The following is a 144,179-nucleotide window of genomic DNA, read 5'->3' on the forward strand; positions in this document are numbered from 1 at the left end:
CCTTATAAGGGATCCTTGATAAATATCCTAGCGTAACAGTACATGTATCACTAAGATAGGCAACACTGACAAATTATTCCACGGCTGGTTTTGTACTTTAAACATAATTCATATATAGAAGATCTCGCTATATATAATATATCTGTTAAAAACATCAGTTAAAGTTGGATCTGATCTATTTATTTTTAAATGTGGTCGCTACGACGCATGAATTGATGGCACATGTTAATTTGATGATCAAAGTAAAACTTTAACTGTGGTACTTAGCCTCTCTTTCCTCCTTTCCATTACATTTAACAATATTCCTATCTTTATAAAATCTCAAAAAAATCAAAAAGTGAAGGTACAAACTATAATTTAATGTCAAAATTAGTATACAAAATCTGCATGTGCTTAACGTGAACTGATACCTTGTTGGATAACCAGTCAGCTAGGAGAGAGAAAATTAGTAGTATCACATAACCATCTAAAACGTGACATTTAAATCTAACGGCAGCCTGCGGGAAGTCATGTAGCTTCAATTTGTATAGTAAAATTAAAAATATTGTAAATATAATTAAAAACTTGGCCTCTAATTTCGTGTGTACATGTTTGCTAGATATATATACTTAATTTTCATATTCCGGGTGTGAAATGAAACCGACCGATTGATTCTTTAGTTATACTACAATTATAACAAAAATATCTATTCTATAAAAAGTTTAAAGTTTTGAAAAACAGACAAAAAACATATTTCTGCGAAGAAAATAACAATCTACAAAGTTAGCTGGCTATTCAAAACAAATAAGTCAACCATACAACAAGCAAAAATGAGAAATGTATTTAGTGACTGTTAATGATTAATGGCACGAGATAATCCGTGTTTTATCAATGCAAAAATTTTGACTTAATTTGTGTTTTCAATTGCTAATTTCTTCAAAACGACTTTTATTTCACAACATGAAATTTGGCACACACATGCACTGTGTCTTATTGCTTAATCAGAGTAAAAATATCGTGATGATACACGTAATAATTTTGCTTTAGATGAAAAAGTGGTAAATTTCGGGTAAAATTTTAGTCCTTCTAAAATGCTGAAATACTTCTACTAAAATCACTTAAATACTTTCCGCTTTCGTTATATGATATATTATAAGTACTATTTCAACCACCAATAAAGAGCGCAATAATTTTATTTTTCATGCTAAAGATTCCCCGTACAATACGGTATCTGGGGGTACCCTGTAAAAACACGAAATTTAGAAAATCGTGACCACGGGAACTTACGACGACAATCATGATTGTAAAATATAATGATTTTTTAAAAACAAAAAAATAGCCGTGTGTTATTCCGTTAACGTTAACTCGTTAACTAGAGTACTTTTTTGACACTGCATGGGCACCCTACTAATAGACTGCCTTGGTCAAATTTGGAACAACCTCTTGGAACTTTTGGTTTTCAGTTCTCTTCAGCTTCGTAATTGATATGGGCTTCAAACTGCGTTCATTCGAGCGCAACTGATGAGTCTTATATATAGAGTCTAGAGGCTCTAAAGAGCCTGTGTCGCTTACCTAGGTGTATGTGAATATTCAAAAATGGACACTCTCCAACATTGTGGACTAAAACAGAATTCATGACGAAAATCTCTTTTTTGATGATTTTTTTTTGTTGATCTTTTTTTCTGTTTACAGTTTCTCTCTATCTTCTTTAATGTTTGCTCAAAAAACAAAAAAAGGGTAAACAAATTGTCATTTAGGGGGAATCACTCCTAAAGAGTCTACTTAAAATTTTACTAATTATTGATATTGTCTTGCTGATCATTTTTGCGATTTAAAGTGTCTATCTATCGTTTATAGTTTGAAGATAATAGGCAAAAACATAAAATATTGGAAAAAATCATCATTAATAAGCAAGATCTCCAATAAGTAGTCGACTTACCATTTCGGCTATGTTGACTTATTTGTAGATCTAGTATTGCTGATAATTTTTGCTATTCAAAGCGTCTATCTATGTATAATACTTTTCTAGAATTTAAGTAGCAGAACACTAAAAATGGGTTAAAATTCTCATTAAAGAGCAACAACTCCAATAAGGAGGGAACTAGCAATTTTGGCCAGAAACTAACTTGTAGATCTTGTCTTGCTGGTCAATTTTGCTTCTTTAAGTTTCTATCTATCTATTATAATTTTCCAGAAGTTAGGCAAAAACGCCAATAATTGGTAAAAATCGTCATTAAAAGGTAATTACTCCTATAAGGGGTTGACTGTCGATTTCAATTGTCTTGTTGCTTATTTATACTGCTTGTCCGCTTTAGGAGTTTTCTTGTCAGTTTAAACAGACGTATATATGTCTCTGGTTTAGAGTGGGTTTATGAATGAATGATAAGTCTTACAAAGGTACAAGATATCAAGCACATTGAAAATTGATTTCGCCGTTCTGTCTCCATTTAAAAAAGGAAAGTTGACGTTAGATTGATTCTGTTAATTTTTTTAAACATCGTTGGTCAAATAGCTTAAGAATTATATAAATACGTTGTGAGATTTATAATATTTTAATAAGGGCATTCCTGATTAGGTAAATGAAGATCGCTTTGGACGACAAAACTATATTTTCGTAACTGATAATTTTCTCTGCACATTTAAATATTCAAGGTTACCGATGATAATTTAAAATAGTACTGTTTTGATTTATACGCTCGTTTTCGTGGGCCATTTATAATATTTATATAATTATTTTATTGAAAGTGATCATGATTCAGAATTTCGATATGTTACTCACCTATTTATTTAAAAACTGAGCAAATGCAAAATGTTAAAAACAAATATATATATAACGGCGATTAAGGTATTTTGCCACCATATTCCTCCCTTAATAATTAAAAAAAATCTGTCTCAAACCTGCAACGGTGAACCCTTGAGGACAAACACCACTCTAGTGAAGATCAAAGGATTAAAATTACATAATGCTAATCTTTTAATTACCGTGAATTTAACCACGCCTTTACCAGGTGGTGTCAGCATAATACACATGCATTGTATTTACACAGTACTAGACTGAAGCAAGGATTTGTATAGTAAGACATATCCTCGACTGAAGTAATAGGGGAGAATACAAACGTGAATTTCTATTATACTATCAGTTATATATGTTGTTCCACATATCCGTCGAAAAAAAAATCATAAAAAAATTCGATTGTATGATTTGCTTTTATTACTATAATCATATCAGAAATCCTTAAAATATAAATCGTAAATTTTAATTTAAAAAAATGCACGGCTGATCACTTTTCTTTCTGAATTGTTAGTTGGTTAATAGCTACACCAAAAGTCGTTGATGCGCTTTAAATCGCGTTATTAGATGATTAACGAACAAGACTTTAAATGAGATTAATCCACTCCCGGCATGCAAAAAGACTTAAACTACGTCACATAAGTCAGGAAGTTTGAATAAATAGAATTAATAATTCCCAATTTTCTTCTTTATTAGTTTTCATATCCAGATAAAACTTGGTGAATATGTTTTTAATGGTATTATGAACATAATAAGATGATAAGTAAAAAATCGCGAATTTTCCCTTTAAGTTTCTATCTTTCTATCATATTTTTTCAGATATTAGGCAAAAATGATAAAAATTGTCATTAAAGGGCAATAACTCCAATAAGGGGTCGACTGTCGATTCCAACAATGAATTTTATTTGTAGATCTTGTCTTGCTGATCATTTCTGCTTATTCAAGTTTCTTTCTATCTATTATATTTTTTCAGATATTCGGCAAAAACACAAAAAATTGATAAAATCGTCATTAAAGGGCAATAACTCCAATAAGGAGTTGTCTGACGATTTCGACTATATATATCTATTGTAGAACTTGTCTTGTTGCTCATTTTTGCTGTTTAAAGTGTCTCTCTATCTATTCTAATTTTCAAGATACTGATAGACAAAAATATAAAACATTGGTAAAAATTCTTCATTTTAGGGCAATAACTCCTATAAGTCGTCTGACAGTTTAGATGTAAATAGACAAGTGGTAGATCTCATCATTCTGAATATTTCTGCCCCGGTCAGATTTTCTCTTTCTATAGCGGTTTTCAAGATAATAGACAAAACTTGCATTTTACCCTTATGTTCTTTTTTAAGCCATGTTGGTCATCTTGGTTGGCAGGCGGGGTCATCGGTGCTCTCAAATGCTCTGGAAGGGTTAGCTGATCCATCTCTACATTTGGCACCATTCATGTTGCCCATGGTAAGTTATAATTCAGTAATAAGTTTCATTCGGTAATGTCACAATCGATGGAAACGATAAACAGCCGGTCAACTGTGACATAGATATTCAATAACAGACCACCAACTTGTGATGGCATCCTTTCAAAGGGATGATTTCAATTTACCACTTGGAACCCTTGGTTCAAAAGCTTCCTTTTAAGCAGCAACCCTCCATTAAGGAAATCATGATAGGAAACTCACGTTCTGGAGTATCGTATCAACTGGGAGATACATTACATCATCTGTTGGAATGTTGCTAAATAGAAAGGAAAGTTCACAATTGGGAGGCTTAAATCTTATGAAACAGGTCTGATTTATCTGTGGTATCAATTTCAAACTATTCAATTGGTTAGATGGTATAGCGGAAAGTGATGTTAAAGGATGATGCTAGCTTCTTAACATTCTTCACTAAGCCCATGTATGAAAGAAACATATTGACAAGAAGACGGAAGACAGTTGGGTTTGTAGAGTTTTTTGTAGAGCAGTAGAGGTTTTGACTTAATGTTATACCTATACAATCAACTCTTTCATTACATACAGCCACATGGTGTTGCAGTTCCTACTAGCATCGTCATTATGATATGTGTATCAGAGAACGGATACGTTCCATTTGTCATAGCCACAATGCCGTCCGCCTTGATATCTTCAGACAGTCTTACCTTTTTTAAATATATAATTTTTTTTTAAGTAGGCGACAAGCTGGGCATGCATGCGCGATCGATGAATACCTTCATTTGAGTGACATTCATTCTGTCTTATAAATGATCGACTTTTTTGTCTTTAATATCATTTCCCCTCAAACAGGTTCAGAGGTATGCATATAGGTTTTCATATGTCCGTCCTCTGGCCGCATGGTTTTGCGTCCGTCCATGATGGATATGTATATAACCATCCGTTGGTCGGTTTGTAGTTATATCGGTAAATAGAGAATGCCTTGACAGAAAAAAATTGGATTTTTGGGGTGAAAGAAATTCAATATGGAACATTTTTTTAAAGGAGGTCGACTTTAGTTGATTTCGCTTTGAATACAGTTTCCATCTCTGATATGAAAAAGATTATTTTTGTGGTACAAACATGATCAAGCAAAATTAGCATTGATAGTTTCCGAAACATATAAATTATACCTGGAAAACTTAAGAATGAGCTCTATCAGATTTTGAACTTGGTTGACTGTGACATTATTATAAATTGTGATGAACTGTACTAAAAAAACTATATATTCCATATGAAACAACAATACTACATAGAGCTAGAAAACATCACACGGCTGATCTGCTACGATATGCATATTAGTAGAATGAGGTAGTAGTATGGCAGGGTAGGGGTGAAATTAAAAAACATACAAGACTAACAAAGGCCAGAGGCTCCTGACTTGGGACAGGCACAAACATGCGGCAGGGTTAAACATGTTTTGTGAGATCTCAACCCTCCCACTTTTTATATAAGATATCTTATACACTTTATAAGATATCTCATATATTTTATAAGATATAATATATACTTTATAAGATATCTCATACAGCTTATTATATATCTTATATAGTTTATAAGATATCTCATATATTTTTTTTTATAAGATATCTTATAAATGATATAAATTATCGAATTGTATGGCAAGCCGTTTTACTATGTATGCTAACTTAAAGATATCTCATATAATATCTTTATAAGATATATTATATACTTTATGAGATATCTTATAAACTTTAGAAGATATCTTATAAAGTATATCATATATCTTATAAAGTATATCAGATATCTTATATCGTTTATTAGATATCTTATAAAAACTAGATTATATATAGATATCTTATATATTATATGAGATATCTTGAAGTTAGAATACATACTAAAACGGCTTGCAATACAATCCCGTCTCATATAAAACATAGCAACACCATACGAATGATTAATAATGCATGGACTTCATCAACAAAGAGGATGTTATTTGGTAAAAGTAATATTGTGACTGTGAACATTTATTTAGCAGTTAAAAAGATACATAACAATACGCTTTCTGAAACGGATTTAAATTAAAAAAATAAAAATGATCCTTATTGCAATGCTTTGTCGTTTAAAGCCTTTGTTGACAAACATGTACACATAAAAGGCCACCACTGGTCAGCATATTTTGAATACGTTAGAGTTATTGCACAAGGCACAACAGTAAACTGTTGTTATCCTGTAGCCATTAAGCTTTTGTTGTTTTTTTTATTAACAATTTTCGAAAGCATTGTTGATGAATAAAAACCAACTCACGACTGAATGAATTGATGATATGTGACTTCTTTGCTCATAGAAATACTCCGCTATCATTTTCCCATCCTGTGACTTTATGTCAATATATATTACATCTTAGATAATACATTTTATTATACCTCAGTATGTTTTTCTTGCCTTATTTACAGAAATAGACAAAGAAACAGGGGAAAAATGCAAGGTCATTGGAGCAGGATATGCTTACCCTTCCGGAGCACTTGGGGTCACCCCCCGGTTTTTGGTGGGATTTGTGTTGCTCAATCTGGTTTTCTATGTTGTGTTTTGTGTCTTATCGTCGAGTTTGAATATCCTTTGGTATGTTTACCTATCATTTCCCCTTGTTTCATGCCGAATACAAATAAATTTCACATTTTTGGGTGTTGGTATATCTTTTTTCCTGTCAAATTTTATAGACTCTGGTTGATTTAAATCTAGATATATTGTATAAACAACTATCTGTTGTTGATGAACGTATGTTGTCTTCTACATGTCTTTTGGTTATTTTGTTGTTGGATTGCTGTCTCAGTAACATATAACCCAAATCATCTTTTATCCGATATAACAACACAAATAAAACTCTAATCTTAAATTTGGAGCCATTTTGCATTTGGAGAGTTTAATATTAAAAATTTTAGGAGGAGTATATTCTTTTGATGTCATATGGATACTTTTAATGTCTAGTTTGGACAACGTGTGCTTATCATTTAAAGTATACAAGATTTAAATCTTAAAAATGATGATGCAGGTGTCAGTACTCGGCTGGGGCTTGCCCCCGTTCTATAGGGGTAGTTTCACAATAAAAACAAATAAAGATATATATAAATCTTTAAAGATTTAAGGAGCAGTAAATCTGGTCCTGTTAATGTAATTCAACATTTCAGCAAATCAAAGACCACAACAAAAAATCAACTAATTTTAATCTCATTTTAACAATTTGTATAGAATTAGGAACTTAACAAAGTCCTAAACATTTTATTTACACAATGATAGATTGACACTTTCATTAACAAAAGACACTACAATTATTGAAATGTCACTTTTAACAACACAACATATGAAAATATATATATTTAATATATGTTCAGATTTTCAACCAAATCATACTTTTATTAACCATTTTTTTCATGCAAATGCTCAATTCTTCTTTCAATTTACCAAGCACTGTTACTAAAATTATATAAGCGTTTAATGTTGTCAGGTTTTATGGACTTGCCTCTCTTTGAATTTACCTTGGACTTTTGAAACATGAATCAAAATATGTATTTCAAAAAGTCTGATTTCATTTTTATGTTTATAAGACCCTTTTCAAGTGCCTTTATGAAGTAACCCAAACCACGATTTACAGTAATTTTTTGGTTTAAATGATGTAAGCCATAAACAATTCTTAAAATTTAGTGCTACTGGTAGCTTAAAATATGATGCCACACATCATAAAATTTAGTCTCATTTGATGCTTATGGTATTGAAAAAGGGGTATATGATGCTTAACGATAAAGGCCATGTATTCTTCAATGTTTTTTGGCAAAATTTGATAACGTTAATTGCTAGGTCTGCCAGTATCAGAATGCCAAAACTTAGATATTGGTTTGACACTATAAATTACTTAGAACTTTCCCAAACTCATTTCTGTTTAACATCATAAATATTATCCAATATATCATGTATGAAGGGAGAAAGGACCTTTTTCTGGAATTTGGGATTGAGCCAGTTAACTCGCGGGAATTCCAGAATAGAGTTCATTGTCATGAATTCAGGAATTGAGGATTTAATTACATCCTGATGCGGGAATGGAAACAAAATTGGGAAACATAATTTTCACGGGAATTCAGGATTTGGCATTTATTTTCTCAGGAATTAGTTATCATACCACCTCTCTCATACCTGCCTCCATGTATGGTAATTGAGACAAAAGACCGTCAATTTTACTAATTATAGATTAGTTCATAATGCAACATATTTTGTTATTACATTTTGGTAATCCCTTGAATAGAAATGTACAAAATAATCAGATCTGCAATAAACTACTTGGGAACTCAAATGGATAGAAGTTGTCAAATATTCAATAATGTTAATTTTTTTAAACAAAATGTAGCTAATTAAGGACCAAAGTCATCACAGACAAGTTCAAATCAAATCACATACAATACGCTGTTTTTCTTGTTTTGAACAACATCACCCTCAGAATTACATGTAAAAGGCTGGTATTTATGATTCTCAATATGTGCAGAAATTGAGATAGCTGTCAAAGCAATCTTAAGAATTATTAAGAATTATTAATAATCATTAACAGGAAGACTATCACTAACTTTTTAGTGTGAAAATTTCCTAAAACAATAAAAGCAATAGTGGTATCAATTTCAAAATTAATTATCATACTATGAACCAGAAACTATGCATGATTATTTTATTTTCACTTTTCTTTTTAACAGCAAATGTGCAAAAATGAAAATATGCAAAATTAATCACTAAAAGATGGGACATATTCATTTTGCACACACAAAAATGTTTCATACGTGAAACATAATCAATGCAAATACAGATCTTTATAGTAGAGGCACATCACAAGAATTATATGGATGAGTTTCACAATATCTAAAAACAATTGTCTTTTTGGATGACAGAACTATAAATTTTTGGTTTTATGCTGCTGTTGGATTGCTGTCTCATCTATGTATACCAAAAAGCTTCTGTTATGCAGGCTTATATTATTGCTTAAAACAAACTTAAACCACTTTAATATCAAACTGTTTTCTGCATGAAAAAGAATAAAATAAAAAATCTGATATTCTAATAAGTAGCAAAGTGAATAAATAACATGCATGAAATCAAAACATTGTATTGCTATAAATATTTAAGTAAAATATATTAACAAACATGGAAAGACCAGTATATCACAAATATTTTCATGAAAAGACAAGCTTACAATGAATGACATATACAACCCATACCTGCCACCAAACTCTGGAGCTACAAAGTAGAAGATCTTCTTTTTTCAGGCTCCACTAAAAGGGGAGATAATGTTTGACAACCTTTTTTTCATTAGAATTTTTTAACATTTCAGCACAAAAATATAAAATTTAATTTTTCCATACATGGATTTGATTAATTTTAAATAACATTCTTAATGGCCTGGGATGTCTTCTTTACTCTACAAATAACCATTTTTGGCAATACAATGAAAATCAATAACAGAAGATACTACCAATCAACTCAAATTATAAAAGGGGGTGAAGATAGGGGGTATTTAAAAAAAAAGGGAGATTCTAAAATTGAGAATGGAAATGGGGAATGTGTCAAAGAGACAACAACCCGACCACAGAACAGACAACAGCAGAAGGCCACCAACAGGTCTTCAATGTACTACATGTACCTTTGCAGGTGACAGGTCAAAAAGAGATGATTTCAATTTTTTAAAGGAAAAAAAGGACGTCTCCCTCATAGATCTAGTGCATTGGAAGGTATCAAACCCAACCAATACCCATATCTTTATTTCGAGGTATGAAGAAGTATGAAACATAGATTGTATCAAGATTATATCTTGAGTATAAATAAGTCACATGATAAATGTAGATAATGGATGAAACAAGTGCTTCATATAAAAAGAAGATGTGGTATGATTGCCAATGAGACAACTCTCCACAAGAGACCAAATGACACAGAAATTCATGACTATTAGTTCATTAAAGAGGCAATGTATCACATGTGTCCAGTACATATGCTGTAAATTTAGAAATTATTGTGAGTTTTTTTTTAATGCAAATAATGTGACTGGGTGAGTATCACAATAATGAGAATTTGCATTCTGATATCTGATATATATATATGTAGGCAGGTTTTCCTTAAATCACAATAATTAATCTCTCATTTTTGTCCATTCTTAAAAAATCGCAATAATAAATGCACGCAATAATTTCTGATTTCACAGTAAATAATTGGCTACAATCAATGAAAAATTTGGCATCAGTGGTCTGACAACAGTAAGCAAATTATGGTATAGAAATAAAAGCTGTCTCAATAGGAACAAGATCATTTCAATTTTGTACTTACAGAGAATTGCAAACAGCATAAACAAAAGTATAAGATCTAAAGTATCTGGTGAAGCTTAACCAAATCAGGATTGGCTGGAAATCTTATCTTAAGAGTGTCAGAGATATAACATTTTGTCTTTTTCTCTTATCCATTCCTTATGCACAAGAACAAGCCTGAAGTGGGATTTGATTACAACCTTCTTCAACTGAAAAATGTGTGGGATAAGACTTGTTATGGTGTAACTCATTCAATAGCAACTGAAGCCTTATATCACAGGCACATGCTCTTAACTACTAATTAGTGTTAATCAGCTAATAATTTGAAGCAATAGAGTCCTTCAACTGTTTGATTGGCTTAATTCTGGGTGGATCCTGTGTTTGAGGAAAGAGGGGTGAAATTTGAAATGATAAAAATAGCTAGGACGATTTGATGCCATTTTTTTTTTCTTTCTACGATTACCTAAATCCACATTTGTAGTTATTGGGAAAATCTATGAACAAAATTATAGAAAAATCTTTTGTACCTTAGAATAGGAACATTACCTCAAAAATATATAGAATGTTATACTATATGCTCTAGCCTCTTAATAGTAAGGTTTTATGATAGATGGCAAGACTGGACTAAAAATAATTTTATTTCTGACAAAAGCAGAAAGCTGGGTAGATAAGCAGCAATATGCAGGTTTTTACCAAATAAAATAAGAAATACATAAATAGTTATAAGCTATTACAGTGAAACAAGTTTAAACTAAACCCTGCATAAACCAGAAACAAAATTCTTGAATCAGGACATAGTGATTTTTCTTCAATTATCAAACATGTGGGAGCCTAACTGCTGTATAATCTAAACAAAATCTTCATTTTCATAGGGGTTTGGTTCAGAAAGGATTTACTGTCATATTTAAATGTAAAACAGTTATTTATAATATGAAGTATTGTAATGTAAACCAAGGTTTAATGAAAGCCATATGTAGTAGTATTCACTGTTGGTAAGTTGTACTGGTTTGCAACAATGCGGAGCAAAGGACTTAGGCAGAGCCCTGCTTCAAATCCCTGCTACTATTGTAATGAATATTCAGTTTATGCAACTTTAAAACCAATGTTTGATTGTTTTTGCTTTATACAAACTACTAAACAATCTGAATTATAAATTTTAAAATGTTAGTAATAAAAAGTAGTACATAATTTTGTTTGTTTCTCACCATTTCATTGTACTGCTAGAACCATTAGGATTTCTAGCAAGGGAAAGAACTAAGCTTCAATTTATAATTCTGAATCCTGAAATTACATCTGGGAAAGGTTTACTAAATATGACTGTAATGAATAGAATGGATAACTTGAACAAGAATAATTTGCTGTAACACCCCATTTAATAATACCATGGAAAACCCCTAATATGCATCAGCACACATGATTTCATTTTTCAAAAATATAAACACTTTTAATTTGATCAACTTGGAATCAAACAAACAACAATCAATCGACCAATGAAAAAAAGGGTATAACTAAGTTATTTTGATCTTTGACCATAATCAAATATATGAAATGCCAATGGAAACATGTGTATTTAAAACTTTGGTGTACTGTAAATTCAGAAATTATTGCGATGTTTTTATTATTGCGAAAAATGCGACAGGGTTATTAACGCAATAATTTAAACTCGCATTTTGAAATTTTTTTATATGAATTAAACAGGATTTTTCTCAATATCGCAAAAATTAAAATCGCATTTTAGTCTAAAGTGACAAAATCGCAATAATAAATGCACGCAATATTTTCTGAATTTACAGTAAGTTGTTGTAGCTTACTTCTGATGATGTACATGGTACCAAATTATGATGAAATACTTGTTATTTTCACAAGGCTAAAAAACTGGCCCTATAATTTCTTCTCCTGAATGAAAGACTTACAAAAAATAAAACAGTTCATAAACATGATTTTAAAACAATGATAAATGCTCACAAGGCCAAATGAAAAGTACAATGCTTTTATTCCTTAAAAAACAACTTTATTGTCTTCCCAAAAGACTTCACATGAAAAATATGATATTTATTCGAAGGCTAAATAATAAGAAAGTAAGTACAAAAATGTATATCACAATCCAACTCTTGATAATTTTTTGTTTTAAATGAATCCTCATTTTTGAAATAAAAATAGTTCTGCATATTTAGTTAAGAAATTTAAACTAATTTGTCAAGCCTAAATTTACTGCATGATACATATATATGATACCAATACTAAATATACCACATAAATGTATTTCAAAATGCATTCTCTTTTTTATATACCCTGTAAACAATTAACTTATCATCAAGTCTTCATTGTTTGCTTATTAGTTGACTCAATTCCTTTAAAGTATGTTAGCCTTTGATCAATTGAGAAATCATTAAGAAACTAAAGTTCCAACTTCCTCAGTCAAAGTTGACCGTTGATGAATTTGGCTATTCTTACTTGGTCCCTTTTGGTCATATAGCTTTTTAACTATCCTTGTATTTATACGTCCATGGCTTTCAATTGTTAAAGTTTTAGTGTTACTGGTATAGGTAAATCCAGAAAAGTGCTTCAATGCACAAAATTTATAAAGTGTTATTTTCATCATTTAGAAGAAATACAAATATTTTTCATTTGGCCTTAGAGAATGACAGATTAATGACCGATGAATCATAAAAATGTAACACGTTTTGATGGCTTCCCATCGCTGGGATCATCACTGAACATATCAGAAAAATAAAAATCAAAACTACAAGAAGGCTGTTCCACCTGATCAACACTATTATCATCTGAAGGGACTTGGAGTCGAGACATTGTGTCATTTCCAAATTTATCACTTGCTTTAACACTACTATCACTCTGTTCAGAATTTAGGTCAAGTGATTCACCAAGACCTTCATCACCTTTCTGCAGAGTACTTAGACGGAAAACTGATTTATGATTATTTGACCGTTGAGTGTTAGGGTCTGATATGTGTTTGTGTTCTCGAGCACGTTCTTCCTCGTGTATGTGTTCTCGTTCAAGATCATATCTGCTCTTTTGTTTATTGAATGGTTCAGATTTTTCTTCAAAAATTGTATCGGGGAAAGTTTTTAACGGCGATGTAGATTTTGGTGATGAAGGATCACTAGTTATTACAGTTGTTGGCACTTCCATAGAAATTCCTTGTGACCCATTTTCCTTTTCTTTTATTGTATCCATTTTAAATGAGCGTTTAAGTCTTTCCATTGACATTTGACTTCTTTTTCTGGACAGTCTACGATCTGAAATAAAAGCAAAACTATCTTATACATGAAGATGTGTATTAAAATGACAAATTGTTTTATACTGTATTTATTTTGTATTGTAATCTGACCATCAATTACACATACAGTATTAGATAAGCACTATTACTGAAGTTGGAAAAATCTATCTTTATATTACTTTGCTTTTTCTTTAAAAATGACTATTGCTTAAATATCATTATTTATGACAATTTCATAGGTCTCAGTATTTTGTTTTGGAGAAAATGAGCGTTCTGAGTGGACTTAACAAACTGTAGAAGAAAATAACTGATATAAAAATTACCACGGTAACAGAACATCAAATGCATTATGCTATAGCTTTATTTGGAGTGTAAAGATTAACTTATTTTTACGAAAAAATGTCGTCCAGATACCATTTGACTACTCAGCAGATAATGCCATTGAATATATCACCTAGACCTACTAAGATAGGGGTTTCTGTCTTCAGGACATGCTAGATTTTAAAGATCACTTACCAGGGTGTTTAACCTGAAGAGGTGGGACCTTTTATCAGAAGTACAAACAATTACAAATCTGAAGATAATTCAGCTTCATTGACATTTGAACCAATTGAAAAAGCATGCTCCCTTTTCAGAATAACCAATTTTTAATCAAAATCCTACTAGTCCTGGTCATCATGCCCAATATGCTAGAAAGAGGAGAAAATACCAAGTACACAATCAAAAACCCTAATTCGAAGAAAAAAACAGACAATACTATGGCCGAAAAAAAACCAAACAAAACGAGGAAACGATAAACAAGTCCAAAATAACAATACACAGAAAACTAAAGATCAAGTAACAGGAACCCAACCAAAATCAAGGATGATCGCTGATGCTTTAGAAGGATAACAATTTCCTGCTCCACTTGTGGCACTGTCATGTTGCTCGTGGCAAGTAAACATTTGGCAATAAGTCACATAATGTCATATTCAAGGAAGAGAGGAGATTGTGGCTACGTCTCTTTGGTCATCTGAGAAACAGATCTACAATAACGGTCTATCAAATCATGATAGCTTCTGTAAAACTTTCAAAGGGATGATTTCAGCTTTACTGGTATCATTTGGAATCCTTGGTTTAATAAAAAAATTATGTTGTCAGGAACTACATTTTCATGATTTTTTAGCAAGTTAGACATGCAAGAAATATATACTTTTTTGTACACAACAACAAAATGTGATGCATTATAAGAAAAATGTATAACGAGAGAAAATCACTGATTTAGAGATATTCCCTGGATAAAGTCTCTATCTTAAAATGTCTTTAATCGTAAAATTGAATTTTCTAATAAATCAGTATTTAGCTTCTATAAAATTAAACCATCCTCACTGAAATACTCTATATATATGAATTTCTTCTTTAAAATAAAAATATATTTGTTAGTTGAAATTATCAGTAGATTAATTATAAATGAATAAAATTACAAAACATTGAAAGCACAAAGAAGGCAAGGCATTACAATGTCAAAAGCCATAAAAATAAAGTGTTAACACTACACTATTGGTGCTTCTAGACAACCATGGTTAGAAAATATACTAGGCCAAGCAGCAAGATAATATGATGAAGAATCTTCAGCTCAATAGTAAATTTCATTTGTTACAAATCGCTAATGGGAAATGTTTCTATGAGTGTGCCTATTTGTTAGTTAGATTATACCATATCAAATGAACTTAGAACGGTTTCAGATGCTGATCCAGGATTTAGAAAAGGGAGGCCCCCAACAAGACAATGTTAGGAGTGTGACTTGTAAAAAGACCATGCATTAATCATATACGTAGCTCCATAAGGGAGGCCTGCCCCTTCCCCCTTAATCCATCTCTGAGTTTTAAAGTATTTAGTAGGGGCTCTTAACTGAAATCGAACTTTTAAAGTTTAGTTTTTGTGAAAATGTATATTTTATCATGATGCCACTGGTCATGTTGGCCATCTTATTTTTAATATTTTGAATTTCTCTGGAATTTTCTTTAAGTTACCTTCACTTTTCTTTATATAATTTCAGTGAGAGCCATATAACATTATGGATTCATCTGAAAAATAAGTGCAGACAGATTTTATGGCGTCATATTACTTTTCAAGCAAAGTCTTTCAATATTTACCAACTATTTTAGAACTTATTATTTTGAAACTCACAAGCGAACTTTCTTATGTAATAGGAGGAAAATTTGACAGCTTTAAAAGAATTATTGGGGGAAAACACAATTGTCGACAGGAAAAGAAAAAACCTAGACACTAGAATGTTGAGATAAATTAAATATCTTCAGAAGTTGAATACTGCAACAGTAAAAAGAAAAATGTAATGTGGGCTACTGCATCCTGATCCCTTGAGAGTGAAATGAAATACATATACAAATCAAGGAGAAAGCAAACAAAGAAGATAAGCACACGGATCACCCTTCCAATATTAAAGTTGCTATTAATTACAACAAGATGCATTAATTTCTAGTTGTGGTGAAAAATGCCACAAAAATTCCGTATATATATGAATTAATGTAAAGAACATACAAGTATCCAACAAACAGGAAGTAGATAAGTGATGGATCAGAACATGGGTTGAACAGTATAGCTTATAATATGAAGCCTAATATGAAGCCTGCTACCAAATATCAAGATGCTCTGATTTATAATTAATAACAAAACATTCGACAAATTTCTTGTATAATTAATCAGTTTTAACATGTTTAAAGATATTTATGCAGTGAAAAAGAAGAAGTTAAGTAAAGGATCCGAAAATTTGTCACACAATATTGCTACCAATATTAAGCTTAGTACCAATTACAAATACGTTTATCAATATTGGCTATATCATGGCGGTCTGTAGCGGAGGAAGCCGTAGTGAACTGAGGGAATCACTAATCTTTGGCAGGAAAATTGAAAATCTAAGTCAATTAAGATTGGAGTCAAACACACCTTCAACATGCTGGGTACAAACTAACAACCTCAGTGTTGACAGGCTAGTGATACATACTCAAGGCCCTTAAAGTATCAAGAAACTCTGATCTGTAGTTGACAGGCTAGTGATACATACTCAAGGCCCTTAAAGTATCAAGAAACTCTGATCTGTAGTTGGCAGGCTAGTGATACATACTCAAGGCCCTTAAAGTATCAAGAAACTCTGATCTGTAGTTGACAGGCTAGTGATACCTACTCAAGGCCCTTAAAGTATCAAGAAACTCTGATCTGTAGTTGACAGGCTAGTGATACATACTCAAGGCCCTTAAAGTATCAAGAAACTCTGATCTGTAGTTGACAGGCTAGTGATACATACTCAAGGCCCTTAAAGTATCAAGAAACTCTGATCTGTAGTTGACAGGCAAGTGATACATACTCAAGGCCCTTAAAGTATCAAGAAACTCTGATCTGTAGTTGACAGGCTAGTGATACATACTCAAGGCCCTTAAAGTATCAAGAAACTCTGATCTGTAGTTGGCAGGCTAGTGATACATACTCAAGGCCCTTAAAGTATCAAGAAACTCTGATCTGTAGTTGACAGGCTAGTGATACATACTCAAGGCCCTTAAAGTATCAAGAAACTCTGATCTGTAGTTGACAGGCTAGTGATACATACTCGAGGCTCTTAAAGTACATACTCAAGGCCCTTAAAGTATCAAGAAACTCTGATCTGTAGTTGACAGGCTAGTGATACATACTCAAGGCCCTTAAAGTATCAAGAAACTCTGATCTGTAGTTGACAGGCTAGTGATACATACTCAAGGCCCTTAAAATATCAAGAAACTCTGATCTGTAGTTGACAGGCTAGTGATACATACTCAAGGCCCTTAAAGTATCAAGAAACTCTGATCTGTAGTTGACAGGCTAGTGATACATACTCAAGGCCCTTAAAGTATCAAGAAACTCTGATCTGTAGTTGATTAGTGAAAAAAAAATCTTATGTATGTTATCAAAGTGAAAAACAAAAGTATGCAGGAAATAGACAGTAGAATCATGACTATTGTGAGAAATCTGTCACATGGAAAAGCTTAACAAAAATTAAGCTTGGTACCAAAAACACATGAATACACAATAGTTTACCAATATGAGGCTTCATACCAAATATAAAGGAGCTTTATTTTTTAGTTGCTGAGAAAATGCCACAGAAATATGTTACAATGGATGCACAGAAGTAATGATAGAAGGAGGGATGGGAGACTGACATAGGTAAATCAATATACCTATTCTCTGTTGAAGAGGGGTATAGGAATAGAGGTCACCACTTTAATGTTTTTCACAGTAACAAAAGAAGTAAATCATTAGTAAAATCTATTGGAGTTACCTCCCCTTTTAAATTAAATTCTTTAAAAATTTTCAATAAATAATAAATGAATTAAAAAACTCTTGGAAGAAAAATCATTTTAAGAAAAAAATATAACAAAACATATAAATTATAAAGAAAATTTATGCAAGTTGCATTTTTGGTTTTGAAAAAATATCATTAACATTAAAATGTCAAAAGTCGGACACTGGCTTCCATTTTCATATTGGAATACTTATGAAACTTTCGTTTAAATCATTACTGATCATCTGAGCCACTACTATTATTGAACATTCAAAACATCTACACATTCTAATAACAGAAACTATATAATAACTTCATCAGTATCCTCTTAAAAATTAGGATTAGTAAATTTGAAAGTGCTTTTTCAAGTATTGAGAGAATTTTTGTTGATTATGGATACACATTATGTTTTTTAGTTGGTTAACAGTAACACAATAAGTGAACATTTCATACCAAAGATTTTTTAGTTTTTATTCATATATTTCTTTTTGTTTAGATTTATTTTTTCCCCTTGGGTTACATACATACTACTATATGTGCAAATAATTCAACAGCAGTTGTAAAACTGATTTATGTTATTTTTTTATTTTAAATATATGGGCAAAAGTGCACATGAAATTCCTTGGAGTTTTTAGTGATGGGATTCACAGACGCTAATCCAGAATTTGAGATTAAAGGGGTGCAGCCCAAACATTTTTTTGTTAGAGTTTTGACATGTTTAATGCAGAAAAAGCAATGTTTTCAATTTTAGGGGACCTGTGGGGTCTGAATTTGCCCATGATTCAGCTCTAATATGTCAAGAAAATGTTGGATAATCTTTTCATTGATAGTGCTCACAGCAACTATGAAAGATGGTTTGCTGTTTTTGTATAATAAAATACTGATTAATAGATTTATGTTTAAGCTTATTTAATGGATCATTTGTTAATTATTTCCTTAAAATTGATTGGCAAGGTCAGGAGGTATAACTTATTATCCCCAATTATTGATATGAAGAAAAGATAGAAACATCTAATGATTTCATGAGAAGTAGGTAAAATAAGAAATTAAGAAAAATTATATATATATATATATGTCTATATTGTAGGCAGTTGTTTGACGACAGACTTCTACCACATTAGTAAATCTAAAAACTATTAAAAAAATGTAAAACATCAACTTGGCCTATAAAAAATTCTGTTGATTTCCTAAAAATAAAAGTTACAATATTAAATCCTGTTAAATTTACTTTTGAATGTTTTTTTTTTTTTTTGGAACAGCAAAAATAACTGGATTTACAATATAGTATTAGTAGAGTTTTTTTAAAAGTTCTCTATTTGTTAAGTAAATGTCTATTAGCTCTACTGTAAAAATTAAAGATGGAAAGTTATTTGCTAATTTTTCTATAAAACATGAAAAATATATGTTACAATCAATTTAATACAATAAACAGTTGAACCTCATTAGTTTTTGATTCAATTTAGCCAATATTTATTTGATGATTGTACAGTACCAAAGTCACTTTAAGAAGACATGGATTTAAACAAGCAGATGAACACCATATAAAAATAAGGAGATGTGGTATGATTGCCAATTAGACAACTATCCACCAAAGTTCAAATGAAGTGGATGTAAGCAATTATAAGCAACCGTACGGGCTTTATTCATGCATATTTGTTTACAGCTAAATGATATTATTGCTTGAAGTAGCTTTCAACACACATTGAAGTCAGCAAGGAACCTTGTTCACTTAATCCTCCGTTTCTGTCAAGGAATGGCTGGATACAATTTTGCCATTAAATTCAAATTAATTTTCAACCATACCTAACACTCATATCAATTCCATAGTATATTTCAGCAACAGTACTCCATTTTCAACTGACTTTGTTTCCAATTTAAAATTTTTTGGCAAATGAAAAATATTGTTCGTGTCTTAGTAGTATACAAAGCAAATGGCACAATCATCATTATTAATTTTGACTTTTTAAGTGCATCACCAAATTATGGTAAAAAAGGGTAAAATAGATTGTTGAGACAGGACATTTATTTACTGCTTATATATGTACATCAAAACATGCTCCTTCCATAAGGTTTGCAGTGACAGGGAACACAGTATTCACAAGTCTGTAATACTTAACAGTTATCTCCCTTTGACAAAAATTCTAAAATTTGCCAAAAAAAATCAGTATTTTTTAAAACAAAATTTTACTAATATCTTTTTGTCCTAGATTCTAATGAAGTTCAACTTTTACTAATACAGGTTAGCAATGTGATATTGACAAAATGGTTGTTGTTAGTTATTAGTAATTGCAATTGTTAGTAGAAGCTATGCAAGATGATCTTTCTTCATTCTTTGTAAAGAGTTGCAAAATCATTATCAAGCAAACTTTCCATAAAATATTTATTTACACTGTATGGTATCTTGATAATAAGTAAAATTGTAATTCATATTTTATATGAAATAAGATTATACTTCTTCATTATAATTCATTTTAATATTCTATTTCCAGGAAAAATGAAAGTTATTTAATCATCCAACATTCAATAATACAGCATACATAAAAAAACAACTTTAAATCCATTTTCATAAAAGTTTTGACCTGTCAAATTTCTTTTTTAAATTAAGCAGAGCTCACAATTCGCAACCTATCTTCTTCTTTTATTGACCCAAGTTTAGGACTGGGAAACCCCAGAAATCAGTTTGAGTAATTTTTATGAGATACCCAATATCATTGAGTGAAAAACAGTTTTTGGAAATTTCCTTTGGTCACTGATTCAGGAAGAGTTAAGTCTAAAATATGCTGACAGAGGAAGAAAAGACAAAAGCAAGAAAAAATCAGTCATTAAAAACAAAAAGTCAAAGTTTTGTGTTTTATAAGAGTTATCTCCAGTGTTTTGAGCAGGTATATATATTATCATAAAGCTTACGAATACATTTTCCTATCAATTTTTAAAAGCATTTTCTTTTAGCCAATATCAATGCATATGTTTGTATTGAATTGCCAGGAAATCTATCTGTTCACAAAAAATGTAAAACACAATTTTCTCACACAAAATATAAAGACATTACATGCTCAATAGAAAGAAAAAACTCTTGTAAAATCATGCGAAGAAATACAATTTATGAAATAGACTGTAGTGAATACAGGGAACATCAGTTGATATTTTCAATTACTTTTTTATGCCATTAAAGTCTATCTTTGCACGAATTCACAGAAATTAATTTTTTTTTTTTTATTTCCACAACATTATCTATTGAGGTTTTTAATTCTTTTTAACTGTAGGTTAACATGACAACCACCCGCAGACCCAGAGCAAGGATTTTTTTTTTGAAAAAAAAAAATGAAAACACTACTTTATAAATTTTTGAGCATCCAAAGTGCTCTTCTGGATTTACCTTCACCAGAACCAATCAAAATCTAAACATTTGAATGTCAGGCAAGTATAAATAGCTATAGGTAGATATGCAGCAGCTATATGACAAAAAAAAAGTAACTCAAACAGAATAGCCAAATGTACCAACATTCAATTTGCCTGAGGGAGTTCGAACCTTAGTTTCTTAATAATTTCTTAATTTAGCAATGGGGGAATTTTAGATAATTATGTTATAAATCATGTCAGTTCCAAAAAACTGACTACTGAGCTGATGATACCCTAGAGAACTAACAGTCCTGTTTCACCTGTAACATGAGTCTCAGACATAAACAAAAAGACTTATTGATTCTCATCTTATGTGTTTATAAGATTTTTTTATTCTGTCCAATGATATTATTAAAATTGAATTGTAATATAAGTGCATGTAAATTTGTATTGAACTAATCTAAATATATCAATGGAAATGATATGTCCTTCCCTGTCTGCCTCCCTCCCTCCTTCCATTAGCTTAACAATAATGCAACTCTTTACAAGAATGGTAAGAGTAATTTAAATGTTTTCAATATTCACCTTGATAAATAACTGTTACTTGGGGCATCACTCCATAGATTCCATTTTGGCAATCCACAAACCTATAAGACTCAAATCAAATACTGAAAGACGGTTAGTACTTTTTCACATAAGTTAAAGGAAAATATATATATGAGCAAATTAATACAAAATCTACATTCAGTGCCATTGTGTGACGTTAAATATTGTGCAAGTTTTCAAACAACATCAAGTAATGGGTTTTGACATTTTTGTTTACAACATGGTTTTTAAATACTATTTGAAAATATCACAGTATATTTTACTTGTTGATTTATTGCTAAACATAATGTCACAGGGGGAATAACTCCACAAAAATTCTTAGCAGCAAAATGGGAAAAGCAAATCTTGGAAACAAGACAAAAGCAAAGCTATCCAAAATCTGTATTGTTTGTGTTACTGGAATCAAAACTTTCAGAAAAGCTTGACATTAAACTTTTCCACATTCTTTTCTTCTTACTTGATGTTTTCCCCTGGTTCGGATTGGGTGTTTTCATTCCATTATTTTTCAAGATTTCTAATAATTCGTATCTGAACGATGATATATCTTGTTTAATTTCTGTAATATCATCCTCTGTCACACCTTCACCCCTCAATGGACCTCTCTGTTTCTGCATGATGTATCTCTTAACAAGATCTTTCATCACACTCTGAAATAGGCAACCAAAATCAAAGAATTTTAAATCAGTATTTTAAATATATCTTATTATCCAGTAGAAAATGTAACAACTAGGATAGGAGGACACAAATGACTATAACTTGTAAAGTTTTCTCCACCAAAACTTTACCACTTGTGTAGCACCAGGCACAGCTATAAATCTGGTTTGCACCATATCACTTTTTTGACTACCATAATAGAATTATACAAAAAAAATGTACATGATCCAGAATAACACGAAAAACCCAACCACGCTTTCCATGGTGTCTTCCTGCTATTCCTACATTTTAAAAATATGTATTCCTTCTATTCCTACAAACAAAGTACAATAGCTGTTGTTTTAACAATTTAGATATAATTGATTTACAGGTAAATAAGTGCAAAAAAAATGCACCTTTTTAGGTATTTATGAAGAATTAGGAAGATTAATGCTACAAAAGTATTTTAACATTATCATAATATTTTCAAACTGGGCATTGACGAAAACTCCAGCAGTTTTATGGATATTTACCTCAAGTTAATTAGCTTTATGTTTTTACAACCTAATCTGATTTAATCCCTTGTTTATTCAAGTATTCCTCTTATTCCTACATGGATTTCTTACAAATGACATACCAGATTTTAAAATGTAGCAATAGCAGGAATAAACCCTTTCCACAGATGTCACTCCAGTGTATATGAACATTTCAATGTTCAACACATTATAATATAAATGTTATTGACATAAATAAGATAAACAACAAATCAAAGCAAGAACTGACTGTACTGAATTCGTTGTCTATGAATAGCAATATTTAAGTACATTTCAATGTTTTTGGTAAGATATATACATACTTGTTTGTGTCATCGCATACTTAAGGCTATTCATATATAATCTTTCAAAAAATTTCAAACTTCTAGGCAAAGTCAAAAAGTCCATAAAAACTGATAAAATCAAATGCTATCAAGTAATGGAAAACAACTACCACATTCATGACTTGGTCATGTAAATTCTTCATTAATAGACTTAATAAAACATAATGTCATCTTGATTTCTAGAAAAGTTGTGAATAAATTGAAGTTGGATTCTAATTGGCTGCCTTGTTTCAAAGGGAATTATAAAGAATCTAAGGAAAATAAATGAATGTATTTTGGTGGTTTTTTTGTCATTATCATTAGGTTGCTGTCTGATTGATGTATACCTTACATTGCCTTTCATTAATACACCACATATGAATTTAAGATAAGTGATGCTGGGTCAAGTAAGCTAAAAAATACCATCATTTTGTTTCAAAACAAATGAAAAATGATGTGTATATGACAAAATCTATTGTTTCAGAAAAAATCTGTTTCGTTATAAGAGCCAAGTAAATAGATGTTATATAAGTACTTCTCATAGTTCAATATTAATCCAAGTGCATGTTTTTTTTAATGTATTTGATGTCAACCAAACAAGGATGAAAATAAATAACTTCCAGATTTATTAAATATATCTGTTTAATGTGACCTGAAATAATAAATAATTTGACAGATAATCAATACACACCTGATATCTCACTTCTTTTTCATTTATTTTCTTTACAATTTTCTGCAAATAAAAGAAATTCAATATATCATTTTAAATATTTAAAAATTTTAAAAGCTATTGATTTTTAGTGTTTTAAAACATGCTTGTGCAAAAACACACAGTAGTGAAGAGTTTGTCAAAGAGAGAAATTTAGTGATGGCATATAGTTTTCAACATAGACTGTTAAATCATAAATCAAATTAGAGTTATCTCCCTTTCATAAATTTAGTATTAATAAATGACGCCTATAATTTTAAAGCTAAATAAAATTTCTTCATTTTTTAAATTTAGTAAAAGCTGTATACATGTTAATCATTTCATGGTTTTTAAGACTTTTTCCTAAATGAAGACTTCATTTGCACAAAACTTATGTTGAAATTTTCACTGTAGTACTGAACAGAACAAAACTTTACTGATGCCAAGTATTTTCATTTAATACAAAGAGAAATTCAGCCAATTTCTAAAAAAATGCCAATATAACAAAGACTAACATTCTGTATGTGCCTGTCACAATTCAGAAGCCTGTAATTCAGTGGTTGTTGTTTGTTGCTGAATATCATATTTGTTTTTCATTCATTGTTTTGTACATAAATCAGGCCGTTAGTTTTCTTGTTTGAATTGTTTTACATTAGTCATTTCAGGGCCTTTTATAGCTGACTATAAGGCATGGGTTTGCTCATTGTTGAAGGCCGTACAGTGAATTAGTTGTTAACTTCTATGTTATTTGGTCTCTGGTGGAGAGTTGTCTCATTGGCAATAGTTCCACATCTTTTTTATTTCTATAATAGGGGAAAACAATGGTGGTATTACCCCTTTTAGAATGTGTTATCACCACTAATGTTTGATGATGAGTTATCTCCACTTATGTTTGAGAATGAGTTATCTCTGCTTATGTTTGAGAATGAGTTATCTCCACTTGTGTTTGAGAATGAGTTATCTCCACTTATGTTTGAAAATGAGTTATCTCCACTTACTCTAATGCTTTGCCATCTGTTTCTTTTCTGTTGTGTTGAGCAAGCACATAATTTAGTTTTAAACCAGCCCGTCAAGTATACAAATGTTTTTGGGCTGGGTATAATATTAAATGGACATGGCAATGTCCCAGTGTCTTCAAAATAACTCATCCATAACTTGGACCTTGCAAATTTCCATTCTTCGTCTGCTTGACTCTAAAAATAGAAATTGTTGGTATCTTTTACAATAACTATAAATAAACAATTCTTTATAGATGACCCTTACAAAATGGCTAAAAATCCAATCAAATGAATTATGATAGATTTGACTATTATTCAGAAATAATTAAGGTAGTTTCAGGCAGCCTATGTCTTATTGGAGATTTTATCATGGGTAGGATATGTTTTCTGAATTTTTTTTACCAGTAATGCAAAGGATCAGATCATGGATTGAAATTACCAAAAGATTTAGTTTACACATGGTTATATCCAAGAGAAACCATATAGAGGATACTATCATGTTTGGACAAACAACATACTGTAAGGTCAGAAGTTAAGCACATTTTTGCAAAGGGCTTAAGCTGCCTTCAACCTTGACAGGTTGTACTATCATAGGGTATAGTAACTCACTCGTAAGTAAATAAATGTCTGACTCAAGGGCATCAAAGTAGCCGAAAAACATTAAAATATTTTCAGATTAAAAACAGATTTAAGGATATATCTATAAAGAGTGCAATGATATCATCAATCAAAAGGTGCTGTTGAGTAATTTCTAGGGTAAAAAATTAACTCATATGTTTTAGAACTATCACCTTTGGGTAAATGGTGAATTTACAGTAAATAAATTCAGACCGTGGTAGACATTATTATCTGTGATATTCTGTAGAAAAGTTATGAGTATTTTAGTATTTTTTATGCAAGTTTCATCTCAACAGGTATCATTGGTTCTTTTTACCTTTTCATGTATCTTATTCAAGCACCTGCTATGTAATGTAAGAACGAAAGTTTGTTCAGTTTGATTATCAATGGTGGAACAAAGAGAAACCATATAAAATAATTAAAATTAGAGCTATTTTCCTAATGCTTGTAGTTTAAAAGTTTGGTTGGCTTGCTTGCTTTGTTTATATAAATGTTTGCTCAAGCATTGTAATTAAGATTGACATCTGCAATCAATAGATATGCAGGGCTTTTCAGCTTGTATACATTATACTTAAATGTTATTGGATGTTAAGTATAATGCAGAGTATAATGTATACAAGCTGAAGCCCCGCTCCTATTGTTTGCAGATGTCAATCTTAATAACAATGCTTGAGCAAAAATTTATACGAACAAAGCAAGCAAGCCAACTAAACATTTAAACTACAAGCTTTAGGAAAATAGCTTTAAGACATTTTATGCAGGCCATACAACTTTGCAAGTAAAATTGAATTATTGTTTTTAGACAACATAAAGCACAACTTTTGTCTAATGTTGATTACAATAAGCATACTTTTTTTAAGGAAAACTAAGCAACAGAATGTGTACACAATATCGACAAACACTGGCAGCAGAAATATACAGTATCTTCCAGCAATTAAATTAAACTTTTTTTCAAACATTGCAACCTGTATAACTTAACTATTAACTTAAGAAGTAAGCAGATCTTCAGACAAAATGTTTTGTCTTAAGTAAGTCACAGGTAACTCAATATGAAAGATGATTGATATTTCTTATTAAATCTAAATTTTCATCTACCAAAATAGTTACCTAATGCTTTAACTATTTATAACATAAACCAAACATGTGGTAACCAATTTTCTTGCAACTTAAGTCAGTTTCTCACAAGATGTTTAAATATTTGTAAGGTAATGGAATTGATGCTGCTTAGGTGAAACAGATTGATACAAATGATTTTACCTTGATTGACCACCTGAGTTACACAAGATAAATTGTGGTTTTAAAAACTGATTTTTTTTTACCCCAAAAGGCTCTAAACTAAGCAAAAGTAGGAATAACTACTTCCTAGAAGATTGGTTAAACATGAATTATGTAATATCTGAAGACAAAGGCTGTATCATTGACAAGACTTTCTTTTGAAAAAGGTATGGTATTATTAAATGGAAAATATCTGAACAAGGACAGTTTCCAAAGACTCTACCAAAAGCCTGGATTTCATTCTGATCTATATTGAAATTCAATTTCCACACCATAAAGATGTCTGAAAGAAATAATAAACTTCATGCACATCTTCATAAGGTTTTCTTAAGTTGTACCAAATTTCACTGGAATCAATTGCATTAAATGACTCATTGTCAGATGGACTGACAGAGGGTAAATGTGATTCCTATATACACTAATCTTCAATTGAGGGGAAGATAATAATTATAAAAGTGACCCCTTGTCTAACTGACAATGCAGTATGAAAACTAACAGGAGCACGAAAATGAAGAACATCTGATTGCAAAGCAGAATATCGGTGTTCTTAAAGCATGACCTTATCATTACGGATAAACATAAAATAGGAGGTTGCTTACCAAACTATCAGTTTAACTTAACATAAAAATTTATCATTACAAACAAACATAGATAGGATGTTGCTAACTATCAGATGACCAGCATAATTTGAGACAGATGAACATCATGCTACTATGTCTATGCCACGTAAAACTTTGCTAAGAAGCTTGGAACACATAATATTTTATCAATCATCATGATTCCTAGTATTAGGACATGAATACTAGTAGATGAATCAGAATTAAGTAATGGTAACATCTTTACAGAAAACAATTACAGAGAAACAGTGCAACAAACATTGATCGTAAACCAAAACAAAATGGCAGTCACACAGGCACACTTTACTTACAGATATATTAATGTATGAACTGCTCATCATAGCAATCAATAGATTTAACAAAACTATAAAAGCTAAGAAACTGTAGCTGCCAAACATCAATTTTCCCACAAATTCTGTAAACTCATGTTTCCCTTGCAACTCAGCATGAGATAGGTCAACCAATCCAAAAATAGCCCAATATAAGGTCTGCAATATTTCAAACAGACTGAAAAAGATAATTTGAATATACTTACTGAGATTATTTGATAGGAGTTGCTCATCATGGCAATCAGCATGTTTAACAAGACAATAAAAGCAATAAAACTGTAGCTCCCGAACATTAACTTTCCTATTAGTTCTGTGATCACATGTTTTTCTATAAGTTCAGCATGTTCTAGGTCCACAAGTCCATAGGCCGCCCAGTATAAAGTTTGTAAGATTTCAAACATACTGAAATAACATAAAAGTTAACTCATAGAGACTCTCTGACACTTGTAATAATCTCATATATAATATAAGCAGCTGCGCTATGAGCACGTGATGAGCGCTTCTTATGTATATTGATATTGTTGCCAAAATAAAATAGAATATTTAACGTGCGTCTTCTAAGAAGTTAGTAAATTGGGGGCTTATGGCTTTGTAGAAGAACATGCATGAGAATACCTTTCGGTGTATGATTATTGCCTTAAATATGTTTGAAAAAATCCAATAACTCTAGAAGGACAACCAAGCAAATGTTCAAAATCAAAAGCAAACCTGCATTTACCAATTCCAACCATTGTGTAAAGCTTGGAGTAATCTAATCCAAGCATATTAGAGCTAGTGAGAAACATGTAAGAAATTGCCTTAAATCTGACAGTTAAAGTCCCATAACTCTGGAATGATGAATCAAAAGGTATTTTTTAAACTTTTAACAATTCCAATAATTGGTTCAGCAGCTTCTTATTTTAATTCCAATAATTGTGTAAATTTAAAGTTTCCAGTAAATCAATCTAAGCATACACAAGTTATGGCACAAAATTTGAAAAAATGTATTCAAATCTGATGGTTTAAGTCCCATAGCTTATGGAAAGACAAACCAAAAATCATCAAATTTGAAAGGGAACTTTCCTTTATCAACCTCAATAACAGATTAAAGTTTTGATGAAATCAATCAAACTATAACATTATATATCAGGCCTTTTTTTCACTCGCTTAAATTGTATAACATCTTGTCATGTTTGGGTCTTTTATAGCTTGCTATATGGTATGAGTTTCATACAATGTTGACAGCTTTTCAGAGACCTTTAGTTGCTAAAATTATTTTACCTCATTTGGTCTCTGGAGGATAGTTATCATATTGGCAATCATATCACATCTTCTTATATTTACATTAGTGTGCAATATGTAAACAAATGTTAAACATTTCATGAATTAAGTTTCATAAAGAGAGGCGAAAGATATCAAAGGGACATTCAAACTCATAAGTCGAAAATAAACTGGAAACGCCATGGCTTACAAAGAAAAAGACAAACAGACAAACAATAGTACACAAAACACAACACAGGAAACTAAAGACTGAGTTACACAAACCCCACCAAAAACTGGGGGTGATCTCAGGTGCTCCATAACTAGGGAATGACAAAAGTGAAAATCCTGAAAATTAAAAGGATGCTTACTTTGATAAATTCTAGACCTGTGATAAAGTTTCAGAAAAAAGTTTCAAAGAAAAATTTCATCCTACAATTTTCTTTAAAAAATTGAATAAATTTACCATGGTTCAGAGGATAAGATTTTTTGTAAAAGTTTACAGATGATGGATTAAGGTGGAGGTAGACAGGCGCCAAGTAATAGTGATAGTTATTGGGCCAGCTGAGCTAAAAATAATGGTAAAAGTGTCAACATATATTTGTTCCGCCTAACATAAGTTCCACTGGAAAATTTGTTAAAAAACTATGCCATAACATCTGTTCCTATTGGAACAAATATTCTATAACCTTTATTCCGTAAGGAACAAATAATATAATATTGGTTCTAGTGGAAATAATATTACAGAATATTTTTTCCACTTGGAACTTGTATTTGGAAGGAACTTCTATTTCATGACATCAGAACAGTACTGTAAAATCAGTTCTATGTTTGAATACATGCTAAAATTGCAGCAGAACAGGTTTTGCAAAAAAAAAATTGCATCTTAAATTTTGATAGCAATATTTGTATGCTGTATTTCTTAAATTTCAATAATTTATATCTCATTTTTGTCTTTTCCTCAACAATCGCAATAATAAATCCATTCTCAATTTTATGCAAAACTTTCTGTATTTACAATATCATATTCTAATAAAATATGTTTACATGAGAAACAAAGAAATGAGATTTACATGACGAGATGACATAGGCTGTTAAGTAAATAATAAATCAAATTAGAGTTATCTCCCATTCGACTCTTTATTTCAATGTTATAGAAGATTCAAAGCAATAAGAAAATCAAACTTTCAGAGTTACTCTTTTGTTCTGATGACAATGATGGATGATTGTTTTACCTACAGTGGCAAATTAAATGCAAATACATGTGTAAGCCAGAAATATGTAAATGAGATGTAAATATGTCCACTGCTTTGTACTAGACAGGATGCTGAGTTAGAGTTTTAAAGTGCCAGTTCACAAGGTAAAGTATGCAGAAAGACAAGTCAACCTCCCTGGACACAATATTCTGTTGCTAAGCCAACCAGTCTTTGCTCTTTCTCCTTAATGCCATATGCTAAGTGGAGAAGCAGAAAACACCAACTTTAAAGTCTTTTATTTGACCCAGCCAGGGATTCAACCTAAAATTTCCTGCACTTGAGGTGAGCATGCTACAATGAGACCACCCAGGCAGTTCTCTCTTTTATTCTGATATATTTCTGGTAAAATTAAGATAGATTATTTTCATCATAAATCTTGTTCTTCAAATTGTAGCAAAATTACTCATATCTGAGGAAAAAAATCATGCATGGTGTATTTGCAACTGTAATTTTAATGCAAGAAAAGATCTTACAGATGCATTTTTTTTCTCAATCCCAGAAAATTGGTATTCACGAAAAATATATGAATCCACAGAACAACATAATTCTTTTTTAAAACATGTCTTTAGTTTTACTTACTTTGCAAAACTTTTGAACTTGCGATCACAAGAATCATGCTGGCCTGTTGGGTCTGCATCACACTCCTGAGCTCTCAACGTTGCATAGTACCAATAAAGATGATTTAATCCACAAGCAAATGAAAACAACACAAGAATATATACACCACAAAACTTCAATATGTCTAGAATCATACGTCCTAATGATATCTGTAATGGCCCTAAATGTGGATTCACAGTGAATATGTAAATGAGTTTTAATGAACTGAATATATTAGCAGCTGCAAAAAGGGCTTCAGCAATTAAATTAGGATCATAAGCTTTCCAGTGTTTTCTCTCTAGTTCTGCTAATTCCTTATGACCTGCTGCTATCTCTCTTTGAACCTGAAATTTAAAAATAATTGCTGTGGATTCATTATTTTTCAAGGGGTACCATTATTCATAATTTCTTGGATATAGGAAAACCATGAATTTTAAACGAAAGATATATTTTCAATAGGCTTGTATGCCAATGATTGCAAAACCACAAAATCAAATAGCCATGAAAATACAATTTTTCCTCAATCCACGAAAATTGGGTACCAACGAAAATAATGAATTGACAGTGAATGTTTGAGCAAAAACTTATTAGCTAATAAAACTTAGACACAATTACTGTGACTTGACAGATAGTACTGCTCTCAACCTATTGCAATTCATTAAAAATTCTGAACAATATCCACTACAGGATTTGAAAATATATATAGGTGTTGTTAATGCTTGTACCACGTTAGCATATCTTTACTTTGTAGAAAAATTGCATATTTGATTTTGACACTGACTTGATCAGCAAGAATATCAAGCAAACCTTCAACGGTGGTCTGACATTCGACCTTATGAAGTTCAAGTATCAAAATAACAATTGCCATTATTTTATTTATCAGCAATTTGTCTTAATCTCTATGTTTTGTTTGGTTTAGAAATGAAGTAGTGAGTAAAAGTATTTTACATGTACAATGTATTATGATAGTTATTTGGTTGTATGAATGACGGCACGTGCATTTCATTGATAAATTGACAGGGATTGACATGAAAACATGAAGATGCTGCAGTGTTATCTGAAGCTATTCCTAATACTTTGGAGTATCATGAACTGTCCTTGCCCTAAAAAAATATTAAGCAGCAGGATTAAAGAGAAAATGTACAAATTGCTGATGATGTTTAAAAATGTGTGAATGTAAACTTTTCTGTTCACTTTTTTAAAAATTGCAATGAACTTTTAAAACATCTTAGTAATATAATTGGCTGATTCAATAATTACCTGCACGTAAGCTATAACCCTGAGAGTTAGTGTAGCTATATACAATGAGTTTGTAACAAAATCTAAAATATTCCACATGTCATGAACGTACTCATATGCACCCTCATCCCATAGCTGTTTAATTTCAGCCCATATGTAGCCTGCAAAAGAAATATGCATCCATTCATTACATGTACAACCAAACCACACAAGAGTTAACCAATTTTCTTGCAACTCATAGGTCAATTCTATCTACATTTCATCCAGAGCTATTTAAAATAAAGAGGCACTGAAACCAAAATTGGTCAGATATACATGTATCAAATTGTATCACCTGAGTAATATATCATTTCATTACTAAACAATTGCTTAAATAGTTTGAAGTAAAAAACAACTAACCTGTTCCAACAAGATTGGCTTACACATGTATGGGTTTTGGTTGTAAATCTACACACTGCCATTAATAAATAATTTTTCACAGTTTTGACAGTCAAAACATTTTTGTGAGTTTTTATTTTTCTTGTATATTTTCTCATAATGTTACAATTTTTCAGAGGTTTTGTTATATTTAGTTTTGTTGAATTTTCAGTAATTCTATATTTGATTCTGTTGAATTTACAGTTATTCTATATTTGATTCTGTTGAATTTTCAGTAATTCTATATTTGATTCTGTTGAATTTACAGTTATTCTATATTTGATTCTGTTGAATTTTCAGTAATTCTATATTTGATTCTGTTGAATTTACAGTTATTCTATATTTGATTCTGTTGAATTTTCAGTAATTCTATATTTGATTCTGTTGAATTTACAGTTATTCTATATTTGATTCTGTTGAATTTTCAGTAATTCTATATTTGATTCTGTTGAATTTACAGTTATTCTATATTTGATTCTGTTGAATTTACAGTTATTCTATATTTGATTCTGTTGAATTTACAGTTATTCTATATTTGATTCTGTTGAATTTACAGTTATTCTATATTTGATTCTGTTGAATTTTCAGTAATTCTATATTTGATTCTGTTGAATTTACAGTTATTCTATATTTGATTCTGTTGAATTTTCAGTAATTCTATATTTGATTCTGTTGAATTTACAGTTATTCTATATTTGATTCTGTTGAATTTTCAGTAATTCTATATTTGATTCTGTTGAATTTACAGTTATTCTATATTTGATTCTGTTGAATTTTCAGTAATTCTATATTTGATTCTGTTGAATTTACAGTTATTCTATATTTGATTCTGTTGAATTTTCAGTAATTCTATATTTGATTCTGTTGAATTTACAGTTATTCTATATTTGATTCTGTTGAATTTTCAGTAATTCTATATTTGATTCTGTTGAATTTACAGTAATTCTATATTTGATTCTGTTGAATTTACAGTTATTCTATATTTGATTCTGTTGAATTTTCAGTAATTCTATATTTGATTCTGTTGAATTTACAGTTATTCTATATTTGATTCTGTTGAATTTTCAGTAATTCTATATTTGATTCTGTTGAATTTACAGTTATTCTATATTTGATTCTGTTGAATTTTCAGTAATTCTATATTTGATTCTGTTGAATTTACAGTTATTCTATATTTGATTCTGTTGAATTTTCAGTAATTCTATATTTGATTCTGTTGAATTTACAGTTATTCTATATTTGATTCTGTTGAATTTTCAGTAATTCTATATTTGATTCTGTTGAATTTACAGTTATTCTATATTTGATTCTGTTGAATTTTCAGTAATTCTATATTTGATTCTGTTGAATTTACAGTTATTCTATATTTGATTCTGTTGAATTTTCAGTAATTCTATATTTGATTCTGTTGAATTTACAGTTATTCTATATTTGATTCTGTTGAATTTTCAGTAATTCTATATTTGATTCTGTTGAATTTACAGTAATTCTATATTTGATTCTGTTGAATTTACAGTTATTCTATATTTGATTCTGTTGAATTTTCAGTAATTCTATATTTGATTCTGTTGAATTTACAGTAATTCTATATTTGATTCTGTTGAATTTACAGTTATTCTATATTTGATTCTGTTGAATTTTCAGTAATTCTATATTTGATTCTGTTGAATTTACAGTAATTCTATATTTGATTCTGTTGAATTTACAGTTATTCTATATTTGATTCTGTTGAATTTACAGTAATTCTATATTTGATTCTGTTGAATTTACAGTAATTCTATATTTGATTCTGTTGAATTTACAAAGTATATTCAATAAAACGAAATATCCTGGAAAATTAGGTTTTGTGATTCTCTACTCTTAAAATACAAAGGTTAAAAAGGGTTAAAAACATTTTATCTAAGTTTTACTTCAACTTATTTTTTAGAAATAAGATGAGAAGAAAATTTGTCAATCATACCAAACCTATTGTGATATGAATCCTCATCTATTTTGAAAGACATTTATGAGGGTCTAGATGGGGTTTACAGAATATAGAATACCCGTAATGGGCAAAAAGTGGAGAATAGAGGGCAAAATACAGAATAGAGAAGAATGAGGTGCTAAAATATAAAAAATAGAGAATAATGGTCAAAATAAGAATAGACAAAATGGCAGATAAAATTAAAGAATAAACCCCCCTACCATCAAGACCCTCATTTATACTACTTAAAATCAACAACATGATAAATCAGGAAACCATTTCAAACTTTACATTTCTTTGATCATTTTGAGGAAATAATTATTCTTATGAGAGCTCAGATATTGCTTAATATGAAAACATTAAGGTTTGTGTAAATCAAGTGAGTCTACATAATGTTCTGGTTTCTCACTGGAAAAGACATAAAAACATACATAAAAATCATCTTAGGCTTGAGGGATTTTCTGGAGCAGATGGGACGTGAATTTGTTCTTCTATTTCATTTGGCTTTGCCAAACTAACGTTTTTTTTTATCCAATAAAATTGAGAATGGAAATGGGGAATGTGTCAAAGAGACAACAACCCGACCATAGAGCAGACGACAGCTGAAGGCCACCAATGGGTCTTCAATTCAGCGAGAAACTCCTGCACCCAGAGGCGTCCTTCAGCTGGCCCCTAAACAAATATGTATACTAGTTCAGTGATAATGGACGTCATACTAAACTCAAAATTATACACAAGAAACTAAAATTAAAAATGATACAAGACTAACAAAGGCCAGAGGCTCCTGACTTGGGACAGGCGCAAAAATGCGGCGGGGTTAAACATGTTTTTTGAGATCTCAACCCTCCCCCTATACCTCTAGCCAATGTAGAAAAAAAACCACACAACAGTACGCAATAACTACTTTCCATTCTAATCAAAATATTTTTAAACCTAAAAATAGCAAGATGTGGTATAATTGCCAATGAAACAACTATCCACCAGAGACCAAATGACTTAGAAATTAACAACTATACTGGTCACTGATGGCCTTCAACAATGAGCAAAATGCATGGAATGAAAACTTATTGTTTCTTTACATCTGTTGGTATGCTGTGTTTCCTTGATTCCTACTTATATAAGATAAATATTTGTACATTTTCATGTTGGTAAGTTTGATTGGTGCATAGTGTCTGCTGCTAACCACTGACCAAGCCACTGACCAAGCCGCTGACCAATTAAAGAAGCTCTATAATCCAGTACAACTTAAAATTTTTTGCAAAATAATGGAAGTCTCAAATCCTAAACATTATATCTCTGAAATGTTATCTGTACAGTAAGATGTTACTGTAAATTTGGGAATTATTGCAATGTTTTTATTATTGTGAAAAATGCGACAGGATTGTAATCGCAATAATTTAAACTCGCATTTTAATTTTTTATAAAAAAATGAAGCAGGATTTTTCTCAGTATCAGAAAAATAATAATCGCATTTTGGTTTAAAATGACAAAATCACAATAATAAATGCATGCCATAATTTCTGAATTTACAGTAATCAAATGTCAGGACCATCAGGGAACAGAGACCCAAGTTGTATTCTCATGTTAGTATTTTTTTGTAAGCACTACACCCCAATGTTGTAAAATCTGTAGCAAAGTACATATGGCAGATAGTAATATACTGTAAATTCCTGCAATTTTTTATTGTGAAAGTTAGAATAAAATAGGGATGGCAAGATTAAAAATTTGCATTTCAAATTCTGAAAGCATCATTTGTATGAAGCATTTACTGAAATAGCAATAAATAATCTCTGATGTTCTCACCTTATTGTCCATTCTATAAAAATCACCATCATAAATGCACACAATATTTTAGATTTTACAGTAATTTTTTTCCTTCACAAACCACAATGTTAAAATATTTCTACCTGCTACATATGCTAAAATCATCCATTCTATGTTAGTGGCAGGTGCCCCTCTCTTCTCCTGATAAATCTTGGCATAATCATAATCCACCGTTGATGCTTGGCCATTTGGATGGACTCTATTTGGATTACTTACTCCGACTCGCTGGGAAACCAAAATGAGCAATACTGCAAAGAACAAGACTATAAGTTAACTATAAGTTAAAGATCTCATTATGAAGATTTGTTTATAACTTTTGCTGTTTGATGGCATCTATTTTTTTGGTTTTTCTTAATTTTTGTCGTCTTAACTGTTATAAAATTTTTTTTTAAAAAAATGCACATTTGGTTTTTCAATGGAATGACATATGAATTAACACATTTTGTAGTCTAGGCCAGTATCTCTTAATGTCATATTTTTTTAAGAGCCAACGGCTCTTTTCACAAAAAATCTTAAGAGTAAAAATACTTGTAAGTCATACACATTTCAGTATAACTTACGATCAATTTTAATCGTAAGATTTTTTGTGAAAAGAGTCGCTGTATATTACGACAAAGACCATGAACCATTTTTAAATGGTCAATTTTGTTGGGATACATGCTAAAGTAAAAGGACTTGTCTAAAGGACACACTGTGTAGTTACAAATAAATGTCCCTTTCTATCGATATTACAACTATTCCATATATAGAATGTGTTTTCTTTGCTTGTGACTAAATTATGACATAAAGACATGTCTCTGTGATTTGAGCTAGATAAATACTAAATTTTGTAAATTGTGCCAACAACTTAACACTTTACTGATCCATAATGTGTTTCCTTTGACCTACTGGAAAGGGGGAGGGTGACAGGGTGAGGATCATTTTCCAAATTCTGCTTTTTTAAAACAAAATTCCCACTTCCAACTTGTTTTCCTTCTTTTTCCCAGATCCCACCTTTTTGTACCCTCTATATCCCACATTCCCACCTTTTTGTACCCTCTATATCCCACATCACAAAAGTGTGTCACCCCTTCCTACTTGATTTTTACCTTCCAATAAAATCAACATCAAATGGTCCAAATAGAGTTGACAAATAATACCTTTACAATATCTTCTTTATTAGGTCCTAAGTTTATATTACAATTATTCATTTATTGATTTATATAAATGTATACTGCACATGTTATAGACAAATCTATGACTAAGTCATTTCTATATAAACAGTTCAAACAGTTCAATTAATTGAAACTAATTGACATCATTTGTAAACTGAAGTAAATCATAAATCAAGGAAGATAATTTCAGATTAGTTTGTTCCTGAAACAGATGAGAGAGTCTTAAATCAACACTTTCATGTGATCTTTGACAGTACATGTTTAATAAAGCCTTTTACATGTTGTTTCTGCTGGGGTAACCAACATCAAATGATTATGTTAGAAGATAGAAATTTTCTTATCAATGTATAGAGGTGTCTCATTCTGACTTGATTACACTGAAATTGGTTTATAATTGCAAAAGATTATAAAATCATATCAAATCAATTCCTTAGATGTGGATATCTAAGCTTAAAGTCCATGTAACCTTTCTGCAACATGAATGGTTGTTATACTGGCAATGGATAAATAGTAACATGTTAAAAAAAAAAAGATAAAAAAAAAAGAGATTCAGCCTGAAAAACAAGCAACAAACAGTCGAATTGTAAAAGAAAACCCCCCAAAAAACCTAAATAATGGTTTTAAACATATGCTCTCATCTGAATGTGTCAGATAATTTTTTCAAAGATAATACTTGTTTTTAAATTACATCCTGGATTTTTGTCAAAGGTAGCTAGATAGTGAGGACTAGTTAAGAGCAGAAAATCTTCATACTTTCAACAAAATAGGGGACTTGGAACTTTTGGGAGTGTAAAGTAACCATCCATGTCATTTGAATACTTGTGTATAGTCTCATTGGCAATCATACCACATCTCCATACTTTTTATATACCAGTAGGTTAAAAAAGGAAATGTTTGTGGTTAAAAGAAACAGATCTATTTGGTCTTTTTGTGGTCAAAATTCAATCTTTTTTTTTATTTCAGCTTGATTCAAAATAAAATGCTTTGTTGAATACTTTTGAGCATAGATAATTGTAAGGTTAGTGTGTTAATATTGAAATCGATATTGCTACAATGAAACAGCTGGTTTCAAGTGATATTACCTCACATCTACATAAATTATGGCAAAACTATTTTGATAAACATATGGCCCTCCATACTTTTTTAAAACTGCTCAAGCTGACCTGGAGTTTAATCTTGCAATTCACATTGGATAACTCCTTTCCATTGTGCTGTTATTAAATTATGACAACCGTAATGCCCTTCTCTTAAGATAAAAATTAGAAAACCAAGAAAAGTGGCCAAAATCAATTGGGGATGTCATTAAACTGTAAAAGTTGTTATTTTAAAATATTTTCCTCGCACGACAATGAAGTGACATTTATTTCAAGTCAACAGAAATCGGTTGCTGTAACGGCAAGGAATCACAGTTTCGTCAATGTTCACCTCTCAAGGTCAAAATTAAAATCTAAAAATGTACTTTTTTTCAGCAGGGGTCACTTGCACACCAATTTGGGAATTCTTTTAAAAGAAAGAATTATTGAACCCAACTGTAGACAATTGGTATTGTGAAAGGGCAAAGCCTCTTAGAGGGACAGTGTCAACCATGCCTCATGTCAGTGGCATCTTACCTGAATAGAGACAATTTGTATCTGAATAGCTAAAGTAGGTTTTTGTTATTGTATGGGGCTCCAGTAGGATTCCCCCCTTAGGTCACAAGGACTCTTTTAAGCAAATTTAACTACGTCTTTTAAGTAAGGTTTTTAAAGGTCACAGGTTGTTGAAAATGAGATGTCATGTCCCGTGGTAGCCTGCCAAACCCCAAAGGTTGCAGGTTCAATTTGACCATGTTCAAGCCACTTCTATATCTTGTCAAATGAAGCAATATATTCAAATATTAAACTTATTGATCAGAGATATCAAATTTTTTACTTAAAATCAATTAAAGCTTACATTTTTTTTGTAAGTAATAAAACAGCTAAACAGTTAAAGTTTCAAATAAAAAAATCTACTTGAGTGGTCTTCTTTGAATAGAAATAATACTTCCAAATTTGATTCAAGTGATTTAAGGATGTCATCTGTATAAAATATAAATTACCTCCCTTTTCCTAAATTGAAGGAATACTTTGTAAAAGTGTCAAAAAATGCAATGTAACAATCTGTATCATTATGATGACTAATAGAGAGAAAATACTGACATAGAGGTCTCTAAACACAATAGCTCTAATGGAGCTCCATTTAATTAAAGCCATATCTATTATGTTTATCAGCGGAAATAAATTTATGACAAATAAAAAGAATAGGTAATGCCGAAAACACATAATTAACACTGCCAGGCATATTTTCGGAATTAATTTTTTTTTCTTTCTGTCTTTTTTAACTGGTGGCATTTAAAATAACCAGAAAGAGAAATCCATATAATGTAAATGTAATAGAACACCAAAATTCAAATTTACAAAATCAAAATAATGCCAATTGTGAAGAAATATGAAGAATTCATTTAATTTATATCTCTCCAAATATATTTTTCAGTAATGGAAACCTTCTTCTTAAATTAAGTTAAGTGAAGAAATATGAAGAATTCATTTAATTTATATCTCGCCAAAAATATTTTTAAGTAATGAAAACCTATTCTTAAATTAGTTTAAGTTAAGTTGGAAGGAGTGTAGAATTCTCTTCACGATTATAAAACTATAGCGTTACATAATACAAACCTAGGAATGTGAAGTAAGACGAACTGTGACACATAAATTTTATAAACGGCTTCCTTAACAACTTTCCAGGGAAGCTCTTTGGTGCTACCAAATAGAAAAGTGAAAGGAAGGGAAACGATACTCCTATACAGATGGTAAGAAATGTTCGACTAACAATGTTCCTCCGACGGAACCCTGGAAGACCGTCATACCAAAGAGAGGCTAGTAGCTGCTGACAGTTTGGATGAGCAATGAACTGAAATAAAAAGCATAATAATTTCATACTTGGATCTTAAGTGTTTTTTAACTGTTTTTTTCTGGAAAAATGTTAGTAATTTAAATGATTTTAAATTGGTTATTCTCTTAATAGAACATTAAACTTAAGAAAATTCATATACACAAAAAAGGTTTTTAAATTTCACATAATTGGTCCAACTTTTGGTCCAACTTTTGGTCCAACCAAATATTGCACTTTGGATGTTTTCTTCAGATCACATGTAGTCCTATAGTATTTACACTTCAATTGTTTAATAAGCAGCTGCACCCAGAGCGCATTAAACACTGATCTTGTCCATAATGAAATTGTTGCAGAAATAAAATGGAATATTTAGGACGCATCTTATCAGAAGTTAGTAAATTAGCCATGTACAAAAAGATTCATAAGGCTATCCTTCAGTGTATGAATATTGCCTAAAATATGACTATTCAAAATGTCCAATAACTCTGCAATGAAAAACCAGAAAATTTTCAAAACCAAAAGCAAGTATGCATTCACCAATCCAAACAATAGTGTAAAGTCTGTAATAATTTGATCCAAGCATAGTAGCACTAGTGCAGGACATGTAAAAATAAATGGTTAAAAGTCCCATAACTTTGGAATGACAAATAAAATAAAATTCAAAATCAATAGGTACCATACTTTCACAATTCCAACAACTGTGTAACTTAGTTTCCAGCAAATTGGTCCAAGCATACTCAAGTAATAGTACAACATGTGAAAAATTTACTTAAATCTTACTTTAACTGAAAAAACTCTTAACAACAAACCAGAATATTTTCAAAACAAAAGGGAACTTTGAAGTTATTATCAATCTCAATAGCAGTGAAAAGTTTTGAGAAAATCAATCAAAGAATACTCAAGTTAGCATAATGAGAAAAATGTTACTTTTTCTTGAAGTAAGTACCGTACTCTGGAATGAAAAAAATTATAATCATGAAAATTTAAATGGAGCCGGCTTTGATCAATTCTAGTCCTGTGATAAATTTTTAGGAAAAATGAACACAGCAGAAATTAATAATTGTACAGCATTTGTGAAAATGTTAGAATTTCCAAGAATAAAGTCACATAACTCTAGAATGATAAAATTGGAAATGGTCAAGATCAAAGGGGGGCTTTCTGCAGTCAATATTTATGTTATGTTAAAATTTTATGAGAATAGGTTAAAGCAAATTTGAGTTATCATACAAAGTGGGGACATACAGAATGATGGACTGACTGACAGACAGACTATGGTATACCATAATATGTCCTGTCTAAGATGAGCATATGAAAACTTGTATGTTGACCTCTTTTGATTTTTTGTGCTGTTGGGTTGCCCATCTGCTTGAAATTTAACTCTCAACTCCTTTTAATTATACACGATAAATATTTTTTATTTTAATTAAAGAGTCCAATTTTTTGACATAAAATTGCCCTAATGACAAGGTCTGCAGAATCTCAGAAATCCTGCTTTGCTGCAGATCTTTAATTCTTAGATTTCACTTTATAGGTGATATATTCAAACCAAAATTGGAAAATTTGCTGTAACTTGAATGTAAGCTTGGCAGTTGTCTTTGATATTAGATAAATAAATTCACCATGATAATTAGTTTGTGACATCGATTGGTAATATTTTTTTGTCTGACAGCTGTTCAGATAATGCATTTGAAAATGATATCATACTTCCAACTGCAGGCAATAATAACTGATGTTACTTTATCAGTTGTAATCAGATAAAGGGTGTAATACTGATTTTTTTTAGTGCAAATAAAGTACATTTTTGTACCAATGAGTTAAATAAAGTATTGTTTAAAATGTTTATAATAAGCTTGTTTAGTGTTTTTTGGCAATAATAGTAGGCAGATTTTGGCAAATGTTTCGTTTATAACAGAAAATTGTAAAAAAAAACTGTTTTCAATAAAAGATAACTCGGGTGTGTAAGATGAGAATTAGAAGTGAAACTATCTCCCCTTAAATATTTTTTGACAACCTTAACTAAAGGCTCTATGAGCCTGTGTCGCTCACCTGCATCTTAAACAATGGCAACTTTTTGGTAAAAATCATCATGAAAGGGCAATAACTCTATAAAGATTTAACTTACAATTTCAGTCTTGTTGACGTATTTGAAGATCTTGTCTTGCTGGTCATTTTTGCTTTTTAAAGTTTCTATGTACAATTGTATCTTTTATATTTTTCAAGATATTAATAGGCAAAAACTTTAAAAAATGGAAAGAATCATCTTTAAACGGCAATTACTCCAAAAACTACTTGACTGAAGATTTCAGCTACATGTATGATGGCTTATTTGTAGATCTTATCTTACTCATCATTTTTGCTATTCAAAGTTTCTATCTGTTTATCATAATTTTCAAGATAATAAACAAAAAGGCTAAAAAATGGGAAAAATCATCATTATAGGGCAATAACTTCAATTAAAGGAGTTGACATGGTTGACTGACAATTTCTTTCATGTTGACTTATTTGTAGATCTTAATATCTTGTTGATTACTTTTCCTAATAAAAGATTTGTTCTATCTATTAAAGTTTCAAGATAATCAGCAAAAATGAATTTTTTTTTGTAGAATTTGACATTTAAGGGCAATAACTCCTACAAGAAGTCATCTGACATTTTTGATGTAAATGGACAGCAGGTAGATCTCAACATTCTGAACATTTATCTCCAGTCATATTTTCTCTTTTCATAGCGATTTTCAAGATAATAGTCAAAACTTGCATTTTACCCATATGTTCTATTTTTAGACATGTCTGCCATGTTTGTTTGCAGGCAGGGTCATCAGACACATTTTTAAAAACTAGATATCAAAATAATGATTGTGGCCAATTATGGTTAAATTTGGCCCAGTTAAGTTTCAGAGGAGAAGATTTTTGTAAGATATTAATCAAAAACGCAAAATAAATAGTAAAATTTTGTCATTAAAGGGCAATAACTACAATAGGAGACATCTGACAATTTCATACATGATGACTTATTTGTAGATCTTGTCTTTCTGATTATTTTTCCTAATTTAAGTATCTCTTTATCTATTATAGTTTTCAAAATAATCAGCAAAAATGAAATTAATTGGTAAAATTTGACATTAAAGGTCAATAATTCCTACAAGAAGTCATCTGACAGTTTTGATGTAAATAAACAGCAGGTAGATCTCAACATTCTGAACATTTCTGTCCCGTCATATTTTCTCTAATTCATGGAGGTTTTCAAGATAATAGACGAAACTTGCATTTTAGTTTTTCACCCCCTATGTTCTATTTTTAGCCATGTTGGTTTGCAGGTGGGGGTCATAGGACACTTTATTTTAAAAACTAGATACCCTAATAATGATTGTGGCCAAGTTTGGTTAAATTTGGCCTTGTAGTTTCAGAGGAGAAGATTTTTGTAAAAGTTAACGACCAGTCGACGGACTACGGATGACAACAGACGCCAAGTGATGAGAAAGCTCACTTGACCTTTCGTATATAATAGGTATATAATATGAAGTAAGACGACAGCAAGGGAAAAACATTATTTGAAGAAAGACTGATAACACAATGGCCAAAAAAAGAAAATTTCAATTTAAATAATGTGAACTTTGTTCTGTATAGCTGACTAGTAACAGTATGGGTCTTGCACAATGTTGATGGCAGTACAGTGACCTATAAATGTGTACACCTACATCATTAGTTAATTGGTAGATAGCTGTCTCATTGACAATCAAACCCACATCTTTTAAAATACATTGCAGTGCTCACCAACACTGTTCCTAGCTGCTGAACTGTAGCTTTAATGGTCCTTGTAATATTTTTTGACAATTTGGGAAACGCAAATCTAAAAAAAAATATAGCAAGTACCATAAGGGCTGTGGTTCAGCAGCTATACTGTACCAGGATGCTCTCAATATTATTAAATATCAATAAACAGAAACTGCTAATCTCTGAATACATACCTTCCTCAAATCATACTGTCAAGTGGGATATTTTTCGTGAGAGTTTTATTTTTGCTAATTTGAAGATTAAGATAAAATCTGGAGAATATTCCCTGGTGTCTTAAATAATCTTAAAGGAAGATTAGAGCAAGTAACAGGAAAAATTTGAATATAGAACCTAGCAAACAGATTTGGACTTTGAAATTGCGAAGTTTGATCTCCTTGAAAATCATCCATTATACAGTATGCACTTTTTGGGTCTTTTGGAAAATGTTGTTTGTGCTGTATTCAGACCCCTCTACCAAGAAATTTGTTTTGCATGTACACTTATAAAAATTGTGGTTTTTATCCAACGCAATCATAGGTTTGAATGTTGTTTTCAGTTTAGACTTGTTTGTATTTTTTCGTTTGGGCTTGTATTATATTTGCCTTTCTGGTTTATATGATCCGTTCATCCTATTTCAACTCTTCAAAATTCAAGAGTCTATCCTAAATTGAGGTAAATTATATGACCTTCCAAATACCGTTTCGATTCCTAACATCACTGAAGAGACATTAATTGTCAAAATCCAGATATGGTGTACTAATTTTTGCCTTTTGTTTGAGGTATACCACCTTTTCCGTAAGTTAATTGTTTTCTGTTTGGTATTAAATTAATAGTTAAGATCCATTTTGTTACATCTGGTGATCAGTTTTTTTGGCAATCGCCAATGGTAGTCAGCAGGGTTTAAGAACATCTGTTGTTCGACCCGTTAGTCTAACGCGTTTTGTTAAAATATACTTTTTTACCTTTTTGTTTTTTTTTTGGAAAATGTTGTTTGTGCTGTATTTAGACCCCTCTACCAAGAAATTTGTTTTGCATGCCCACGTATAAAAATAGCGGTTTTTATCCAATGCAATCATAGGTTTGAATGTTGTTTTCAATTTAGACTTGTGTTTTTTTATATATATATATATACATTAAATAATTATAAACAAAAAAATAAATGGGGAATGTGTCCATGGGACACAGATGATGCCCCTGCTTGTCTATCATATAAAGTTATAAAGGGACATAACTGAAAAACGGTAAAAGTGACACTACCAAAATTTGTACTTGATCTGAGTTTTGTGTTAATAACAATTGTGTATAAGTTTCATAACATTTGGTTGAGGCAAACTTAAGTTAGATAACGGAAATGAATAATTCAGCAATTTTTCCATTTGTAAAGGGGCATAACTCTAGAACAATAAGAGTGACACCCCAAAAAACAAACTTGGTCTGTATTTTGTAGTACATGTAATAACATTTGTGTATAAGTTTCATAACATTTGGTTGAGGCTAACTTATGTAAGAGAACGGAAACGAAAAATTCAGCAATTTTTCCATTTGTAAAGGGCATAACTCTAGAACAATAAGAGTGACACCCCCAAAAAACAAACTTGATTTGTATTTTGTAGTAATAACAATTGAAAACGGTTTAAGTGACACCACCAAAATTCCACTTGATATGTATTTTGAGGTATTAAACATTGTGTATAAGACTCATAGCAGTTGGTTGAGGCAAACTTAAGTTACAGAACGGAAACGAAAAATTCAGCAATTTTCCATTTGTAAAGGGGCATAACTCTAGAACAATAAAAGTGACACCCCAAAAATTCAAACTGATCTGTATTTTGTGGTAATAAGAATTGTGTATAAGTTTCATAGCATTTGGTTGAGGCAAACTTAAGTTAGAGAACGGAAATGAAAAATTCAGCAATTTTTTAATTTGTAAAGGGGCATAACTCTAGAACAGTAAAAGTGACGCCACCAAAATTCAAACTGATCTGTATTTTGTGGTAATAAGCATTGTTTATAAGTTTCATAACATTTGGTTGAGGCAATCTAAAGTTAGAGAACGGAAACCAACTTTGGGACGTACAAACGGACGGACAGACAGACAAGGGTAAAACTTAATGCTCCCTCCGCCAAAGCGGATGCATAATACAATAATCAGTTTACAATTTACCTATGGAGATTGGGTATAACTTGAAAAAAGGGGCTAATACATACAATTGTAAATACAGTGTATCTTGAACATTTATAAAATAATAACCTTTTTCTGTTTAAACTTGATAGCGAGTTTGAGACGGCTAAGTTTGAGCTTTTCCTGCACAGGAGGTTCAACAATTGGTTCCATGTGTGGATTACATGCTGGTGTATTGTCCTGATTTAACACAACTTCCAGCTCTTTAGATCCTCTTGTTTGGTCCAATAAATCCGTAGCAAATTCCTGACACTTTTTACCCAAACTTTCATATTCAAATTTAAATTCATTTTCTAAGTTACTCAATCGTCTTAATTCCCAACTTAATTCAAAGGCAGTAAGTATTGGGTCCTTACTGGACAGAGCAATCAAAGACGGACTAGCTAAAGCACGATAGGCATTTATCCTAGAACGAGAATGTCGTAAACAGTCATCTTGGCTTTCACGTAGACAATATTTACAATTACACCTAAGATTATGGGGCTTAGGTATTCTGTAACCCCTGTCCAATAAAAGTTTGATGATTTCATAATTGTCTCTGTGAGCAGCAAGAATGATAGGTGTGATATCTGGTGTGAATGAGCTGCTGGGTGCACTCTGGAGTAATGCCTAAAAATAGAAAATATATTTGTACTAGATGTTAATGAAATAGGTAAAATTTTGTGCCCAGTGAAAAATATAATTCTACTTGAAGTCTTTTGCAATCCATGAAAATTAAGAAAGTTAATAATTCTTTGTGTGAAAGAACTGATTACTCTCTGGTTAATTTCTGAATTTACAGCTAAGTGCAGTGGCTGTGCACTGTACTAAAATATTTATTATTTGTTTTTGGATCATGTAAAATATGCGAAAATATTCCAAGCAGAAATAGTTTGTACAAATCTTTTTGTTTTTGGATGTCCTAGTTGTCTCATTGTCAATCTTTTACCTCATCACCTTGTTTTTGTATAGACTATTTCTTTAATATTTTTTACTCTGTACTAATTCTGACTTTTAACACTTGTTTTTTTCTATATTGTTGACACCACATTAATATAAACACAGCTAAATTGTTATGCCTGAGCAGAGGAAGATGTCAGTAAAAAAAAGAAATTTCGCTGCAGCATGTCTGTGTTTAAGTGCATTTAAACATTCCCTTCACTGAAGTAATAAACATTGCAACATCAGCACCAATCTTCATACTTTACTTGCAACAAAAATAAACTATGTCTACAGCAGATGTAAGCCTCTTCCTATCTATCTGACAGACAACATGCTTAAAAACTTGAAAAGTGAAACAGTTGCCAAGTGCTCACTTGACAATTCTTTTGAGGTCTTTCAACTGAAAAGTTATGATACAATCTCTCTCCTCCAAAAACAAATAAATATGTGGTAAAATCATCATTGAGTTATTAGTATTTTTTCTCCTACAAATTATGATATTTTTTATTGTGTTGAAATTAAGTTGCCATAGAGAAGATTCTTATGTTTATCTTGTTGCGGGGTGTTGAAGTCTATGATGCATCTAGAGAGAAAGAATTTAATTGATGTAAAGATGCAGTATTTCTAGAAATATAATACATCAGTTATTCAATTTACGGCTAAATTCAAAAATTAAGTAAACTTTTTTGTTTGTTTATGATGGGACATCAAACAGACTTTTGTAAAATCTTCCTATTTTTCGAATTTTACTGCATGGTTAATTTTTTCTACATTCCTTTTTATCAACTTTCTGTGCTTTTTCTGTTTGGAAGATGAAATTTCATTTATTTTCCAGCAAAAATGGGGTTAGTTCCCTTTGAATAATATATTTACTTGAACCAGATCATGGTTCCATTTTTGGTCAAAATTGAGCAGACAAAAATATAAGCTTGATAATCATTTAAACATTAAAAAATAATTTAATAAACAAGATATGTGTCACTGTTAAACATAATGTGTAAAACTTCATGAATAACATTAAGTATCAGTCAGATTCTGTTCAAAACTAGTACTGGTAATACTCAGACCACATATGCTTGCTAAAAACGAAGACAATTTTGGTGAAAACTAGCCCTTCTTGAGAAATACTGGAAATAGATGTATCAGTGGAAAGTCAAAGTTATAATGTGCACTATACCACAATATGCATAATGATTTAGCGATCATGTAAACTATGAAAAATTATCCCGACACAATTAGTCTGTACAAATCAACAACACTGATGTGATTAGGTAACACTTAGTATACAATGTGGGAATTGAACCCAAAAACAAAAAGATTATACCCTGACACCTTGAAAATTATCCACAGATAAGTCTTAAACTGACATTAAGTTTATATGTTGCTTTTCCAGATGCCCGTCATGTTACAAAAAGATCTGAGATTAGAAAAAAGGATTAACTGTTAACACTACCCAAATTGTGCAGAAATTGAGAGTGATGAGATCGTCTTATCAATCCCCATCATTTTTTATCAATATATTCTACACAAAGTAAAATATAATTGACTTACCTTGACATTACATACTCAGTTGATATTTTGTTAATCAAGAAATGTCAGATAATATGCACCCCTTATGGTTGAGAAACAAGACTGAATATATAAAGAGTTGCGCCATGAGCATATGATACACCCGTCGCCCTTTTATCTTGTCTTTATGCTTTAATTGAATTTATATGATCAACTAGAAATACTGCTCAAATAGACCCTCCCCCCCCCAAAAAAAAAACATAACAAGACATAAACACACAGTGGTACCCATTGACACAAAACATGAGTAATTTGGCACTGTTAAAGTTTAACTCGATTTTTGAACAAATAAAATTCTACAACTGTCCAGAGTTTGAAAAATTTGGACAGACTTTTTGACGATTTTTCAACGAATAGAGTCTATAACCCCGAAATGTCATATCAGAAATATATAAAAAAAAACTAAAGGGAGCTTATTTTAAATAAATATAAACAAGTCACCAAAGTTTCATGAAAACTGCTCTAAGCATTTTAGAGTTATTGTCGGAAACTGGAAAATCCCCCCTTTTTTATGGATAATGTCCCAATACTCCAAAACATAAAATCAGAAATTAAAAAAAAATTGAAAGGGAACTTATGCAGATATATATGAATAATTCACAAAGTTATGAAAACTGTTCAAAGCATTTTTGAGTTATAGTCAAAAAACTGGAAAATCCCCCATTTGTTATGAATAAAATCCCATCATTCAGAAATGATAAAATGTAAAATTTATAAAAATTGAAAGTGAGCTTACGTCAATCGATATAAACAATTCACCAAAGTTTCATGAAAATTGGTGAAGAGTATTTGAGTAATTGTCCTACGTTATGACAACAGTATATACCATAATAGTCATCCCATTAACAGGCGTATAAAAAAGGAAAGTCTTTAAATGTAGTGACCCAACTTTTTAAGATGTGTAACTTCATAACACAGTTTTTTTTCACTTCTATTGATTGCTTATATATAAGGTAAGACAAGGTCAATAAATGTACTTGAATTTTTTTGATTTTTGATTAATGACAAATTTAATTTCAGTTATTAGAAGAAATTATAAAATTAGATATATATGGAGGTGGGAATAGCCGGTATCCCATATGATGATTAACAGAAAAATTTTGTTAAAATTAATATTAATGATAAACATTTTACTTGTGTGCATGTACATGTCACCAACAGTGGTAAGAAAATACAATATGACAAGGAAAAATAACATATTTAAAAATAAAGTGGCCGTTGATGCTGACGATAAAGGCCATTCTTACCCTTATATATGGGCATAGTAGGACTGCATCAAAATATATAAAGGACATTTACATTCCTCATTTCCAGACACATATACATTATTAAGCATGGCAACTTCATCACAAAAGCAGCAGACAGCAAAACAATTCAATTACCATAGGAACCTGATAAGTTTATAAAACAGATATGTCTCATTTATCCAAAACAAAAGAACCTCAATTAACCAAGCGTTCTCTAGAGACTTCATCGTAATTGCAATGTGACTGAAGAACACAAAATGTTAATGCCGTATTATCAATCTGTATCGAGAGAAGTCTACTATATGATAACACCAGAGAAGAAAATAACAACTGATTCGATTTGTTATATATATGATCTTAATTCATTTCTATTTGTAATAGATCTATTCTGTAACCTGATGTTAAAATTCAATACTGTGCAAATAGTTATTAACTACTACAGATTTGTCCTCAGGATATTGCTATATCAAATCAAATAATAGGATCACATCAAATAGGAATGACCTGTTCTATTAGAATAAGTTTAATTTGTGTGTAAGTTTAATGATCCAATAATAATTTCATCACTAATTTAAAATCAGTTAAATTTTTCTGGTATATTGAAATTAATCAGAGTCGCAAAATATATGCTTGAGACAGATTTCAGTGCACATGATACTTCAAGTTTTAATAAGATTCAATAGAAATCCTTTAGTTCTAAATCAAACAAGAGATTTTTTTTTTATTTTAACGACCTTGCAACTGAGTGAGTCACCTACAAATTATAAATGAGTTCTGACTTCTTGAATTTTGAAATGCATCCAAACCTTATGTTTTATTGTGTTATTTTAGAGCTATAAAATAAGTTTTATCATATGATTAAGTAGAATTCATTTCAAGAATCCTAATGCACAATAAGGAAACTGGCAATGAACACTTTCAAGCATAACTAGATGCTAAGATTAAGTACACATGTACTATCGAGGCACTCATTTCAGACATACAAAGAACTTGCTTTATCTTTTTTTTTTATATCTTCATGCACATTCTGACTGAGTTTCAATAAAAGTGCTTGAATTTTCATTCTTTGTTCACAACCTACATGCAGTACAGAACTAATGGGTTTACCCACATCAAAAATTATTGTTTTCCAATCTTTAAAAATTATGACACTGCACATTTTTCACTTTTTCAAATGATTTTTATAATTGTAAACTTTTGTCTTTGCCATTTCCATATATTGAAAAAAGGACCCAAAGCTGGCTAGCCAAAACATTTGATAGATTGTTTGTTTGCTTTCCAGAGGAAAATATTACATGCAAATTTAGACCTATAATAAACTGTTTAAAAAAACCCGGTTACAAGTGATTAATATCATGAAATACCATGGCATAAGATTTTTGTTTGGTCAGGCTCCTTGAAAAATAAATAATTCAGGTTCAAAGTTGAATTGTGAATTTCTATCAAAAGTGGGGAGTCTCACTACACAGGCGTGCAGTCCAACAGCAGTTGACCTATTGCTGTCTTTTAAATTTTTGTGTCATAAGGTTTGCAGTCTAATTGATGTATACCTGACCTCTTCTTTTATTCATAGATCATCAGTTTTGCATATACATGAAAAGCCTTTCTAGATTAAACTCTATCAACTAAATGTACACTCCTAATAAAAAAAATATCGGAATTCAAGTGCAATAACTCTGGATTCACAAAGATTTTTTCCAAATTATATGAAACACAAAGTAATCTTTGAAATTGGATGGCAAGAATGTTTTCATTACACAATATCTACACTGTATTGTCATACAACCTTTCACTGGCAATGGGCTAGTAGATCAATTTGAAGAGATGAATTCAAACTGCAACTTAAAAAAATTGTCCCAATGGTATATGGTATTGACAAAGGGCAATTAGCCTCATGTATTAGCACACTAAATGGTTAACAACTTGACATTTTGCCTATTGAAATTCTAACATGTCTGAACTGAATGAACAGAATTAAACTGACTAACGGACGGACAGATACACAAACTGTAAAACATAATGCCCCCTACTATTGTACGAACATAAAAATGCTTTACTGATAAATTGAGTATACTCTATCACCACTTTAATTAGTACTAAGTAAATATTGATATCTTTGCAATTAAATTCCATGACAACAAATAAAATTAAACCTGTAACATTTGCAGTTGATTAATAATGCAATTTACGTGAAACGTACAATGCTTTTTGTAATCAATGTTTAAATTATAAACATCTATAATACAATGAAAGATATTTTAGGTTCTAGGTTTCTAATTAAGAAATATGTTTCAATTTAGATTTCAATTGCTGTCATTTGTAAATTCTTATAATGAAATAGGTCGAAATAATTCAAAATATTGAAAGGTTGACCAAGTTTAATTTGCAATCATTGACAAATAAATTCCCGGGAGTTATGCTGCTGCATATGCTGTGTCAATAAAAAATTATTACATCATAATCTTTTTGAACTAAGAAAGATTTAAAAAAATTTCCTGGATAACTGAATTACTTAGAATTGTAAAAGTACACACCATTAAAAAATATATCAGCTGTACTTTGGAGACACAGCGCGATTAAAAGTTTAGAAACGGATACCAAAATCTGTCAATGCAGACATATTGTATCAGACAAATCAGGAAAATAATGAACTTAAAGCATTGGAACCAATCACAACTGTCTGTAGCATTGGACAAACTCTACGATCTGGATGACAAAAGGTTAACGGATATCGACAAAAAATATCAAACTGATCTAAATGGTCAGTACTTTTAAGTTGTGTTATAATAAAATTGTTGATTGTGGTAAAGTGGCACATTGTGAATGCTCTTCCTACAAAACCATGCATAATTTCTAGTATCAGAAAGCATCAACAATGTGTATTTAACCATATTATATTGCCAAAAATAACCAGAGTTTAAATTACAATTACTTATGACACATGAAAATCTAGTAAAATGCAAAAAATTTCAATTTAGTCCCTAAATTCTCAAAATAACCACGTTTCCATTGAAATGGCAAATTAGGGGGGAAATTAACTACAAAAGATCCAAACTCATGGATTTGGTAATGTTATGAGTGAAGCCTTTTTTCTGCAGTCTATGATGTCTGTCTTATAACTAAGGTTAAGTATGTATTATAAATGGCAGGATAATGGTCAAGTACACATGATAACTGGCAGCAGTCTTACAAATGACTCGATAAGCTTTCTGGCAAGTGGTTTAGAAGAGGACAGTTCACAAAGTCTCATTATGCTTCAATAGACCAACAATGGTAAAATTCCATGACAACTACCACAAAAATTGTCAAAAGGAAATTGTGGTGTAGTATTCAAGTGCACATGAAAAAAAATCCTATCATCCTATGTATGAAAGCTTTAAGCAAATGTGCTTAGATAAGCAGTGTGCTACCAATTGATGGACATGATTTTAATACTATAAGGCCCAAGACCACAATTAATGATCCCGCTTTTCGTTGTCCACGAATATAGTTCCTTTTAATTAGAGTGTATTTTTTCTTAATTTTTTTTCTTTCCCTTCCTCACTCATTTCTTAGTTTTTTTTGGGTGGAAATAAAAGAAGAGAGGTGAAATAATCTTTTGGATGTTGTATTTTAACTGATTTTGATATGGAAAGAGTGATTAGGCCAGGTGCAAAAAGGTGATATTTACAGTTTTCGGAACATCTCTTGACTTGTCCATAGGGGTATGGATGTGTATTGGCTAAATTTGTAAGAGTCATTGGTTCAATCTTTCTGAATTTTGGATATATTTTTGGACTAGTACTATACATTATACACACAAAAGATTTGACAAAAATGCAAGGTGCAATTTTTTTAATGAAACAAAACGTTATAAAGAACTAATAGGGGAATTTAATTGTGGTCTGTGGCCTAAGAGGTGAATTCAGGAAATATTGAATTTGTACTTTGACAACTTCCCTGAATGATCTATTGGTATTAATTTGTCAAACTACATGAGAATAAATGATTTCCACTTTTATTTGATAGAAATTTTGTAAAAAAGTGACATTTCAGCCTACATGCCCAAAATTGAACTTTTTCAGTTGTTTCAATATTTTTACAAAAGTAGCATGCTTACTTTCTCTCTGACAGATTTTTCTGGTTTTCTATTTGTGTTTGTGGTATCTAATGTAGATGTTTAACTCATTTTTGAACACTGAACACAAAAAAAAAGTAGATAAAATCAGAATAAGAGTGCAAAATGTGCTGCTTTAATGGTCTTAGTCTAACGGTCAGTATGAAGCAAGTGAAAAATGAGGTTCTATGCACATACAAGTTGAATTCCTTTTAGCAGATTTCACTGAATCTGTATCAAAAGCACTTATTACTGGTTGTTTGACCTTGTCTGTTTCACAGACTACCTTTATTTTCTTTTGTTTGATAGCTAGTGGTTAAAATATTGGCCTTTTGAGGCTGAAATTTCATGCCGGTTTTAAAAAGTAAAGTAAATAACTTTGCATCAAATCATACTGTCTACATATATAGTTGAAAGTGACAGTCATGTTACATCCAGGCTCCATGTTTTATTATATCTAAACAAAGATTTGAGCAAAAAGAAGCATATCTCTATCTACCATATCATTTATATGCTTTTTAATATGCAAATGTGGGGAACGACCTAAATTGACAACCTGTTTTTTTAAGCTTGACATTGCTGAAGACCATTTTATTCACATGTGTTATGCTATTTGAAACTTATATTTCCATTAAAAGTACATTTATAACATGTAAAAGGTGTTTTTATAACTTAACAACTTCAGAAAATTGTGGTAAGTGAAAAATATTACATTTCATATAAGGCCTCGATTCATTTGAAAACCTCTTTTTTTGGCACAGGCTCATATAAAATTTACTTCTGGCCATTTTTTATAAGTCTGAAACATGAAGTATGCTATCTGTTGCTTTTAATAGGTGATAACTTATACATAGAAACATTAAATAATGTAAGTTTTGGTATATTTTGGTTTTTAGAAGCCCAAATTTGATAGTTGAAATTGTTCTAATTCAACACCACAATTCAGCACCCAAAGTTCAGATATAAAAAATGCCACATTTTTTAGAATTGGTATCATATGGCTTTGAAACTTTGTAAACTGTTTTATAATACACTAAGCTTAAATCATGCCAAGTTTTATTAGAATTGGTCAAGTTTTAGACCCCTAATAGGCCCAAGACCACAATTAATGATCCCGCTTTTCGTTGTCCACGAATATAGTTCCTTTTAATTAGAGTGTATTTTTTCTTAATTTTTTTTCTTTCCCTTCCTCACTCATTTCTTAGTTTTTTTTGGGTGGAAATAAAAGAAGAGAGGTGAAATAATCTTTTGGATGTTGTATTTTAACTGATTTTGATATGGAAAGAGTGATTAGGCCAGGTGCAAAAAGGTGATATTTACAGTTTTCGGAACATCTCTAAAAATGACTTGTCCATAGGGGTATGGATGTGTATTGGCTAAATTTGTAAGAGTCATTGGTTCAATCTTTCTGAATTTTGGATATATTTTTGGACTAGTACTATACATTATACACACAAAAGATTTGACAAAAATGCAAGGTGCAATTTTTTTAATGAAACAAAACGTTATAAAGAACTAATAGGGGAATTTAATTGTGGTCTGTGGCCATAACGTCCTCTGCCTCTGGGTTCAGCAGGGGGGAATAAGATTATGGGAACTTTACAGGAAGTTGCCAAAACATTTTTCCAATTGTGCAGGTGGTAAATTTAGACTTAAAATTCCTCATCCTCAATATAAACTATTCATCCATATATCAGAAACATTTCTGCAAATTGTGGTTATTATTTTTCCTGGGAATTTTTAATTCAAATATTTTTTTTGTTTAAAAAAAGAGAGAAATTTCATAACAAGAACAAATCTATATTTATCCTGAAATAAGGAGAGCAAAATAGAGAAACAAAAACCCAAATTCATATAATTTTGTCTGACTGTACATTAGAAAAAACATAAATATTCTTAACTCAATGCACCATACAATTCTAAGCAGAGAAAGATACAATTATATACAGTACTGGCTCCATTGTTCTGAAATCAAAGCTCAGATTCCCTTAATTATGGAGACAGAATATCATATGTAAATACTAGTGTCGTCATACCTACAGATTTCTTTCATGAAGAAACAGTTGCCTGGTAGACTTCAAATGTCACAAAAAAACTATCTCTAATAGCTACCACATTATCAGGGGCCATAGATCTATTCCATTATATTCTGTCTCTATTAATGAGGTAGCTTCATGAAAATGTCAGATGTAGTTCTTTAACTATTCTTCATTGGTATTAATCAATTATAACACAGCAAACATTTTAACAATCAGCTTTTTCAAAATGTCAAAGAATGAATATGGTAAGGTTAAATAGAAAATTTACAAATCTCTTTTTATAAAATGGAAACAATTAATCTTCTTCAGAAAACTTTGACGTCATACAGAATATATTTTTTCTAATTTTACTTTGATGGCCCTTCAATTTTCCAATATCAAAATAGTTTGGCTGTATTAATGTCTAAAGCGAGAAATAAATACCGATTAAGACAGGTATAAGGATGTTTCAGATGGATTTAAGTCAGTTTGTTTTTAAGAAAGAATTTCTCATATTCAGATTACAAAATATACAAAACATATAAATCAGACTTTTTAAAGTTTGATTCAAATCACCTTTACTGAACTACTAAGAACCTTGCTGGATTTTGGTTACAGCAGAAACTAGACTTCTGTTGATCTGTTTTTGGCAATAAGTCTTTTCAATTTAAGTAAATTTCCAACTTAAAAAGATCTGATAGCTGTTGAAACAGATTCAATCAGACAGAAATCAGCTAGATAATGGAAAACTTAATGCCCACCCCCCTTTTTATCTGGGCGGGCATAACAAATTTCGGTAGCAACCTAAATCATTTTGTGGTACTTTATAAATGATATGGGAAGCAGATGTCATTATAAACACCTTATAAACCATATGGCTTTTGAGTTCCCTCTCTATTGAAGAAGACAGTCTTTGTTAAACAAGCCTAATTCAAGCAAAAGTATGGAACTCTCTCTTTTGTAAGAAGCAACGACACCTACTCGCTGTCATTAAAGAAAAGCAGATGTCCTGAAAAACCACCTATCAAAGCAAAGACTGATGATGTTCAGGTGCAAAATTACCTGATTATATTTGCTGATTAATTATTTACAAACTAAAAAAAACTGACAGAATAGCAGATATCTGCAAACATGAAAATCTTCCAAACTAAATGGAGGAAAACAGATGCAAACATTACCATATGTTAACTTCTAACTTAAAACACATTTCAGACAGAAAGGTTTGAGGAAGACATTAATGTGTAGCATAAGCTTAATATAAGTTTGTTGCACCTTAAAAATCCTGTTTAACATTATTAAACCATTTGTATCATTTTATCTGGATTCAGCGATGATGAGGTTGTTACACCTAAAACCCTATTTAACATAACTATTTGTATCATTTTATCTGGATTCAGCGATGATGAGGTTGTTGCACCTAAAATCCTGTTTAACATAACCATTTGTATCATTTTATCTGGATTCAGCGATGATGAGGTTGTTGCACCTAAAACCCTGTTAAACATAGCCATTTGTATCATTTTATCTGGATTAATTCAGCGATGATGAGGTTGTTGCACCTAAAACCCTGTTTAACATAGCCATTTGTATAATTTTATCTGGATTAATTCAGCGATGATGAGGTTGTTGCACCTAAAACCCTGTTTAACATAGCCATTTGTATCATTTTATCTGGATTAATTCAGCGATGATGAGGTTGTTGCACCTAAAACCCTGTTTAACATAACCATTTGTATCATTTTATCTGGATTCAGCGATGATGAGGTTGCTGCACCTAAAACCCTGTTTAACATAACCATTTGTATCATTTTATCTGGATTCAGCAATGATGAGGTTGTTAGAGAAACACAATTCAACTGTTGTGTTCTGATATAACAATTAAAAGGTGTTCAAATTGAGTGTATAAAAAGTTTTGTGGCACTAATTCATCTTTAATGCATTCTGGGTAACTCATTATAGGTCAATATAGTGATACCAGTGTATAACCACACCCAAATGTTAACAATATTTAACTTTTTATTCAGATTATGATCGTAGGTAACAGTACATGTTTATTATATGGGGATTACAGATCTCTGATCCAATACATTAACTTTAGATTTATCTTTGGTTGAGTTCCAAACTGCTTAAAGTGTGATGTTCTGTGTGAAAATATTAAACATTGTAAAAAAATAACTCTTACAAAAAAAAGGAAATTTGGTATGAATGCTAATTAGACAACTATATATCCACCAGAGACAAAAGGACAATGATGTAAACAACTATAGGTCACCGTACAGCCTTCAACAATGAGTAAAACCTAGCTATACCATATAATAAGTCATAAACAGCCCAACATGACAATAAGCAAAACGAAATGAGAAAACCAATAACCTTATTTGGGATCACTCTTACTCCATAGTAAAGATTTGATATGTGAAGGTGGTGTATATGTAATTCCAGATTAAATAGCTTAATGAAATTCAGTCTAGATTCTTATTGACTGATAGGAATATCAGAAAATCAGGAATGTGCAATAAAAATATGAGGTAATTCAGATAATAAATCATACAGACAGGAAACAATTGTATAAAGTATAATTTGAATGTTGTGAGGCAATACCAAGCTGTTGTCTGCTCACAACATAACCCTTTGTATTTATTGTGCATCTAAAGCAGCTTGATTTGTGTATCTACATCCATGAGGAAGGCTCAAACCAAACAAAATGAAAGCCAAATATGTATACATACTTCAATACTTAGGGGGGTAAATGACCAAATGAGATATAAAAAGAATAGCCAAACACATCTCAGGTCAATTTTGCCTGATGGAGTTGGAATCTAAGATAGCTTCTAAACAATTTAAGTTTATCAAAAAACACATCAAAGATACCAGGCTTATTATTTTGTATGCCAGATACATGTTTCATCTATAAAAGACTCATCATTGAGGCTTGAATCAAAAAAAGTTATCAGGCCAAATAATGTATGAAGTTGAAGAGGCTGATAATAGAGGACCAAAAATTCCAAAAGGTTTTGCCAAATACCACTAAGTATCAATTGAGAACAACTCATTAAGTGTTAAAAAGTTGATAAGACCAGTTCACTGTCAATGATCATATGTCTGTTCTAGTATATGGATAGCTGTCACATGACATTCTATGTAGGTAAAATTGAGAATGGAAATGGGGAATGTGTCAAAGAGACAACAACCCGACCACAGAACAGACAACAGCAGAAGGCCACCAACAGGTCTTCAATGCAGCGAGAAATTCCCGCACCCGGAGGCGTCCTTCAGCTGGCCCCTAAACAAATATATATACTAGTTCAGTGATAATGAACGCCATACTAAACTCCAAATTGTACACAAGAAACTAAAATTAAAAATAATACAAGACTAACAAAGGCTAGAGGCTCCTGACTTGGGACAGGCGCAAAAATGCGGCGGGGGTAACATGTAAGTGTGTCACATGACATTGGTTCAAATGCAGATTATACCTCTGACAAATGATATGGGTCTATGAATGTTGCATCTGCCACATAACATTCTATGTGGGTACAGGTAAGTAGGTCATATGACATTGGTTCAAGTGAAGATAACATCTGACAAATAAAATTGGTCTATGAAGGTTACATCTCTCATATACCATTCTATGTAGGTAACAGGTAAGTGTGACATGTAACATTGATTTAAATGAAGATAACCTCTGACAAATAACATACACCTTATCGCTATTTGTCCACCATTACTGGACATCACACAGGTTCCCGTAAAATTTTGACGTCACAATACAAAATATCTGACGCCACAATGGAAAAGTGATTGTTGTATGACGTCAAAAGTTCAAGCGGGACAGATTCCTGGGTCAGCCGGGAATAGCGATAAGGTGTATTGGTCTATGAAGGTTACATGTCCCTTTGGTATTCTTTGCCTCTCTTTTACATCTATCATTACATCAAATTGGTAATGCTCATTCAGAAAAACTTTATATCAAGTATGGTGTCCCCAATGGCTCCATATTAGGACCCCTTCTGTTTATATTATACATAAACGACCTTCCTATCTATATGAAAAATTGTTGCACTGATTTATATGCTGATGATTCAACTTTACATCTTTCTGGTAATTGTTATCAAACTCTGCAGTCAAAGGTACAAGAAGATTTACATGGTGTTGAGGAATGATGTAATGATAACAATATGTTCATCAATAAAAATAAAACAAAATATATGATTATTGGAACAAAGCAAAAAGCAACGCCACATTACAATGAGAGTTGTTTAACTATTAACAATCAAGTGATACAATCTTTCACATGCGAAAGTCTCTTAGGCATTAAAATTAACCCTTCTTTCACATGGACAAACCAAATTGATGTGATCTGCTCAAAAATTTCATCTAGGCTATATCTACTATTAAAGATTAAGAAATTTCTAAATCTAGACAGCAGAACATTATTCTATAATGGTTATATCTTGCCACTAATTGATTATTGTTGTATAGTGTGGAGTAGTTGTAGCAGTGAGGGTTTAAATAGGATATTAAAATTACAAAGGAGAGCTGCTAGATTAATACTAGAAACAGACCCTTTCACTCCTTCCGAGCCCTTATTCAAACACTTAAACTGGATGACAGTTGAACAGAGAATAAAATATCACAAGTTTGTGATGACATTTAAGTGCTTAAAAAATGATGCACCATCATATCTTACTAACAAGTTTCATTATGTTTCAGACAGAAATCCATACCCCTTGAGAAATGCTATTCAAGGAAACCTTATACTCCCTAAACCAAAAACAGAATTGTTCAAAAAATCTTTTATGTATTCTGGACCATTCTTGCCAATACCGTTAAGAAATATTACAAATGTTAATTCTTTCAAATACAAAATAACAGATCGTTTATTGAAATCAACCTAGCTGTATAAAAATATTGAAAACTGATTATGTCATCACGTTAATTTTTTCATAACATTTTATCAAGTTGTATTGAACATTATTATCATACTTGTCTTTTTATACTAATGTATGCAATGTATATGTTTGCATTTTGTTTGATTTTTATGATGAGGGCCTCAGGGAAGATTAGTTATATAGCTAACTGTGTAACCCTCTTAAAATAAAGTATTGTTGTTGTTGTTGTTGTTGTTGTTGTTATCATATACCATTGCATGTAGGTAACAGGTAAGTGTGTCATGTGACATTGGTTGAAATGAACGATAACCTCCGACAAATAACATTGTTCTATGAAGGTTACATCTGTCACATGACATTCTATGTAGGTAACAGGTTAGTGTGACATGTGACATTGGTTTAAATGAAGATAACCTCTGACAAATAACATTGGTATATGAAGGTTACATGTCCCTTTGGTATTCTTTGCCTCTCTTTTACATCTATCATATACCATTCCATGTAGGTAACAGGTAAGTGTGTCATGTGACATTGGTTGAAATGAACGATAACCTCTGACAAATAACATTGTTCTATGAAGGTTACATCTGTCACATGACATTCTATGTAGGTAACAGGTAAGTGTGACATGTGACATTGGTTTAAATGAAGATAACCTCTGACAAATAACATTGGTCTATGAAGGTTACATGTCCCTTTGGTATTCTTTGCCTCCCTTTTACATCTATCATATACCATTCCATGTAGGTAACAGGTAAGTGTGTCATGTGACATTGGTTGAAATGAACGATAACCTCTGACAAATAACATTGTTCTATGAAGGTTACATCTGTCACATGACATTCTATGTAGGTAACAGGTAAGTGTGACATGTGACATTGGTTTAAATGAAGATAACCTCTGACAAATAACATTGGTCTATGAAGGTTACATGTCCCTTTGGTATTCTTTGCCTCCCTTTTACATCTATCATATACCATTCCATGTAGGTAACAGGTAAGTGTGTCATGTGACATTGGTTGAAATGAACGATAACCTCTGACAAATAACATTGTTCTATGAAGGTTACATCTGTCACATGACATTCTATGTAGGTAACAGGTAAGTGTGACATGTGACATTGGTTTAAATGAAGATAACCTCTGACAAATAACATTGGTCTATGAAGGTTACATGTCCCTTTGGTATTCTTTGCCTCTCTTTTACATCTATCATATACCATTCCATGTAGGTAACAGGTAAGTGTGTCATGTGACATTGGTTGAAATGAATGATAACCTCTGACAAATAACATTGTTCTATGAAGATTACATCTGTCACATGACATTCTATGTAGGTAACTGGTAAGTGTGTCATATGACATTGGTCCTAATGAAGATAACCTCAGTGACAAATGATATTGGTCTATAAAGGTTACAATTCTATGACTTGACATTGATATTTATTTAGTTACCTTTAAATATACATCCAATAAATGAAGCTGGCTGAAGAAAACAAGATTAAAGACTTCTTTGGAGTTGTTAAAAACTGCCCAATATTTGCATTTTTATATTTTATAAATAGGCAGAAGGGACCCAAAATAACTTATTCTTTGCATGGAATTCAGCAAAAATAATAATAGTTGCTATTGCATTAATCTCTTTCATTAAAAACAGCTGTTAATAAATGTTAGAAAAAATGATATAAACAATAATATCTGGTGTAATCAATCAATTATATGCATCATACATCACTATTAAAAATCTGAGGAAAAAGTAAATATGAGGCCAAAGCTCAATTTGTACAAATGAAGTATGCCTGCAGTGTTTTATCTTAATGATTCCAAGATATTTGCATTCTATCAATCAATTCTACTACTCCTCTTGATTATTAACATGATTAATATTCCAATTTATTTTGAAACCTTGTAAAATGTGGTATAGCATGATGGACTGGTCCAAGTTATTTGCAGATCAGCATAATTTGGAAAAAAATCATTTTATACTAACAGAACATGTCTAACCTTGTTCTCCTGAAACACAAAGAAAAGGGGTATATATAAAAAAAGCAGCTTAAATGTGACATTCACAAATATGTGATTTTAATGAGTCACAGCAAGTGCCAAATTGCCAATGTCAAATGGCAAACTCTTCATTGCCAAAGTCAATATACAAGTTCAATTAGTTGTGAGGGAATTTCACAGCAACAATTAAAGCTATTAGGTACACGAGTCCTATCCTTCTCTATGATGGTGAGTTCTTGTGATCTATTATAAGGGAGGCTTTAGGCAGCTGCATCTATGTAGCTCCTTTCAAAACACCAAGATTTAATATCATTGTATCAATATTTAAAAAAAAATAATTCTGCAATGCTTGCTGATAGTATACAGTCTATGAAAATTAATTTACTTATTTTTGCTGAACATAAGTTAAGATAATTGGAATTTCCATCTTTTTTCACAGAGATTTAATTCAGATGTTTCTTTTTGAGTTGCTGTACTTCAACTCTTCAAATGAAGAATTATTACTAGAAATGCTGATATATTTTTAAATTAAAGGAATGAAATTGTATTCTTTAATTGCATTTAAAGCAAAAAAAAATTGTTTTTCCTACTCAAATCCGTGAGTCATCTAGCAAAACTGTCAATGAAATACTAAACCACAACCTAGAACCATGACAAAAGTGCATCCATTAAGTAAGAATGCCAATTATAAGGTGAACCACAGTAATCAAATCATTCATTGATAGCTTTAGCAATATTTCTATAACTATTGAAGAGAATTATAATCTGAAACTTATGTTAGAAACTGTTCAGTAACAAAGTCTTGTATAAAGAGCATTACATGACTACTAATTTCCTAGCAGGAAATCAGTCAGACTTTTAATGCTTTATGACACCTAAAATGCTGTGTGAGTCTAGAGATAAATTGAAAAATAATAGTTTACATATAATTTTTTATATATTCATAGCAATTTTCTGGCAATTTTGATTGTTGTTTAACTTTCATTATTATGTAGATTTTATGTTTTCCATTGAATTTATTTAAACAAATAATATTTGCTTCATTTAATGACTTAAACATTTTATTACATGTCAAAAACAATTGAAAATATGAATATACATTTCTCATAACCTTTTATAAGTTATATTGAGACATAACAGGGCCTTATTATTCTATAAAGGGTTAAAAAAATATTACAGTTATTAAAATATTCAGCCAAATCAAGATACACCCTAATATTGGCTTTCGTTACAGCAAAAACAATAGGATCTGTGTTGTCAATTGCTAACAAAAAACTTGTTTTGGCTATCTTGTACAACAGATTTTTGTCTGTATTGAACCAATTACCGTTGTAATATACAATGGATTTTGCAATGATATTTGTACAGCAGATTTTGATCTGACTGCTACCTATTGCATCTGCTGAAATGATAGCGATTAAAAGGGTGTGTAAATATAAAAATAAGAAGAAGTGGTATGATTCCCAATGAGACAACTCTCCACAAGAGACCAATTGACATAGAAATTAACTACTATAGGTCACCGTACAGCCTTCAACAATGAGCAAAACCCATACCGCATAGTCAGCTATAAAAGAGCCTGAAATGACATATGTAAAACAATTCAAACAAGAAAACTAACAGCCTGATTTATGTACAAAATAATGAACGAAAATCAAATATGATATACAGCAACAAATAACAACCACTGAATTACAGGCTCCTGACTTGGTATAGGCACATACAGAATGTGGTGGGGTTAAACTAGTGTGTTTAGAACAAAATTTAAAATAAATTTATAGACTAACTTTTCAAACAAATTACTTAGAATTTATTTAAATACGAGACTTTGCGCAATTACACACAAAAATTGCCTTTAAACATTCATTTTGGAAATCATTACAATTAAAAAGGAGCTTGTATTCATGAACATAACATTGCAAAGAAGTTTCATAAAGATTCCTTCATCTGTTCAGTGTGAAATAGGAAATATCTCTTCATGCGGGAAATAAATCACTGAGGCCATAACCATAAGAGAAATTGTTTTAACAAAAATACAATTTGTCCATTCTTCCAGTCACAAAATCCAAGTTAATTACAATAATATCATACTATTTGAAATAAATATTTCAGTTCAGAATTTGCAAATTCAATAACCTTTAGTTCAACGTTGCACCAAATTAAAATAAATTTCCAATACTTCATATTTTTGGTCAAATACAAATTTGAACAGAGTACTTCCCTGCTTCCTCATAGTAAAAGAGTGACTTTGTATAAAATAATTTCTGTACAACAACTTTGGGAGGATATACAGATAGTTCAGGTCTTTCAATGGGAGGATTAGTGTCAATAAGAATAAACAGAGATGTTGGTATACTTCAAGAGACAGAAATCCTAAAACTTTAATGGACAACAAAATCAGCTGGCACTAAAATGGATAAGAATTGACCATGAGCATGAAAAATTTCCTGGGCTTAGCAATATTGTTATTAGGGTACACTAGTAATGATGACAAAAACACATGTGAAATGCATAATCCAAACAATTCGAAAACAATTTGGAATTTATTGCAGGCATAACAAAAGCACACTATCAAAGAATGCTCCTAGCTACTAAAAACAATTACGGGGTAGTTGAAAATACTTAACTTGTTTATACAGGAGTGTTACTTTTTACACTTTCATATATGCAGCTGTTATTTCTTAATTGCTACCTGTGATTGTCTGAGTTTTGAAAATTTTATTTACAAGATCATATTTTTAGAGAATTTCTAGAAAAACACTTCATATATATTATGATAAAATCACTGTGAGACTATTGGCCGACAGTCACATACAGCTGAAATACCTTCTTTTTTTTTTAAATCAGTCATCTAATTATATTTTTTTGTGTGATATCATTCTGGAGAAGCCTGATGCATTTACAAGATTATTAAAACCAATAACAAAATATTTGCATTAACACATCACTGCTTCATATAAAATCAATAAACACCATAATATTCTGTATCTTTAGATATTACAGAACAGATTCTCTGGTATTTGCATCATGTTAAACTTCAAAGTCATTTTATGAGATCATTGAACTTGTCATTTAAAAACAATCCTTAGAGAATGTTAGCTTTTATTTGTTAAATACTATAGCATTAGCTTGTCTGGACAGTAATCATGAGTAATTTAAGTTACAATCAAAAGGTTACAAAGAGCTTGTTTTACTTACCTCATATATTGGTTAAGAATAACCACTCCTCAAATATAATGAAGCCTTTTCAGAATCCTTTAGTTCAGTTTACATGATTTTCCCCCCTTTTTTTTTATTGGATTTTAATAAATTTGATTTTTAATTATAATAAATTTAAGACAGACCAAACTAAACATAACTCCTGTAACAATAATTGATAAGCAATAATTTTGAACTCGGCCCAGACATTGCTGATATAAACCGTCGATATAAATTTCATGACAATCCGACAAGAAATGCAGGTGCAATATAATTTATATTTCCAAGGACATAATTCTTTTTAAATAATTGACCAGAACTAACTTACAAACTAATCCAAGTGCTGAAATAAACATATGAGATAAATTTCATAAATATCTGGCCAAAATTGATCACTTTACTGCGCTTTCAAAGCAATTTTCCATAGAATTTATATCCCCAAGGACCATAACTCCCTTAAAAATAATTGTTTGGTAAAAAATTCAATAATTGTACACCTGAATTAAAGGATGGATGGACACTTGGTACATCGATGCCCCCTCCCCCAACTTTGCCCAGGGCACAACAAGCATGGGAAAACTTACTAGGATAGTTTGCCTTATAAACTTTTAATTATACGTCTAATCTGAATGTTATGTGATGTAAGTACAAAGAAATTGAAAATTGGTTGACAGCAGATAACAAGTTGTACTAGTCTCAAAGACAATGCTTCTAAATAAAATAGTTGAAATTTTAAAGTAGCTTTCAATGTATGTATCAATGTATTTTCATCAAAAGGAGTTTGTTATTTGGAACAGCATAATCATAATAAATTAAACAAGTAAAACTGTGAGCTACTGCTCACTGATGATACCCCCGCCGAAATATTTTGGTAAACAGGAAGTTGTTGAGTGATGAATCTGAAAACGCATCACACGGTATAACTGACTTATATAAACCCTGAAACCAAATTTCAGAAATCCTTGTTAAGTAGTTCCTGAGAAAAATGGGACGAAAATTTTCAACTTGGCTATCATGTGTAAAATAATACAAGTGTTCGGTAAACAGGAAGTTGTTGAGTGATGAATCTGAAAACGCATCACACGGTGTAATTTACTTATATAAACCCTGAAACCAAGTTTCAGAAATCCTTGTCAACTAGTTCCTGAGAAAAATGTGACGAAAATTTTCAACTTGGCTATCATGTGTAAAATAATACAAGTGTTCGGTAAACAGGAAGTTGTTGAGTAATGAATCTGATAACGCATCACACGGTGTAACTTACTTATATAAACCCTGAAACCAAATTTCAGAAATCCTTGTCAAGTAGTTCTTGAGAAAAATGTGACGAAAACATTCATGGGACGGACGGACTGACGGAAGGACAGACAGAGGTAAAACAGTATACCCTCCCTTTTTTAAAGCGGGGGTATAATGATTGGTTTTTCAAGGAGATAGTAAAAGTTCCCATTGAATGAACTCCACAGAGAACAAAAGCTACTGTTTATATTCAATGGAACAGTTCAATCTGCAAAAATTTAAATCACCAGCAGGTTAACACTGATTCTGGGGAAAGGTTTTATTTCCTTTTCTAACATGTACTAAGGCAATGCTTCTGAATTAAAAAGAGGAAATTTTTAAGTAGTTCTCAGGTTTCAAATAAAATCTACAAGAATTTTTATTATTACTGTAATTTAGGGTCAACAAAGATTAGAATAAAAGCATGATTGCTTTTCTGGTCTTAATTTTCAAAGCCTGAATTTTTTATTTCAAATACATCCATCTTTCTTATTACTTTTAAACTGGTAATCATACATATTACAAATTAACTATGATCGATTTTTTAGAGTGAAAACTTTTGATTTTTGAGGGGGTCTCATTGGGGGGTTCTGATCCCGGATCCCGCTTACTGTTTTGTCAGATTCCCCTATCCCGCATACACTATGTACGTAAGCAATTCTCATTTTTTTGTAATTTCCCGTATCCCGCTAGACTTCATTTCCCGTTTTCACGGCACAATAATTTGACTTTCACGTATCACGCTTACAAATATCGGCAATCCCGCATCACACTTAGACCCCAATAAGACCCACTTTTGAGTGACCAAGTTCAATACAATGAGCATGTTTTGGCAATAAAACATAATTGATTTAGAACATTGTTTACGATACCTGCATGAGTTGAAGAAATACCAAATTACTAAGAACCTAATGTTTGTTGTCATAATAATTATTTTGTACAAATAAAACCTGTGTCTTACTCATTGTATATTATTATTATCTCACTAAGCTCCTAGTTATTTATATTATCTACCTACGACCCTAGTTATTTATATTATCCCAGCTTGACCTTTATAAGATTAAGACATTTTACTTCAGGAAGAACCCATGAAGCAATCAACAGAAAAACGCTTTCATTCTTTATACAAATGTTATTTCAACATACTGTTTTTTTTTTTACTCTATAGGTGAATTCTTCAGATAAAAGTCAAGTTGAGGTTGTAAATTAATTGTAGAAGCGTGCAGGCAAGCACAGATGAAAGCTATTTGACCTTGAACCTCGTTTTTAGTATCTTACAAACACTGCTTTTGTGCCAAATGGTTATTCATATTACTTGCACTGACAATTTTATTTTACACATCATATATGCAATGCTAGTGTTTTGACAAACTTAAACATATCCATAGATTTCATAGGTTCAATGGTAACCCACAAATTGAAGTGTTCAATATGGTACAAATTTCTGCTAGGCTTCTAAGGAGAATTTGTCAAATCCACAAATACTTTTTTCCACAATCCACTATAAATTGGAACCAAAAGAATAAATGAATTTACTGTTAGCAACTTAATATGCACAAATATGTCAACCAATAGAAATGATAAAAAGATTTTGTTCCTCTCAAATCTCTTCTGAATTGTAATAATTTAGCCTTAATGTTAACCCCTTATAATTACCTTGTCTAATGAATATGCATAACATATTGCATGGCCACTGGACAACCAGCAAACAACCATCAATCTAATATTTACTTAACAGCCATTAAAGTAACACAGGAGAAACAGATTTATTGATCAAGAGAAAGATTTAGGTGATACTATTGTATACCAAAAATTTCTGTTTGTGCTTAGCTGTTAATCATGGCTAAGATACAGCTTCAAAAATAATGCCTTCAAGTCTAACTTCTACATTTAGCACTAGACTCTAACCTAATACAAAAATCAATTAATTCTACATATAACAAATCCTTACTGAAATGTCAAATTAAGCAACAAAAAATAATGGCTGAAATATAATCAAAGTTAAACTATTGAAATACACTTAAAGTGAAACTATTGTACTTTTAATAGCAAATTGTTTTGATACAAAAGATATGATCCTTTGACAAGAACTGCAATCATATATAATTTCTTTTGAAACCCTCTGACATTGAAAATGACAGTAACAGAGTGAGTTTGTTGACATCAGCTTGACAAATATGTACTACAAAAAATGTATTACATTGGATAAATCACAGAAATGGCATGGTATTTATTACTCAAATTTGCATTTATTATTTCATAGAAACCATGAAAACATGCTTGAAGAATGGATACATATTTTCTATTGAAGACTAAAATCAATCACTCTGCTGACAGAAGCTTGAATTTATATGTATGCAGTTGTCAAATATTATCAGCTTAATTAATAATACTTAAAAAGGATGTTTTCTAGTGGTTTGCAAGTTGTTAAATATAAATGTCTCACAGAAGTCTTTTAGCAGGTTTCTTGATTCTGTTATCATAGGGGTTTGTTTGTTAGAACTTGCTCTAAATCAAATAAATCAGGAACACTAAGTAAAAACTTTACTTGGATTCGGCATATTTGATAAACAAATTAAACATAAGCTCTAATGCTAAAACCTAAGCATTTGAAAGCCAGGGATGAGTAAATATGCTGCAATGTTAGGACCTATGTGACCAAAAAGGACATCAAATTTCTATTCAGTATCTGATTTTCAATTTTATTCACTTGCTAATTCAATTTTATTTAAATCACATCAAAATAGAAATTTTAATATATTTTGACATCCTTAAAGTCACAGAAAGCAGAGACATAAGGTAAAAAAAAACAAAAGGACATGACAGGTAGTGGGGAGGGCTTAATTCAATAACATTTGGGGAGTTACAAATTCACTTATTATCTTTCTTAACCAACGTGAATAAAAAACAACAGTCAATAAGACAACAACCAAAAAATATAAATAAATATCATAAAAATATACTCTTAAGAGTAAGAAAGGTCATCATACAGTTTTCATAATAGGGAAAGTCCACACATTCATTGGCAAGCTCTAAGAAAACTCAGGTCAAGACAGGTTGTGGAATGTGTATACCATTCAACACAAAACACAAAGATTAGGTACACATGAACCTAGCCATGCAAGCATGTTATTTCATGGCAGACTGTCACGACTCTATTCTTAGAAACGTCAGACTTCAGAAGACCATGCAGGAAGTGATATTATCTTGATTTGATTCAAAATACCCTACAGACAATTAGATCTAGCATAATTTCTTCTACTTGCCTAAATGAAATAGTCCTAACAAAATTAATGGTTTTATCAACAACATTCAAGAGGTTAATTTTTTCCCAAAGCAGTAGATTTCTCTAAATGACTCTCCATCAAACTATTAATAATTGGAGATCGATACAATACTAAAAGGAATTGATTTGTTGACAAAATTAAAAGTCAAATCATTAATGATAGAAAAAAACTTTGAAATAGTACAAGAGAAATTTGAAAACAATGTGTCAGACACAGGACAAGAAATTGTAAATTTTCATACTTTCACAACTATTGAACAGTTTGAAAATATAGCATAATTGAAGAAATTATCAATATTTCGAATAAAAAATCTTCTGGTCAGCTTGGTAAACATTTCTTATGGTTCTAAACAAAATTTGATAAGGAGGATGGAGGGCTTGTTAAAAATTAAGAATTAAGTGAATACATATTTCCACCACTCCAAACTAACAATTATTGCTTATAATGACAGGTTACTTACAAAGTACTCATGAACCTTTTATTATACTCTTACAATTCTGAGTACGTTTAACGATTGTTTACACTGAACCCATTACAATGCCTTGCAATTAGAAAAACAGAAAAGATATTACGCAACAGAGCAGAAGTAAGCATTTCCTTGCCTAAACAATACATTGAATAAATTGACAAGAAATGTAAACTTGTGACACTTAACTACATTTATCAGTTATATTGCCATTTTCTTTCTGTACTCCTAGATTCATTGGAACAAGATATAGCAGGATTCGTAAGTGGAAAAGTTCCTAACGAGGAGATGATATTTGACAACCTTCATTTCCAAGACATCAATCACCATTACTGTATTATTTACTCTTTAAACCAATCAAGTTAAAAGCTGTTAATGTGCACAAAACAGGTAATAAAAGGACTTTCTAAAACCACTAATAAACTAGTCAATCATCCTCTAGGTAAGGACTAACTTCAATTTAAAGATTGATCTTACAACAGGAAATTTCAACAGGTTTTCGAAATGGGATTTTTATTACTGTAAACACAAATTATATCCTTGGTTTCAGTGATGTAAATTTTCAATGTTTAAATAAATGATCTTTACTTATACTAAATGTACAGGTATAAAAATTAGGAGATGTGGTATGATTGTCAATGAGACAACTATCCACATGAGTTCAAATGAAATGGACTGTAAGCAATTATAGGCAACAGTTCGCCTTCAACAATGAGAAAACCCATACCGTACAGTTGGCTACAAAAGGTGTCTATATTACATATTTACTGATGTCAAATGACTGTGTAATAAAATGTGTACCAATATTTATGCAGTACTGATGTATCTTATGGAAGAGTCATATTTGCTATGCTGCATGTCCAAGACGTTATGTGCTTTCATATCAGAAAATCAATGGTTAAAAAAATATTTGATCAGCTGAAATCTGAACCCATTCCTTTAAGGAATGTCAGACTCATACAATGAATGATTTTAAGTGGCAGTAAAAACAGATCCATTTTTATTAGAAAATGTTAAATTCATGATAATTTCATTTTATAATAGACTATTTTCATCATACCAACTTTTGACCCCACATTATATAATTGTTCGACAGGTTATCTAATCTGTGGTAGAACATCCTGGTACCCTGTCAAGTAGGAGCAACCAAAAGAAGTAAAATAAAACATAGAATCAGTGCATTTTGGGGGAAAATTTTACTGCTTTCCAATAACTTTGCCATGTGTAGAAAACATAAAACAGTTAATTTTCCCCCTAAATTGTATGGATCGTAAGCTTGTTTTTACTTCTTAAGGCTGCTCTTACTTGACCAAGTACCAGGATGTCCTACCACAGATTAGGTAACCTGTTGAAAAATTATGAAATCCAGTCAAAAGTTGGTATTGACTAGTCTAATTTTGTCTGGCACTTACAATGGCTACTATCATTTTTACCAATAGATAAGATTTCTTAAATTCCTGTTACATGTAAAAACTTATTTGACAAATTTTTACATATCTCACAAAATCTTTTTTAAGTTTTTCTGAAAACTTAGCATAAAGCTTGAAAGTGACCAAATATCAAAACAAAAGATATCTAGGTCAATGCTGGAGTGACAGGTGGCTAAACATTTGTTATACATATAAACAAATTACACATTCAATATTGCAATTATTATTAACAGTCATAACAGTTTTTTCTAGCTCAACAGATGTCTTTAAAAAAAAAATTAAACTTGTGAATAAATGTAAATGTTAATGAGACAACAACTCAACATGTGCACAATTAATGTTTAACAAAAGTAGACATCCAGAATTCATCATACATTATATATATAGTGATAACTAAGATGGACTGTGATTCAATTAACTGTTTTTCATGCTTCCATCTGAGTTCTATAGTCTCCAGTTTTTGTCGGAGCTCCTTTTTTTCAATCTTTATTTTTCTGTGTAGTATTTTGTGGATGTGTTCTTCTGTTCGACTTATTTCTTTAGTTTAGCTGTACATCTGTTTTTCTTCAACTTATTGATTCAGGACTAGATCCAGGGTTAAGAGAGATTGGGGATGCAATTGATCAAAATGGTAAAAACATTGGCAAGCTTTAGGAAGCAACTTTTTTTTTGATGATTTTATGATATTTTTTTTTATCAATGCCCTCCCCCTAAAATCCCCGCTACCTGGGCATCTTCCCATTCTTTTACCAAGAACGGTAACTTTTGTGAGAACAAACTACAAATCCTCCAACATCCATCAATAAATAAATTAAGGACCAGTATTTTATAAACAGGTTTTAGCTGTAAATGTAAATCCTGCTGAAAAGAACTAGAACGAAAACCAATTAAATCAAAGATTATAATAACTTCATAAATCAATCATAGATCAAATGACAAGCATCCTCCTATCACAATTCCATTTTTATTTGACAGAATATAGTTGTGTTTCTGTGATAACATATAGATCTGTGTCGATGAATGTCATGCCTCCATTTCCCTGTCTGGATACTAGGACTATAGATCTAAATTCTTAAGCCTTCTTCCTGGTTGTAAGGCCAATATAAATTATAATTGTGTTAAGGGAAACTATTTTTTTTTGCATCAAATTCCAACCATAAAGTTTTTATTTTGGTAGTGAAAGGTTTATAAAATAAATTGCAGGTGGTCCCCATATACTCTGAAGGTAAAAACAAAATAGTATAAAAAAAAATCAACTTGCCTGCCTTACTTTTCTAAAAGAGGACACCATAAACGCACATATTTTTGTGTGACCTAAGTATTAACCAACCTTTTGTCATTTAATTATAAAACAATCTCTTGTGTAAGAACCATTATAAACAGACTGTCCTATATTTAAGCCTATTATAGAGTTCTTTTGAGTTTCCGCAGAGGACACAACATTTCTGACTGCCATGAAATCAAGATAATCATACATATTAAACAACCATTGTAATAGAAAAAGAAAAATCGGGATATCAATTACGTTTCTTTCCTTTTCGTTCTATGAAATAATTGCTTTCTGATTACTGCATACTTATGACCAACTTTGTCCTTGGTCAGGATTTAAAATCAAGATTATTCAAATATATTTATGACATATCTCTCTTTGTCATCCTTATTCACAACTTATTCAAACTATCCTAGTCTTTTCTTGTTCATATAATATTTGTCATTGGTAGCCCATAATTTCATAAACCCTTGATCTTAGCGTAAAAGGAATCTTGTTTGACCAAATCGTACTGCTTACCTGTGAAGACAATGATTTAAACGAAAAGTAAAAAATTTCACATCAGATAGGACAAGGGTAAACAATTTAATAAATCCATATTATCGCTATTTTGTGTTTTTTTCCTTTGATCTTCTTTTGTGATAATTTTTCATATCATGCTACTTGCTTGAGATAGAAAAATATCATAGGTAAAATAGCAATAAACAGATTATCAATGGTCTTTCAAACTCGAGGATGTTTCAAGGCCACATCTCATCTCAGGGCTGGCGCCCTTCGATAAGATTGTAGCTGAGATACACCTTCTCTTTTGAAAAACCATCTATAATCTACAAATATACAGTGACTATAAGTACCATAACCTGATAATAATGCAGGAAAAAAACTCACTTCCATTCTTATGAGGATTTGTGATAAAGGATTTTTCCAAAAACAATCAAATATTTTTGACATTGATATTTTAGAATATACAATAAGGTTACGTATGTTAATTATTCTTTATAACTTCATCTGATTTAATCTGATGTAGCAACTGTGACAGGTATTCTACATACTTATATTGATATTCAGGAACAATATCATACTGTATTTTTCACCTAACTGAACTATTTGAAGCATCAATGACCTTGAGGTTTATGTTAATAAACCGCTATTTTAAAGGAGTAGGTTCTCAAAGTGTTGATGTATGTACATTAGAACTTGGCCCTAAAATTTTATGAAATTTAAGTTTACCATTCATCCTAAATCTTTGATAAACATTTTTTAGACAAATCTGAAAAATCCAAACTCAGCAAAATGTTTGCACATTCTTTTTTCTATAGTGTTGATGTCACTTTAATGTTATAATTGTGCACTTTCATGATAAAAATCATTATTTTGCTATAAATTTGGAAATATGTGATACTGAAAACTTATGCAGTTCTGTCTGTTCTGTCTCACCAATGCTTAATATTTACCATTACATATAAAGAAATTATTTTGGTCCAATTATGTAAGCAATTATTTAGGAAGGACATATCCCTTCAAATGCATTCTTACAGCAAATCTGAATAAAAACTGGAATAATTTTATCGTTTTCAAGCTTTTTCAGTGGATTCAGATCAGATATGGATTAGAGTCTTAGACATGTTTTTTTTTTTTTTAAATTTGTAGTGTCACACTGCATTAAGTTACTCTGTATTTTTGCAAATGGCTTACTATCTGTCTAATACCTAAAAGTCTTACCTCTTCTCCTTTAGTAGCCACCTCATGATTGAGTAATAATTCCACAGCCTCTACGTTCTCCTCATTTATTGCCTGTAACAATGAATCACCTAACTCCACATTATTACTCAGTAACAATTCTATCATTTCTATATTCTCATTCTCAATAGAGATAAGTAAGGCGGTACGTCCTAATGGATCCACACAGTTTATATTTAGTCCAGTTTGTAATCCCATGTTTAAATATTGCCGTGTCGAGGGAATGTCTCCTCTTTCCACGGCTAGAAGATATTGCTTTTCGTCATTTGTGAGATCGACTTCTTTACGAACGACACCCATACCGAGGCTATCCTCTTCCATATCAATACCTAAATCATCATTGGCTCGGGACGTTGTCATCAAGGTCTTCCGATATTCGTAATAGACCTTGTCCATCTTGGGGTCTTGTGTGTTGTTGGACAAGTCCGATTTGGAATCTGACCCTGAAACTGTTGACAGCCCCTGAAATCAAAAACAATATATTTAAACTCTATACATTTAAAATAGGTTATCACTGACATAACATATTTCATGCACTGTTTCATTAAATATTATTACCAATTTCCTCTGTAAATTTCACTTGTCCTTGGTTTACACTAAACAATTGAGCAGAAAGGTCATCTGTTATATATTGTGAAATAAACAAAATTATTTCAAATCAACCAAAAGAATATCTTTTCCCTGAATATCCTATTAATTAGCAAGTGCTACAATTTTAGAGATACTATAGGCTATATAAGCTATATGGCAGACTGATGCTTTACTTATAGAACAAATGTTTTTAGTATAATTAACACATCCATACTAAAATCTTATTTTAACCTTCTTCTATATTCTTTATAGTTAGATGACTGTTTATAACTCTAGATCTAAACAAAGAATTTTTATTGCAGTAATGATTTCGTTTTTTTGTTGGATAGTTATTATCCATGAAGTTACTGTAAGATCCCAACAAAAATCACATTTAAGATCGGAAACCACAAGAAGTAATATCCAGGAAAACAATTATAGAGATAACCCCAAAAACTTTAACCCTAAACAAAAATTGATGCTTATATAGCAAATTATCCATTCCTGCAATGGGTAAAAGTTCTAAAGCACTTTGATCAAATAGCATGCATTTGACAATGTTGATAATACATAAGGCACTAAACTGAGTTTTGTGTCACTGTGTGGGCATTGTTTTCTTGCATGAGACAATAACACCCACTCGGAGTTATTGACTTTCTTTTGTAAAATATACATGTATTCATAGCTCAATATGAACAATAATAGTTCCAACAAAAATTATCATCTATCATATGTAAAATATACACTGATTGGGATCATCTAATTTACAGTTTATATTGCTTAATTCAGAATAAGTTGCTTTTACGATTTATAAGACTGATCATATTCCTTATCATTGGTTGTAATTGAAATGTGAAAAATATACACACACATATTATACATAAATAATGGGTATTTGAAAAGATTTATATGACATTTTGATCATATTCCTTATCATTGGTTGGAATTGAAATGTGAAAAATATACACACACATAAGATACATTTCTGGGTATTTGAAAACAAGTACTGTGTTTTCATTTATTTTCATGGTTACTAATTTTCATGGATTTAGCAAAATTAAATTTTTGTGGATATTTGAATTTGTGGTTTTGTCAAATTCTGCATACAGGCCTATAACTAATTTGTCTGTTGTTGAACATTTAAATTCATGGTTTAACTATAACCATTAATTCCACGAAAAATTAGTATCCCATGAATTAGGATGATTTCCTGTTGTTAAAAAAAAAAACTGAGTTGATTTTAGAAAAGACATGAATTCGGCGAATTTGTCTTGTATCTATGGTCCTTTATACCAGGTGAGCTAAAAACTACAGCCTGCAATATCGATATTGCATAACTTGAATCAAATTCATTCACTCAAATGGAACATTCAAATACCGAGGATCAATTGTGTTGATCATTAGCTGTAGAAAACAGCTAAGATCTAAATCTAAACAGCCTTTTTTGTCACATCAATGAAAACAAGTTTATGACGTAATTCACAGTATTTATCAAGCTATTTTTACAATCTTGCGGTTTGATAACCAAAAGCAATCATAGAAAGCAATATTTTTTTGCTGAATAATCAATAAATAACGTCACAATTTTCAATGATCCTTAGGCATGAAACCTTATTGAGTTTCTTAAGTCACATGATGTTCTCTAGCCAAGCCAGACATCTTTTTTTAAGCAATCCCTTTCATTATTATCACACAAACAATGTCCTATAACTATAGAAAAATATTCAAAACTATTTCAAAATCACTCAAAATTTATAGGGAGTTCCCTTTCATCAATCATAAAACATCATGTTAATTTCATGCAAATCAGTCAAAGACTTCATACATGATATGGCAAAACACTCAGAAAGAAAAATTCTGTTTTAAACATTAAGTCTCATTCAATAGAATTAACACTACCAATTTTTCTACACCAGATACGCATTTCTTCCACAAAAAATGTCTCTTCAGTGATGCTCAAGGCCAAATATTTGAAAATTAAAAGCTTATTGAAAAAATTAATCAACTATACAATGACTGCAGAGAAAATGATCCTCTTTTCAAATAAGTTTCACAATGTCTAATACTATGAAAAAATCATTTAGTGATGGCTGCCTTGTCCATGATCCAGCGGCAAATATTACATGCATATTCTGGACTATCATTTCCATGTAAAAAGTTATTATAAAATAAACATACTTGAATTTTTGCATGAAATTTTGTATATAATATCCCTTGACTCTGGATATTAGGGATTTATATTCTTACATGAAAAAACAGATGGATCATAGTTTAAATTGTATTGGCATGCATTATTATTATATACTATACAAGAACTTAGTATTCAGATCAAGAGATGAACAATTTCTTGCTGATGCTCCTTGAACTTTTTAATATGTCTGTTTACCTATAAGATACTTAAGTGTCACAATACCTCAGAAAGAGCATATAAACTCGTAAAGCTAGGTACTTTTCTATTGATTAGTTTTCATGATTTAATGCATATTTCTACAAGTAACACACAAAGAAACTGCAAAGACTGGCAAGATCTTAGCAATTGACAGCATCACAAACTGTACAATGCCACAGAATAAGAAAAAAATAAGTACTATTCTGCTTAAGAATCTAAGATTGGGTATAAAAGGCCCTGAGTCAGTATGACTATATTTTTTTTTCAAACTTTTCATTTGTACAGAAACATCATAAGTTATGTAAATATGAAATAAATTAAAACCTAAAAAAGAAATTTGAATTTTATCTTTTCAAATATAATTCCATTGTTACTTAAAATTTTTGGATACAATTTATTTTTCCTTGTTATCGAATGGTTGAGAGAATTTCACATACTTTAAGATGCAACTATTTACAGCCAAAGCAGATAAGATTTTAGAAAATGACAGTCAGCAATGACATTTTTTTTAGATGGGTGAAATTATAGTTATTTTAGAAAGAAAATTTAGATATTTCATTGAAGTGGTAACATTATCATTGTGATGATGTAGGAATATTTTTCTGCATCGTATATCATCAATTCTATTTTGTTCTACCTGAATTCATCTTCAGTTATGTTGTTTCATTAGAATGAAATATATGCTCATAACTTTCTCTTTCCTACTAAAGTCAGGATTTTCCAGGGAGCAATATAGGTTAGTATTTGAGAAAATTAAGAAAACCTTAACACAGAGATACAGCCCTTGAATGGTGAAAACTTCCAATAAAACATGTCTGGTGTAATGGTGTTTGGTGTATGGTGTATGGTGCATGGTGAATAGTGTATGGTGCATGAGGAATGATGTCCAATTTTTAAATTTTAGTTCATTTCATAAAAGATTTATTGAATTTTTCAATGCTCTCAAACTCGTTACATTGTTTATAATTTTGAATTGTGCAAATCATGCATGATTCAAACGGGAAAGGGGAATGGGATGTATCAGGAATGGTATACGGTGTATTTGTACATATGATGTATGTGTAAGAGTGTATATGTAATGGTGTATGTGTAATGGTGTATGGTGTATGTGTAATGGTGTATGATGTATGTGTAATGGTGTATGATGTATGTGTAAATTGGTGTATGGTGTATCAGGAATGGTGAAAGGTGTACGGTGTATGTTGTAATGATGTTTGGTGTACCGGTAATGCTGTATGGTATACATGGGAAGCTTTCACTATTCAAGGACTATAAACAATCTTGCCTGTATGACCTAATAAAAATTGAAAAATTGTTGATGCTGCTAACAATGGAAACAGTACATTTCACCAAGTCTCACAGGTGAGACAATAATCCATATGCAACTATACCAGTCATAATTACGTTCGATAACTCTGCATGTTACTGGTTTAATTAGGATTATGAAAAATTTACTGGTAACCCTTGTGATGAATGAATTTGAAAATTGAAAAATATAGATATTTCACCTCAGGGTTTCGAGGTTTTCTTTTATTAATATAAAATAATACCATAAAAAATTTCTATAAGAATCGTACCATACTAATCTACATAAGTCTTGTCGAGCTTACATGATCTTACATCGTGATTAGGTGCCGTGTTTGTTTTCTTTGATCACGTTGATGACTTAATATTTCCTTAATCAAGCTATGTCCTTGGGTATTATTAGAGTGACAATAACGTGTCATATTTAATTGCAATATAAACAGTGAAATTAAATTGTGTTATTTGCATGGGCAAAATTAGTGTCGAACATCGTCTACGTTTGAAAATTGATTGGTCGCCATTTTTTTACGTAACTTCGAAATTTTATCAAAACAAAAAGCATGTATCCACTTTATCAAAAAAAGACAAACTATTTTATTTCTATACTGCTTTAAGGTAAGACAAAAACTGAAAACGCATGCATCCAACAGTTTTTTTGATTTTCATCGTAAATATATTACAATATATATTTTTTTTGAGTGCGAGAGACTGTTTCTAATAAATATATTAAATTAAAGGTGAAATAAGAAATTTCTAAAAACAATAAGACACACTTTAATAAATATTTCACAAATTACTTTTTAATTAATTGCTAAATGAATACATGTTGTGTCTTTGTTTACTTCCGACATCGGCCGCCATTTTCAAAATATTGCTAACGAATGCCAAAATGTAAACTTTTCAATCAAATTTTGAAGCAAAAAGTTTGTTACCTAAACTGATTTGGGTTTCGATTTCATTTAAATGAATGTGTTGTCGATCTTTTTAGGGGTTGGAAGGATATTGTTAACAAATAATAAGTTGAGAAAATTGATCATATAAGAAGGTCCCATTGCAATTTTATTGAGTTTTAATGAAGAAGTCAACGGAGGCTGTGTGGTTATGTCACCTCCATTTTCAAACTTGATTTGAAGCAAGAAATCATATTTCTGAACTGAAACTTAAAACATTTTCAATTATAAAAATGAAAATACTATAAAACGCGGGGTTGGAAGGTAAAATACACAATGTAACAAAAAAGTTATGATCGTTTAATCTATGTAGCCCGTTCATTTTCATTGATAATTAATCGGCCATTAATGATATACAACTGAATTGTAAAAGTCATGTGATGACCGCGATAGTTGGATATGAGATATTCTAATAAAAAAATTTAATAATTGTTCATGCTGCACTGTACATTTTACTAAGTCTTGCAGGTGAGACAATAATAAAACATTCTCTTTTTGATACATGTTTATCCTCTTAATTTTAAATATTCGCAATGTAAAGTTTATCAAGAATAATCAACTGACAATTGGAAAGTCAAATATACATAAACATGATATATATAAAAGTTAAGTTGAGTATTCAATTATTGCATTTATATTTTTATGCTTATTTCTGAATCTGGATGTATGTCTATTAATTAACAATGCATTTTGAGCTATAATTAATATGTGTATTAAATGAATTTTATCCATTTCTAATATAATCTGAGGTATCTCATCAAAAACATCAAAGGCTCACTTAATGTGTACAGGATATATATTTTGGGTGTGAATCAGTGTATATCATGTCCAAAACTAATATCAATGCCTTTTCCAATTTCCTGTAAATTAAAAGTTGCTGATTTTATATTTGTACCTTTCAAGATTTCAGACATATCTTGTAATAAATCAATCAAAAATACTAAATTAAGGGTGAGCTACTTTCAATTTCCTCTAATTCATAGTCAGCATCCTTCAAAGCGTTCAAACATTTTCAATATTCAGTAAGACATTTTTCTTGTAAAAGTAGAATCTTATTTGAAATGGGTTTCCAAACGAATGATTTCAGAGAAAATAATCTGATTTAATACGACAGAATCTAGAAAGTTTGAATAAAAATTTGTAAAGCTGGTTTGCGCTGTTAAGCAATATATTGCATTTTAACTATATCACACTAAAATAATGTCAGTATAATATCTTGAATAAATCTGCAGTGTGATAAGTTCATCATGCTAAAGAATTCTACCTTTATCCTTTAAGAGTTTTTGCATATCGCATTACTTAACTGAGCCCTTGTTAAAATACTTTTACTTGTGGCAGTGTCATTGGCAGATATCTTTAAAAAGGCTTAATCAGAATTAAAGCAAATATGAGGATTTGAATAAAATAAAGCAAAATCTTGTGATTTGAAAATTAGGAGCTTGAGTTTGGAACTGCAGAATTTGATGAATTCAAAATCATTTTATCGTCAAATACAATTTTGCAGACAAATTTAATCTGGAAGCTCCGTTGACAAGTATGACATAATCCCAGTATTGTAAATTTCTGATTATTATGTAATCAATCTACAATACTAATAAATATGCTCTGAATCAATGGATCGGCCTTATGTTACATTCAAAATTAAATTATTTCAATTTCAAATCATTCAAAATATAAAAAAATGTGAAACTGTCTTCTTTTTTTTGGTATATGAAAATTTGTGACTACTATAGCAACACATGTTGTATTAATTATACTAATATTAAACCAGCATTCTTGTTTAAAGGTTCAGGTAAACATTTTTCCTCACTAAATAAACAGTCACATAAGTCTAAACCTGTTGTTCAATACTTAATACAAGTACTTAGTATTCAGATCAAAAGATAAACAATTTCTTGCTCCCTGACCTATTAATATGTTTACTTTCCTAGTAAATACTTATGGTCATATTACTACATGAACTTGGCAAAGAACTATTTCACTTAAAGAATGGTTTTTCACAGGATTTATATATAATGCCACTTTCTTTTAATAAACTGTTGAACAAAGGGGGCAAAAATAATCTCCTTGCAAATGATGTGCCAATGCTATTACAACTACATAACAAATATCATTGACCTACCACTAAAACTGACATAATGCTAATCACAAGCTGATACATTGTTGATGCCTCAGCCGCTGCATACGCCAGAAACAGCACCCTATAGTCTTGCTTTTTCTACTAGTCAACACACGACAAAAATCAATACAGTTTCATTGAAGTCATTCCAAAAAATAGAAGGCAACAGAATATCACAAATTTTAGCAGTGACTAGCCGGCACCAACTATTATGTACAATAGAATTGGGTTAACTTTTTACATTTTTTTGAAAATCTTAAGCTTTATGCTGTAATGACTCAAATTGTTTGTACAGGCAGGGGTTTACTTTAATATCACCTATATACAAAAAATACATCAGGAGTTCAATATACATGTACTACATTCTTCAATAATCTGAAAATGACTGTAAGTTAAGCTCTAAATATAATTGCAGACATAAAACAGAGATACATTTTCTTGTATTATACTGCAGTAGATTCTGAATTGAAACAGCAAATAATGTGCATAACAATAAGGGTATGAAGAAATTCTCTCACTTTTCATTCAACAGTAACAGAAAAGAACACAGTGTATCGATTCATCACACAAAATCAATATGCACACATGAAAAAAAAAAACCAAAAGAAAAAGGAACATTGCTTTTATTGCTGCTCTTAATCTCAAAGTCACAATGGAAGCCTTCAACATACAGCCATTAAATACTCGCTTCAGTGCACAAGTTCAAGATAGACCCCAGCACGGAAACCAGATGTGGTTCACACTTCATCTATTAATTGTCAACAAAATGGAGGGGCCTCGGTGGCCGAGTGGTCTAAGTAGTCGAACTACTGTATCACTAGCCAGTCAACACTGAGGTTGTGAGTTCTAATCCCACACGGGGCAGGTGCACTTGACTCTGATCTTAATTGACAAGGATTGTCAGTTTTCCTACCGAAGGTCGGTGGTTCTCTCCAGGTACTCCAGCTTCCTCCACCAATAAAAACTGACCGCCACGAAATAGCACAATAGTGTTGAAAGTGGTGTTAAGCACCAATCAATCAATCAATCAATCAATCAACAAAAAGGAGACACAGAAATAAAGTTTACTGAAGTATAAAATGGGGGAGAAATTTTTATATGAAATGTTTCTTATATTGCATTTTAATGTCACTGCTGTAAAATAGTTTAATGATCATCAATAATTCAAACTTTTCACTTTAAAACTCATTTAAAATATCAAAACGATCCTCTTCTCCCAATCAATCCTTTCAATTATGTTGACATTATCAAATTGAGTACAGATGCACTTAGTAACCAGCTAAGTTTCTGTTGAATTTATTATAGTAACAACTTTTATAAACTTCGGAAGAATATTTAGAGCTTGACATATTATATGGACACATGTCTGTAGTTGAAAACTTAATAATATATTGCCCTCTAGAATGTCTATTGGTTATTTTTGGGTTGGTGTCTCATTCATGTTTACCCATTATCTAATGAATTGTATACTACCACAGATTAATACAGAGAGAGTTTGAGATTTCTTAATATCCTTGACTCCTTCGGAAATTGAGATAGAATACTAATCCTTGTATACAATACTGGGATCTTAATTGAAAACTAAAGTGTGGTCAACCAAACAGATTTGTTCTTTCGAATTGATAATCAGTCTTCATATAAAACCATTTATTCTCCTATTAATATCATTATTTTGCCATTTTTGCCATTTTTGTTTACAGCCATTCTGCATGGAAGATGATATAAGTCAATGGAAGGTCAATGGCTGATTATTACCAGTAATTGGTATCAATCTTGCCATGCTTCCAATTTCTAAAGAAATGTCAACATTGGTCTTCTTCAGAGTCATACAACAAACAAAGTATAAATGTTCTATCATCAGAATCTCACCAGAGTCTACACAAAATACTATCATCAAATTCTAGTTACCTTAAGGAGTCAATCAAGGTTAGATGAAAGTTTTATGTCTGCCTCAGATTTCAAGGTCAAAATTTCATATGACCAGACATAAAAGAAAATTATAAAAAATATGAAATAAATGGAGATGTCTGGTTTTCATCATTTAGAAAAGAACCCTAAAACACAACAAATGTTTAGGTTAACATACAGTAGTACACAACAGACATCAGTCCATACCATTGACCTTTTTCCCTAATGGGGATTCTGTACAGTTGACCTGAAACTGTGGAACACTCAACCTACTGACAACAATCACATTTACTCTTTGGCATCAGCCATTTGTCTGGTGATGCCAAAAATTATTACTGACTAAAGACAGGGACCAAATAATGACTTCTATTATTCATCCTTCTTTACAGGAAAAAAACAAGTTGTACTGGTACCTCAATTAATAAATCAATAATAACTCAGAAAATGTGAAAAATCTATTTCATAATACTTAAGTTGTGTTATGTAGTATCCAAATAGAAGTCATTAAAGTCCTATTTAAGTGAAAACCTATTAATAAATTTTTACAAATATAAACAAATTTCTCCCAACAGGATTCAGGTTGACATGCCGTTTTAAATAATTAATTGATTAATGATTGAATTCGTTTCATAATAAATGAAATATTTTCCAAATAGAGTTACTTTTGCTATAAAAATTTGATAAAATATTCAATAAAATAATCAAAGCTATTCTTCGTCATTCCATCTGAAAAATGTCCATTGGTAAAGGTTCAAAAAGTTGAATCAATATTTATCATTAATCTGAACAATTTGCCTTTGGTCTAGTTGACTACTATTCACTTCACAGACATTATTGGTAACTGGGATTCTGCGACACTGGACTTAAAAGTTGGCCTTGACTTAACCTATTTACATTATATACATTCAGTTTTGCTCTGAGGCATCAGACATTACAATTTTTACAGACTGTTACATCCTGAAATTGCAGAAAAAGAGTGATAAATTGTCTTACTGTACTGCTCTGAGTGTTACACAAAAATATCAGAAACAGCTGTAATTATAGAATTTCAAACTAATTTTGAGGTTACTGTTTAAAATTCAGAAATTATTGCCAGGTTTTTATTAATGTGAATTATGCAACTGGGTCAATATCCCAATAATAAGAACTCACACTCTGAATCCTATACATATATCTAATTGCAGATTTGCCTGAAATTGCAATAATTTAATCTCACATTTTTGTCCATTATTCAAAAAACACAATAAATACACACAATAATTTCTGAATTTACAGTACCAGATAAAAAAAAGATATTATTGCAAAGGAAATAAAACCTTTCCCTAGAATCAGTTGGTGTTTACCACCATTAATTTTTTTTTGCAAATTGAAAAAATAAAATATCTATTGTTTTCCATTGAGTTCATTCAAAGGGAACTGTAAACTGATTCTGAGGAAAAGGTTTTATTTTGCAATAACTGCAGTTTTGAAGGTCTTACCGTAACAGAAATCATCTCGAGTATCTATAGGTTTGTCTTGTCCATGTACAAGTGATACTTGTAATAATTTCTGTCTTAACCTCAAAAACTACTGCTATTCCAATATGTTCCCTTTTACTAAGTAGAAGGTAAAGTTAGGGGGTTAATTTTCCATATAAATTAACCGAAAACAACAAAATTGGATGATACCCAATGATTATTTGTTTTTTTAACCTTCTTAATATAGATCTCTTCAAAATATATATATGTAAGATTAGTCTTGATGAGATAATTTTGCTGTAACACTATCAAATCTTAACAAAAAATAGGCCAATTTTGGGAACATTTCATGTAAATTAGTACAGAGAGCAACAATATTTTTCTGACAAGAATTCGATTTCTATGGGAATTTCTTTTTTTGCAATAGTTAAACTCTAATAGTCTATGTTATTTCTTTGTAACTTTGAGTAAAATATGCAGGATTTTTGGCGAATTTACCATTTTAGTGAGTTTATTGTCTTTTCATGACTGTTTTATTGCTGAAAAGGTAAAATATTTAAACATAACTACCAATGTTCTATTGAATTACATTGATTCAGCATTTATTTCTGCACATTTTAGAAAAATTGTAATATAATCAATTAATTAAATGGCAAATTTGACCCCCAATTGTATCTTTTCCTTTGAATGAAACATCATATAATTTTCTTTTGCAATATGGTGCTAATAAATCCCACCAAACCTCAGTTGACCACAAGATCTATTAAATGACCATGCTAATCCATAAAGCCTTAGAGAATTAATGTAATAAGCAATAGATAAAATATTGTAATGCATTAGATTTAATAATGATCTGAATATAAATTCTCATCAATAAGCTGAGAACAATGCATCACTCTTATAGTCCAATCACACCAGTATTGTTCTGAGACCTAATAAAGTTGCATAACACTTCATCAATGAATTCATATTCTTATTCCAAATTAATTCATTTTCAGCATGATAATTGGAAATACAGTATATTCATAAACTAACCAATGCTAGACAATGTAGTTTCCTGGTACAAAGCAGCCAGGATACAATTTTTAAACAATTCAGGTGAAGGAAGTTGCTTCAAATTTATGCAAGGATTTATAAAAAAATCTGTTTTTCATTGCAGCTAATTTGCTGATATTATCTGAATTTAGCTGCATAAATAAGTAACTCTTATGGCTCTTAAACTGGGGTTTTGTAATTTATATTGAATGTAATTGGTTAATTGTACAATTAACAGTATTGTCATTTTTATAAAGGTTTATGATTTTATTTTATAGTACATGTATTTTGTTGATATAAAAATTCCTCAAGTCTATATTCTAATGCAACATTCAATTTAAATTTTACCCATAGCTACTTAAATAAACAGCTGTGCCATGACTTCATGATTTGACCATATTATGTTACTTAAAATAAACAGAGCAAGAGTCTACTTATTTGGACCATTAAAAGGTATGTGACCCTAGAGCAAATATATAAAAAACAAAATGTCATGAATTAACAGGGAGGTACCACAATAACTTTTATCAATTATAAGATTATTTTTTAATCAATTAGATAAGGTGTGAGAAATTATACTTTGCAAAAGACACACAATAATTGCCTTTATGTAACACCTGTGGATTTATCAAGAGTAAAAAAAAAGAAGGAGATCTGTAACCAAAGGGAAAATCTAAATTCATAAGTCGAAGAAAAAAGTGACAAAAACTTTGGCAAATAAACTGTTGACACAGAGATATGTCTCGCCTGTCGGCATAAAATTCATAAAAGGACAATCTGATGGACAGTAACATGGTTTATTAATTCAATCGCTGGACCATTATCTAGTGGGCAGGGCCTGAAAATAATTGTCAAACTGATATGTACTGATAGTAATGCAACTTTATACAAAATATCATTGATCTATCACAGGTAGTTCTTATCAAACTGACTTAGCAGAAAACTTAACATTGAAAATTGCTAATTAATTCAAAGTCACTAGACCATGACCTGGGGAGCAGGGCCTTGAAATAGTCGTCAAACTGATATGAACTGATAGTAATGCAACTTCATACAAAATATCATTGATCTATCACAAGTAAATCCTATTAAACTAACTTAAGCAGAAAACTTAACATTGAAAATTGCTAATTAGTTCAAAGTCACTGGACCATGTCCTAGGAGGTAGGGCCTCAAAATAGTCGTCAAACTGACATGTGCAGATAGTAATGCAACTTCATACAAAGTATCATTGATCTATCACAGGTAGATCCTATCAAACTAATTTAAGCAGAAAACTTAACATTGAAAATTGCTAATTAATTTAAAGTCACTGGACCATGTCCTAGGGGGCAGGGCCTCAAAATAGTCGTCAAACTGATATGTATGGATAGTAATACAACTTTATATTAAATATAAATAATCTATCACAAGTTGTTCCTATCAAACTAACTTAAGCAGAAAACTTAACCATTGTTGACGCCGTCATTGCCGAAAAAGCAATCCCTATGTATCGCTTTCCGCTACTTTCGTCGCAGGTGAGACAAAAATGAAAAACAATGAAAAGACAAACAAGTCAGCAAAAGTCTACATAGAAAACTAAACACTGAGCAACATGAACCATGCCAAAAGCAGGTGTGATTAAATTGAAAGCTAAACATAGGTCAAAATCAGTAAAAAGACAATATATCCTCAATCATTTGTGACAATCTTAACTTCTTCAACCAATTTAGAATGACATATAATTGTTAACCTTTTGTTGTGATGACATCAGTATAGACTTAATATACTATGAATTCATTTACTTTCAAAGCTACTAATTTTTGTTGATTGAGAAAAAGTTATATTATCCATTGATATTTGATTTCATGCATGGTTTTGCCAGATTTTGCTTACAAGCCTAAAAGAAAATGTATGTAACTTTGTTGAAAATTTAAATTGGTGGTTTTAACCTTGATTTACCAAATTAAACCATAAAAATTAATAATCCATGACTAATGATGATGATGATGATGATGATGATTATGATGATAATGATGATGATGAGGATGATGATGATGATGAATGGCTGTTTAATGTCCAGCAGCAAATTAAATGCATATCCAGAAAGAGGCCATGTTAATGCAATACACAACTCATGACGAATCCACAGTAAATAGGAATTTCATGAGAGAGAATTTATTGTCATTCTTAATTTGCTTTAATTTTACCATACTAAAAATGATACATATCCATTGGCAAATTCATAGGGCTTGGAACCTTCAGACTTTATAAAGAAAATATTGTTAAAAGCTTATGATTATATTTCACTTTAAGTTATTAAAAAATGTGCCCCCCCCCCTTTTTGAAATATCAAAATACTGATCCAACACTCTTATAGCTGTATATGAATAAAACAAAGAATTCACTAACAGTCTACATGAACTTAATAACATTTGTATTGTTATCCATGCATGCATTGTAACCAGATGTTAAAAACAAAGCTAGTGTTATAATTAATCATGGGCAAAGTCTATTATTATTTTGCTTGAAATATAAAAAAATGTGTATATATACGATTGATTAGGTGTGATGTAGACAAGACTTACCATATCAGGAATATCAGGGAAAGAAGATGACGACCTGTAGGACATTTGGAAATATTTTAATCCACCATCACTATTAACAATCTATTGACATTTTATCCAAATTCCTTCAAATGTAAATTCAATTGATTGAAAATCTGAACTTAAATCCTCCTGAATGAAGTGAAATTCTGTTAAATCACCAATAACTTTATGTCAGCTGGTGTTAAGTAAAGGTTCTCACATCCCATCAAAATCAATCATTACACCTAGTGTCAATTATATCATATTGATAAATTTTAACAATATTAGTTACGATTTTGAGGAAGATTAATCCTTTGATATATACAGGAGCCGAAAGATGAGCTGTTATTACCCTAGGCTCTCAAAAAATCAATCAAGTGCTATAATAACAGTAGATCTAGCACTAATAGATTCAACCAGCTTTCTGTCACATGGCTGGTGTTTTTCTAATGTTTTTTATCGTATCTTATTAAAACATTTTGCAAGTTAAATACTAGTAAATAAATAATTGATCTGAGGTAGTCTATATAATTATTCCAAGCAAAACATTATAAACATTTTTAATCAAATATTGTTCGTGTCAAGCGGAAAGTTATAAGTTCTTATTAGTCCTTAGTTCTCTAAAAAGGATAAATATGTCCACCTTAATATACAGGAATTTCCATTAATAATTTTTCATCAAAGGTGAGAAATTTTCTTTCTACGGAAAACAATCTTGCTGACTTAATTAAATTGATCTGAATAAGTTGTATGGCATTGAATATTGGATTCCATATAATTAGATTTTGTTAGAAAAATTGAAATTATGTCAAAGACAGATTTTTTTAGATTTGAACATTCTGTATTTTAATTAAAACATTCAAGATGCCAACAATTTTCAACAGCAAAGTATACCTAACCATTCACAATAGACCTTATCGCTATTTGGGAATCTGCGCCACTTGACCCAAGAAATTGTGCCACATGAACTACTTACCTCATACAACAATAACTTTTTCTTTGTGGCGTCAGACATTTTCCAGTATGATGTCAAAATTTTACGGGAACCTTTGTGATGTCCAGTAATGGCCGACAAATAGCGATAAGGTGTATCCTCTACCCATTTGGGAAAAAAGCATGCATGGAGATGAAATTGTTGTTATTAAAACCTCTTTCTCTATTACAAACACACAAATTAAGATAAAATTAAAGCTAAAACACAACAGAAAAAATCATTATACAAAATATAATGATTATTTTCCAATGCTAGCAAAAATGAACTACTCCCCTGAGACCAGTAGACTAAAGAAAACACTTAAAATTCATCATAGAATATTGTATCAAACATTAAACTGATAAATGTTTCAATATTATACACATTAGTGTTATGCATCAGGCAATTCAAAGTAAATGTTATGTTTTCAGGAAATTTCAATCTTCTCTCAAAATGGAAGTATAAATTCAATGGAAATCTTTTGAATAAAAACTGAGATACAATGCTGTATAGCCAAAAATAAAAAGGACAAGAGACAAACAACAATAATAAAATATAGTTACACAAAAAACACAAAGATCGAGCAAAGCAAAGCCTCCAAATACTAGGGATGCACTCAGGTGCCCAAGATTTTCTCTTTTGAAAATGAAATGGCAGACTGCAACACTAGAATAGATGTCTATCAGTGCTATAACTTGGAAATATGTGGTGCAGTATTACAGCTAGACTTGCACAGATTCTTTAGATATGCTGTAGTTAAGTGAATAAATATGTTTCCAGGACCTTTAAATCTTATCAAGGGATAAATTAAATCAATCAATTCTCTTTTCTAAATGAGATATTATAGATTCAAACACTAGCATAGACTACAAAATGCCATCTTTAACTTGGAAATATGTGGTGCAGTCGTCATATAAGCAAACATAATGAAGAAAATTTAGATTTTCAAACCCTAATCCTTCATGATAGCTGTAATTACTTAACATTTGAATAAGATTTTAACTTTACAATGAATGTGTTGATTTTAACACATTCTTATGCATCTCAGTATATTGAGACAGTTTAAAAAGCTTTGTAGACAAAAAATGAGCAAGATTGCAATGAGTTATTATCAGCATTCAGTGAAATAACTGCTCTGAAGCCCTGGATAAGAGAATATGTTATTTAAATGACTCCTCCCTGGACAATAAAAAGACTGAACAAATAACTATTTTTTAAAAAGTTATTCCACACTGCATGATTTACTTCTTTATACCTGTAGTTTATTAATTAATTGTTCCTTTTTAATGATCTTTATAGAGATTACAATGTTATCTATTTTTCATAGTTTTTGTCAACATCAAGCCCATTTATCAATAACGCAAATTAAATAAGTGATAAATTAAAGGCAGAAAATTATGATAAGCAAACACTAAAATGTCATTTATTACTTGCATTAGACCTTATATGTTGTAAAATGAATAACTTATAAGCTGCTCTTATGTCTTGTGAAATATCGGAATTTCCATTTGATATAAAATATTTCAAAATATCTTTGTAGATTCCCTAATGTACTGATTGAATGATTATGATGGTATGTTAATGTATATACAATTAGAAGTTACCTGCTGAGAAAGTATCTTATTTGATCCTTCTTTTAAAATATTAATTCTAAACACAAAATATGAAAGAAAATCATTTGTTTTCTGAAGTAATTTATTAAATGTATAATTCAATAACTGATATTGAAAACGAATGGATTATACTAATCATCAATGTTGTAAGTGTTGACTGTTAATATAGACATACCCTATATTTTACCCCCCCCCCCCCTTCCTAATCATTATCCCTATTACAGTAAAAATGTCTCCAAAATATAAAAGACTGAAGGTAAAAAAAATATAATTTGAAAAAAACTCCTGACCTTTAAAAAAGAGGCAGACAATACCAAAGATATTCAAAACTCCCAAGTTGAAGAAAAACTGACAGCGCCATAACAAACTAGAGCCTGTGTTGCTCACCTAGGTCTATGAGCATCTTCAACAATGGATTCTCTCCAACATTGTGGACAAGAATAGAATTCATGACAAAAAGCTTTTTTGTTGTTGTTGATCTTGTTTTGCTGATCAATTTTTTGTTTACAGTTTCTCTATATTTTCATTAATTTTAGCCCAAAACACAAAAATGTTAAAAAAGTTAATCATTTAAGGCAATCACTCCTATAAAGTGTAAACCAACGATTTTGGCAAAATAAGACTTATTTGAAGATCTTGTCTTGTTGATCATTTTTGCTATATAAAGAGTCTATCTATCTTTTACAGTTTTCAAGATAGTAGGCAAAAACGTAAAATATTAGTAAAAATCATCATTAAAGAGCAAGAACTACTACAAGGAGCTCACTGAGGATTTCCGCTATTTGACTTATTGGTAGATCAAGTCTTGCTGATCATTTTTGCTTATTTAAGTTTCTATCTATCTATTATAGTTTTTAAGATTTTAGGCAAGAACGCAAAAAAATGGTAAAAAAAAAATCATTATCAAAGGGCAATAACTCCAAAAAGTGGTCATCAGACAATTTTAAGAGTATCTACTTATTTAAGTTTTTATCTATCTACTACAGTTTTTCAGATAAAGCAAAAATGCAAAAAAATTGATAAAATCGTCATTTAAGGGCAATAACTAGAATAAGGAGTTGTCCGATGATTTCAACCATGTTGACTTATTTGAAGATCTTGTCTTGCTGATCAGTTTTTGTATATAAATCTTCTCTCTATCTATTAAAGTTTTCAGATATTACACAAGTATGAAAACAATCGGTAAAATTCATCATTTAAGGGCAATAACTCCTATAAGAAGTAGTCCGACAGTTTGGAAGTAAATAGACAATAGGTAGATCTCATCATTATGAACATTTCTGCCTCTTTCAGATTTTCTCTATTTAAAGAAGTTTTCAAGATAATAGATCAAACTTGCATTACATCTCTATGTTCTATTTTTAGCCCTGTCTGCCATGTTGGTAAATGGCAGGTGGGATGTCATAAGACACATTTTTTAAACTAGATACCCTAATGATGATTGTGGCCAAGTTTGGTTTAAATTTTGGCCCAATAGTTTAAAAGCAGAAGATTTTTGTAAAAGTTAATGACGAAGACGACGGACCACGGAAGACTGAAGTGAAGTGATGAGAAAAGCTCACTTGGCCTTTTAGGCCAGGTGAGCTAAAAAGGAGTCCACAAAAGACTACATAGAAACTAGACTGATCAACCTACCCTTATCTTTTTTATCATTTTACAAAACATAGCATTATCTTTGTTTCAAGAGAGTACCAGTTACGAAATCTGAGTGTAATCTTGTTGGATCAACCACAATTATCAATGCTGTATTACAAATATTATGTATTTGAATTTTTTTTTTAACTGAGGTAATATTATCTCTATATTAAGTTGATGATAAAAGTTTTTTCAATAGTGACCTGAACAACAGTATCTTTTTTTCAATAGCATTTCCCTCCAAATAAGTTAATGACTCAATCAATATAACTGGAAACAATTTAACAGTATCAATTGGTGACAATTAATGTCATGACAAAGTCATCATTAAAGAACAATGAACTTCTAGTCATTCAAAGGTTAGGAAATCAATTTGTCCTAATCATTATTCAACATTATGGTACAATTGTCATAATTACTAACAAGGTCTGAATTAGTGGGAATCATTTATCAACTAAAAGGTGCCAGATTTGTGAAATAACTATTGATGGAAAATGGAATTATTCCTGAGCGATATACTGAACATCAAACATACTGTTGTGATTGAAAAGTACATTAAAATAAATTTGAAGTATTTCAGTAAGTAGAACAGAGGAAGAGCCAGGATTTTCATTTTTTTGGTAAATCTGTATCTATACCTTAACAGCGATTCTTTTCCGACAGTGTACTCTTTCCTGTCGGAAAAAATTATACACTAGTGAATGGAAAAAACACACTTATTATGTGAAGAAATAAATCAGTAGTGCATTGCATTGCACTGGAACAAAAGTACCCTCACATATCCCCTTGAATCCATTATTATAACACAATTTTCATTATTATTATAGTATAACACAATTTTTTTCCATCTCCAAACATGTTTAACCCTGCCAAATTCTTCATGTGCCTGTCCCAAGTCATGAGCCTGTAATTCAGTGGTTGTCGTTAGTTGCTGTCTGTTTTTTTTCATTTGGAGCATCTTATAGCTGTACGGTGACCTATTATTGCTTAAATCCACTTCACATTGGAAACTGTTGGATAGTTGTCTCATTGGCAATCACCCCACATCTCCTTAATTTATATTCAGAGGTTGAGTACCCCCTTTGAATCCATGCCTGCAGTTATACAATATGTACAATTGACAAAGTATCATTTCAATCAACCCCGAAAAAGACATGGTCAAAAAATGTTGTTTACCATAAACAAGACTTCATTGTTGAAGGCCATATGATTGCCTTTAATTGCTTACATCCACTTCATTTGAACTTTCGTGGATAGTTGTCTCATTGGCAATCATACTACATCTCTTTATTTTTATATTCAAAGAATGCATATGTCTGGTTTGTAAATACTACTGTTAATTAAAACAATCAATCATCAAAGATGTAGACTTTAGTCTTATTATTTTTTATAAGAGACACTTTAAAATTCCACACTTAAATAACTTAAAAAAAGAACAGATATGACTGCAGAACATTCCTTAGGTTAAGATAGTGTTAATCTTTGATTGTTTTACAACATTTCTCATACATTACAGGTAGCAATTTTCTCAAGATACAAATGTAACTTTTCAAAAATATCTACTTATTAGTTTGTTATCTTCCAGCTAAACTGCAATGAGTAATTTTTTAACTATAAAGTTAATATGATCAATTCAGGCGTTCATGTGTCAACATATTTGTTCTGCCTAACAGAAGCTCCCCTGTAAACTTTGTTACATACAATCTAATCGGTGCCATAATAACTGATCCTATTGGAACAAATACTCTATATCCCTTTATTCTGTTAATACTGTTATATTTGTTCTAATGGATATAATATTACATAATATGTCTTCCATTTGGAACTTCTATAATGAAGGAACTTTTATTTCATGACACATGTCTTCCAATGCTATAGACATGTTGTGATAATGAGCTTAAATGAGCTTTTAATGATGTTCATAATGATATACTTCAAGAATATATCAAACCACTAAAAACAAGATAAAAAATTACAGGTTGTATTTGACACAGAAAACATGTTTCTGATTCCCTCCTTATTATTCAGTCACAATTCTACCAAGTGTTGATTTATTTCACATTACAATTCTATCGATTATTGATTTATTTCACATTACAATTCTACTGATTATTGATTTATTTCACATTACAATTCTACCAATTGTTGATTTATTTCACATTACAATTCTACCATGTGTTGATTTATTTCACATTACAATTCTACCAATTGTTGATTTATTTTACATTACAATTCTACCATGTGTTGATTTATTTCACATTACAATTCTACCATGTGTTGATTTATTTCACATTACAATTCTACCAATTGTTGATTTATTTCACGTTACAATTCTACCAATTGTTGATTTATTTCACGTTACAATTCTACCCGATTGTTGATTGATTTATTTCATGTAACAATTCTACCAATTATTGATTTATTTCAATCAATCCACTATAAACAGTAGGTGACTAAAGGTTTTACAAAACTTTGACATAATTTGAATACAGTGTTCATGTTTTGCTATGGGAATCACCAGCAATAATTTTGCTAAATAAAGAAAGCAGAAAAGCACATTTTGCATTAGAAAGAAATCTTGGTATATGGAAATGGCAAAGTCCATGTTTTTTTTATATTAGAAATAAATGTATCTCAAAACTATTTGGTTAAAAAAAATAATCATATAGTATATTTTGAATCAATTCAGTCAAAGTTTTCGCAACCAGTGTAAATTGTTTCTAAGGAGACTGAAACAACTCACAATTTATGTAGAATTAAAAATAACAATACATGTTTAAAAGCAACCATACTCATTTTTCATCCTCATTTATATGCAAATCATAAAGCTCAGGGCTAGACAAAATGGCTGCATAAAAACAAAAATCGAATGCATTTTACATTTATTGGTGAATAAATCAAAAATAATTTAAACAATAACAAATTTCCACAAATAATTTTCAGACATTAAATGTTTTCATGGAAATCCAATTATAAGGGGGACATTTGGCTGTTTCAATTATCTCTTCAGTCATATTATCCCCCATTACTGGTAAGAAGCTGAATGAATATCTATCGTTAGCAGAAGTAGTATTATTGATGATATACACAGTCAATCTTAAAATCTTGTCAAGAATGGTTTTAATACACTACAATTTTCCGCTGACATCTATTTCAATCTATTTTCTAATGCAAATGTCAACCACCTTATTCATAACAGTATACAGATGTCACCAGTAGCTTGATGATTGTCTTAAGACAACTTTATCAATAATTTATACAAAATTCTCTTGGTAAGATTTGATAATCAAGTGATACACATCATAGATATTGTTCCTTTATATTTTTTTACTCTCTTCTGTTTTTTAATGTGTCAGACTGAGAATTTATAGTACACTGAAAAGGTTACGTAACTTCATGCTGTGAATTTACTTTAAAAACAGCTCAATATGGCTCACTTTAAATTTATTTACAATTTTCAGGAATTCTTGCATACTGAATAGTATAATAATCAACTAAACAGCTTTGCAATACATTATTATGTATCATTTGTTAGTTGATATTTAATATCATTTAAACAATCAATCTTGGTTACATAATGTTGGTGGAGGAAGCTAGAGTCATGGAAAAACAATTGACATTCGTAGGGAAAACTGATAATTTTTCTCAATTAAAACTGGAGTGGAAGGCATCTTTGCTACTAGTGCCTTTCAAACTCACATTCTCACAGTTGACAGGCTAGTGGTAACTGCATATGGACTAATCCTAGACCCCTCAACCATTAACATTTCTGAATGCACAAAAATATAAAACACGAAGGAATAAATGGAAGCCATTTACTTGCATATTTTCCAAACAGAATGTTACATAAAAATCCCAGTTGGTAATCAGCAAAATTTAAAGAAAAGTCTACAAGGATCTTCAAAGTTTATATGATCATTCATGTGAAATATTAATTCTGTATGTGAAAGAATCTGTTTACATGTTTTCCCCATAAAGTTCAATGGTAATCTATGTTCCAGGAAGGTGGCCATCATCTAAGCAATTTCATATAAGACCATGATGTTGTCATCCATGTATAAATAATATCAGAGCAAACTGCATAACTGTTTCCAAGAGAAAAAAAATTACATTTATTTCCCAACAGATCCATGGTAGAAATATGACGTATAGTGGAATACATCTTTAATATGTAAAAAGGTGTCATTATCACAGATGTTTTCACAGAGATTTCCAAAAAAGAGGTTTACATTGTACTTCCAATAGGATCCTATCTTTAAACTGTTTTCTGTCATGATAGACTGTGATTCCAGATATTAATAAATTCAATAATTTTATGTTCGAACATAATATTCTTGTCACCAAACATAATTTTTATCTAATATGTGACAATTTTGCAAAGATGAAAAGATGACACAGTTTACACTTGTTGTTTTATTTTTGTCAACTGGTATACCTAGGTTTCATTTTCAGTCATTGCAGCTATGATTGATGATCAAAAGAAAAAATAAACCTCGAATTTTAAACCACGCCTCAAGGATAGTTCAGTTCACAAATAAGACAGAACCCACTGAGTTGGCAATGGAAGATTTTTTTGTTTCACAATGGCTGATGGATTTAGGTCAGAAACCAACTATTGATGACAATTAATAGCAAACACCAGCCCATTAGGCTAGAAAAACAGAACATTTAAATAAACTGTATATTTCAATTATATAAAAATCTGCAATGCAACAAAAAGAAACTTAATAGATGTATTATTGAAATATTTCTTTTCAGTGTGTCAGAAAAATGTTATCAACCCACATTCTATTATTATTTTTGTATCCAATAAACAAAAACATCATCATGGTCCACCTGGCTCTTACTGTCAAGCAGTGAGCCAGGTTCCAAAAGCTATCATTCACAGTAGTTTCTAGAGCATCTTAGATCTGATTTCAAGGGGAGATAAGTCATATTGCCCTTTGTAACTTCTATATCTATTTAACAGAATTTAGTTAATTATTAAACACTTAAAATTTGCCAGTAATGAGTTCTTTGACTGGATTTTGTGTTATCTGCATAATTTGTAATTAACTTTCTATCATGAAAATAAGGTGGAAAATGATTGAAAAGGAAAAATTGTAAAGTCATTTGTTAGCTGGAGGATTTCAGTAAAGAAACAGTGATAATGGTGTTTTAGTAATGTGATAATTTTTTTCAAGATGAGAAAATGATTAATTAAGATGGTTTCCTGTTTCTAAACACTTTTCAATATTAACTTTATGCATTTCATACTATGTGAACATCTTTCAATATTTAACAAACATCACTCATCAAAATAAAAAAATATGAAACACATCTTCAAGGATTATGTTTTTTAGAAGAGTCCTACTGTTCGAAAAAAAAAACATGCGGTACAAACATTTGTGATCATTACACAACAGCACTAGACATGAGTGAAGTGATATATTGTGAAATTCAACTATTGCCTAAAAGACAACAACAATTCTGGTTTAAAACATTCACCCTGTTCACAAAACCTCAGTAATTACAGCCAACTAACTTTCAGCATGTGTCTCTCTATTATCTATGGGATTTTACTCTCTACTTGTCAAATTTGTGGTTAACTTTTATACATATTATTCATAAAAGTTAGTGGGGCACAGCCTCACGCACAGGATGTTTGCGCTTTTTTACCTGTAACATGATATGACATTTGCGCTCTAAACACTATGGACATTTTTGTTTTAAATTTTGATACACCTGTATTAAATTGAGTGGACAATAGCACTTTTTACCTATAGTTGTGTACCTGTTATTTCAATGAGTTGTAATAATTACGTAAATAAATTCATTAATTTCTGTGTCATTTGGTCTCTTGTGGAGAGTTGTCTCATTGACAATCATACCACATCTTCTTTTTTATATCAACTTATATTTGTGGTTAAGTTAGTTCACATTGACACAGTCTTAAACATAGAGTTTAAAGTTATTGTCTAGTAAATGTCTCATTGGCAACCATACCACATCTCCTTATTTTTATATGTCATGATAGATTTTTATCATTGAGCAACAGTCAGTTAATTACATTAAAATTCGTTATATTGATGAACAGGGACCTTAGTCAAGAATTGAGAAAGAGAAACTAGAACATTTATTAAAAATGTGGACGAAATACCAGTCAGGACAGATTACAAGAGCTAAACTTGTTCATTCCCTGAGCTTCAGATAACAAGTGAAAACTTACCTGTGAAGATTATAGTCAAAGTCTTTATGTCTTTAGAATGTTTACTTTTAGCTATATATAACTATATTAATGTGCTATGAAATGACTTTTAAACACAAATGTGCTATGAAATGACTTTTAAACACAAATGTGCTATGAAATGACTATTAACCTGAAATAATGAAAATTATGACTTTAATTCTGCCAGGTCAAACCTACCTGTCCTAAGCCTGAAAAAAGAGCAAACATCCTATAAATTGAAGTGCATTTAATATCCATCAAGAAAAGCGCAAATGTCCCGCACCAAAATTAGTACCGAATGAATATGTTCTTTTACCAAAAGCTGGCAATACATATTGGTCAGGGAAGTAATATTCTAAATAGATCAGGTATCTTGCATTTATATGAAATGGCCTCATATGAATATAATAATAAATAAATGTTATGAATCTGTTCAAAGTTTTGATTTTTCTACCCTATATACCACATTGCCTCACATTCTCATTAAGAAAAAATTCACACACCTAATTAAATGGGCATTTAAAAAGTCAGAATGTGAATATATATGTTCAAACTCTTTTAGGTCATTTTTTAGTAGCAATAAACAAAAAAACTATGTCAATTGGACATGCTTTGATACTATATATGCCCTTGAATTTTTACTAGATAACATTTTTGTTCGCTTTGGAGATTCCGTATATTGTCAGGTTATCGGAATTCCAATGGGGACTAACTGTGCACCACTTATTGCGGACCTTTTTTTGTATTGCTATGAGTTACAATTTATGACAAAAATCAGCAAAGACCCATCGAAACAACATCTGATACACAAATTTAATAATACTTTTAGATATTTGGATGATATTTTGGCTCTCAATAATGACGACTTCAGTGTGTATACTAAAGAAATTTATCCTGTTGAACTTACTTTAAATAAAGCTAATACTAACAATGACCACTGCCCTTTCCACGATCTTGATATCTATATCATTAACGGAAAGCTTAATACTAAAATATATGATAAAAGAGATGATTTTTCATTTCCTATCGTTAATTATCCATTTTTAGATGGTGACGTTCCCTTGTCACCATCTTACGGTGTTTATATATCTCAACTTGTACGATTCGCTCGTGTATGTAACAATGTTTTAGATTTTAACAAGAGAAATTTATGTATTACTGAAAATTATTAAACCAGGGTTTTTCGATATCACAAACTAGTCAAAACATTTACTAAATTTTATCATCAGTATAAGGACATCATTCGTAATTATAGCTCAACATTCAGACTTCTTATACGTTCAGGTATTTCACATCCAATTTTTTATGGAAATATTCTTTATAAAGCACAAAAATGTCAGTATTCACCTCTGAAGCTAACAAAACCTTTAAATAGACTTATTAAGAAGGGATATAGTTACGATACTGTTGTCAGGTCATTAAAGATTGCATATTTTGGCATTAATATTGATTCACTTATAGGGTCTTTGCATCGGCACTAAACACATTTATTTAAAAACCAGTTGTTGGCATGACACGGGTTATGTTCTTCTCATATATGTTATGATGGTATGATACTAAACCCCTAACGGGAAGGATTGTGCCTGATATTCATATGATGAAGACATAATCTTTCAATCAGTTTAATTGAAGTCTGGAGCTGGCATGTCAGTTAACTGCTAGTAGTCTGTTGTTATTTATGTATTATTGTCATTTTGTTTATTTTCTTTGGTTACATCTTCTGACATCAGACTTGGACTTCTCTTGAACTGAATTTTAATGTGCGTATTGTTATGCGTTTACTTTTCTACATTGGCTAGAGGTATAGGGGGAGGGTTGAGATCTCATAAACATGTTTAACCCCGCCGCATTTTTGCGCCTGTCCCAAGTCAGGAGCCTCTAGCCTTTGTCAGTCTTGTATTATTTTTAATTTTAGTTTCTTGTGTACAATTTGGAGTTTAGTATGGCATTCATTATCACTGAACTAGTATATATATTTGTTTTGCGGGCCAGATGAAGGACGCCCCTGGGTGCAGTAATTTCTCGCTGCATTGAAGACCTGTTGGTGACCTTCTGCTGTTGTCTGTTCTATGGTCGGGTTGTTGTCTCTTTGACACATTCCCCATTTCCATTCTCAATTTTATTATAATATTTATAATCAGAGAATGTAAAATTTTATACTGTCATGGTATATACTTGCATATATGTGTAATAAATTGCTTTGCCGATCGCAGCTGGGTATGACCGCAGAGGTCCAACCCTGAACAGTTGGGGCAAAAATGGACACAATATTCGCGCTTGATACAGGTCTGAATTTGGATAGTAATTCAATATTTGACAAATAATAGGTTTCTGACACACAATAACTGTAGTCAAAGAACTTAGAATTGATTATATGATTTGAATTTATAGTCAATTTTTTGCATTTGTGCAATCCACTATGCTGTTGCGAATTGACCTCTCCCCTTTTTTTCAAAAAAAAAAAAAAAATTTGAAGGATTTCCTTTTTGATTTCTGAAATCTTGAGGAGAAAAAATTGCCCCCCCCCCCCCCCTTTTCCCCAAAACAAATTCTTTCCCTCAGTCATGGTCATAATTTCAATTCAAATTTCCAATGGAGTTTGCAACCATAATAACCCATTTAAATACATCATTAAAGTCTTAAAATAGAAAATGACATACATAATCATAGCTAAAATTAATTTACCTTAATCAGCTTTTTTAAAATTATTTAAATAGTAACTTCTAAAAATGAATTGACAGCTAATCACATCAAGACAATACAAAAATTCTTTATACATAATTTAAAAGCAGTGTAAGGGAGGTAATTCAAAGTTGTGTTTGAATTACCTCCCTTACACTGTAATTTGTACTTAAGTAATTGTCCATTAACCAGGACACCCTTGTTTTTCTCACTTTTTTGCCCCTAATTCTTAACGATTTGAGCCATAACCCCCCAAAGCCAATCCTAACCATCCCTTTTGGGTATGGAAACTTGTGGTATAATTTCAGAGAGATCCATACACTGTTCCACAAGTTATTGTCATGAAACTAGAAACATGCTTATTTGGGCCCCTAATTCCTAAACTGTTGGGACCATAACCCCCAAAATCAATCCCAACCTTCCTTTTGTGGTTATGAACCTTATGTTTAAATTTCATAGATTTCTATATACTAATACTAAAGCTATTGTCTGGAAACCAAATGTCTTCGGAAGACGAGGACAACAACGTAATACCAATATACGACCTCAAAAGTTTTTGCGGTCGTATAAAAACAGGTGTGGGTATAAGAAAGATGTACTTTTCAACTCATTTTAATCATTAGCATAAAAACAAGTACACTGACCCCTGTTATCTTAAATTAAATTTAGCTTATTTATGTAGATTATTTGTATAATTTTTTATTGAAAAAAATAACAGATGATTTTTTTTTCAATTTGATATATAAAAAACAAAAAATGCCCTGCAACAATTTGTTGTAAAAAAAAAGAAACTGTATGCTTACCGAGCCTCCAATTTGAAAATATGATTTAAATACTCTCATTTTTGACAACTATTATCAGAACCTGCACAAAAGGAATGTTCCTGCCATCTCATGCTTATATATTTACATAAACACTATGGGTTAACCAAACTGAAGTCATGTTGTTTCCAGCATTAAGCAATTAAATTATATGTAAGACAATTACCCATGTCAATTGTAATAACCTTATTTGATTGGTCTTACAACATGATTCTCTGCTAATTATAAAGCACAGCAACCAAGGACAGAGCTTATTTCAATCTTTTATCAAACTTATATAAATGTTTCTTCTATTGAGGGATTGCCTGGATTGTATTGAGATCATTTTGTGACCTAAATATGCATCTAAGATTCCTTGTACATACTTAAATATCAAAACACAGAATGACATTAATCAGTCCAAAGTCAATACCAATCCTTTCTAAGTGGCACGTACTTGTTATTTCATTCTCACTATGTTCTTCTGTTGAATTTCCCGAAATTTTTGATTTTTCATATAAATCTCAAATAATATGCTTAATAAGGTAAATTTCATACGCAAGTTGGAGAAGTAATTTTTTTTTATCAATTTGGTTTTGTAAAATGTAGGTCCCCTTGTAAACCAAGGTTTGAAGATACCTGGAGGGAAACTAAACCATAATTAAAGAAAGACAGACAACTCTATGACCCAAAGAAAGAAAGACAAAAAGACAAAAAAGACAAAAAGACAAAAAAGGCAAAAAGACATACACGACAGTCTGCTAAACCAAAGACTCCAAAGAAAGGAGTAACAGGGACTATTCAGGTGCTTCCAAAGAGTAAGCTGAGTTCCATAAATTTGTAGAATTAAACTACTAAAATAAATGGTGTCTGCTTTAAATTATGATACAAATATGATCATAATTGAATTGTACAAAAAAAAGTAATAAAATATTCTAAATTTCCATTCATACTTAACATCAAAAGGCTAAACAGATTATTCACTTTCCTAAATGTTATAAATTAATAACAGTTAACTGTTTTTCATTACAGTAGGAAGGTGTTTAAACCACCCAGTTTTAACAGTATAATAATGTATTATAGATAAAAAGTGCATCATTATCATCACACCTTCAGATTAACCAGATAAACTTGATACATCATTTCAATAAGCTGTATAAATATCCATTATAAATTATCTAAATATTGATATTCCTTCACTCACCAATGATCTAAATCTTTTGTTGTAAGAGGCAAAAAACAGATGCACCCCATATTTTCTTAACATTCAGAGGAATGTCAAGGGCAATAACTCTTATCATGATGATCTTGTAAGCAACTTATGCCAAAATCTTAAAATTATGAAAAGAACATGAAGTAATAACACTTATCATAACTTGATAATATATGCATTTTTATTCTGCAATATTGCACCCTTAATTGCAGTAGAAAACTTAAAAGCCACACAAATCAATTTAAAAACATTTTTCGACAACTGTTCTCGATGGATTTAATTTTTCAGCTGTTTTTTCTATGACTGAGATAAAATGTCAAGTGACGTCAATCCAGCAACAATACAACACAAGTTTACCTAACACAGATATTTAGATCACCATGCGTCAAATCACTCAAACCAAATGTTAAGCTCTTAATTACCTACAAAGTATGTCATACATGAGGGTATCTGAAAAAAGTTAAATCACAAAAATACTGAACTCCAAGGAAAATCCCTAATCAAATGGCAAAGTCAAAAGCACAAACACATCAAACGAATGGACACAAACTGTCATTTAGCATTTTTTTTTTTTTTTTTAAATCTGATGAATAAAATTGATTGTAAGTTTTACTAAAATGGCTTTTACTCATAAAATTTTTTGCCAAAAAGATCCAAAGTATCACATGAACTCTAAATTGAGTGAACTTCTGTAAAGGGACAAATCAAAACAATTAAACACATTTGAAAACAGATAAGCTTTAATCACTTAAACATTATTTGACCTGTGACAGCCAAATAAACCTATTTGCATCTCTTAAATTAAGTTTAGAAAAAGGAAATAACAATATTTTACATGACAGCAGTACTAAAAGGCTTAAGAATTTACAAAAGTTTACAAGTTCACAAGTTTAAGACCTCGTTAGAAGGTATACAGACAGTTAGTTACCTCTGATAAGTCTAAAACACTAAGTTCAACAAAATCTGCTGAGATACATGAATAGGAAGAAATGATAGGATCTCAAAGTATAAATAAGATTATAACAAATTTCAAACATTACAATTTCACAGTTGCAGTTATGAGTGTATATCTAATTGGCAAACTTCAAATGTTACCTATTTGGCTTTGGTCTTGATTTAGACACATGCTAGAATACCATTAATAAAAGGTGGTGTGGGAATAGATCTGATAGACAGCAGCCCATTGAACAAAATGAAAAAAAACAAACAAAAAACAAAGAGGTCAACAGTCTTCAACACTTTATATAGACAAGTGTCTACATGTCTATTCAATATGGCTATGTTAATTCATTTACTGTTAAGAGAAAATAATAGGAATAGTATATCTCAAACATTCTGTAGGTGATAATATCTTGACTTACAATTATCTGTGTTAATGTAACAGTTACATTTTTCAAACTGTAACAAAATTTTCCCAAGGGATGTCTGGTAAAGAAGGAAGTGCATTTAGAAACTGGATAAATCAGTTAAAGATTACAGCTATGGATTTATAACAGCTATTTTGTCAAAATGATTTGTTATACAGAAAATATTTCCCCAAGGACAGCTTCAGTAAAAACTCTAGGTTATATGTGAAGTCATGTGCATACTTTTTCAAAGCAACAGTTAAAAGAACTGTTACATTTTTGTCTATTAAAATGTAATACAATTTTCCCTGAAGCCATCTGTTTCATAGATTGGTCTTAATTCTTAAATTCTGATACAAGCTGGGTTTAAAGTTTCCACAATTTCAACATAAGATTTGTCTAATATCAGCGAAAATATTTTCAGTAGTCTACAAAGAAATTGGCTGCTTTCTGGAGCAACCCTGAAATTACATAACATTTCAGATAATGCATACTTTATTGCCTTACTGCTTCAATAGCTCAACACAAATAAAATATCTGTAAAATCTAACTGCTTTTACATTACTTCTTCCAGGTAGAAAGGTCTATCAGAATCTCATTTCAAATTGCTTCTAGAGCTGTTCCTATAATCCTGCATTATAACTATATGGAAGCTTGTTGAAAACCAAATCCTACATCCACAGTTTATAATATTCCCATTTTCAACACAAGTGTATCCAGTTAATGTGTTCCGACTAAAATCAAATTAGTCAATTTATGCAATATTCTATTATGTTACGTTCCAATCTGGTACAAGCATAATAGTTTATAAATCCCTTTTGATAAAATACATTGTCAAAAAAAAAACTAATGTATATTTAATCAAATTAGTGGACTATACCAAGGCAAGATGTTGACTGTAACATCGGTAAAGTTTTTTTAGTGCAAAGCTTAAGGGAAAGTAGTAAATATAAAGTGTTAATCGTGCAAGTGTTAATGGATTTTTCTTGCAAATGGTCAGTCTGGCAACTTTAATTTTATCTAGAATTGCATAAAAATTATTAGGAACTGTTTGATTCATTAGACATTACATCAGATTTATGTGAGATCTGCATGGCTAATTTGGGTTTCTACACTGAACTTTTTTTTAAACAGTTCTGGATAAAATTTAAACATTAAGTAACAAAAACAATATTTAAGTTTTTATGGACTACAGTGAGTATCAGCCACTCTAGTTTTTAGGCAAAACAAAATTATTTTTTTCTTTTGAGCATGTTATATAAATCCTAGTTCATGTATATACACATCAACTCTACCCAATATAAACCTTTTAGGAAAATAAAATTAAAAATTAATGTGCATGAAATACAGATAATATAGTACTTCTACACATTTAGAAATAATTCATTAAAATATAAGTCACATATACATTATTATTCGATGGTACCAATTTTTGTGAATTACATTGGTAAGAGTAAACCATGAATCTAAAAGTTCAATGGAGTAAAAAATTTCTGTAGGTTACATTCATTTCCTAAGGTAAGTTGTATGCTGACTTAAGAAAAACAAAGCAAAGAAATATTCACAAAAATTGGAACCCAAGTTAAAAATTTGTAAGGGGTTCTGCGGAACCCTGTCTCTCGCCTGCAATTGCTGGTGTCAGTGTAAAAGTGTAATGTTGGCTTAAAAAATAAGTCCATTTCAAACTTTTTCTTTAGATGCTATTTCTTGGTCTTGAAGTGTAAAAAAACTAAGTCCATTTATCAATAAATATTGAAAAATAAAAATAAATATTTTCAAAATTTTGATCTGGATACTGTATTTTGGTCATAAACAAGCTTCTGTCCAATTTTCATACATTTCCATGAAGGTTTGACAAAGTTCTTAATTTCTAAAAAAACTTAAACCTCAGACTTAATCTGAATGTTAACTGTAAAAAAACTAAAGTCCATTTATCAGTAAAATATGGAAAATTTTGCTCTGGACACTGTCTGTTGTTCATAAACAAGCTTCTGTCCAAATTTCATAAAAAAAGGTTTGACAAAGTTATTGATGACAGAAAAAAACTTTAACCTAAGAGTAAATCTGAATGTTTCCTGTAAAAAAAAAAGTCCATTTTATTAGTTAAATACAGAAAAATGAAAATAAATATTTTCAAAATTTTGCTCTAGATACTGTCTTTTGGTCATAAACAAGCTTCTGTCCAAATTTCATAAAAGTTTCATGTAGGTTTGACAAAGTTACTGATGCCTAAAAAACTTTAACCACAGACTGAACCTAAATATTGACGCTGTCACCGACGACGGAATCTAGAATCACTATGTCTCACTTTCACGAAATAACTTTCAGAGGCTCGACAATAAAGGAATCATCAGCAATACATTTATGATATTTTCATAACCTGTTGTTATTTAAACTTATTTAAATTTATTTAAGTTAATAGTCTAAATGATGCTTAAAAAAATCACCTAATGACCCATGTCTTTTTTTCTTCTTCTCATGATTAAAAGTTAAAATCTAATTTTCAACTCATTCGAAATATATATGAAATATCTGTCACAGTACATTGACAAAAACACCAATCAATTAATCAAATTTGTGACTGGAACATACTTAATCCTATTATACAGGGCCCAAAAATCTTTAGGGGCATACAATACAGTTTTGATCCGACGGTGAATTTTTAATGAAAATCAAATAATTTTTTATGAAAATTTGCATACCAGCTATTTTTCACATAGACAATTCCAATATTATATAAAAAATATACCTTCATGTGCTGCTTTAGAGATAAATTGGGTTGAAATTTTTGACATTGACCCAAAATGTCAGTTTCCTGGAAAATTCTATCCTGTGGACAGACCTCTGGACAGACATACCTACATACAGACTTTTTTGTTTCAAAAGGTTAAGCACAAGGATTATTGTAGAAACATTTGGAATATCTTCTTTACATAGACTCTGATTATTTTTAACACATCTTTGAATCTGATTCTTTTTCAATAAATTTTAATGATTTTAGAAAAAAAAGCTTTTTTTGCTGTATATTTTTTGAATTCTTTAAATTAATTCCATTCGTGAAAATTGGTACAAATAATCTTCCTACATAATCAAGCCAAATGTCATTTTTAAAAATAGTGGTCCATGTACTTGTTTTCAAGCTAATGATTAATATCAGTAGAAAATGCATCTTTTCAGGATATGTCATAGTTTGAAGTCGTGAAAAATGACATTTTACATTAGCAATGGCATTATCTCCCCTGTAACTGTATCGTATGCACTTAACAATCAGCACACCTAAGCAATACTTCATCAAAGTTACCATCTCCTTTATAAGAATTACATTGGGAGCATCGAATTGACTTTTAACTAACATAAGGATTCCATTGGGAGCATCGAATTGACTTTTAACTAACATAAGATGCAAAAAGGAAGAAATATAACATTTTTTTCTTCCACCTTTCTTATATCAACCACCTTCATGCATCTGCTCATCAAAATTACATACAGTAATCAAGTTAGTCTAAAGTGCAACAGAATGTGTGGGACAGAATGTGTTTTACCCACACAGAGAGAAGGATGACAGACTTTTAATCTAATTATCTATTTATCGTGACCTTATGACTGACTTAACAAGGGAATTAACTGGAGCATTAAAAATCTATCATAAAACGTAAAGAGAAAATTACAAAAACATTAATTATCCATTTAAATCTCAAGGAAACAATTTAGTAAAACTTTTCTGTGATTTCCCATCGTTGTCATCAGACAAGAATATTATCCTTGGAATATAGTTGGTTACAGACAGAAAACACAAAAGGAATGACTTTGATAGATTCTCTAAATCTAAATCCAATCAGCTTCACTTTTCTTGTAAATCTGTAATGTCATTAATTCTTATAGGGATGTAGAAGGTCTTCTACCTGATAAAAATCAATACTGTCACATCAACCCAGCTTATGTAGGTACATTGATAAATGTTTATTTCGAAATCCAATTTTGTATTTTCTTAATCATTTATAGCTTATAATTGATGATTAATGGGGGTAGACCAAGGCTAAGGTAGACAACTCTTTAAATCAGTAATGCACTTGTAATAAGCAGTTGCATCAACTGCTTTCAGTTAAAAGAGCACAATTATTCGACATGAAATGCATTTTCCACAGGGTACCAGTGATGTTCCATATTTTATTCTTGAAGAATATACAAGCTAGAACAAAATGGGTAGCAAAATATTCCCTGTTACTTAAGTACATGTAATGTTGTATAACAGCCAAAAAAATATACATGGTCATGTGGCAAACATTGTCTTAAAATGCAGTTGAAAAAAAAAATCTGCTTAAAGGCATTTTTTTTAATGGTTCCTTTGTACAAAAATTTATTACATTTTCTACACTTATGAACAAATAGGAATTTAAGTTTCTGGATTTTTTAAAACTAACTGGATAAGCTTTCCATTAAAAATAATACCAACCCTGTATCATCCAATCATGAGCCACACAAGATTTTATTCTGAGTATCATCTTGGGGTATATAAAGTTGCAACAAATAATTGCATTCTTGTAAACTTTCAAGCTTTCATGTGAAACACAATTAAAACTAGAGGTACTGTGAGCTAAACTCTTAAAATGATTCCCCATCCCCTTGCAAAGTCTATATGCTTTGGTAAGGAAATCCCCAAAAATGATTGAGATCAAAATCAAAATAGGAGGTGCATCAATGGCATTATTTGGTGATGATACTTATAGAATTAAATTCTGATAAAGTGGAAAATATGTCCTATAAAATAGGAAGATGTGGTATGATTGCCAATGAGACAAGTATCAACCAGAGCCCGATGGAACAGGATGAGCAAACTATAGAGCACTATTCTGCCTTTAACAATGAGCAAAATCCATATCAAATAGTAAGCTATTCAAAATAAATTTTCATATTAATATAATGAGTTAAATTCATTAAATATTTAATTCCTAAAGTCGTTTTTGAAATGCAAAGTTTTTGTTTCTTCAGATGTCAACATAAAGTCAGTAACCAGGGTTTTCGATATCACAAACTAGTCAAAACATTTACTAAATTTTATCATTGGTACAAGGACATCATTCGTAAATATAAATCAACATGCAGACATCTTATACGTTCAGGTATTTCACATCCAATATTAAATGGTAATATTCTTTACAAAGCACAAAAATGTCGGCATTCACCTCAAAAGCTAACCAAACCTTTAAACAGACTTATTCGGAAAGGATATAGCTACGATACTGTTGTCAAGTCATTAAGGATTGCATATTTTGGTATTAATATTGATTCACTCATAGGGTCTTTGCATTGGAAATAAACACATTTATTCTAAAACCAGTTGTTGGCATGATACGGGTTATGTTCTTCTCATATATTTTATGATGGTATGATACTAAACCCCTAACGGGAGGGATTGTACTTGATTTTCATATGATGAAGACATAATCTTTCAATCAGTTTAATTGAGGTCTGGAGCTGGCATGTCAGTAACTGCTAGTAGTCCTTTGTTCATTTATGTATCATTGTCATTTTGCTTAGTTTCTTTTGTTACCTATTTTGACATCGGACTCTGACTTCTTTTAAACTGAGTTTTACTGTGCGTATTGCTATGTGTTTCTTTATTCTACATTGGCTAGAGGTATAGGAGGAGGGTTGAGATCTCACAAAACATGTGCAACCCCGCAAAATTTTTGCGCCTGTCCCAAGTCAGGAGCCTCTGGCCTTTGTTAGTCTAGTATGTTTTTTTAATTTTAGCTAATTTATATGTTTTGGAGTTTAGTGTAATGTCCATTTTCACTGAACTAGCACACAATTTTAGTTAGGGGCCAGCTGAGGACCACCTCCGGGTGCGGGATTTTCTCGCTGCATTGAAGACCTATTGGTGGCCTTCGGCTGTTGTCTGCTCTTTGGAAGGGTTGTTGTCTCTTTGACATATTCCCCATTTCCATTCTCAATTTTATTAAAATATTGAAAATGGTGAAGTTGAAATCATCCCTTCGTAAATTTTACGGACGCCATCACGAGTTGGTTGACCGTTATGGAATAACCGTTTCACAGATGATATCGGATATGTTCCTTATGTCGTAACTACAATACCCTTCCCTTTTCACGAATGTGACCTACCGAATTAGACTATTTACCGGATCTGTAATAACATAAGCAACACAACGGGTGCCACATGTGGAGCAGGATCAGCTTACCCTTCCGGAGCACCTGAGATCACCCCCAGTTTTTGGTGGGGTTCATGTTGCTTAGTCTTTAGTTTTCTTTGTTGTGTCATCTGTACTATTATTTGTCTGTTTGTCTTTTTATTTTTGGCCATGGCGTTATCTTGTTTTCGATCTATGAGTTTGACTGTCCCTCTGGTATCTTTCGTCCCTCCTTCAATATACTCAAAAAAATGTTAGTCTTGTATGTTTTTAATTTTATTTCATTTATATGTTTTGGAGTTTAGTGTGCCGTCCATTTTCATTGAACTAGTGTGAGATTTTCTCTCTGTTTTTACACCCATTGGTGGCCTTTGGCTGTTTTCTGCTCTTTGGTCAGGTTGTTGTCTCTTTGACACATTCCCCATTTCCATTCTCAATTTTATTGTTCATTTGATATTCTTAGACTCTTAGTAACAATTGCAACATTTTAGAAAAAAAAATGTACTTTTTGGCTTAATAAAATTAGTACATACAGATATTTCATTTTACTTTTAATGTAAAGTGATTTGAAAAGATCCATCAGTGTTTAAGTGCTGGCCTTGGTACAGCTGAGCTTATTATTTCTATGATTACCAGTAATCAAATGATTGTATCGTTTATCATAATAAATCTATCAGCATCAAACAGATAAGTACAAATGCACTTACCACTACAAAAACAATAAAGAACTAACCATTAACAAGAACATGTAGTCATACTTAAAAGTCTTGCTATTATTTGATTATGGACTAAATAATAAGTTCAAAGTCTTCGAGATCAAGGTCTTAATATAGGTGTCACAAAATCCTTGAATGAACCATAAAAATTGGTCAAAGTCAGGTGAACCCTGTCAGATGAAATCAAATCAAGCAGTTGGTTTTCTTGTTTTAATTGTTTTATATTTTGTTATGCCAGGGCCTTTATTAGCCTACATTAGGTTAAGTTGTAATTGGTTTACACATATATATATCGATCACAATCTAGTTCACAAGATTATAGAATACTAAGACTTTAAACTTTCCATCTTTTGTTTTTAATTAATTTGGATGAAGTTCAAGATTATTTAATTGTAACTTTCATTTTCTACAAAATTTAATGATGTTCGGTGTTAAATTTGTATGATGGTCAAGATTTTTGAAAATTATCATAGCTTAAGTGACGCCATTTTACTACAGGCTGCTCATCTGATGAAGGATATTTGTTTTTCAAAGTATTTATTGAATTTTGTATATTTTGTTTCATATTTGTTTATCATTATTTTTAGAGGTATATTTCATTTATTTACTTTGTACAGTATCGGTCTCCATAATGATCCTACACCCTTGTGAGAATGATTGTTGACTAACTATCTAGATGTTCTACATGTATTAGATACATCTATAAGGGTGTTAGCCAGATTGAGTGTATCTAATTTACACCAAGATATTATTGTCAAAGCAGAATGACAGTTTTCAATAATTTAGGAGGGGGTCTTTCAGCGATTTGACCATATGATATTGAAAAGCATGATAAATGCAAGGTATCCTATCTCATTTAACGACATCTTGGTGTAAATATATATATATGTATGGCTTCTACAGTTATTCATGTTGTGGTTACAGTAACTAGATTTAAACAATAATAGTAAACAATAATTCCTATGTAAAATGATGGTTTAAATTTGTAATGTGTAACTGAAATATTTTCCAGACAAGAAGAGTCAGATTAAACATTATTCTACTTCACCATTTAACATGGGTTGATTCTTGTCAACTTCACTGATATATTGATCTTTCAGCAGAATTATGCAAATATAAATAAATACAATTATTGCTCAGGAAACAGGAATCTTAACTGTGTATACTTATTTCAATTAAGCTCATTTAAAGCACTGAATTCCTCCTAAAATTTCAATAAATAAGTGATGGTTGTGTAAATTTGAATAGTTTCTGTCATAAACAAAGATTACATCATCACAATAACTGTACTAAAACTTTGCACATTTTTGTCAAACCTAAATTTCAATAAAGTTGTTCTGTAATGTGTGTTTATTGCTTATTTATTCTAGTATAAAAATGTATGAAAAATGAAAATTTCAATTTTAAACAATATAATTTAGTAAGATAAAGAAAACACCATAAATTGGAAATTAAATACAAAAAAAAAGACATCCAATTACAAGAAGTAGCAATTAAATGTGAAATGATTATTTCCCATTAAAACTGGATGTTTCATAATTTTCACAGATATAAGTTTATTCTGCAAAAAAAAAAACATTTGTGAAGATATTATGGAAAAAAATTAGGGGGAAGGGGTCTGTAAGGACAAATATTATATATATGACAAAGGTAAGAAATTCTCAAGTTAATTTATTTGAACTCCATAATCCCAGTTGACTAAAGACATATCACTCAATTTTAAGTGCATACACACAATCAAATAAATGCTTCAGTTACAAAACAATTAAGCTATTGAAAAATATTATCTATTATATATCTAGGGAAATGAAAATTAAACAAAACCAGTAATGTGTATGGAGATTAAAAGTTTTATTGCTTATAATTTAGAACATAGAATATACTGTAAATTCAGAAATTATTGCGAGTTTTTTTTAAAGCAAATAATGTGACTGGGTGAGTATCGCAATAATGAGAAGTTGCATTCTGAGACATATATATGTATTCTGCTTTTCCTGAAATCGCAATAATTAATCTCACATTTTTGTTAAATCTTCTAAAATCACAATTATAAATGCATGCAATAATTTCTGAATTTACAGTATGTATTTTTCTATTTTAAGACAACAAATAAAGATAGCTTACAAAAAGACCAGAAATGTGTAAGCAGATAAAATCAAAGTTTACTTGACTATACGGTATGGGTTTTTCTCATTGTTGAATATGGTTGCATATAACTGCTAACATCATCTTTGGTGGATAGTTGTCTCATTGGCAATCATACCTCATCTCCTTATTTTTATATTGCTTAATTCTAAATAGAATATGTGCACTTTCCAATTTTTCATAAAACAAAGTTCTAAATCTTTTTTTTTTTTGTGTGAATTGGTTGCTGTCTTATTGATGTATATCCCCAACAATGGCCCACATCTCCATGAATTCATATTTTATGTATTTGTCAATTTAAAACTGTTCTGCCATTTCAAATGAATTTAAAATGAACAGTAAATGTTGAAGATTTCCATAACACCCTTTAAATGCAACTGACAACTTCAAGCCTATTGAACAAATCCAATTAATTAAACTAAGTTTTAAATGCTTTTTTAAAGCTTCTTTCCCAAGAATTATGTAACATCAAGCTAATGACAAAAGTAATAGTACATAAATGTCATTTATTCTGACAAAAACAGCCAATTTTCTACTATACCATTACTCAATAATGATGAGCCAGTTACGTATGAACAGCTGCAATCGTTTGAAATGACAATCAATCAATCAGCTATATACACAAAATAAAATACAAGAGCTTGTTTATTGTTCTTCATATCAATAAAATGTCTAGCAGGGTTAATGAGACAGAAACCCAACACCAAACCAAACAATAAACATCTAGAAATTTAGTGGTCAACCAAAAAATATATAGCCTTTAATAGACAAAAACAATGCGTCAAACTTTAAATATTGCCAAGTCTACAAAAGTTGTGAATAATTTAAAGCTATGTAAATACTATATGACCTATATGTTTTTAAAATTCAGGTTTACTTATTCTATTTTTTTTTGGCCATAAATTCAAATTTAAGAATAAAAAAGAGGTGGAAGTTACCAAAGAGACACACAAAACTTATAAGTCAAAGAGAAACAAATATAACGAAAAGAAAAACAAGTTCACAATACTAAAGACTGGGCAACATGAACCCCACCAGGTGTAAACTATTTATACCTATTATGTCTGTTTTCTATGCTTCATTTTGTAGATTTTTTGCACAGAAAGATGTTAGTTCACAAAAGGGGACTTAAATTACTACGAAATGTTCAGTTTACAGACAAAAATGAATGAAAGCATAGCCTGCACAATCAAATCAGATTCTACAGAGTTAAAAAGTAAGAGGTCATTCTTAAAAATGACAATGATGACCATTTTTAAAGGTTCAAAGGGGCATAACTTGGACAATTCAAATAGTTCATCTACTAAAGGTTAAATAGGCCAATTGCTGAATCAACAAATTATTTAAAATATCTATATCTAACAATGGTTTAATCACATATGGTATCATTTGTAACTTTTAATAATCAATGAGTTGAGATATACTTTATTAACATAATTAATTAACATAAGAATAATTAATTTACTTTAGCCTTGTGTAATATTTACATTATCTTTACGTTATATTTACATAACCTTAAACAGTAATGGGTTATTTTCACTTTTACCATTTTGATCATAAGCAAATGGTAATATATGATGTGGACCAGCAATTTCTTTTGTTCCATAAGTCTGTTCATTAAACAATATTAGCGAAAATAGCATGAGAGTAATTAATTTTGTCCCTTTTAATTTTACGATATTTAGTTAAATCAGCATCACAGATAGCTTTGGCAGCCTATATTTCATGTAAATGAATTAATGGTGAAAGAGTGAGAATTAATTGGCAGATCTTTTCTATAAAGTGGGCACTTTGACCTACCAGTCAGGGTACTCAGGGCTTCAGGGGATGATATCCATATCTCTGAAAAAAAAATTTGGAGGTTCCAACTGATATCTTGAAAGTCATTAGCTATATGCACTTGACATAAATCTTTGTACAGATAGATTATGTAGAGTCGAACATTGTGACAAAAAAACTAAATTATTGACCTACTAGTATTTCATTGTGTGTGAAAGAACAAGTCAGTATAATTCATATCATATACTGTGGATTCATTATTATTCGTTGGATACTAATTTTTGTGGGTTTCGTGGGTACAGGTGAACCACGAATTTAAATGTTCAACGAATTACAAATTTTCTATAGGCTTTGCATGCAGAGATTGGCAAAACCACGAAATCAAATATCGATGAAAATGCAAGTTATCCTCAATCCACGAAAATAAATGATTCCACAGTATTGGTAATAATCTGCCACAGATTTCTTGTCCTGTGACTGACATGAAAATCTCTAGATGCATGAGTACTAGTATTGTATTAATTAGAACTTGCATTCTGATATCAGATACTTATATCTATGTGCAGATTTTCCTGAAATTACAATAATTTATTTTGAATTTCATTGGTCATGTTAAAATGGTAATAATCTTTGCTTGCAATGATTTCTAAATTTACACTTTTTCAGGACCTATCAACATTTTCAAAGATAACCAGTGACCCTGAGGCAGTATCACATTCTTTTACTATCCTGACACTGCAAGATTGTGATATAACTCTAAAGTCATTTCACTCCATACCGCTGAAAGGTACAACCTGAATAAGCTTGGGTACCAGACCACATAAAAAAGATTTGGAAACCTTTGAGTAAACTTTTAAACAAAGGATTGCTTCTTCAGAAGTTATTTACAGCAAGGGGATACCTTTTCTTCCATGCTTTATAGCTTGCTGTGTGGTGTGAACCAAGGCTCCGTGTTGAAGACCGTACTTTGACCTATAATGGTTTACTTTTACAAATTGTGACTTGGATGGAGAGTTGTCTCATTGGCACTGACATACCACATCTTCTTATATCTATTTATAATATTTACTTCCTTATTTCTATGAGTAATTACTTAAGAGAGCAACCTTGATGAAAGGGGAAACATATATTTATCAAGTTTTATACTTTTTCCTATATCTCAAAACAAATTCTTTTTCTTTTTGTATAGAATTTAATATGTCATAACTGATTTAAAACCGAGGTACATTAGAGAAGCTTTGATAGCATGTTTTACTCTTCTGTATGTCTTTCCCATGCATTACATGAAAACTGTTCAGATAATCTGATTAAACACTACCAAAAGGAATCAGGGCCATCATTTGATGAAAATTTTTGTTTCTAAATCAGTTTACATGAATGAAAATTTAGTTGTTAATATGAATTTTCTATAATGATTAACACAATATTAAATTAATAAATATATTCGATGACACTATTTCTACAGAATATAAGCACAAATTTAGTACAGTGGACCATAACAACCAAAATACCTGAGAAAATTTATGGAGCATCCCGTACGAAATAAGTAGTAGGATTCCACCTAGACACTAGTTGGAATGTAGTAGGAATCTACCTAGAATCAAAGATTCTGTATAGAAAGTAGACGGACAGGGAAAATGAACAAAATTCTGACTGGATTTTTTTATTTTCTCACTAGCAAAATCCTACCATCTAGCAGGAACTTTAAAAGTCTGTATGGATTTTTTTCTGTTTTGAAAATCTTAAGTGGGAATTTAGACAGGAAATATGATTAGATTATTCATTTTCCTACTACAAGATTCCTACCAGAATTTATTTAATCCTACTAGAAAATCTTTTTACATATGGAATCTTTTTAATTATCCTAAACTGGATTCCTGTTTGCTAATGACACAAATTTTGCTGTGTTGACTGCAACCAAGTTCCAGTTCACAAATTCAAAAGTTGGAGGGTAGCTAGAAGAATGAAAAGTTGTGTTGGAACACAACGCTGCAAGGATCAAACAACTACAATATTGAAATATGAGAAAATATGGCTCATGTTGATTGAAGGTAATTTTTATACTTTTAATATGAAATTTGTTATCTGTTTGCCAATATATTTGTTAATTCAACAATAGTGCATAATTTTACTCATTATTTGTTCATAACTCTTTTATTTCATCTGATCAACCTTTTTGTCCATCTACATGTATAACACAATTTCTAGCTTGAATACATCACAGTTTCCTCATACATTTCAAAAATCAACTTTTTTAAAACAAATCTATTCCATACATTTCCTTTGTTCTTTGTTGTTGAGATTCAAACTTAAAGATTGACCCAGTTGTGTATTTGTGAATATACACTTACATTTTGTATACTTTTAGATTCCTACTAGAAAATATGTTTTTCTATGTGGAATTTTGAAAAATTCCTACCAGGTTTTCTAGTAGGAATTTTATTTTCCCGCCAAATTATTCCTACTAATTTAAATATTCCTGGTAAGAATATACAATATTCCTACTAAGAAATTCCTGCTAATTTAAATTTTTCGTCTATTTTCCGTGTGGAATCCTACTACTGTCTGACTAGAATATAACTCTTTTCTGGTAGGAATTCATTACAATATTCCAAATATATTCCGTGTTCATTCTGTGTGGAATATTTCATACAGGATACACTCAGAAGAATTCAATATAATGAAAAATAAAAGTATTCATCACCATTTTTATAAACACACTTGAGATACAAATGAAGAAACAAACAAATAAAGGAGTTAATCAATATTTTCATAAAAAAAAACAAAATTCTTGAAAAAAATGGTTTTGGCAAGTTTTGATTTCTTTTCTTTTTATAGCAAAAACTTTTCCTCTCTCCAAACAACAGTTTGTTTTTTATCACACTTCAGATTTTTTATGTAAACAACAGGAATTGTTTCTCTGACCTATGCAATTAACAGATGTGTTTACATCGCAGAGTGGTTTTGTGTTTTGAGTTCTTATGCAATTAACAGGTTACATAATGCAATAAAGTAAAGCTCACTGTACGTAGCATCAGAACTATTTTTTTATGTTTTAAAGGCTTCAACAATACCCTTCACAGGCAGGTTTTCTTCACATAAATTTCATGTAAGAATAACATGAGCTGTGTTGGACAGAAATCGACCTTATGTAAATGAATATCAATATTGCTGTTAACCTATTTCAGGTTGAAAAAGTTTGTAACTGTTTGAAAATTCAGCTGTTATAAGAAAATCTACAAAACAGACCAACCTTTTACTTCATATTTGAATGTTCCAAAATCAATCAAAGTTTTATACATTTACATGTATACGTGCATTTGCATAAGGTCGATTTCTATCAGACGCAGCTCACATGTAATTCTCATGTACTTTAGCAGCTGAATTTCCCTCTAGTATAAAATTAAACATAAAATATAAATGTGAATAAAAAAAAAGAAATGTTAAATTCACATTACATTTCACACGTAAACATTCCATAAGTTCAACATGCATAACAACATAAAAATAAGAAGATGTGGTATGATTGCCAATGAGACATTACTCTCCACTAGAGTCAAAACAGCATACTTATTTGAAGATTTTTTCTTCAAATTATTAAGAGTTATAAAGTCTGTAAATCATTTGGCTTTATAAAAAAGAAAATGAGCACAAAAGCATATGGTGATGGGCAACAGTGATCAGTTTTGTTTCAATCTAAAATTTTAATTGGTTACAAAACCTGTAATATGGTATGTTATTTGCAATTTTCTTAATTCTACAAAGCTTTAAATCTTGCAAAAATTATCTAATTATCTTAACACTGATATGCACAACTTCACAGGGGAATAAAACAAGAAGATCAAATTTCATTTTAATCAAACGTAAAATGCATCCTATGTTAGCGAGATTACACTTCTACATATTTATGTGCCTGCTTCCTCTCTGGAACAAGTAAACTGACTTTTTTTTTAGAATCTATTGAAAATATTAACAAACAGAAGGTGCATTGGAAAAACCAAATGTTGAATATATGTACTTTCAAAAATTATTGCTCTATAACTATGTTTAAATAAAAGAACAGAGTTCCAATGTCCCCCACGTTGTTCATATTTTTATCTATCCAAAGGCAATAACTAAAAAAAAAATTATTTTGTTCTTTAAAACTTTTTATAAATATCTATGAAATGAAGGTGTGAGAGCAAATACAATGCAATTTCCAATATAATTAATATTTCCAAGGGGCATACACTCTTTTAAAAATATTTGATCAGCACTGATTTTCGAACTTGTCTGAAACATTGATTATATAAACCTTGGTATAAATTTGATAAAAATCTGAAAAAAATTGTACACAGTCATGAGAGTGCTAACCATGAAAATTTCCATATAATTAATATTTCAAAGGAGCATAACTCTTTTAAAAATTATTGATCGGCACTGATTTTCAAACTTGTCTGAGAAATCGCTGATATAAACCTATGATATAAGTTTCATAAAAATCTGGCAAGAATTGAACACATGAGAGTGCCAACTATGAAATTTTCCATAAAATTAATTTTTTCCAAGGGGTATAAACACTTTTAAATATAGTTGATCAGCCCTGATTTTCGAAATTTTCAGAGATATTGCTAATATAAACCTATGATATAAGTTTTATAAAAATATGACAAGAATTAAAATATGGCAAGAATTGTAAGCATGAGAGCGCTAACAAAACCAGATAAACAGACAGATGGATGGACAGACAGAGGAATGGACGCTTGGTATTTCTATGTCCCACTTAACGCTTCTTGCTGGGACAAAAAGGCAATTTCTTTTTAAATATTCTACAACTATACAAAGACAGTAAATACCGTAAAATATAAAAAAAAAACCAAACTCACACATGTGTTTTAAACAGTGTAACTTTTCTTACCCCAATTAAAGATCATGTGTAGGATTAAGTCTACATCAAAAATTTTCTGCACTTATCCTTTTTTTTTTGGTAAAAATATTGGAAAAATATAGTTTTATGTCATTTTCATAATGTCAAAGTCAAAATGTTACGTCAGCCACATAATATTTACATTTTCTCAAGGCAAATTATTCATGTAGTTGTTAATAAAAACTGATCAATACTAGAATCATACAGTATTTTGATTTTTCAGTGAATATATCTTATTCTCTTGGATTAATGTATTACCATTTCATTTACAATTTTTTTGACTTTTCTTATAAAATACATTAAGGCATTTATGCTTTTCTTTTCATTCAACAATGAATATAAAAATAAGAAGATGTGGTACGTATGATTGCCAATGAGACAACTATCCACCTAAGTTCAAATGAAGTGGATGTAAGCAATTATAGGCAATCGTACTGCCTTCAACAATGAGAAAAACTCATACTGAATAGTCGGCTATAAAAGGCCCGAACATGAAAAATATGAAACAGTTCAATTGAGAAAACTTAAACTGTCTAATTTATAACAAAACAATTTACGAAAAACAAATATGACAGACATGAACCAACAACAACCACTGAACTATAGGCTCCTGACTTGGGACAGGCACATAAAGAATGTTGCGGGGTTAAACATGTTTGTGGTCGCTCAACCCTACCCTAACCTGGGACAGTGATGTTAAAGAACAAAATAAGAACAAACTATAAAAATCAGTTGAAATTGCCTTTTAATGTCTCTGTTCTAGCACTCTTTAATTTTCTGGTTGTCCTTGCATCCACGTCATAAAAATTCTTTACCTCCAAACTCATTTTCTTGTATAATCACTTCACTAAAATTGCTTACACATAAACTCATTCCTTTTATAATCCCTTCACAAAAAGTTCTAACACCATAAACTCATTCCTTGTATTCACCTCATAAAAATGCTTTACCCCCAAACTCATCTCCTTATCCACCTCAAAAATTTCATTACACCCCAACTTATTTTTTTGTTAGTCCACCCCATAAAAAGTCTTCAGATCCAAATTCAGGTCATTGTCCACCTCATAAAAAGTCCTTTTACACAAACTCATGTCTTTGTATCTACCTCATAAAAAGTCCTTACACCCAAACCCATGTCTTTGTATCTACATCATAAAAAGTCCTTATACTCAAACTCATGTCTTTGTATCTACTTCATAAAAAGTCCTTATACTCAAACTCATGTCTTTGTATCTACTTCATAAAAAGTCCTTACACCCAAACCCATGTCTTTGTATCTACTTCATAAAAAGTCCTTACACCCAAACCCATGTCTTTGCATCTACCTCATAAAAAGTCCTTATACTCAAACTCATGTCTTTGTATCTACTTCATAAAAAGTCCTTTCACCCAAACCCATGTCTTTGTATCTACATCATAAAAAGTCCTTACACCCAAACTCATGTCTTTGTATCTACCTCATAAAAAGTCCTTATACTCAAACTCATGTCTTTGTATCTACCTCATAAAAAGTCCTTACACACAAACTCATGTCTTTGTATCTACCTCATAAAAAGTCCTTACACTCAAACTCATGTTTTTGTATCTACATCATAAAAAGTCCTTACACCCAAACCCATGTCTTTGTATCTACTTCATAAAAAGTCCTTATACTCAAACTCATGTCTTTGTATCTACTTCATAAAAAGTCCTTACACCCAAACCCATGTCTTTGTATCTACTTCATAAAAAGTCCTTACACCCAAACCCATGTCTTTGTATCTACCTCATAAAAAGTCCTTATACTCAAACTCATGTCTTTGTATCTACCTCATAAAAAGTCCTTACACTCAAACTCATGTCTTTGTATCTACCTCATAAAAAGTCCTTATACTCAAACTCATGTCTTTGTATCTACTTCATAAAAAGTCCTTACACCCAAACCCATGTCTTTGTATCTACTTCATAACAAGTCCTTACACCCAAACCCATGTCTTTGTATCTACCTCATAAAAAGTCCTTATACTCAAACTCATGTCTTTGTATCTACCTCATAAAAAGTCCTTACACTCAAACCCATGTCTTTGTATCTACTTCATAAAAAGTCCTTACACCCAAACCCATGTCTTTGTATCTACTTCATAAAAAGTCCTTATACTCAAACTCATGTCTTTGTATCTACCTCATAAAAAGTTCTTACACTCAAACTCATGTCTTTGTATCTACCTCATAAAAAGTCCTTACACCCAAACCCATGTCTTTGTATCTACCTCATAAAAAGTCCTTACACCCAAACCCATTTCTTTGTATCTACCTCATAAAACTCTTTATACCCCAAACTCAATTCTTCATATCCAACTCATAAAAACTCATTATACTACAATCTCATGTCTTAGTATCCACCTCATAAAAACTCCTTATACCCAAACTCATGTTGTTGCATAAACCTAAAAAAAGTCCTGGTACCCAAACTCACACTTGTTCTAAATAATTTTCTTGTAACTGTCAAGCTCAGTTGGAGTTTTTACCTTAGGGATATTTGAACATGTGTTATGTTATGAAATCAATTTTATTAAGGTGATTCAATATCTTACATTAGGAAACTTTATCTTGAATCCAAGTTCCATTTGAGAGATTTGGGTTCTAACACCTGACATCTATTAAAAAATCTGTTATTGAAATGTAAATAGAACTGATCAGTTGCAATAACAGTTAGTTAATGAATACTTCATTGAGTTTGACATTGACACGAAACTGTGCTTTACTTATGATTAAAAGGAGATGGGGATGGGGATAAGTGACATAAAGTTGTGACTCACTTTTTATGATCAAAAGAAGATATTGAATGAATCACATTAGACTGAAAAACAACAAAACAAGTTCATCCAGAAAATAGGCATTTAAAGTCATCTTGCTTTTTTAATACCAAGAAAATCTGTGCTTTACAATCTATAAATTGTTTATTTCCTTCAATGAGATGATGCAACGAGTTGATAAGCTGATTCCCAATATAACAAGAGAATGTCTGCTGCTTTTCTAAAGATGAAGTTTTACTACAAGTATCACATAAACTTAACATATCAATGATCCATGAAAATAAGGTCAAGGTCAGAAAAAAAAAAAGAAGCCAGATAGGAATGTACACCTTACAATCATTCCATACACCAAATATAGTTGACCAAAAGCTTATAATATACATGAAACAGACCAAACCATGAAAATGTAAAATTTACCAATGAACTATGAAAATGAGGTGAAGGACAGATGATAGATACCTGCCAGACAGACATATAAACCTTATAATCATTCCATTTACAAAATATAGTTGACCTATTACTAACAGAATAAGAAAAACAGATCAAAGTTCCAAAATACAAAAACTTAAGATTGACCAATGAAATGTGAAAATGAGGTCAAGGTCAAATGAAACCTGCCAGACTGACATGAAAGAAAAACAGACCAAAACACAAAAACTTTACCTTGACCAATGAAAAATGAAAATAAATGAGCCATGAAAATGAAGTCAATGTCAGATGAAACCAATCAGACTGACATATAAAACTTACAATCCTTTCATATACCAAATATAGTTGACCTACTGATTACAGTATCTGAGAAACAGACCTAATTATGTAATTTTAACCTTTATCACTGATCCATGAAATGAGGTAGAGGTAGAGGTCACATGAAACCTGTCCGACAGACATGTGCACCTTGCAAAGAATCAATATTCCAATTACTCATAATGGGTAATAAATTCACATGACAAAAAACAAAACTTTTTTTTCAAGCAGTCAATGAACTATGAAACTGAGATCAAAGATAACAGACCTATGACAAACGGAAACTTTCAAACATAAGTCATCTGTATACAAGGTATGAAACCACTAAGTCTTCTAAAACATAAGGATTTCATTCCATATATCTCGCATTCTGCCACTTTCTTTCTAGGTTCTAGGTGAGACAAAAAAAAGGAGATGTGATATGATTGCCAATTAGTCAACTATCCACAAGAGTCCAAATGACACAGAGGTAAGCAACTAAATGTCGCTGTAGGCCTTCAACAATGAGAATTTTAACCCTATGTTCTATTTTTAGCCATCTTGGTTGGCAGGCAGGGTCATCGGACACATTGTTTAAACTAGATACCCAAAAGATGATTGTGGCCACGTTAAATTTCAGTGGAGAAATTTTTGTAAAAGTTGATGACAACGGACACCAAGTGATATGATTGATAATAAGACAACTATCCGCCAGAGTCCAAATGATGTACATGAAAGCAACTACAGGTCACTGTATGGCCTTCAACAAAGAGCAAAACCCTTACCATATAGTCAGCTATAAATGCATGATAGAATCTAATTAACTTGTTTCATTTTATGTTAATCAAAGGCATCCTCTAGGAAATTAGGTGGTCATTTTCTAAGGGACCTTAACTCTGACAAGATGATTCATCTAATCAAAATATTATGAAAAATCCATAACTACATACAATATAGTGTAGATGTGTCATTTCTATATTATAGTGAAAGATAAAGGAAGGAGAATTAGCTCTATACAAACATGCTATGGGTATAGACAAAACATTATCAGTGGCATTATCTCACTGGCAAAGAGGAGACATGCTACAAACTGCACCTAGACATTCCAACATGGAAAATGTTTACTTCATATGCACTGAAATAGCTACTTCCTTTTGTACATTTCACACATAATTATCTACAGAATTAAATATTTACAACATATCTAAACATCTTTTTTAAATTCTGCCTTGAATGAAATATTGGCTTTAAAACCATACTTGCGGTTGAAATATATATCACAGATGGATTTCTATAAAACCAGGGTAATTGTATCCATAACTGATGCAAACACATTTAAGAGACACCAATTAAATGGTATATAGAACTAAGTGTTGTCTGAAAGTGGTGGCAATATATCTTTATCTATTTCATGCATTAACTTTTGATTATATGGCAGACAAATTTTACTTCAATATTAATGGAGAATGGAGTGTACATTTAAGATCTAGATTCATAGAGTTAGAAATTCAGACAGTCAAATTACATGCCTTTTCCAACAAAATAATTCACAACTATTGCTATTCCATTAAATATACCACTATTTCTGAAACAAATCTGACATCATTATTTTTGTAAATCTTTCTACATTTACATTAAAATCTAAGAGGCTATAGATCTGCAGAACAATTTTTGCTCTCTGACTTGTATGCATAACAAGAGTGTTGCATGGCTTTTTAGGGTAACAATTATAACTTCACTTGAAAGTGATGAAATGGTGTTCAGGAAGTAAAACTTTAAATGTAACCACAATAAATTTTTTTTAATTTTGTTGAATAAAACATGAAAACACTGATTCATGCTTTTACTCCCTGAAACACAAACTGCTCATAGCAGTTATGTTTTGTTTTATAGTTGTTAATGAAGATGGGAGCAAAGTCTTACATATAGTGTACATTATATGGGCTAGAGAATTTGGTTTACAATGAACCAATGGTTTATAAAAGAGAGGTGAAAGATACCAAAGGGACATTCAAGCTCATAAGTTGAAAATAAAACTGATAATGTCATGGCAATAATAATATAAATATAAATTTGGCAATGTCTTCTGATAAGAAAAAGGACACCATTGTTTTATGCCTTATTACTGGAAATATTTCATAAACAGATTTCAACAGAAGTAAAACAACCCCTCTCACAAGGAGGGCTGTAATTTCTGATCCTTGAAGAACACTAGAGTCCCCCCCTTTTTTTGGTGGAATACTCTAAATTTGTCTGGGAGTATATCAACATATGGATATTGAAATGAAAATTTTGCATACATCTTTGAATAAACATGACCATATTTTATTTATGCTGCATTTCCTTGACATAAAGTTCTTATTAGACTTTCTCTCAATAATTACAAACAGGTAATATAGATCTGATTCTGTAATAAGCAATGGAAGAGGGATTTTTTGCATTTTTTGAATTATATTTCTTTTCTTTATGTACTGTTAGATACTTTTCTCTGTTCAATAATTGTGCATGTTCCCTGAATCTTACAATATAAAAACTTAAATACCTGAATACTTTTATTCTAAATCAATAAGATTTAATTGCCTATAATATTATTATTACCAGAAAAATAAACATAATAGCAATTCTCATCCATAAAACTGTACTGATATTGAGCAATAAAATGAAGAAACCTACCTTAAAATCTTCAGTAATTTATCATCTGTTGCATTTAACAATTCAATACCATCTGATTTTGAGGAGAAAACAGATTGAACCTTTATCAACAAAGTTCCTTATAATCAGCTGTCATTACAATGATCAAACCTAAATAATCATTGTCTATTTCTAATATCTGACGTTTGCCAAAAAAATGGGATCGATCAATATGATGAAGATGCTGATTTGGAGCTGATGCTGAATTCAACAAGTAGACTTTAGTTACACCATTATTTTGTAAATTTCTTGACTTGTAATTACTTCCTGAATGGACAGATGTTTCCTATGAAGTTTTTCGTCCAATATATCATTGATATCAAAAACTGAACAACTCTGATTATATCAATCAATCAAAAAGCCTGATATCTTCTTGATAGCTCATTTATATGTAAAAAATGGAAATCCATCAATGATTAAATTTACACAGCTAACTAATTATCCACATGTTAATGATCAATGGTTTTGATTACAAGATGACAACTTCATCAATATGAAATATTTACATTGTTACATGCAGCATCTGATCATTAAAATAATTGAACAAATTTATTGTATGGAAAATTACTGTTAATTTATTAATAAGATTTAAAAACGCCAACTATCTTATGACTGATCAACTTTCTTCAAGCAACAACCAGATCGATAAATGTGAACTAGACAACAAAACTCCTGTAAGAGATGCATAGTTATCATTCGTAATGATAACCCTAATCCATATTGTTTAATACAAGAAAATTAATTATGCTTGCCACCAGCTGTTTCTCTCGTAACATTCTTTTTACTCTGAAGAAATTCTTTGAACTTCAAACTGTTTTCTTTGGAAGCTTCAATGACATTTTAACATGTAAATTAATTGAAAGCTTCTATTGTTTTCTTCAGAAGTTTCTCTAAGCAAGTTAATTGAAAATCACAATAATTGTTTCGTTTGAAGTTGGTTACGTTTACATGAAGATTGCAATGTTCAATTCTTTTTCTTCCTGATAATTTTAATTTTTAAACTTATCATGCAATCATATTCTAATGTATTGGCTACCTATAGGAACCAAATGCACAAATCATGAAAAAAATGAATAACGTAATCATATTTTTGTTTGACGGATTTTATGTATGTGCAGTATGGAAATATAAGTCAGCTTTCTCATTTTACCTTTTTAAAAAGATTCAGAATAATTTGAAACATTTTTACTTAATATCCTTCCCAACCATACATCCACAAAAATAAGAACGTGTGTACCGACAAAATAAATGAAACCACAGTAAATCAGATTTAATGAAAATCATGTTTGGTTAAGAATAATGCCCTCTTTTTGTCTCGCCTGCAATGAAAGTCGCAGAAAGCCAGACATAGGGATTGATTTTCCAGCTCCGGTGACAGCACCGGTGACGCCGTCAACAATTGTTAAGTTTTCTACTTAAGTTAGTTTGATAGGAACTACTTGTGATAGATCATTGATATTTAATATAAAGTTGCATCACTACCAGTTTGACGACTATTTTGAGGCCCTGTCCGCTATGACATGGTCAAGTGACTTTGAATTAACAAGCAATTTTCAATGTTAAGTTTTCTGCTTAAGTTAGTTTGATAGGATCTACTTGTGATAGGTCAATGATATTTTGTATGAAGTTGCATTACTATCAGTACATACCAGTTTGATGACTATTTTGAGGCCCTGCCCCTAGGACAGTGTCCAATGACTGTGAATTAATTAGCAATTTTCAATGTTAAAATTTCTGCTTAAGTCAGTGTGATAAGAACTACTTGTGATAGATCAATGATATTTTGTATAAAGTTGCATTACTATCAGTACATATCAATTTGACGACTATTTTGAGGCCCTGCCCCCTAGGACATGGTCCAGTGAATTAGCAATTTTCGATGTTAAGTTTTTCTGCTTAAGTTATATTGATAGGAAAAAACAGACATTGTACTGTTACACCACTGTACCAGGTTAGGTTGTCGTTTGTTTATGTGTTACATATTTGTTTTTCGTTCATTTTTTGTACATAAATTAGGCCGTTAGTTTTCTCGTTTGAATTGTTTTACATTGTCATTTCGGGGCCTTTTATAGCTGACTGTGCGGTATGGGCTTTGCTCATTGTTGAAGGCCATACGGTGACCTATAGTTGTTAATTTCTGTGTCATTTGGTCTCTTGTGGAGAGTTGTCTCATTGGCAATCATACCACATCTTCTTTTTTATACTTATAATAAACAACAATATTTTCTATAAAGTTACATTACTGTCTGTACATCTCAGTTTGTCAACCATTTTCAGGCCCTGCCCACTAGATCATGGTCCAGGGACTGAATTAATAAGCAATGTTGCTGTCCATCAGATTGTCTTTTTCTGAATTTTATGCCGATAGGCAAGACATATCTCTGTGTCAACAGTTTATTTCTTCCAAAACAGACTTTTCATTTCAAGTTACTTTTACATAAGTGACAATAGTATAAACACTATCCTTTTAGTTTTCATCTGATTACGAAGTATACACCATAACCTAATTTTTAAAATGTCTGTTTTTTCTGATATAAGTAGGCATTTTAGATAAAATTGTCAAAACATTGTTAGTCAAAAGCACATTTAACTTACCATGTCAATTTGATGTTACAAATATAGTAAGAAGCTTTGAACAACACATTTAGTAAGAAGTAAAAAAAATTGTCTTTCCATGCAAAGTAAATGTGAGTGAAATTTCCAATATTTAAAGAATGATCTCCCTTTTTCATTGTTTTTACATAGCATTCTATACAATTTATATCCTTAGTCACTAATTTTATAAGTTTATTCTGTACATTGGTACACCACCTGTGTTCAATTCAATGTTAAATCTATGATTTTTTCTTTCACTTTTTTAACAACTTCAAGAACTTTAAGGAGACTGACAATCGTTGAATTCTGTCTACTAACTGCATGTTTAAAATCATTTGCGGATTATCTCTGACAAGACTTTGCGAACATTAAAATCTAACTTCCTTGGCCATCTTTTGTTACACAAGAATTCTTATAAGATAATGTGGTTATACCATGTTACTTAATTCTAATTCAAATAACTATTTTACCGATTTTAGTATGACTGTCACATTTTTTAACTCATACCGTATGCTCAAGATATTAATTGTGGTTGCCAGATACATAAAATATCAATGAGAATAAAAAACATTAAATGCTAATTTGGTACTATCTGTTTTTATTGTCAAAGAGGTGATAGGAGGTGGCTGAAATTTAATAAAAGTTTGCAAAAAAATTCAAAAGCAGCAGCATTTCAATATTTTTTTTTCAATCTACATATGCATTTTAAAACCAGGACACATTTATTTTTTTCTTTTCAGCTAGAGCAGGACAAAGATTATGGTTGGGATAAACAAATTGGAGAAAAATGTCACTGCATGCCACTAGCAGTAGCTCTTGTTCACTTGTTAAAGTGTTGGTGCCTTAATGTAATGAATAATAGAAGTAAATTTATTATAACTGTCACTTCGGGTTACATCACGTTCAGTATTATGTAATCTATTGCTTTGAATCTTAATTTGTTAAACTTTCCCTCAAGTCATCCAGAGTGCTGCTTTGAAAGTTTTAGCTGCTTAGAAAATTCCATATAAGAAAGAATAATAAATGATAACTTTTTTAAAAAAAGAGAACTGAACCTGAAACTAATTGTTCTTTGGAGTTCTTAAATATCTAAATTGAATTATGAAATTTTCATCTTGCTAGATAAAAAAAAACTTTTTCATTTCAGATGTTGAGTAATAAATTTTTTTCAAGTTTATTTTGCTTTCAACTTTAATCAAATTTTTTCATAATGGTAATCTTTATATATATGAAACTAAACTCCACTGACTTAAAAAGTTCTTAAAACTTTACCAAACATATTAAATTATATTAATATACTAATTTTACAAATTACCTTCAAATCACAGCAGCAAAATTCATAACATCCAAAAATATCAGAAAATCAATGAATGCACATTTGAAAAAAAGATGCATTATAACAACCATATGGTCATTTTCTCACAAGAATCAACGAAACATTTAGATACAGAAGGCCCTAACAACTTCATGTTAATCTACTGGATCCCTGTCAGATTAGTCTTTATTGTTTAATATTGATTTACTTGATCAACAGGTTTTAATCATGTCTCAGTAATTATCCATCATTTTTCATCAAGAATTCCCTAGAAGAATCACAATTGTCTCTTTTCATTATACAATCAATAAATCTTGTTTGTAAATGTATCAAATAGCTTCTTTATACACTTATAATTGTCATAGTGAATCTTGATAAAATTTGAAATTGGAATTGTACGGTTTTTCTATCTTCGAAAAAATATTGCCTTTTTTTTTCAAGAAAAAAATATTGCTTTTTTTTTCAAGAAGGATTTGAAAGTCATTGTTTTGAGGTCACAATGAACTTTATTTAAATACCAGGGGGGAAAGGGGGGGGGGGGTTAAATATCATTAGACCTTTTATTCAAATTACAAAGTTAATGATGCTTGAAAAATAAAGCATGATGCACAATTTATTTGCACCATATCATTCAAATTTTGATAAATACATACTAACTTTATATTTATATATTTCAACAATTTAACTACTGTGAAATCAGAAGTTTTTCTGTTCATTTTTTATTGTTATCTTGGAAATGAGTAGAAGAATGTAAGATTAATTATTGCGATTTCAAGAAATTTAAATGCAACTGTGAATTTTTGAAAAATCTATCCTGTAGGAATTTTTGCAATATAAATAAAAACATTGCAATTTTTTTTCAGAATTTACAGGGGGGGGGGGGGGGGGGGGGGGGGGGCTAGGATGAAATTTGAAAAAAAGGTAGGACAGGAGTTTTGAGTAAAAAAAGGCAGGATGACAATTTATGTAAAAAAAAAAGTCAGGATAAACTAATAAAAAAAAAAGGCAGGACCAAATAGAGTGAAAAATAAAAAGGCAGGACAGAGATTACAACTAAAAAAAATGCAGGACAAAATTTTTCATCCTAGCTTCCCCCCCTCCCCCCAAAAAAAATCAAATGGTAGCTCCCTTATGAACAATGCATTTCATGAGTACATGCAAGTACATGAATAGCTGATACAAAAAAACATCCCAAACTAAAATAACTTGATTTTATAGTATGAAATGAACTGCGATGTGGAATGTGTTATTACTCCTCTATAGCTTTTTTTGTGGCAGTTTTGGAGACTTTCAAACTTTAATGGTGTATTCATTTAAGAGAAGATGTAAGGAAAGATTGTAAGGTGTCCATGTCTGTCTTGCAGGGTTCATATTACATTGACCTTATTTTCTTGGTTCATTGCTGGTCAATGTTAAGATTTTGTCGTTTAATCTGTTTCTCAGACAGTAAAACAGAGGAGACAGTTCAGCATGTGCACTCTTGTTTAGTATTTTATAATATTGAATTAATTGGATTTTCTTATGTGATTTTTATTGTGCATCTTTAACTGTTTCTTTATGCTTTTCATTAATCAAGATAATAGCCAACCTATAGTAATGTGACTTTCATAAGTCTCCCTATTTTAAGTGTATTCTTTGTTATTGTGTTATCTTTATGCAAATTTTCTCAACTAAATTGTCCAGACAGGTGATTTATATAGTTGCATTGTACCAGCAATTGTTTATCATTGCAGGTGATTACATGGCGACCTTCAAATATGAATAAAAAGACATGCAACCACAGAATGCTATTGCATTTCCTTATATCACAATAATTAATCTCACATGTTTTTCCATTGTTCCACAATTGTATCAATAAAAGCATGCACAATTTTCTGATTTATAGTACACACAAAGAGGTAGATTCAAATTTCCTTTTTGTTTCACACACATAGTGAAAATCTAAAAGTATTCAAATCCTACAGCAAATTTAATATTAAACAGTCTATATCACATACTTACTAATATTTTTTAAACAATTCTACTTGTATTTCCAAAAAATCAAAATTCAATTCAGCAGTGCATAATGCTGCTCAAGGTTTAATGATACAAAATTGCATAATACTGTAAAATTTTGCATACAAGACACCAACTAGACTTGCTAGATGTCCCTTCCTAATTTTTTTTTTTTCAATTTTACCCCTTTAACAATTTTACTGCTATAACTAAATGATTTCCATTATTCTGACACCTGCAGAGGAAGGGCAATCAGTATACTGGCAGTGTTCAGTAAACATATAAATTAGTAAGAAAGAAATAAAAGAAAGGGAATTGTAGCAAGTCTAGACACTAACCAAAATGATTTGAAAAATTTGTGTCTGAAAGTTAAAGACAATACATAGCTTTATTTCTGACAGAATTTTAGTTTTGGTTATTAATGTCCTTCTTATATATTTTTGGGATAAATACTAGAATTTTGCAAAATGTGTCAAACTTGCAGTTCTGGGCTATCTTCTTTCTTTTAGAAATAAGCAATAATACCATTAAAACATTGAAGTGCACACATTTGGCTGTGATACTGGTAATTTAGGTCAAGATTAAAAAGATTTTTTGAAAAAGAACTTGGTGGGAAATAAATTGAGGGGAAATTTAGGCCTTACCACTTTTATTGTGTAATTGCAAGGATATTTTGCACAACATGAGATACAACTTGATACAAATGTATTGTTGAAAACTTATCAATATCTGACCTGTGTCTGACATGAAGACATTCCAGCATATAAAGATGATAATATCATCAAACTTACAATATAAGCCTGACTGACTTTAACTAGATTAAGAGTATATCATAATAGCTCTGAAAGCCAGCAGACAGTGAAAATAGTTGGTTATATTTCTAAATAGATTATGTTTCAGGGATTCTCCTTTCAATCTCAGATGTATAATTCATCCGCTTATTTTGTTTATTGTCTTCAAAAAACAACAAATACTGAATAAGTTATTTCTTTTCTGTGATCAGTTGAATCACTTTCTGGTTACATCAGAAAAGATTGATGAAGCTTCCATGACAAAAAATTAGGTCGAGAAAATTAATAATCCTCCGACTCAATAAAGGTATTTTCTTACAATCTATTCATGAGATGATTGGAGTAGATACTTAGACAGATATGGATATTTTCAGTAACATAGAATCGTCAACCACCACAATTACCTCAAATAAATCATCTTGACGCAAGCAAACAAACACGTTTGACGTAATATGAAATCTCTGGAATTACTTTAAATACTGGAAACAACAGCTTATCATGATAGTCCTTGTTTATTTCCGTTACATATTCCATTATTCTGACATCAGCAGAGATATGATTCAATGATGCAAAACTAGCTGCAAACCAACAGAGATGTTCTGTGAGAAATCTATGAGGTCTCTTAATGGCTTATTCATGGGTGTAGAGTTACTTATAAAAGGTCTTGTTGGTTTAAACTGCTACATATTGTGTATAAAACTGTAACCAATATTGGGTGGTATTTAAAAGAATGAAGTCAATTATTCAAAAGAAAGATTTTAAATGATTATAGGTACCCAAGAGGAAATATAATTGTAATATCTTATCAAAGGTTATATTAGTTAATCATATAGTTGGTTATATAAATATTGCAGTGTCAGTGTGGTTGCAATCAAAACTGACTGACCAATGTTTAAATCAAACAAAAATTGGTGGCCAATTGTCATACACCAAAGTTTACTTCAACTGATCACTTTTGGGTTTTCAGACTGGTTATGGCATTTGCAACTGATTCAACTATACTACATGCATAAGGTATCTGCATGAATATTGGTGAATATTGTTCAGAGTAAATTTTTATATTGTTTGAGCTTGCGAATGCAATATTAAATTCTATGAGGAATAATATTCATCAATAATCATGAAATAATTTTTTTATTTTAAAGCAACTCTTGAAGAGCATATATATATGCTTGTCACTAATTTGGAGCTTTATTTGCACTAGTGCAATAAGGTATACTATTGCACCCTAACTTTGGGTTACATTCTGTCCTGAATGAAATATGTTGTTGCTATACAAAAAAACAAAAATAATGCAATCTTAACTTCATGGTTGTAGCATTTTTGATGTATATACTAAGTAAAGTGTTTTTGCTGTTCATCATAGGCCGAATTATTGCTTTTTACATGTATTGAAAAGACTAATTCTGTCATGAAATCAGTATTATGCCTTTTTTGACTACCACTGCATGGGTCCATACAACTGCTGCAGGGATTAAAAAATCCACTAGCCCTACCCCCGGGACTACAGCATTTTCGCCTCCAGCAATCAAAACTTGTAACCCAATATGTCCGATGGACTAGTAACAAAAAATTCTTGACGTTTCCAAAATAGATAGTGGAAAATCCCCTCATCACTATTCTATCTTAGCCAATAAGGTTCAATTACGTCATCCAGGATTCCAAGAATTTGAACTGGTTTGTACATGTTTTAAAAATAGAAAAAAATAACTCTAGGTGGGGGATTGGTATCATGTATTGATCGTAATTCCCCTACTTTCAATACCGATTTGTTAGTACAGGGGGGGGGGGGGGGGGGCATTGTATTATGCAGCAAACTCTGAATTTGTAAGGCATACTCGGGCTAGCAGGTCAGTTTTGATGGGCTAGCAGTTTTTCCAACAGGGCTAGTAAAATCCTGCTACCAATATTAGAACTAGGCTAGTGAGCTGTAACAAAGATTTATAACCCGTGCTGATGGCCTTTCAGATCTTGTTGATATATTGCATACAGAAGTCAGAGCTTTCGAACTGGTATGTTTTAAATGATACGTTTTGCCTTTAAATATCTAGGTAATAAATTTTGATATTTTCTAGTAAAATAAATTGTTATGGTTGTTTTATTAATGCCCTATTTGGTTTTCATACTCTCAAATGTTTTATAAATTGGATTAACAAACTTTTGTTATGTAGAGCATCTTTTGTTAAACATATTTCAGAAACGCGATTTGTTTACATCGTAATTAGTATCATAAGTTTTTTCTTTATTCCATGTTTATATTGTATTGGCTCAGATTCTTCTTTCATTTCATAGCAAAATAAATAAATCTATAATAAAGTTCAATTAGGGTTAAACTAATTTCCTGTTGAAAACTTGGTTTTTAGCAGGAAAAGCTAATCCCTTTCTGATCATCGTTTTATCATTTGATTATAGAATTAATGATTTTTGCAATTTGCTGTGATCTTAAACATGCAACAGCAATTATAAAAAATTCTAAAATAAGATTCAAAACATTTATGCTTCATTAAGACAGTCGACTCAAATAAAGAATCTGGTGCAAACATTAGAATCATTTTCTTTTTATAAAATCGGACAAAAACGCTAAAATGATATCAGAAACAGAAATGCTTCATTACAACTTTTCAGTCACAAGTGTATCTGTGATTGGCATTAAAATCAAATTCTTCAATAGATTTTCCGCTACGTAAAAATCTCCCGATACCTTCAATAAATTACAAGTTTAACTCACGAGACCGTTTCGATGGCTATTTCCTCCAATGATTAATGTTACCAATATACATTATGTCCCAAAGGACCCTTCATCCTTTAAAAATAAATCGTAATTTAAAGGACAATATGTTACCATATTTTTATTTCTGTTTTATATTAAACCAAAGTTATTCTGTTAGTCTAAGGTATTAAAATACTGTCTGATACATTACATGTATTTTCTAATGACTAACTTCCGCTATTAATGTAGCTATTAACAACCAGGATCAACAGGTAAGAAACAAAGGTGTTAAAAACATACTTTCAAGGTGAATGCTTCTATTATAATTGTTACATCACTAAAGTTTATAATTGAGAAATACTTTCTTAACAATGAAATTGCTAGATTTCTCAGTAAACTAAAAATAGCACTTCAAAATTGAAATAGATTTATTTTTTATCCTATTTACGTCACAGTAATTTTAAAACCAAACATCATCATTCCAGTATTGACAATCAATTTATCACAATGTATAAAAGAAATGTTTCTGTCCTTGCAAGGATTTGTATAGTGTTCACTATACCAATCCTTGGTCCTGGCTTTTTCTTTCACAATTTCTTCCTTCATAAATCACCTTAAAAGCATAGTTACTCTTATATTATAGCTTTTTTATATCTGAAAGCTTAGAAATCACAATTCTAAACAAATCCCAGAAATATTGCAAACTTAACCTTTTACTGTATCTTTTAGGTGGCAGGTGTACACAATGGTATACCAAGGGTAAACCAGAAAATAAGAACAAAAAAGAAAAGACATTGAGAAAGCAACATTAAAGGTCTTCAACTCTTAAATGAAAGACATCTATTAAGTATGTCAAGCTTTAAATTGCCCAGTCTTTATAAATTGTTAATAATTATATATAAATTGAACACAGATTTCCAAACAACTACTATTAACACCAAGTTCTTGAATGGGCAAAACAACTAAGATTTTACTCAGGGTTACCACTGAATTGGCTCTTAATTTGGAACAACTTGCTACAAGGTATATGTAGGACTCTAAAGTGCGATGGTCACGCTAAAGTGTGATGGTCTACGCTGAAGTGCGATGGTGTCAGACGCTAAAATGCGATGGTTGTTTGTATTTTTAAGTGCGATAAGATGACACGCTAAAGTGCCATGGTATGACACGCTAAAGTGCGATGGTATATGACACGCTAAAGTGTGTTGGTTGAACACACTAAAGTGCGATAGTGTAACAGGAATGGGGTTCAGGCAATGGTTTTTGTTTTTTGCTGTGTTCATATTAATTTTTTGTCTATTGTATTGTTTATAAATCATGCTGTTGTCTTTCTCTTTTGAATTGTTTTACACTAGTCATTTCGTGGACCTATATAGCTTGCCATGCGATGTAAGCCAATGCTCCACGTTGAAGGTAATAATGTTATTGATGCATACATTATCAACATTTGGTTTTTGGTGGATAGTTGTTTTATTGACAATTACCCGTTACACTGCATCTTCTTATTTGGTTTCTTTGTTTATTGTTTTGTTTATAAATCAGTCATTTAGTTTTCTCGTTTTGATACCCTTTGGTCTTTATGGAATACTATCTGCGGGGTTAGCCATACGGTAACCTATAGTTTATAACATTAATGACATTTGTCCTTGGATAGAGACTTGTCTCATTGGCAATCATATTATGATACTACACCTCTGGTCGTTGTGTTACTTGTTAACGAGTATCCTCCTTTTTACAGACATGACGAACCATATTGTAAAAAATGTTTTATAAAATAATTGAATTTCACCGTGTATCATCGGTACAGCGGATATAGCTTAATAGGTACTTCGAAGGGTGAAAAGCTATATACCATACATTCATTTAACTATGCACCGTACAGAAGGATTTATGTGGTCAGCTATACACCGTACACAACGCTTCTTTTCTGAATAAAATATCGAAAAATAACATATGTATGAAAGATTTCAATGCCAATTATTGAAACAGCTATTCTTATTACGCACACACAGTGGCCTTCTATCAGATAAAGAGTTGCAATGAATATAGAATCATATCGGATGAGACGAGCGCCAACTTCTTTGACAAGTATTTGCACGTTTTTAGTAAGCGTTCTTGTTTTGGGAAAATAATGAGAATTCTCTAATCATCAACCTACGACCAAATCATTTCTTAAAACAACAATTATGTTTAGATTGAAGTACACATTAATATTATGTAAACAAAACAAAGATTTTCTTACCGTGTTAGAAGAAAAATCGATCACAACCGCTTGGTTAGTACCTATATCCGCTGTAACAATGATACACGGTGAATTTGAAAGGTTAAAAGTAGCTTTTATTTCACGCAAGTAAATGACATGGGATTAAAAACATAGAAGAAGTTTCTAAATTAAATTTGAAGAATTAAATTCTTTGACATTTGGTGTATTTTGCAGTTTTTGCTCTATTTTACGATATACACCTTCCCCTTACTATCATCAGTTTCTATGTTTGTGAGAAGTATTTTTTTCAGTATCCTGACAGAAACATGTTTGTCTTCATCCAACACAGCGGGATCAAAGGTTTGCATTCCTGTTACTGTGGATGAGTTTTTGGGAAATAACTACTCCGCATACAAACTCTTCTAGCACCGACCAAAAATGTTCTTGATTGGGATCATTTGTTTTCCCTTTTTTCAAAAACCTTCATCTGTACAAACATTCTTGTTTACTGGCATATTTTTGTTTGTATAAATGGCTTGTAGCATCATAATGCTATATAATGTTGCAAACGCACTTTCGCTGAAAAACGCACTTTAGTGTATCGCAGCATCGGACTTTAGCGTGTTCCTTTAAATAGCACAAACCATCGCACTTTAGCTTATCAAGCATCACGCTTTAGCGTAGGCCATCACACTTTAGCGTGACCATCGCGTTTTAGCGTCCCCATCGCACTTTAGAGTCCTACATATATACTGTTGCTAAAAAGTAGGTGAAATTTTAATGTTTACCATCTTTTCCAAAGATCTTAGTGAAGAAAAGCCGAAGATGCCAAATTCACACTATGACATTTGCATGTTATAAGTGAACTGCAAAATCTTGGTTAAAACCTTAAGTTTTATATTTTATAAAAGTTCACATCATAATAAACATGTGTACTAAGTTTCAAGTTAAAGTTTTTTCATAAGCATAAAAAATATTTTGTACAGTAATTATTATAATAAATTTTGTATTTCATCAAAACCAAAAATTTTATCTATTACCATGGGAATGGATATTTTTCATTGATTGATCTACTGGTTACCAAGTGTAGAAGTTACTGCTTTCTCTTTTGAAACGCACGAGTTAATCATTGGTATTTTGGTAGGGTTCATATTGCTCAACTATCACCAAGTAATTCATATTTTAAGTACAAAAAGCTATCATATTTTATGTTTTTTTTTTCTCAAATGGACTCATAAAAATCCAGACTTTACTTACAATATCAATCCTAATCTTTGGCATGATGAACAATAATATTCCCCGTACGAAATTATAAGGCGTATTACGCCTGGAAATCTGGCGTAAACCAGGCGTAAGTGGTAGTTACGTGTCCAGATCCAGGCGTAAGGGAACAGGAAACGTAAATTTGTAGTCCTTACGGGCGTAGAAAATATGGTAAACCTGGCGTAAATTGAAATAAGCAAGGCGTAAATTTTTCTACGGGCGTAAAACTGTTGTAATGGCGTAAATCATAATACCCATAATGCTTTGTTGATAAAGGATCATGGGATTTTTTTTTCAAAATTTGGCTCTTTGGTATTATTTTGCAAGAGTTGGACTTATGGCAGCTTTATATATTCAGGGATAATTTGGAAGAATTTGAAATTGGAATTATGGAATCAAATTGATTAATGAAAATTGTGAAATAAAAGGAAAGTAATATACATGGTAAAAGATAATTATGTGAGTAACTAAGTTTTATTTTTTAACAGTAATTTTGAATTCTGAAAACCTTCATCCTTGGATGATAACATTAAAATCTTTCACATTAAGTTAAATTGCAGTATTATCATTGATATTTTGGTTCAAATGACATTAATTTTCAAAAAAAAACTTAGTTAAAATGCTGGTTTTATTTCAGGAAGAATTAATTGCCATAATTCTAATTTAAACTTAAACTTATTTGAGCCAGTGTCTGTCCAATACATGTATGTATTTATTTATATAGCTTCTTCAATTAATAGTTAATATTTCAAGTTTCATGTCAAACAATGAGAAATTTAAGCAATAGTACAGAAGTTTGTATCAAATACACAAAAGTACACAGCTAGGGTAATACACTGATTTAAAATAAGTGTAGTATTATGTAAGGATATTACGCCTGTTTTTTTTATTGACCAGGCGTACTCATTTGCATATAACGCCTGGTTTTCTGTGGACCAGGCGTACTCATTTAAATATTACGCCTAATTTTACGCCTGGTTTCCGCCTCAGTTACGCTTGGTTTCCGCCTGGTTTACGCCTGGTTGACGCCTGGACATGCATTCCGTAAACACTACAATGACGCCCTGATAAAGTATGATTTCTACGCCTGGTTTCCGTGTCATTTACGGGCGTCCCATTTCGTACAGGGCATATACAAATAAATTGTTCCAGTGATATATTTTCCCTGTTTGATAATTCCTAGAAACAGTTCTAACTATACCAGTTATTTATCAGTATGGTCAGAACCTTGTTTAGGTGGTATGAGATATACAATATTTCAGAATTATTTCCAAAACTGTTCTCATGAAATAATCCCTAACAATATTTCTAAATAGTTCATACACTAAACCTGATAAAAATCAAATTGTTTTGATGAAATGATAAATAGCTGTGCCACAGGTATATGATGCACCTGTTTCCCTTATTGAAAACAATAAAATTTCATAGATTGATTGATAAATGGTTGCTTAATGCCCAGTGGCAAATATATCATGCATGTTCAGTACAAGAACAAATTAATAATAAATAAAATTTCAGATACAAAAATTGAAAATCTGAAAAAAGTCCAACAATCAAAGGAGATAGATTTTATTGGTTGTAAAATTGTTATATCATATCATATCATATCATATCATAGATGAAAGACACCGTGAGTGCTTTATGCAAAAGACAGAAAATCTGCCTGTTTAATGAAAACTTTTCATTGATAAAATGTAAAAGAAAACTTCAGTTACCATTATGTGCTTAAATGATTAAGGTTAAACCCAGGAATGCAAATCTGAAAATCTCTTTATCTAATCCAACATTATGTGCAATTTGAAAATAATCTTAGGAAAAAGCAAACTTGCTATCTTATGAGAACTGTTCATCATTTGTTGAATTTTTAACAATCGAAATTTTTAAAACTCTGAAATTTCATGTCAGAAAACCTTCAAAATTGAAAGATTTAAGCTTGTTGTCATGAAAATAAACATTGTGATAACATTTCACAATGATAAAAAAAAAGCAAGCTTGAGTAATTATGAGCAGGGATGGATATTCGCAGGGCCCAGTACCCCATGGCCCCTAAAATTTGAGTTGGGTTTTAATTTTTTACACATTTTTGCTTGATCATATAACACTGACAATCACAAATATTGGGTGGACTACCACTTGAAAACTTAAATTTCCATCCCCTGATGAGCCAAGCTCCTTTTCAAAAATTTTCAAATTAAATTCCCTTAAATTACTACTCAGGTATTTGATTGAGAAATATGGAAATACATGTGGTCCAAGTACACAGTTATTTCGTAGTGCATTTCTTTTAGACAATAAATGAAAATTAAAAAAATCCCACCTGCGCTTTCTCAATAATATTTTTACAGTGTGTTGTACTACTTTTGGGACAAATTATATCAAAATTATAGAAAACTTCATCGGCTCTAACTCAAAATATGGACAATTTTATGTTAAGGGGGTCTTGAAATCTTTTGACAACTTCCGAAGTGCTAATTTTTAACCTTTTTCAGCTGGACCAAATCACTACTTTACTTTAAAATTCATGACCCAAATTTTTTTACAGTGTCATTTCACCCCCTTACTTGCTATTTGAGGCATAAAACATGGAGAAATAAATTTGGAAGGGGTATAAAAAAAATTGGCAAGTAAC

The 144,179-nt window shown here is 30.9% G+C and overlaps 1 protein-coding gene across 2 annotated transcripts; it reads right to left on the bottom strand.

Moving 5' to 3' along the window:
* Window positions 1-7,401: 7,401 nt before the first annotated feature.
* On the bottom strand, window positions 7,402-90,562 carry LOC127713938 (short transient receptor potential channel 4-like). 2 transcript variants are annotated; one of them, XM_052219891.1, is made up of 12 exons: window positions 90,302-90,562; window positions 75,984-76,463; window positions 46,657-47,196; window positions 40,418-40,652; window positions 36,654-36,818; window positions 32,388-32,527; window positions 31,110-31,471; window positions 28,018-28,213; window positions 25,197-25,391; window positions 24,202-24,243; window positions 22,479-22,668; window positions 7,402-13,783 (listed from the first exon to the last, which is right to left on the bottom strand). In XM_052219891.1, the coding sequence occupies exons 1-12, from the start codon at window positions 90,344-90,346 to the stop codon at window positions 13,191-13,193; spliced, it is 3,183 nt and encodes a 1,060-aa protein (XP_052075851.1). In that variant the 5' UTR covers window positions 90,347-90,562; the 3' UTR covers window positions 7,402-13,190. The 2 variants fall into 2 exon arrangements, 1 of the variants encoding a protein (XP_052075851.1); XR_007987545.1 differs by lacking the exon at window positions 28,018-28,213 and adding an exon at window positions 28,242-28,437 and having other exon boundaries at window positions 13,639-13,783; window positions 22,001-22,668.
* Between the last annotated feature and the right edge of the window lie 53,617 nt (window positions 90,563-144,179).

Source organism: Mytilus californianus, unplaced genomic scaffold, assembly GCF_021869535.1.
Source record: "Mytilus californianus isolate M0D057914Y unplaced genomic scaffold, xbMytCali1.0.p SCAF_9, whole genome shotgun sequence".
In the NCBI taxonomy this organism is placed as follows: Eukaryota; Metazoa; Mollusca; class Bivalvia; order Mytilida; family Mytilidae; genus Mytilus; species Mytilus californianus.

What these genes read in the sequence shown, in the direction of transcription:
- LOC127713938 (XM_052219891.1), bottom strand. Translation starts at nt 90,346, where the DNA reads ATGTCCTACAGGTCGTCATCTTCTTTCCCTGATATTCCTGATATG. An exon ending in GTCTTACTTCACATTCCTAG is followed by an intron (nt 36,819 to 40,417) that starts GTTTGTATTATG and finishes TGTTCTTTGCAG; the next exon opens with TATTGCTCATTTTGGTTTCC. An exon ending in GATTTTAGCATATGTAGCAG is followed by an intron (nt 32,528 to 36,653) that starts GTAGAAATATTT and finishes TTTCTTTTGCAG; the next exon opens with GCTACATATGGGCTGAAATT.